Source organism: Phyllostomus hastatus, unplaced genomic scaffold (assembly GCF_019186645.2).
Source record: "Phyllostomus hastatus isolate PE091 unplaced genomic scaffold, TTU_PhHast_1.1 phas_contig_86, whole genome shotgun sequence".
NCBI classification, from domain to species: domain Eukaryota; kingdom Metazoa; phylum Chordata; class Mammalia; order Chiroptera; family Phyllostomidae; genus Phyllostomus; species Phyllostomus hastatus.
In genome coordinates, this window is record NW_025333977.1 from 7,291,378 (window position 1) to 7,435,556 (window position 144,179).

A 144,179-nucleotide genomic window follows, 5' to 3' on the forward strand; every position below is an offset into this window, starting at 1 on the left:
TGGGCCAGGTCCCCAGTTGGGCACGTGCAATAGACCACTGACCAACGTATTTCTTGCACACTGATATTTCTCTTTCCCTCTCCCTTCCCTCCTCTCTAAAAGTAAATAAATAAAATCTTTTTCAAAATACAAAATAAAAAGCATTTAGGCAGCTGCAGTTTGTAACATTTTAGTTTTGGTGTAATTCCAACAGATGAAGTACACTCTGGCTTGACCTAGTAGAAATGCACTGAGTGCATAGTTGGGGGTCTGTTAACACGATAGTAATTTTCATTTTTTTTTTTTTTTACTCCTCACTGGAAGACATGCCCACTGACTTTAGAGAGAAGGGAAGGGAGGAAGAGAGACGGGGGAGAGAAACATCAACGCAAAGAGAAACATCAACCTGTTGCTTCTCCTACACACCCTGACCCAGACTGTACCCATAACCCAGCCATGTGTCCTGACCCAAACCCATGATGCTTCGGTGCACAGGATGACGTTCCAACCAACTGAGCCTCACCAGCCCGGGCAGCATGGTAGTAATTTTCCACACTGTGTCCTGTAGGTGTGTTAGGCCATACTTTTCTTGAGTTGTTTATTTCATTACTATATATTTCCTTCTTGCTTGATTAAGGAATGAAATGGACTTTTGGTGAGTAGTCCCATGTGGCTCTCAACAAACAGCTGCTGGCTTGCCAACATTCCTTTTGTGCAGATGCTCTTTCATGCACTAACATTGCTTAATGGATGGGAGAAGAATCAAATGGATAAACACTGGCAACTCAAGTAGAAACTCAGATGACAACTCAAAATGGTTAATTGGGTTTGGTCTATAGAACTGCGAAAAGTCAGCTGCTTAAAGATATGCCTGCAGATTCCAGGGGCTGATTTCTTAGAATACCACTTAAATACCAATTACTCTTGAGAAGGATGAGAGTCAAGTAAAGGTAATAAGAAGGAAGGGTCTCAGTTCAAGTCAAAAAACAAAAAACCAAGGTAGGATATAATCTTCAACAGAATGAGGAAATAAACCATAGCCTCCTGAGAGCTTGGGACAAATTCTTTTGACTTCTTTTATTTTCCCCTCAGACCCCAAAGAGTTCCTGAGCATTTTTAAGTAATGATGCCTAAAATACCAGAAAAAGCAATGTATTTTCTCCCTAAGCTACTCTACTGTGGTATGGAGTGTAGTGAGGTTGAATACGAAGTAGGGTTTACTATGACCATTGCAGAAAGGATCAGTTTAACAAGGATGTTTCCAAAGATAGATATAGAATTGGGCCTATTTAGCAGGCATTCTGGTTTTAGTATTGGTTGTGTAGAGTGTAATAACCTAAGTGAAGCCAGAACAGATGACCTATATGGGAACCAAAAGGGTAGTGGTTTGACTCTGGCTGACCCTGAGGTACAGATTTGAGTGCAGGTTTTTTTTTTTTTTTAAGATTTTTACTTTTCATTTTTTTAAAAAGATTTTATTTATTTATTTTTAGAGAGGGAAGGGAGGGAGAAAGACAGAGAGAGAAAAACATCAATGTGCGGTTGCTGGGGGTCATGGCCTGCAACCCAGGCATGTACCCTGACTGGGAATCGAACCTGCAACACTTTGGTTCGCAGCCTGCGCTCAATCCACTGAGCCACACCAGCCAGGGCTAATTGCACTTTTTTATTTAGAAGGTGATTCCAAATAGCACAAGTAGAGAAATGGGGAAATGAGACTATCATAGGAGAAAGCCAATAGAAAGTATGTTGATGAGCAGATTAACTCTGTGGACAGTGGGTCAATCCCAGTGTGAGATCCTGGGAGATTATACAGAATAAGTCGTGGCGTGGAGTTGTCCCAGGTGAAGCATGAGGAGCTGGGGTATTTATCTGTTGATGGCTGCAGGCTGTTCCCAAGGATATTAACTCTCCAGCATTCCGCATCTTTAGGGGTCCAGCACACTCCTACAGTTGGAGAAAGTCTTCAGGCAGTCAGCCAGTCTTTGGTTCTGACCCACAGAAAACACAGGAACAGTAAATGCTGAGTGAATATGGACCATACCCCTATAGCATCTGCTGTTTTTTTGGTTATCAACCACAGGGAGAATTTAATTAAAGTTATGGATCCTCTCGCTACAAAAAACAATGAGTACATGTATTACATGATTTTGCACTTGATTTCTTAGGATTTGAAATTTACATCTGAAGTGCCAAAAGGTGCTCCCTGTCTTTGAGGATCTATGCTGATCTATAGGAAAATTTTACCTTGTCTTAGCTTGCTAGAAAGTGAATACAGGGGCATGGGGAGGGAAGAGGCCAGGGAATTACCAATCTTGGGCAGCCTTCTGGAAGAAAATCCCGTGAGATCCAGATGGTGAGCCCGTAGTTAAATTAAAGCACCATGTTCTTGTGCCCTGGCTGGTGTAGCTCAGTGGACTGAGTGCGGGCTGCGAACCAAAGCATCACAGGTTCGATTCCCAGTCAGGGCATATGCCTGGGTTGCAGGCCATGGCCCCCAGCAACCGCACATTGATGTTTCTCTCTCTCTCTCTCTCTTCCTCCCTTCCCTCTCTAAAAATTAATAAATAAAATAAAAAAACCACAAAAACACCATGTTCTTGATGGAGGAACAATGACATTGTTTGCAGGACTCAGAGATGTGAAGGAGGGAGGTGCAGGTGTTCTTGTGTAGTAGATGGTATAACTGAAACACGGTGGTAAAAATGTTGCGCCAGAGATAGACCTAAGGACTGAAGGATAGTGTTGCCAGAGATTAAGTGTCTGTGTCCCTCCCAAAATCTGTGTGTTGAAGTCCTGACCCTCAATGGGGGGTGGTATTGAAGGCGGGGCCTTTGGGAGATGATTAGGTCGTCAGGGATGAGGGCTCATGAATGGACTCAATGCCCGTATAAAAAAGAATACATCTGAAACTAATATAATGTTGAATTGTCAATGGTAATTGAAATTTTTTTTAATAGTAATAAGAAAAACAAAGAGGCCCAAGAGAGCTTCTTGGCTCTTTCTCCCACGTGAGGACACAGCGAGAAGGAGGCCGTCTGCGAACTAGAACGTGGGCCCTTGCTCTGTGTGGAACGTGCCCGCGCCTTGACCTTGGGCTTTCCAGGCTCCAGAACTGTTCGTTATTGAAGCCCCCAGTCTGTACTGCTTTTGTTACATGTAGCAGCCCAGACAAACTAAGAAAGATCTTCCCAAATTGGTTGAGCTGTAAACCTTGATTTGATTTCAGTAAGGCCATCTGCAAGTCCTACAGGAACAACACAATAGTCTGTTCTATTTTACATTTTGCTTGTTTGTTGAGTGTGAGTTCCCAGCTTAGTTGCTGTAAAGCAGGGGTGTCAAACTCATTTTCACGGGGGCCACATCAGCCGCGCGGTTGCCTTTAAAGGGCCAAAATAAGTTTAGGACTGTATAAATGTAAGTACTCCTTAACTGTTACGGAGTTGAAATTACATTCGGCCCTTTGAAGGCAACCGTGAGGCTGATGTGGCCCCCGTGAAAATGAGTTTGACACGCCTGCTGTAAAGGATGTAAAAATAGATTTTTTCTCCGTGTGCCCTGACTGCCAGCTATTTGGAATTCCTCCAGGAGCAATGACTTATCACTTCCAACACATTAGTATTGATGGCTGTGGGAAAGAGATTTCTGGTACCTAGGAAAATGAACAGTTATTGAAATTGCTATGATGTCATCATGGCCTTAAAACAAAGATAACACCGCAGAGCCATCTGGCACCATATCTGAGTTTCCATTAACCTCGGAACACTGTTCCCCCTGCCCTGGAGATTCCTGAGACACCGCCCCAACCCAATTTGCAGGCCTACCCAATCCCTTGCCAGTGGCTTTTTCATCCAAATGTCTTGTCTTGGCTTATACTGCATACTTTCCAAAAAGCTCTCGAAGGCTCTGGCCTCATGTGCCCCATACCTTTTGCCTAAAGAATAATGGCAGCCTGGGAGAAAGCTGCCCCTCCAGCCCTTGTCCCAGAGCCAGACAATTCAGTTCCTGCCTGTATGTTCTTGGCATCTTTTAAGCTGCTGCCCCGGCGCTGGAGCTCAGAGGGAGTGAGTTCAAGTAAGTCCATGCAGGTCCTTTAAGAAAGCTGCCTGGGACTCCAGAAGGCTTTACTCTCCCTCAGCCACAATCCCTGCTGGTTTTCACAGACAGCAGATGTGGGGACTGCTCTTCCTGGCACTGGGACGCTGCGATGTGAAGCCTGTTCTGGGGCTGGGACCCCTTGCTCCTCAGGAGGAACCTCCACAGCCCAGATACCCTCCCGGTTTTTAACTGCCACTCCTGGGTGTGGGGTCAGCCTGTTCCATGTCTCTGCGTCTCCTTCCAGTCTTGATGTGGCTTCTTTACGTCTGTAGTTACAGGACTTCTTTTCAGCTAGACTTCAGGCAGTTCTGCGTGATGGCAGGTTTGAGTTTAGCTGTAATTTTGATGTGGTTGTGGGAGGATGCGAGTACCACATTTACCAAGTCTGCCTGGACTTGTTAGATGAAGTGATGGGTTACTATATTTAGTTTGTGTTCCCTCCTCTTATGGTTTTAAATCACCATATGCTATTGTCTAACAAAGATGTTACTACATCATAGAACTTTAGATACAGAGAAGCCAAGAGATCAATCCATTTTATTCATTTTGCCAATGTAAGTGCTGAGAGATTCAGGGAAAGGGGGAAATGCATTAAAGTCTTCATATTCAAAGAAAAATAACTTTGCTAATATTAGTTGACAATTCAGAAAAATACTTAGTTCACATTATAATTATATACCCAAATGGGTTAAAGAAAAAATGATATAATAAGATAATCAGAAGAATGTAAATATGTACAATGGGGTCCCCCAAAACAGTGGAATTTATTTATAAAAAATTGTATATTTATTCTTACATGTTTAAACTTCAGTTACCTTCAAAGTACTTTCCATTTGATTCAATACAACTATTGAAATGTTTTTTCCACTGATCAAAACAGTTTTTGAACTTGTAGATTTTGATGCCTTTTGATACTTCTGCCATTTTTGTTTCACCTCTTCCACATCAGCAAAACACTTCCCTTTGAGGACTTCTTTCATCTGGGGAAACAAAAGAAAGTTGCTCAGGGTGAGACTGGGTGAATAGGGAGGGTGGGCAGGGGTGCCATACCATTTCCAGTCAAAAACTGCTGAACATTCAGTGCAGTGTGGGCAGGTGTACTTGTAAATCACCCATTCATGGGCAAACATGTTGAGAGTCTCCAAGAAAAATTCACTGAAGCTGATTTCAGCCTCTCACAATAACACCAGCTAGTACACTGACACAGATAGGTTCCTACAACACTCACTTAACAAAGGAAGCCTATATTACAAGGGGCCTGCCAACCAGAAGATAATTCTGTTTTTTGGGGTTCCCCCCTCATATATGTGTGTGCATACATACACATAGGTTAGAAAAGGTCTTTACTATTTTTGGTAAATTTTATTGAAATATAACATATATATGAGAAAGTGAACAAATCATAAGTGTGCTAGATGAATTTTCACTGAGCAAACACTACTGTGTAATTATATAAAACCAAGGACAAAAATGTAAGGGATATGATTGATAAGACTGACAACATAATTTAAAACATCTTTACATCAAAAACAATGCAAACAAAATGTAAGGAAGAAATAAACATTCAACCAGAACAGAATGAAGCAACAAGAATTCTAAAAAATGAGGAGAGAATAAGAAGACTCTGGGGCATCTCCAATGTGCCAACATCCGAATCATAGGGATGCCAGAAGGAGAAGAGAAAGGGCAAGAAATTGAAAACTTATTTGAAAAAATAATGAAAGAAAACTTCCCCATTTTGGTGAAAGAAATAGACATGCAAGTCCAGGAAGCACAGAGTTCCAAACAAGATGGATGCAAAGAGGCCCACTCCAAGACCCATCATAATTAAAATGCCAAAGGTTAAAGATAAAGAGAGAATCTTAAAAGCAGCAAGAGAAAAGAAGTTAGTTATGTACAGGGGAGTTCCCATAAGACTGTCAGCTGATTTCTCAAAAGAAACCTTGCAGGCAAGAAGAAATTGGCAAGAAGTATTCAAAGTGATGAAAAGCAAAGACCTATAACCAAGATTACTCAATCTAGCAAAGCTATCATTTATAATGAAAGGGCAGATAAAGTGCTTCACAGACAAAGCTAAAAAAGTTCATCAGCACCAAGCCCTTATTATATGAAATGTTAAAAGGACTTATTTAAGAAAACAAGATCAAAACTATGAACACTAAAATAACAATGAACTTACAACTATTAACAGCTGAATCTAGAAAACAAAAACAAAGTAAGCAAACAACTCGAATAGGAACAGAATCATAGAGATGAAGATCATTTGGAAGGTTATCAGCAGGGAAGAGGAAGGGGAAGAATGGGGGAAAAGGTACAGGGATCAAGAAGCATAATTGGTAGGTACAAAACAGACAGGGGATGTTAGGAATAGCATAGGAAATGGAGAAGCCAAAGAATTTATATGCGCCACCCATGGGCACTAACTAAGGGGAAGGGGGATTGCTGGAGGGCAGGGGAGTACCAGGCAGAGCGGGGCAAAGGGGGAAAAATTGGGACAACTGTAATAGCATAATCAATAAAATATATTTAAAAAAATAAAGACTTTTAAACTTCAAAAACATGGCAGGGGAAGATGAAAAACTGGAAGCTGTTTTCAGATATATGACAAAAATAATTACCTTAATATTTATGATTTCTAAGTAAAAAGAATCATCAATAAATTTGAATGCCCCAGTTGAAAATGGGTAAGGTACACAAGAGGCAATTAAAATATATACAGGTTGGGGCAAAAGTAGGTTTACAGTTGTTCATATGGAAAATAATATAATAATAAATAATAATAGAAAAATAAACTATCTCAAACCCAGCTTTTGAAGTGAGTGATACACATATACATGTGCCAAAAAAATACTGGTAGATCTTACATCAAAACGGGAATTGGTTTAAGTCTGGATGGAGCAATATGGGGATTACTTTTCTCTTTGTGCTCTTCTACATTTGCAAAATTTTCCATAGTGAATATTAATTCTCTAATTAGAAAAAATATAATGAGTAATAAAAGTAATTTTAAAGTTTTCTTTAGTATGATTCCATAAAGTCTATCCTAAGCGGGAAAAATTTCTTTTTTATGTGTGTTAGCTGCACATTAAAGAAACAAAAACGGTGACTCCCTTTATCTTCTTTGTTTCAAAGTGTTAAGCCATTCCATCCTCATCTTTAAAGATGTACGTGTTATGGTTGCCTCTGGAGCGACATCCAGAGTCTTGATACAACATCAACACACAACACCAGGATTAATCAAGAATAACCAGAATAAACCACTAACACAGTACTTGACAAACAGGAGGTAAATACACTCCTGTAACACCAACTAGATGAAGTGTATTAAATTACTTGTGTATCAAATTACTATGATAACAATGTTTGAAGGGTTCCACTCCATTCCACCAAATTGCAACTTATGCATATTAAGCTTTTACAGATTTGCTAATGATATTACCTGCTGAAGTGATGCCCTAGCAGAGATTACATGTACATTTTCTGTCTCCTATTTTGCAGATGATGTTGTCACTTCCTCCTTGTAAGGGGAGAGATAGATCACCTTTGAGCAGATCATGATGCCTTTTGTATACAGGAGGGCATGGGCAAGGCCCGGGAGAAGGTATAAAGTGTCAATTAGTTTAAAGTCAGCTCTGAAGCTAAGTTGAGGAAACCATTTACATCAGGAGCCAGGGGCTTCTGGGAAGAGAGAGACAACAGACACTTCTCTCCTTGCCCCCAACTTTTCTACCTGAGGCTTGGTTCAGGGAGATTCACAGATTGGGACTAGGGTGGTCACATTCTGAAATACAAAAAAGTACAAAGAAAATCATAACCATAAATATCCCACCTTCTAGAATAATCACTATACATATTGTCTTACTTGATTCTAGTGTATCTTAATTATTGTTTAAAATTGTTCATTATTATTACAGAATTCTTAAAACTATTATAAAGTCAATATGTGCAGATTATAAAGAATCTATGCAATGCAGGAAAGTGCAAAAGTGAAAGTGAAAATATCAAATTCTTTCATTAATAAGTAACACAGTAGTGAACCTTACTCAAGATGTTTTTCAGTTAAAGAAAGGAAGAGGGTGAAAGATAAACTTTTCTACTAATGGGATAAGTGATATAAATCTTATTTCTAAACACAATTTAATTTAAACATACAGTATAAGAAAAGAAACAAGTAAAATTAAAGGAATTACTGACATTCAAGATCAAAACACAGTTCTTTATTATAGGAGATAATCTCTTCTAAAAGATTTCTCTTGGGTTAACAAAGCATTTATGAAAAACACAATGAAATTGGAACCATGTTTGTTTTTTACTAAAATCTTTACAGCTTAGCTGATGGTATTCACCCCCTGCTAGAAAAAGACCTTGGACCTCAGCTCTCCTGCAGTTCCCCCCACTGTGTTTTGTTTATCTTGTCATTAGAGTTTGCACACTGTGTGACATTTTAACATTTATTTTCTCACCTGTAGCAAAATTTTTGCAGTACCTTAGTGTCATTTTTCCATTTTAACAGTCAATACTCAGTTTTTTCACCACAATTTGTTTCCAAATTTTTTGCTTTAAGCTCTTAATTGGTTATGTTGTCTGAACAAGTGGTTCTTTTAGTAGATCTTGTGTTGCCTAATGTTTTTAACTTATGAAAATATCTACTTGTTATTTTTATTCTCGAATAATATCTTGTCTAATGACTCTTGAGTTACACCATATATTATATTTGGGTCCTGCAGTATTTCCCTTTTTGAGGATTGTTTTAATTACCTAGTGCGGTGGAACACATCCCTAGAAATCATTGCCACTTACAACAAACCTTTGTTATTGTACACGGTTTCTGGGGGTCAGGAATCTGGGAGGAGCTTCGCTGTGAGGTTCGCGCTTCAAGTTGTGGGCCAGGGCTGCAGGCATGTCAAGAGTTAATGGTGCCTTGGAGATCTGCTTTGAAAGTGGCTTACTCACGTGGCCGTGGCCGCTGTTGAGAAGCTGTTTCTTCCAGGCTGGGGGCAAAAGGAAGACTTCAGGACTTCATCACCTCGGGCTTTGCATAGCCGCTGGCCTACCCCAGAATCAGTGCAATCTGAGAGCGTGTGGGTTTGCAACCGGCACAGAGGCTGCAGGGCCTTTTTCTTTTTCTCCACTCCTTCTCCTTCTCCTCCTTCTTCTTTGCTACAAAAACTTTATTCTTTCCATTTGGTCCAAAACATGGGAGAGGGCAGTTAAAAGTCTGCCTAGTGGCTGCAGGGAGAGGCCAGACACCAGGGAAATGCAGACGTGCCCCTCAAAGGCCTCTGGGCTCCAAAGACTCCTAGTGGCTCTTGAGAAGGAGCTTTTCCATGACATGCACACCCAGCCCAACCTGAGGGCCCACTGGCCTGCGGAGGTATGTCAGGTGGTCACCCATTTTCTCCATGGGTTTCACCCCCTCATCCAGAAAGCAGTTCACCAGGAAGGCAGAGCGATGAGGGTCTGTGCAGATACAACCCAGGACAGACACATCTAGAAGGGCCTGGTTCGGGTTTTTCTCCATGACCATGGCGGCTTCCATGGTGTCCTGAGTGTCACCCTGCTCACCTTGGGATGGCTTCTGCATGTTCTGGAAGAGGGTTTGGTCACTGTGCAGGTTTTGCATCTTCAAGAGATGCTCAGTGCCTTCACATTACTCCTCGGCCACCTCAGGGAAGCTTGACAACAAGGAGTTAAACTCAAAAAACGGTTTGGCAGGTCTCAGACACTGAGGATGGCTGAGATGTTTCCAAGAATAGTGATGGGAAAAGAGGTTGGACAGTGGTCTGAGTCTGAAAAACGGGACAGTCCTGGGTCTGTTCCATCCAAACACTGTAAAGCAAGAGGCAGATCTGGGGGGCCTCGGAGGGCACTCTGCAGTGCCTTTTAAGCCAAGTCTTTAAAGTGACATATCATTGCTCTTTTTTTTTTCCAACTACACTTGACACTCAATACTATTTTGTTTAGTTTCAGGTGTACTGCATAGTGCTTAGACAATCATATACTTTACAAAGTGTTTCCCCAGTATTTTCAGACCCCACTTGGCACCCTGCATAGTTACTACAATAATGTTAACTATATTCCCTTTGCTGTACTTTGTATCTCCATCATCACTTCTGTGGGAATCTACTGGTCACAGAGACCAATGCTGTTAAATTGGGGGAGGGGACTACACAGGGTGTGGGTACCAGGAGGCAGGAATCATTGAGGGTAAACTTGGAAACTGACTACCACCACGCTTTTCCTATTCAGTGATGCCACGTAGAAGTCAGAAACCAGCCCAAATTCTCTCCCTTGCTAGTAGTTGACCTATAAAACCTGACGCTTTGAAATTTTGTTTTTGTTTTTGGAACTCATTAGTTAGTTTGTGAATTGAATGTTTTATACCATACTTCTTTGGGGGGGGGTGATATTTTGTTTTGCAAACTCAGTTTTTGGTTCATATTAGAGATATTGAATTATACTTTGAATAAAACTTTTCTTGTGTTTTTTGCTTCTCTTCTTCAAGCACATTAGTTATATTTATCTTTATCTCCCATATTGATTAGCCCCTTTCTAATTGTTCCAATCTTTGTCTTTTTCATCCTGCTTCCATTATTATTATTTCTTTAGTAATGTAGTTTTTACCTGCATTTATCACATCCTTCTACTATTTATTATTAATTCATTAGTTGTGTATTGATATTGTTTTGGTCATCATTTTTTTTTCTTTTAGGAGTACAATATCTCTCTTCAAAATATCATTCTTTAATTTTATCTGAGAGTTATTGATTTACTCACTTATGTTTTCCTTACGATGTTTTATAGTATAAAACAATTGTGAGACATTTTCTTCTGTTGCATTCTTTATAATATATGGCCCTAAATGTATCCTGATATAATTCAATGAGACTAACAAAAGTGAAGAATGTTAATTAATCATTGCAAATTTTAATCCTCTCAGGTCTGAGGCACCACAAATAAGTGATTTTCCCCCTCAGCTCTTGTGAACATGAAGAGGGAATGCATAATACTTTTAAGTAGCTACCTGGCCCTACCAGTTCTGAGATGTCAGTAGGAATCCAGAAAAGACAACCCGAACTCTTGTTTAGTTGAAGGAAACTACTTTAAAGTGTAGCCCTTTTTTCTCCCTAAAATTATAAAATCATTAATCGATCTTACCACAAACTCCTGCAGATAATTCGAATTCTTTCATTGTAATTTTGCCATATCAAATATTGTTTAAAATAAGCAAACAATCAGGAGGGAAGAGCTAGGGGTATCATTTTGACTGCTGAATCTTGTAGATGCAGTTGATTTGTCCTTTGTCCATTCATAATTTTATGGAAGTCAAAGTTAGCAAGGTGTTCAATGAAATCATCTGGAACAGTTACTACCACTGACTGCACCATCAGTCATTTCTAGTACACATTTCCCGAATTGTTTTATGTATATAAATCCAAACACATATTTATTTTTTTAAACATTCACAAATACACATAAGTGGGAACATACTAAAGATACTTTTTTTGTTTTAGAAATCTTTTAATATCAGAACAGAGAGATTTAATTCAATTTCTTTAACAAAAGTGCCATGATTTGGTTACCTTCTCTCTGCAGATAAATTTCACTTTTTCATGCATATATCAACACAGCTGTAATAAGCATCTTTGCTCATATACCTATGTGTGCATACACGAAAGGATGCCTGTATGACAGAGTTCCCAGGATGGATTCATGAAATTCTTTTTAAAAATATTCATTTATTTATTTTAGATATTTTGTCTATTTTTTAGAGAGAGGGGAAGGGAGGGAGAATGAGAGGGAGAGAAACATCATTCAGTTGCCTCTTACACACCCCCAACTGGGGACCTAGCCTGCAACCCAGGCATGTGCCCTGACCGGGATTTGAACCAGCAACTTTTTGGGTCAAAGGTTAGTGCTCAATCCACTGAGCCACACCAACCAGGGCTCAGATTCTTCATGTAGGTTAGATATGACCCATGAGGTATCACTCTGTAGGAGCTACTTCAATTTACCTGTGTCTTTTGAACCCGAGCAACTGAAATTTTAGAGGACTTTATAGCAGTTGGGGTTTTCCTTAACAATGCTTAAAAGTCCCTGAAAATTGTGTTTTTTTCTCCTTTTTATCTCATACTTTTTTTAAAAAAAGTATTTTTGTACTGGAATTATGTAATTAATGAACCAGGTATCATTTATTGAATCTGCTGGACACTTGGTTCACCCAGAAGGGAGTCGCCTCTGCACCTGTGCAGAAGTCTGTTCTGAATATAGGTCTGCTATCCATGGTGTTCTCGGCCACTCTAGGTCCTAAAGTGAGGGGCTGTAATTAAAGACTGAGTTAGAAACGGGCAAGCCTACTTATTGCATGGAAAATAGAGAATGACAGCTTCACCGTGCTTCTCACTGATAATAGCAATATTATTACATTGCGTAGCTCATGCTAGAGACTGAATGCTTGCGTCCTCTCAGAGTCCTCAGGTTGAAATCCTAACCTCCACTGTGATGGTGTGAGGAAGTGGGCCCTCTGGGAGGAGATTAGATCATGAGGGTGGAGCCCTCATGAGTGGGAGTAATGCATTTATGGAGGAGATCCCAGAGAGCTACCAGGTCTCTTCTATCATTTGAGGACACAGTGAAAAGGTAGTTCTCTATGAACCAAGAAAAGGGCTCACACCAGACACTGTATTTGCCAGTACCTTGATCTTGGACTCCCCAGCCTCGAGAACTGTGAGAAATAAATTTGTGTTATTTATAATCCACCCAGTTACAGTATTCTGTTATAGCAGCCTGAATGGATTAAGACAGTGACTAATAAGCAGTCAATAAATGTTAACTAAGTACTTTATAAGCATTATGCTAGCTAAGCCATTACCACAATTCTTTTAGGTAAGGGCTATTAAAATTCCCATCTTATAAATACTCAAGTGTATGTCAATATTAATATAGGTAGTGAATGGCAAAGTTGTAGTTGGAACCCAGGTCCTCTGGTGTAGAGATCAGACGAAGGAAGCATTGCCTTCTACATTAGACATTGTCCCCATGGCATACCCCTGACAGTTCAGCAGCAGTGGCAGGAACTTCTGCATGCACTGACATCACAGTTGCCGCTCAGCAGATTGGAAGTGACTGCAGTCATATTTAATAATTGCAGTGAGCTGGAGCAGGAGAAGAAAACAATGGTTCTAGGAGTGGACCAAGTTGCTTATGGAAAACAATCTCTAGACCCTCCAAGCACAGTTCTGGAGGAATATGAGAAAACTGGAGTTCCCAAAGGCTAAAAGAAACAGATCTGGGGAAATAAAATTTGTGGCTGCCTTTGCCCACAGTTTTACCGTGTGTAAACACATATACGTATGCTGTTACTTAAATGTCAGTAACATATACATATGCTGTTCCTGATATACTTGAAAACCAAGATATTTAGACCATATATGACCACAAAGGTGTGGATGAGAAGGGGTTCTAAGGAATGTAACCTCACAGGGTGAGCAGGGTATAACTCCCTAACTGGGCAGGTCATTGTGGGTAGTCACACCCCAGGCATATAATTTTTTTAGTAAAAGGTTTATCTCTGCCTCAAGCAAGCCCTGTGCATTTTTCTTGCGCATTTAGGTAAACGCAGCTTTGAAATGCCAGAGTAATCCTCTTTTTTCAGACCCCTTGGAAGCAATCACTTTCACTGGGAGCCTCCTATAATTTTGTTAACTGTCCTATAATCCAGTCCCCACCTTGCTTTCTCCCTCCTTCATGTAATCTTCCTTAAATTCTCTTCTTAATTCCAGATGCATGAAATAAACTGTAACTGTCCACGCTTCAAAGCATCTGAGATCTGGATTTCTGGCGATTGTCATCAGTTTGGCAGGAGTATACGCTCATAAAATTTCCCTACAGGTTTGGACATTTGTTATGGTGACAAAAGTGTTAATTCTCAACACTTCCTCAGTAGGGTGTTAGAAAAACCTGTAGCTGAAAGTAAGATAAACAGCTCCAACTCTTCTCTTGGTTGTTCAGCTCTGAATCACCTGCTGATGTTTCGAAACTCTCTTACCAGTACTTTCCTACTTGTATCAGAGACTCATGCCAGGCTGGGAACTTCCTGGTATTTGGCTAAATATAGAAACTGTATAAAATTCTCAGTCTACAACCGTTCAAGGTTCATACTGAAACACTCAGACTTTTCATCTGCATTCTGCTAATTGTTTTAGGTGTTCTTGTTTCTGTTACAGTCAGCTTTGTGTACAGCTTTCTTTTTGCTCCCACTGTGGTCGTGGGAGGGTTTTAGTGATAGCCTGCTTTTGGATGGAGTTCAAAGTGGCCGGCTTTGTGTGGATTCCCCCACTATGTACAAGTAGTTTACTCTGGCGACCTGGGGCATTACTCAATACCATTACCTTACCTCCATCCCTACCTCCTTATTTGTAATTATTCATAGTCCGAAGCAAGAAATACATTTGAATGTGAAGACCGAAATGTTAACAATGAGGATTTGGGGTCGGATTGCTTTAGATTTTAGTCTACCAGGGGTGTCCAACCTATAACTCAGAATGGCTATGAATGTGGCCCAACACAAAATCGTAAATTTACTTAAAACACTGAGATACTTTTGTGATTGATTATGTGTCACAATGTATTTAGTGTGTGGCCCAGGACAACTCTTTTTTAAAAAGATTTTATTTATTTATTTTTAGAGAGGGAAGGGAGGGAGAAAGAGAGAGAGAAACATCAATGTGCAGTTGCTGGGGGCCGTGGCCTGCAACCCAGGCATGTGCCCTGACTGGGAATCGAACCTGCGATACTTTGGTTCGCAGCCCGTGCTCAATCCACTGAGCTACGCCAGCCAGGGCTAGGACAACTCTTCTTGCAGTGTGGTCCAGAGGCAGCAAAAGTTTGGACAGTCTTCTTCCAAGTTCTGTGATCTTGGGCAAGACTCTTAAGTGTTCTAATCCTCAATTTCTTGAGCTGTAAAATGGCAATTAAATGACACCCAGCAACAATTACAAAGGGCTCCTACTTCTCTTTCTCTTACTTGCTTTAAACATTTATAAGGAGAAGAGTTTTCTTTCTGTGTTATTTATTTATTTTTAAAGATCTTTTTTATTTGTGGAAGGTAGTGTTGGTAAATGAAGAATAGAGTAAAAAAATAAAATGGAGTCTCTATGGTGAAGTTGCTCAATTGCTAAAATCAAGGAGGTTGAGGTATGAAGAAAAAATTCTATTCTTGTTTTAAACAACCTAGGAACTTAAATTTCTGGTCTGAATCAGTGCATGGAGATACATCAGACCTCCACATAACCCTCTATTACCTTCAGAAAAGACTGTTCAAGTATCCAGACTACCTGACATCCATTATCCAGACCACTGGTCGTTTAGAGGATTTTCATCTCAGACAAGTCCAGAGGCAAAGAATGCAGGACTTACTCTTCTCAAGAACGTACCGTGGAGTGCTCACTTCGGCAGCATGCATTCTAACACTGGAATGATATGGAGATTAACACGGCCCCAGTGCAAGGATGATATGCAAATTTATGACGTGTTACGCATTACAAAGAAAGAAGAAAGAAAAGAGAAGAAAGAAAGAAGAAAGAAAGAAGGAAGGAAGGAAGGAAGGAAGGAAGGAAGAAAACTGTGGAATAAAAAGGGCTTCTATGGAAAGTAACCTCACAGAGTGATCTGACCATAAACTTCTAATGGGGCAGGTCTTGGTGTTCATCCCCCAGGCGTGTAACTTCAGTTACTCAAAGGCTTATCTTTGCCTTGAGCTAGTCCTGTCCGTTGTTTCTGTGCATCTAAATTAACACACCTTTGCAAAGCCCCCTCTCAGCCCCCTCCTTTTAAAGCATGAGAACACATAATCTTAACTAGCCTGTAATTCAATCCTCACCTTGCTTCCTTCCACCTTCCTGTGATCTTCCTTATGTTTCCTCCTCAATTTCAAATGCATGAAAGAAACTGCAAAATTTATTCTTGCTACCCGGCATATGTTGTCCGTTTGGCTCAAATTAACTCAGAAAAAAAATGTCTACAGGTTTCGACATTTCTTAGTCGACAGTACTTTTTACTCTAATGTTATGAGACTAAAGGGGCCATTTGCCTGTGTGCACCAAAGACCAATAAGACAGGAAAAGGGGGTTTACAGCAGAGAAAGGAAAGGTTTATTTTTAGGAAGTAAGGGTTTGTTTTTAGGAAGTAGCCCATGCCCAGAGATAGGTGAGCTAGTGCTCAGGACCTGGCTCCCCGAAGGCTTCCAGCGGATGGGTTATGTGGGGGGAAAATCATTACTTGTGGTGACTAAGGGAGTTAGGGTTGTGGTCAGGGTCACCTTCTCTACTGACTGTATGGTGCTGGGATGGGCGTAGTTGATCAGTGCATCTCGTCCTGACGTTAGCCCTGGAGTCACTCCGTCTGGTTTCCCACTTTTCCGGGTCTGGAGCGGAAACACCACTGAGGCCTGGATGTTATCTCTGGTTTGACAGAAACTCTGCCCCTGTGGTTAACAGACCCAAGGCTTTGTTCCTACAATTATCTGATGCTGATCAGAACCTTGTTGTCCAGACATGAGTGAACCTGCAAGGGAGAAGCAGGCAGGTGGGTCAAGGTGCTGGACAATCAAAAGGAAAGACAGTAGGAAAGGTCCTCAGGAAATGAAGTTTCTGTGCAGTTACACTAAGAACCTTCAACTTTTTTTCCTTCTTTGGAACACTCTGGATATTTATTGCCTAATGTTGTTTTGGGTATGCGAACCCTAAGACCCTTCAATAAATTTTTATCTTGTATTTCTAGCAAAATCTTGAGACTCTTTTTGAGTTTATTTGATGGAACTAACATTTTAATTTAGGGTTGTAAGGAAAGTTTAGCTTTTCTGAAATTTACAGTTCATGGTGCTCTGTTTACTATCGGCTTCTGATAAAATTAAAAAAAAAATTACATTTGCTCAGAGATTGCACTATTTCAAGTGATTTTTTTCCCTCTCTGGTAATGATTTTTTCAAACATAGAATTTTTAAATGTTTTAGATTTTGAAAAAATTAATAATAATTAGAAATTGACTCAAAAGACAGATGTTGGTGAATTAAGAACAATTTTTTATTGTGTTAAAACATTCATAACCAAATTATCATTTTAGCCATCTTTAAGTGTGTAGGTCAGTGGCAATAAGCACGTTCTCAGTGTTTCGCAGCCATTCCTGCCATTCATTTCTAGAACTTTTTTATCTTCCCCAACTGAGATTCTGTACATATTAGACCATCACTTCCCATTTCCCTCTCTCCCTGTCGACGCAAGGACATCCAAACCTGTGGAGAATTTTAATAAGAGTTTTTTTGAGCCAAACTGATGACAGTTACCGTGGAGAATTTTAATAAGAGTTTATTTGAGCCAAACTGATGACAGTTACTGGGAAGTTAGATGTCAAATGCTCTGGAGAGTGAAACTGTTGCAGCTCTTTTTTAAGCATTTGGAATGAAGGAGGGAAAGTCCGGAGCAGGACATGACGCCGGTAGAAAGCACTACCGGGGCTGGATTCCAGGACCGTTAACAAGACGCTGTGTGGCCTGGAGGTGGGGGAAGCTTTCAGGGGGTTGGAAAAAGAGTCATTCCAAAGGTATGTTAACCTTGATGCACAAAAACAATGCACAGGGCTTGCTTAAGGCAAAAAGACATTTTTTACTAAAATAGTTTGATGCCTGGGGCCTGACTATCTACCATGACTGGCCCAGTTAGAAATGAATGTTCAGATCACCCTGTGAAGTTACTTTCTGTAAACTCCCTTTTTGGCCGCATGCCCATCAACCTAACCCCTGACAACCACCTCGCAGAGATATCTGTAACAGCAGATGTTTTTTAAGGAGAATGGACACAGGATGGTATTTGCACAAGTTGTGGCAGGCCTTTCATTTCTGCCCCCGGTCTGTGTCATTTCTAAACCATCCTAATTGCGTAACAAGGTAAAATGTGTAGTCTCTCTGACTCTATCTTAATACTAGCCTGCACTTTTTTTGCATGGACTTCAAGCAAGTAGTCCCTGCTGGAGTTATGCTAATCCCTAGAGGAATTCTGCTTGAGGCCTGAGTTTTTTGGAAGAACAGCCCCTTGCCAGGGGGTGCCCCTCTCAAGGATGTTGGGAAACATGTACGAAATAAGAATTATTTACAAAAGATTTGCAGGAGATTCAAGACCAGACTCAGATCAGCAGGAGTCAACAGACTGACCAGGGACAGAGAGATTTAAAGATTTTGTGCTCTTCCCTGGATCCCTGCTGGCGCCCCGATTTCTGTGGTGGTCAGTCACTTCTCCTGCCCACTCTCCCGTCCCTTGACATAAAGAAGCCTGAATTCTAGGCTTTCTTAGGATGGGTGTGACAAACCTCCAAGGCCTCTATCTTCTCAAGCTGATGGCTTCTTGATCAACAAACCTTTCCTCACTCCAAACTCTGAGGTCTTGAGTGTTGGCCTTTTGAAGGATTGGGCACATGAGCTTTTGAACTGGTAACACACTGAGATTTTAATATGGCTTTTCTGTGTCCAAGTAAGAAACATCCTAACCCGTAAGAATTTTTGAGTTTATTCGAGCCACACTGACAATTTCATCAGGAAGCAAAATCTGAATAGATTGAGAAAACTCGCCAGAAAAATGGTAGTTTTGCATCTTATTTGATACATTACAATCGAAAGAGAAGACTTAAGGGGGTTACATGAAATCCACTGGTGATAGATTAGGGAGGCGGGAGAAGGCAAAGCAGGGAAACTTCTGGGATTGGATAAAGAGTAAAATGATAGACTCGTACTTCTTTTACACAGGTGGGTAGATATAGTTAACAGGCAACAGTTAGGACAATAGCAACGACAATGAGGGGATTTCTGGTCTCTGCTCTAGTGTGTGGTGCTTGTGCTTTAAGAGGTCTTGAAGAAGAAAAATTGACATTCCAAAGGTAAATGATTGTACATGCAAAGAAACAACATACAGACTCAGTTGCGGTAAAGATGGACTTTTGTCAGGGACCATTCTAGGCTAGCACATGACTACCTTCCATGACCTGCTTTCAGTTAAAAAGTTTTCATTTCAGACCATCCTGTGTGGTTATTTTAGGTCTCTTGAGTTTGTAAGTCTGCCATGCAGGCCTTTGCTGAGCTGGTCAGGTTTAGTGTATGGCCACTTTTTGTCTATGTCTGCGTCAGAATCACAAGAGTGCTCAGTCTGATCAGAGCACCTGGCTCTACAGGGGCCAGGCAGGATGTGAGTCCCTGGTGTGCATTGCCCTGGGACTGGGTGCCTGACAGCAGCCCCATCTTCTCCCGCTGCTTAGAGAAATGAGTCCTAGTCTTGATATCCTGTTTGAGGGTCTGCTCAGCCTCCCACTCTGCCTTTCAAGCAGATTCCAGGGATGCCAGCTGGCTGCACACCTGCCTGCCAATGTCAGGTCAGTTTCTACCCCACCAGGAATTTACCATTCAGCAACACAACCCTATTTCCTCTTGCCCAAATACTGACCTAGTAAAGACATGCTAGATGTCAGTGCTTATCTGTAAATTGAAGCAGGTGAATTAGGTAATCCGAAAAGTATTTTACAGCTTTAAAGTTGTTATTCTCAGTTTAAGACAAACAAACAGTGATCCTGTTGTAATAGGCTAGATAAGATTCTCCTGTAGAGATTTTTTTGTATACTGGTATTTGTCATATTTGGATATAAATACAAATGCTGAAAGTTTTATGTTTGCTTTGAAAGTTCAGCTAATGATCACTAAAACATTAAGGAATTTAGGAGAAAAGATAATCTGTTAGTACAAAGAATTTCATATCCTGAAATTTAATCCTGAAAAAATTGAGTACGCCTAGGGACTTCTGCATGGACTGTGTTGTCTTTTCACAAAATGGTTTTGACTTTCACTCTAATACAGCCTTATTTCAGGTGAAGGCAAGTCCCTGGCTATTTGATAGGGCTATACGCATTTCAAAGCTAGTCAGTATTAAATAATCAGCTTGTAAAAGAAGAGTAAGAGGGTCATTGTGTGTATTTTATTATTGTGTAAACTCAGGAAAACAAACTGAGAGGCTGAGAAAACTCACTCAGATTCTAGCAGATAAGAAAAGTGGCCTGATCAAAATTACAACTAAACTATAGAACAACCATTATTCAGAGGCATCAGAAATTGAGCTGAATGGAAGACCTACAACTACCAAACTGAAGGAGAAACCACATCACGACTGGTAGGAGGGGCAGAGACTTAGAACAGGCTGGTGCCACACTCACATGTGGTGGATAAAAATCAGGAGGGATATCTCAGGAGTGAGGGGTCCTGGCCCTACAGTAAGTCCCCCAGTCCATGGTTCCAGTGCCAGAAAGGTAATTCTCCATAACTTCTAGCTATAAACACCAACAGGGACCGAGGACATTGAAAACAAAAACTTCTGGAACCCCAGTCAGTTCCTCTTAAAGGGCCCATGTACAGATTCTCTCAGACTTATTCTTTTTGAGTTCCAGCACAGGGGCAGCAGATTGAAAAGCATCAGAGACATACAGGGTGAAGCTGAATTGTCCAGCTCCAGGGTAAAAGCCGGGGGTCAGATTTCCCCCAGATGGAAGTGCAGGCAGAGGCCATTGTTCCTTTTCTGAGCCCTCCACCCAAAGAGCCACAGAGCTAGCAGGCAGGCACCATATCTGAGACTCCATCAACCTGGCTCACACCATTTGCCCCATTCTGGTGATTTCCCCAGGCTCTGCTGCACCCAATTTTGGGCCCACCCAAGCTGTTTCCAGTGGCTTTTTTATTCAAATGTCTTGTCTTGGCCCATGTTTCAGATTTTTCTAAATTCTCTGACATAAGCAGCATCTGGCTTCAGGGAGGCCTGTACCTCTCACTAAGTTGCCTAGTACTAGCAGCAGGCCTTGGTTCACAGCTTGGCCTTGCCTGGCTACTTTCAAGCCCAGCACAAGTAGCAGCATTCTTAGATTGCCTTGTTGCTTATGTTGTGTGACCCTGGACAGAACACAAACGGTGGCTGCCCTTAGATGTGCCAAGAGCAATTAAGGCTCAACTTCAACAGGAGTGTGTACACAGACCACATGGTAGGCATACCTTAAGTACCCAGCTTGGGTAAGAGGGAAGGCTGTTCCACTGGACCCTACAGGACACCTACTACAGTAGGCCACTCTATCAAGCCTAGGAGGCATAGCAGCTCTATCTAATACATATAAACAAACACAGGGAGGCTACCAAAATGAGGATATAAAGAAACATGGCCCAAATGTAAGAACAGAACAAGACTCCAGAAAAAGAACCAAACAAAACAGAGTAAAGCAATCTACTCGATTCATAGTTCAAAACACTGTAAATAGGGATGCTCAATGAACCTAGTGAGAACCTTACAGCATAAAATAGATCCAGTCAGAAATGAAGGATACACTCACTGAAATGCAGAACAATTTACAGGGAATCAACAGTAGTGTGTATGAAGCTGAGGGTCAAATCAGTGATTTGGAATAAAAGAAAGCAAAAAAACAAAGAAACCCCCAAACAACAACAACAACAAAACCCAAACAACAACCAGAACAGCAAGAAGAAAAAATAATCCAAAAAAGTGAGGCTAGTGTAAGCAGCCTATGGGACAATTTCAAGTATTCCAACATTCACATTATAGGGCTGCCCAAAGGAGAAGAGAAAGGGCAGGAAATTGGAAATCTATTTGAAAGAACAATGAAAGAAAACTTCCTTATTTGGTGAAAGAAATAGACATGCAAATCTAGGAAGCAGAGTTTCAAAAAACATGGATGCAAAGAGGCCCACTCCAAGATACATTATAATTAAAATGCCAAAGTTTAAACAGAGAATCTTAAAAGCAGCAAGAGAAAGGAAGTTAGTTATGTACAGGGGAGTTCCCCTAAGACTGTCACCTGCTTTCTCAAAAGAAACTTTGCAGGCCAGAAGGGATTGGCAAAAAATATTCAAAGTCATGAAAAGCAGGGACCTACAGCCAAGATTGCTCTGCCCAGAAAAGCTATCATTTAGAATCAAAGAGAAGATAAAGAGTTTCCCAGTCAAGGAAAAACTAAAGGAGTCCATCATCATCAAACCATTATTATATGAAATGATAAAGGGACTTATTTAAGAAAAAAGAAGATCAAAACTATGAACAATAAAATGGCAATAAATACATATCTGTCAACAACTGAATCTAAAAAACTAAGCAAACAAGAAAAAGAGGGACAGAATCCTGGATACAGAGAGCATTTGGTGGTTGCCAGATGTGAGTGGGGTGTGGGGAAATGGGTGAAGAGGTGAGGGGATTAGAAGTACAAATAGGTAGTCACAGAATAGCCATGGGGATGTAAAGTGCAGTATAGGAAATGGAGTGGCCAAAAATCTTATATGCATGACCCGTGGACATGAATAATAGTGGGGGATTGTCTGAGGGAGTGGGGATTGCTGGGTAGAAGGGGGCAGAGGGTGAAAAATTGGGACAACTGTAATAGCATAGTCAATAAATATAACTTAAAAATAACTATTTCAAATAACATTTTTTAAAAAGAGACCTGTAGGAAACAGTTTAGACCATTTCTATATTTGTTCCTGACATTTCTGAGCACTCCATACAATTTCATGAGCAGGCTGGCCTGGGGAAGTTCTCTGAAGGGATGGATAGACAGGATTTGGATAGGCTCTGAACTCCCTCGTTAGGAGTGACCCAGTCTGCCATAACTTGTAGGTCACCCACTGCTAAATGTGTATTAGTTCTCAGTCTAAAAAAGAGTAATTAATGTACACACATATAATTTAAATAAATGTGGAGTGTATACATCGATAGCTGGAGAAGAATGGGGAAGGATTCCAGGTACCAGGTACAGTTTGAGGGAGCCATCAGAGGTGGAAGAGTTCAAGACCTGCTGGGAAACCAGAGCGACAGTCTGCCCGGTGGGAGTGGATTACTCAGACAGGAATGCAGGTGGCAACAGGATCAGCAAGAAGGTAGATTGGGGCAGGTTTTTGTACACCCGAACTAATACATTTCAGATTTTTCCCTGTATGAAACAGGAGGAATGCATAATACCAAGCTAAGGAAACACAACTCTGAGCATATTGCTTCCAAGTCTCAGGATTTGCATAGCTTAAGTTGGAATTCCTGGACCAGACTTCCATTCTTGAATATTTAAAGTCTTCCTTAATCTCCTTGTTTTCCGGGTTCCTCGGACACTCCCATGTGATCACTACACACATTTGCAAATCCTCAAGTTGGAGTTCATCTTTTCATATGCTGGATGCTTTCCATTTAATCGTGGGTGATAGCCCTTCTTAGTTTGCTTCTGAGTAGACGGTGGGTCTCAGCACCAGATTGTATGCATATAGAGAACACAGAGAATGGCTTGTTCATTTTTATATTACCTTCTTCCAGCACTCAGCACAGACTAGTGATTGAAGGAAGGTTATTTGAAATAGGAATTTCTTTTACAAACTCGTGAAAAATGCTGAATGCAGTTTCCTCTTACAAGGTGACATTAATACACATTACAAGTCGGCCCAACATAAAAAGCTGCTTAATGGATGGTAAAAGGCACAGTCATATAAATTCCTTTGCTTGAAGAATTATTTCTACCTGAGTCACATGGTGTTTTGGATCCAACAACATTAAGTACTTATGTCAAATCTTGGAAATATTTGACAGGGGTGAAGAAGAATTATGACAAAGGTCAGTTACTGCTAGGAAAAAGTTTTCTGATTAAAGAACCTTTTTACAAACAATAATAAATAAACCTCTCACAATTACACTTTATGGCCTTCCCAGTTTGGTTGTATAAAAGACAGGCACTTTTTCTGTTGTTGTTGGTTGATTTAAAAATAGAAAAGAAAAAAGACAGAATGGTCATAATGACTAAGCTTGACCTTCTGTCGTTTATGAAGGTCATTTTGTCAGCTGTGTGGGGTGCAGGGCTGGACTTTCTTCCCTTGGTTGATAAGAGTAATCAAGAATGGAACAGTTTAGAATACAGGGACTGTACATGAAGGCTCACATTTTTATTGCCTACTTCCTAGCTGTTATCGAATCTCTGCTTCTTTTGTATTCACATTGATTTTCTGGGCTAGGTGACTACTTTATTTTTTTTTAATTCCTTTGGTAAATATACAACGTCCAGGATATCCTCTGCCCCCTTCCAGCTCCCTCAGGAGAAAACAGTGGAGCTGGGGAACGCGGCAGCTCTGCCCAGCACAGAAGGCATTCCGCAATGATTCCTGAATGAAGGAATTAGAAGGCTCCTCTCAGACTGCTAAGGCAGAAGACAGTTTGACTGGAGCCATTTTTGGAGTTAAGGTCGTTGTTACAATAATAGTCTAAACTGGGCAACCCATAAATAAACGTGATGGTGCCACATGAGCCATACTAGACAGTTAAGAAAATGTGTTCCCCAGGAAGATCAGTTAAAAAAGAGTAGTTCCACATAAAACCACTGATGGAAATACCAGGGACGAACTCAACATCAATATGAAGTTGAGGGACCTGTTTCTTTAATAAAATTTTTTATTGTCGTTTTTACCATTACTATTTCGACCCTGTATGCCTCCCTCCCCCTGACCCCCTAGAGACCTATTTCTGAATATCGATGCTCTCCTTCTTCCTATACTGCCCTCCTCCACTTTCCTGTCCCTGGGCCACAAGAGCTGGCCTTCAGTTTTGTAACAGGCGCACAGACAGACATGAGCAGGGCAAGGACGGCAGGTGAAGTGCAGAAGGTCTCCAGGGAGGAAAGCCGCTGGTGCCTAGCAATGGGCAAAACTGGGAAAACAAGGACCTCGCCCCAGGGTGTCCTTTTCTCCCATAGCATACAGCTGGTCCTGAGGTTGAGGGCCCCTACCATCTCCTCCCTAGAGATAACATCTAGGCCTCAGTTGTATTTCAGCTCCAGGCCCAGAAAAGCGGCAAAAACCGGGTGGGTGATGCCAAGACCAGCTGCTCTAGCTAGTGACCCTGCCCCCGTGCCGACCAACCAGTGAGCGGAGACCACGCCCCTGGAGGAGCACAGCTGAAAAGCTGCTGAGTATTCTATTTATACCTTCCCCTAAGACTCCCCCTAAGATTCCTGCCGCCGGCAAGAGAGGGATAAAACCTAAAGCCGTCAGGACAAAGGACCCAGAACACCGCCCCCAGTCCCCCTCGCCACACACACACACCTACACTCCCGTGCCATTTTCTTCCCCCTCAGGCACACATCTCTTAAAGCCTAAGGGACCCCACGAGACGAGACCTGCAATGAGGGGAGCAGTGGGCAGTGGCAGCTTGCCACAAGCTAACCTCCCGAACCTGTCCCCAGGAACCCCTTTTCTCTGACTTGTTAGTGAGCCTAAGCAGCCCAGGCCAGCCTCAGTTCCCTACCTTGTCCCTCTCCTGTCGCTCCTTCTATGCTAAGCCCTTCCGTGTTTCACTGGGCCCAGCTTTAGTAAACGTCCCCTCTGAGTGTGCCTCTGCTGCGGCCAGGGAAGTCTTGCTTGCTTTACTGCACTTTGCCTCTTGACTGAAATCTTTGCAGGCAAGAAGAACCGAGGTCTCATGATCTCGCTGGTAACAGTGTGAGTGAGTGAGAGCAGTGGGGGGTCGTATTAGCTATTTTTAATACACAGACATGTGAGGGAGCTGTTTGATAGAGAATTTTCTTGCCAGCGGTTGGATCCAGGGAGGTCCAGGCTTGGAGCCAGATTCTCGAGTGAGGCAGAAATGGGGACTGGACAGATGCTCCTAGGCTTTTCAGACCAGAGCAGAGAGAATGCAGATGTAAAACTAGGCGTTAATTTGAGTAGTAATTTAGAGGAGGTGTTGATTTAGGAAGATCTAAAAGATATGGAATTAATGGGAAGGTTAATCATGGGCCTCTTGAAGTGAGAGAATGACGACAGATTATGGAATATGCTTAGCTCCTAATCATTATGTATTTTAATACCTATGTTCTAAAAAGTGGGAGCTAACAATAAAGAATGGTGCATTTGTAAATAGCAGATTTCTTCCCTTGCCTGCATTTGTAACTTTATTTCGTGAACATGAATCTCATTTTGAAAGTAAAGGAAGCCATGGCTAAGCAGCAAGGCAGAAAAACTATGTTAGTTCTTCAATTTACAAGTAGAGAATTGAGACTGGAGAATTATTATTTGTATGCTTATGGTATTTATTTATATATTTGGCTCCTTGTCCCAGGGATAATTTGGGCAGGAATGACGGGCAACTCAGGACAACACTGCACCAATGCCAACCCCCAATCTCCAGCCATCGTCTGTCTCTGGAACACAGATGGAACGGTAGAGCAAACCCCAAGTTTCTATGCATGTAAGTAGATGGCTACAAGATTCATGAATTAAGTCATTCGGTACTTTTCAACCATGAAAAAAGCTACTCAGGCTCTTACTCATTATTTATTTACTTTAATTTTAGACATGACTATGATAAGCTGGGTTATCTGGCTTTATCTAGCCCACAGGAGACCAGAGCTATACATTTCCTCGGCATTACAATTACGAAATGGTTTTCACAGCCATTATTAGCTGCTTGAGGCAGACACAGCAATAACATCAAGTGGCAGCTGACTGCCAGACAGCCTGGAGAAGACAGACGACTTCTAAATAGTCGCTACATAAACCACAAGAATACACTAGTCTACAGCTGTGATTAGGGGGAAGGAGAAAGGCATGCATCACTCTTCCTGGGAGACAGTGCCACAGGTCAGACTCAGGTTCCCAAACGAATATAGAGGTCATCCAGCCCAGTCTCCCAGTCAGCACCTCTGTAGTCTTCCTCTAAGGCAGTCGGACAGGCTCTGCTTAGGTGCTGACAGTGATGCGATTCCATACAATTGACAAGGAATTGGCTGTACATGATTAATTTTATGAGTCAGGTTGGCAGGATCATCTGGATGTTTCTGTCAGGGTGTTTCAGAAAGAGTGAAATTTAAGTGAGTGAACTTTGAGTAAAGCAGATTGTGCTCTGCAATACAGGTGGGCCTTGTCTAATCAGTTGAAGGCCTGCATAGGAAACAACAATAACAAACCCTGACCTACCCGAAACAAAAGACAGTTCTGCAGCAGGTGGCTTTCAGACTTAAACTGCACCCAGCCTCATCTCTTTTGCTCCCCACAGGACATTTGGCCAGGCATGGAAACATTTCTGTTGTCACTGGGATGTGTTTTTAGGGGGGCTGCTGCTGATATCTGGGGGTAGGTGCCAGGGATGCTGCTGCACTTACTACAGTGTCTTGTGCAGCTCCCATAGCAAAGAATTATTCAGCCTAAAAAATCAATAGTGCAGAGTTAAGAAACCTTGAATTAGACACAATTCTTGCCCCCATGTGGCTGGCAATTATTTTTTTAATCCTCATAACACCTCTACATATGACACACATTATTATCTATTATAGATAAGAAACCTAAGCCACAAAAATGTTATGATAAAGCTAAAATGCTCGTGGATACCTCCAGGAATTGGGGTTGGAGGGGAACTTTCACTTTGTATATAATGAATTTTGATCTTTGAATTTGATAACCTGTTATATTATTATTATTTTTCTAATTAAAGTCAGAGTTTAAAAGAATTTTAAAAAATGCTTTACCATTCCCAATTGCCTGTTTAAAACAACCCAGTGTCCTCAACTTAGCTTCCCAGGTACCCCAATGTCTAGTTCTGTCTCCTGTTCCAGCTCCTTCCCTCCCCCTCACACACTCTGGATTCCTGCTGCTCTAGGTGAATGTCTATTTGGGGATGCCTGTACTTTGCTCTGCTCATCTTTTTATTGCCTGTGACACCGAGGAGGGTCTTGTACATAAACTGTGAAGCAAAGTGAATTACAAAGATGAGTTCTGTTTGTATTGAACCCAAATCTGCTTCCCTATGTAATTTTACCCACTGGCCCTATTTTTCTGCTCTACATATTTACAGGTTTGTATCTAAGGCACCTTCACAAGACAACTCTACCAACATTTAAATATTTATGTTCTTTAAGTTTTCTTTTTGTATGTGAAGCCTCTTTAATTATTTCAGTCATTTTCCCTACTGGATCTTATTTTAAGACCATTTTACCCTCCTAGCTGCCCTGCTCTGCTAGAATGGTCTTCTCTGCTCACATTCTTTCTACGGTGGGGCATGCAGCATGGTGTATCAGAGTTCAGGGGTGAAATCACTATTTAGAAAGCAAACAATCTCTTACTCCTGATTTCTTCCTGAACTTTGTACATGTGTGTAGGCTTTCATTGCCTTCACTTCTTTGGAAATTGTGTCACACATCCTTGAATTACAGCTCACCCTCATAGATAAGAGATGTTTACCATGCTACCAAGTCATCTACGGAAGCCTTAAATCATATTTAGCACGCTTGGCTTAAGAAGGCAGGGAAGAATTGAGTGCAACTTGTGTGTTTATATAAAATAGATTTAAGCCTTTTTAAAATTGGTTTTTCTTAAAGAGGTATTCACACAACTACCTGAAACACTGAATTCTCCAAAGGTCTCCAGTTCCCCCAAGGCTCTAAAGAGACAACATTGAATTGCACCGTGAATCAGAATGAATCAAGAGAGACCATTCTAGAGCACAGTAAGAAACTTCAAGTTTAAAGATAGATTGTGCATGCTGCTGATTTCAAAACTTGGTTTTGAAATATCCGCAGAAAGTTTAGAATAAAAAAAGTTATGTGGTTTGCCAAAGATCACTGACAAATCAGTGACACAGTCCCAAATACGAGATCAGGGTTTGAAATGCTTAAAATAAAGTGAACCTTAAATATTTTGTCTCTAAAATATTACACATTGAGGAGGTGCTGTGTTTGTGTGAACAAATGATTACAATGCACTCAGTTGGTATTACGTCTCTTCAAAGTCTATTTCTCTAGTTGACTTATCTATGAACCCTCAGGTTTTCTTCTCCTATTAGAAGATATTCTTTCTACAACAATTTGAAATATATTAAGCTACCAATGAACACCTTTAGCAGTACACCAAGTGACCAAATTTTATCACCTACCACCTTCATCATCTGTTTTCTTCCAAGAAATAAGGCTCATTTTCTAGTAGCCTTTTGATTATGTTACCATTGCTTTTCTCAAAGCCTTCGGGAGCTCCCAGATGCTTTTGACATTAAACAAAGATTTGGAGTAATGAACTTTGGGACTTTCTTACAAATTCACCATTATCACAAAAGGCTCTAATTTTTCTTTCACATGGTGTTGCCACCCTAGTTGCGAGAGACCGCCTACTTTCCCATAGGAAGACCCGTTCTTACTACCTCTGAAGTGTGTGGACATGTTTGCTATGTTCATCTTTAGTAAGAGCTCTCTTTAGAGTTATGAATTTCCTCAAATGACATGTTTTATAGCTGAAGTGAAGTCGTTTAGACCACCCCTTTGCAAATTAGAAATGCAGTTCAATCAAGGTTCAGGGAAGATGGCTTGAGACCCTGCTTTATTAGGAAGCAAGTTCTGGAATAAACACCTATTTTTGGATTACTCTTATCCAACCTTCTATTTATTGCTTAATTCTTCATTATGTCCCCACTTTGAACTTATTCCCCACCTATTTTTGGACTACTCTTATCAGCCTTCTATTTATTGCTTAATTCTTCATTATGTCTCCTCTTTGAACTTCTTCGTGCAAGAGACTGAATACAGTGAACATAGAGGAAAACAGCAAAAATAATAAGTAATATTTGATGTTGAGTGCTTCAAATATGTCAGGGCTCTTTCTCTACTTTACCACTAATTTGGACAATTAGTGGTTACAAGGCAGAGATAGATACACATATTTTAAAGATTTAAAATTGGCTGAGAGAAATTTAATAATTACTAAGGGTCCCATGAGTACCAAGTGCCTAAAAGGGGAAGCCAAAGAAAATTTGCTACTCATTATTGAATATCATTGAATCTTGTGGGAAGGATGGAAGGAAGATTTGTGGGAGATACATGTAAAAAATCCAACATCCATTCATGGGTTCTGTTAGGGATCTCTGGACGAGTTGTGGATTATGGTGCAAAAGTAGAGTGACATTGGGATTGAGTTTCTCTAACACTGAATTGGATTTACCTTAAAGTTGGAGCCATTTTAGTTTTTAAAAACAATCTGATGGAAAACAGAGTGGATGGTAGATAGTGAGTTGGAAAGTCTTTCATACTTTTATCTTCTCATTGCCTTACCATTAATATTATGGGAAGCCACATTTCGGTGGGGAATTTCTATGTGGCTGACAGTTCAATTGGATCTAGGATGCAATGGTAGCTTGGAGATCTGAGTTTGTCAAACACCTGGTTCAATAACATAAAATATAGTGATTTGAATATTTCAGCCAACTCATAATTTTCCATGGTTAGAACCTAGATGAATAATATCTAAGATGAACAATAATTTCTAAGTCTCAAGTCATTAGTTGGTCTTCATCCATATTGCCACAATATCTACCAAAACTACTAAAAAGAAACAATGGAGATGGGTTGAAGATTTACTTGCTCTTCCTTTCCAGACCACTTGTGTTTGTCTCCTGAAGGAGCAATTGCAAGGAGATAGACGTGGAAAGGGCCTTCACAATGTAAACTGACCTGTCAGCCTTTGAAGGAACGAGAAAGTACTTTAGCATGGTGAAAATGAAGGTTACAGCTTACCTGTGATGAGTAGCAATCTGTTTGCTAACTGTCCTTACTTTATAGTATTGAATATTTTATTTTTCTGTATTTGTGATACCTAAATAAAGGTTAGCCCCAGTTTAGAGCACATGATAAGAACCCCACAGCATTTCTGTTCTTATTATCCTCCCTGGACTATACCCACATTTTTAATGAGTTTTCTGATAGCAACAGTACTTTGAGCCTTTTATCATGTCTCCTTAGGGACAAAATTCAACTTGAAATGAGAAATGGAATTTTACATGTATGTGTGTGTATAAAAGCTGGAAGTTAAGACAAATATTCAAACAATTCCTAGGAGTCAGAAAATTGTATTACTTTTTACATGATTAAACTCCCAAACTAGGATAGGATGACTATATATTGAAAGGTTAATCTATATATTTTAAGAAGTTGAGAAATAGTATAAAATGATTACTATATGAAAATGAAAATAAAAGTCAAATGATAAGGCAAGCAGTATTTATCCTGGCTAAGATTATTTCTTTGAGTCTTGAATCTTAAAGACCACCCGGAAATAGAATGGACTTGGAGGGAGAATGAAGAGACTGGAGCTGTTGTAGGAAAACAAAACAACAGATTCTTCCTCTGTCCCATGCTTTTCTGCTAATAAATATTAACCTTTTCCATTGACCTTCCTCTTTGTCATTCCTAACAACTTTTTAAAGGTTCTAAATGTACAAGATTAAATCTGAGAAAAATTTGACATTTTGCACCAATGTTAATTTCTATTTTTAATTCCTGTGCACGTGAGTGTCCTCTTCTATTTCTCTTTCTCAGGGATGAAATTTACAGAAAGCTGTAAATACATGCTTACTACCAGCATAAGATGGAAATACACATAGAAAATTACAGATAGAGTGGTTATTTAGCCCAGCTTTGTCTGATTTAGAAATAAATCTTATGTTTGTGCAGCCTTGTCTTAGCTTGCCTTAACTCGTTCTTATTTCTGTTTATTCAGCAAAGTTATTTTCTGCACAGGTCCTGCCTTTGCCTGGCAATTGGATGTTTTTGTTTTTGTTTTTAATTTACATCGCTTCCCACTACTCCTGTTTTGAAGTGCTGCCACACACAGTTTGTGGTTGCTTTACTTCAGTCCCGGGAATCTCACACTTGGGGGTCATTTAAATGAGGAGCTTCTTCTAGATCTGTTGATTTTCTGATCATTCCTTATGCAATGAATCGCACCTTTTCATTGGATTTGACAATCTGTCTCCTCAATTTTACCGAAATACTTTGTTTTCGATGAAGTGTGATTTAATAGAAAGAGAACTACATTGTGTGCTGGGGAACCTTGGTTATTCTCAGTGTGTCCCCTACCCACTCACCTGAGTGACTTCTCATCAGGGAAATGAAGGAGCGGGGATATGTCCATTGTTTTCAATTTGGAGTGCATAGTAAAACCATCTGAGGAACATGAAAAAATACTACCCCTTGGCACTGGCTGTAAAAGCCACTGGTTAAACTGCAGAAAGATATGTTAGAACTAGGGTCACGTGAAAGCGTTAGCCTCAGAATGTGGCCTTTAATCCGTGGACTGCAGAAAAATACAGCATGAATAAAATGACTGAGAAGGTAACAGGGAAGAATCCCTGCCTGCCCATCTCTGGGCCGTAAGGTCATTTGGCTAAAGGTCCTTTTACCTATGCATTTATCCTTCTTGATCATAAACCACTTAGGTATCTCACGAGTCTACCTCTAAGGACCTAAAAGCACTTTATGTAGTTTTTAATAAATCTTAAGATCTGGCTAAGATGACTAGAGGTCCTGTCTCCACATAACCAGTTGTGGACATCAGCATATATATGTAAGTTGGTGGCATTTAGGAGACCTGCCTCCTAATTTACTAGGTGTGGCTGCTGAAATGATGGAGCTCTTAGTGAATATTTTGGGTCAGGGGCTGTGAGGGCTTAGGGAGTCCAAGAGAGAGCTTTGGGAAAGGATGGGTGGTTTTATAGGGGGAGGAGACACTTTTTCTAAGTGCTGACTAGCTACATACTTCAGGCAAATCCTCCCGGTGGAACAGGAGGGGCTGCTAGGAAAGCTGGCTGCCTCAGCAACTTCTGCCTTATGCTTCTCTCAGGAAAAAAAGCCTTCAATGCTCTAGTGTTGTCCGTGTAACATCCTGTTGATGGTGAACACCTTGGTTCTGGTTAAGCAGCTAATACGGTTGACAGCTGTGCCAGGTAGGGTTCGGAGCAATCACAAATTAAGGTGGGCTGTAAAAAGTAGCATGTTTCCTCAACTTCCTGTTTTTTCTGAGAAAGAAACATTAAATCGTTAAAGTTTATATATATATATATATATACACACACACCAGTAAGGAACCCAAACCATCAGTAGCATAAGAAAAGATGTAAACTTCTTTGACATTAAAATTCTATATGTGTGTCTATGTGTATACAATATACCAATGCCAGCATCATTTTTAATGGAAGCTTTAGAACTTTTTATGATAGAAGGCAAAGAACCTCATAATTGCTACTAGTACTCCTAGTTTAGAAGTACTGACCAAGGTAATTAGACATGAGGAAGTAAAAAGAGGAATAAGTATTTGAAAGAAGGAGATAATTTTGTTATTTATAGGTGATGGTAATGTATTAAGAAAAATAAAGAAGTAAAAGAATTATTAGAAACAATAAGATAAATTAGTAAGATGGTTGATTTCACCCACACACAAAAAAGAATTTATTCACTCACAGCTGTGTAGAATGTATTAATCGTGGTTTTTTCTTTTAAAGAATCCCCAATTAAATAATTTTCCTATATATAAAGAATAGTTGGTTAAATAACATTGTGGAGCAAAGTTACCAGTTACAAAAGCAGCTAAAGGAAAAACAAAGATACTCAGAAATAAAATTGACAAGAAATGTGCAGAAATTAGGTGAAGAATAATAATACTCTCAAGAGACTTAACAGTAAAAAGATCAGAAGAAATACTCTGGTAAACTGCTGGCTTTGGGCATGCTCCCCCAAAGGGCACGTTCAAAACAAGTTAGAATAATCACTATGCTGTCTTCTAAGGAGGGCAATCTTTGGTAACTGGAGGGCCCTTTGTTTGGCAGAACATCAAGACAGGTTTGTGGAGGCAAGTTGAAGAAAAGAACTATGCAAACCACTCCCTATTTCAGCCCCAGATATAGGAAATGAATAAGAACAGACATGTCTGAGAGGGATTTTCCTGTGAGTCTGTGTTTTGCAAAACCTGTTCATATTTTCCACAAGAACTCCAGTTATGTTTACTAAGGCTTTTGCATGAGAAGATTTTTTAAGGGCATTAATAGCATGCTGAGTTAATGTATCGTGGTAGTCGAAGGCATAGGACAAACACAAAGTCAGCTATGTGGACACCATGCCACCATCCACCAAATTAAGGCACACCTGAAATCTGGGTTATCTTGGGAAAATATTTGCAACACTTAGATGAAGTTCTAATAATCTCTATAATAACAGTGGTCTTATAATATAGTTAGAAAGAGGCAAATCAAAAAGCAAAAGGGCAAAGGCAGTTCAAAAAAATAAAAGATATACATGGTCAATAAGCATAAAGAAAGCATATAACTTTACCAATAATCAAAGTAAATCAATCACATTGGTGCGATATGAACTACCTGTATTTTTCTACGTGTTTTTTGAGTTTTAAAGACTAAAATAAATATATAAATAAACAACAACAACAACAACAAAAACATTACTGTTCACCTATCAATCACGGTTCTGAGAGTTTACTTAAAGCCGATCAGAAACAGTCACAAAAATGTATGTAGAAAAATGTCATTTGTGTGTGCCCTCCCCACCTCCCTGCTCTCATCCTGATGCCGGACAATTTAGTTTCTCTCCGCTTGTCCCTGGTTCCTTTCTTTTTTTAAAAGTGTATTTCATTGATTATGCTCTTATAGTTGTCCTATTTTATTTCTCCCCTCTATCCCCCTCTGCCCTGCATCCCCCTCCCTCCAGCATCACCCCCACTTAATTCATGTCCATGTGATATACATATCAACTCTTTGGCTTCTCCATTTCCTATACTATTCTTAGCCTCCCCCTGTATATTTTGTGCCTACAAATTATGCTTCTTATTTCCTGTACCATTTCCCCCATTCTCCCTCTCCCCTTCCCCACTGATAACCCTCTATTTGATCTCGATTTCTATGATTCTGTCTGTTTCTGTTCCAGTTGTTCGCTTACTTTGTTTTTGTTTTTTTTAGATTCAATCATTGATAGTTGTGAGTTTGTTGTCATTTTACTGTTCATAGTTTTGGTCTTCTTCTTTTTCTTAGATAAGTCCCTTTAAGATTTCATATAATAAGGGCTTGATGGTGATGGACTCCTTTAACTTTACCTTATTTGGGAAGCTCTTTATTTACCCTTCCATTCGAAATGATAACTTTGCTGGATAGAGTAATCTTGGATATAGGTCGTTGCCTTTCATGACTTTGAATACTTCTTTCCAGCCCTTTCTTGCTTGTAAGGTTACTTTTGAGAAATCAGGTGATAGTCTTACAGGAACTCCTTTGTAGGTAACACTTTCTTTTTCTCTAGCTGTTTTTAAGATTCTTTCCTTATCTTTAATCTTGAGTAACTTAATTATGGTGTGTCCAGGTGTGTTTCTTCTTGGATCCAACTTCCTCGACTTGTATTTCTAGTTCCTTTGCCAGACTGGGGAAGTTCTCCTTCATTATTTTTCATGTAAATTTTTAATTTCTTGCTCTTCCTCTTCTCCTGGCAACCCTATAATTCTGATGTTGGAATGTTTAAGGTTGTCCCAGAGGTTCCTAAGCCTCCTCATTTTCCTTTTTGAATTTTGTTTCTTCATTTTATTTTGACTGAATGTTTATTTTCAATCATTGATTGAAAATCATTGTTACAAACCACTGATTTGAGTCATGGTTTCCTTCCCTTCTCTGCTAGTTCTCTATACATTTTGATTTATTTCACTTTGTATAGCCTTCATTTCTTCCTTTACTTTGCATCTGTACTCAATCATTTCTGTGAGCATCCTGATCACCACTGTTTTGAACTGTGCATTTGGTAGGTTGGCTATCTCCTCATCACTTAATGCTTTTTCTGAAGTTTTACTATGTTCTTTCATTTGGGCCATATTTCTTTGTCTCAACGTACCTGTTCTGTAGGAAAATGTTTATTATATAATTGTTTATAACGATAAGAGTTGGAAAGAAAATCAACCATAGGGTTTTGGTTAAATAACTTATGGTATAACCACATTAAAGGATACTATGTACCTGTTAACAATGATGTTGTATTTATTTATTGACATGGTGAGATTTTCATGATCTCTTGTTAAACAAGAAGACATTTATACGAAAACTGTAATTTTATGATATTATTTGGCTAAAAAGGATTTCTCCATATGTCTGCATCAGAATGTACATCTGTGTCTAAAAACACACAAGTAATTTACATGTGTAGAAGGTAGAAATGTGGAGGATCTTAATGACTTCTGTGCTTTATGTTTTCTATTTTTGTATAAAATAAATGTAATTAAAACATATTATGGTGATGATAATAAAGAAAGATTTACAGCAACATCATATATTTTAGTATTTTACAGTTCCTTGGAAAATATTCGTGTTCTTACTTGGCTCTTGTTCATAACTTTAAACCCTTTTCTTTTAAAATGAGGCAACAACTTCTCTCTGTCTCCCTCAGGAAGATATGTCTTTCCTTGTATATTTTGGCATGAAAGAGCTGGAAGGAGCCTGGGCTGGTGTCTTCTCACCAGCCCCAGCAGCATTTACAGGTAAGAATATCACTGTTTGAGCAAGTGTCCCAACATAGTCACATTACACAACTTCACGGAATTGAGAACTTTCCCGGAGTGTGTGTGTGTGTGTGTGTGTGTGTGTGTGTGTGTGTGTGTGTGTTTAATGTCCCAGAAGTGAGCTAGTGAAACAGCAGGAGCTGGACGAGAGCTCTTGGGAACGTGCATGCAAACAGTTTCAGACGCATGACCTGAAACCAAGCCAGCGCACAGGCTATGTGGACAATGGGACCATTTTTCTTGCTCCTTTTTTTTTTTTGTATCTTACAAACCAAGCCCATATTTGCAGATACCCTTGTGTTTAAGTTCAAGTGAGATAAGTAAGATACCTTCAAGACATCTTTTAGCATGTGTGTTGGGAAGACAGGACCCATGCTGTTGAGGACATGGGGGCTGAGGAAGGCAGAGCACTGCGGCCAGGTGGGCCAGTGCTCCAGCCATGGGACTTGAGGTTTTAAATGTTAACACATCTTTCAACTGACAAAGAAGTTATGGGTAGCATAGAAAGAAAAAAAATCACTTAAATCTTAAATGCAGGACACAGAGAGGAGGAGAGAATGTTACAAGTGAAGTATCTTAGCAGCATCTGGATTCTTTGAAGTACTTTTGGTGTCGGGTGGAATTTACTCGATAGAAGACTGTAACCTGCCCTAGATATCTATTCTCTTATGAGTACAAACTCGTGCAGATGGTGATGGAATAAATGTGTGCTTGTTCCAATACGTGTTCCTTTGAGTCAGACTGTGTTCAGTATTGTTAACCTTAAACTGCTAATGAACCACAGCTGCTTTCCTGATTTACTAGTAAATTATTAGACTAAAAATTTATTTTTAAAAAATTTCTAAAGTAGGATAGCTAATAAACTACTTGAGTCAACCCAGCAGGTCAAGTAATTTGCCATTTTCACTGGTTACTAGGTTGAGAGTGGGATTTCTAGAGAGGGAGGTATTGGGGAGGCAGCAATGGAGGATCATGAATTCCTTTGTGCCTTTTATCCACACTTAAAAAATGCTGGTCCCTACAGAAGTGTCTGGATATGTTAATATTTTTCTGCAAGTTTTATATTATTTATGTTCTCCCCATTTCCTCTAGAGGAAGGAAGAGTTAGAACTTAGTGACAAACTAGACAATGGCTCTAGTGTAGTGGGCCATAGTGTCTTCCTCTGGCGTTTCCAGCGTTTGCCTACTGCTAGGGAAACCACAGTATGTGACCCATAAGTAGGGCATTGAACTCACCACTCAGCACTTTTGTTAACGAGTCACCATTCTTGACATCACTGTGTCAGCTGAAAGAAAACTCCAGAGGATTTACTGTGAATGAGATGAGTTAGACATGCTGACTCCAGGCTGGATCGTGCCATTTTGTCCAAATTTCGAAGGCTGTCTAAATGATTTTTAAAGAGGCTCCCAGACCATCCCAATTTCTGTAATGACTCTTGCTCTCTAAAACTAGCTAAACTTATTTCCTTATGATTTATCAAAGGTTAACTGAGAGAAAAAGTAGACAGGAGCTAAGAAAATAAGTATAAAATAAAAAAGGACCCCCCCAAAATTCAAATACTGAATGGCTATAATTGGTGTCTTAACCAGCAAGCAAAGTGACTCTTGGGTAGAAAATGCAAGGGATGAAAGTAGGAACACAGTTGGGCAGAACAGAAAGGACAGGAGCAGTCCAAGTGGAGCACTGCTAATATGGCCCTCCAGCCCACTGTTTCTCAAGTCCAGGGTGATAAACATATTAAATGTCTTTATTTTAGGGAATATTTTTCAAAAGACAATTCTGCTTCCTAGGGAGTGAGCTCCCTGCCTTTAAAGTCTGTCCCTGTCTTTTTCACACGGTGTCAGGAGAGGGATGCGTCGGAAGATGATGGCAGGACTCTCATTCCCACAGGGCAGTAGTAGTAGAGTTATATCCTGCTGACTAAAGCAGTTCCCTTCCAGAGAACCGTGATCTCATAAAATAGTTGGCCTGCGCTTGAAAGGGAGGCATTGTTGGTAGGTAAGCCAACATCCTCCCCGGCGCTGGGACTCGGCCAGCCTCTCATTGCTGACCCACCTTTGTTTGTTTTCCCAGACAGAAATGATCGCAACACATTAAGGGCCACGGCAAATGCTTGCTTGCAACAGTGAGATGTTCTACGTTGCTAAACTATACACAGTATCCAACCGGAAAAAAAAATAATACACAACAAACCAACAACACAAAGCCCAGTGAAAAGCTCAATTAGCCAAGAGGTTGTTTGTCTGTTACTTTTTAAAAAGTGATCACCAGTTCACCTAGTTTTGGCTTTTTTTTTTTTTTTTGAGAGGAAAGGAGACTTGGGTTGTTGCCAAAGAAGATAAAAACCCATACTTCTGCAAACATATTCTTTATTTCCTTTCACCAGGCAGCTCTGCTTTAGTGGGATACATAATACATTAAGTTTTAAAACGTTGGATACTTTGGGCAAATCATTTACTCTCCCTGAGTCTAGTCTGAGTTCATTCACTTATAAAACGAGGATGGTAATACTTCCATGGACTATGCATGGTCTGGTTAAAATGGTTCAATGAGATACTGTACGTGAAAGCATTTATCAGCTGCAAGGTGTGACACTAATGTGAGAATGGGAGGGATCGTCTTTGCTTACCTTGGAGCTGATGATGGTTCTGGGGCACTGAAATATGGGAGGTGCCACCCCACATTCTCTCATTTTCCTAAGTCTGAGAGGCTGTGAGAAGAGGAAGAAGAGAACCCTGAGAGTTTGCAACTCCCGTTTATCCACTAACATGCACAGAAAAATTATTTTCTTAAATGTTAGAGAAACGCATTAATGATCTAGGCTTCTGCCCAATTCTGCTTCTTTTCCTAGACCCACATTGTCCACTACAGTGCAGGTCTAGATAGTCTACATAACCATACTGTGTCCAGTACAGCGAGGGAAACCATACTGTGGTTTCCTACGAGCGACTTGTGGTTGTTGAACTCTGCAAATATGATGAGTCATAACTGAAATGTGCTATGAATGGAAATACATGCTAAAGTTTGAGGACAATAGTTCAAAAGGAAAAAAAAGAAAATATCTTTTTTTTCTTCTTTAAAAAAATCAATTTTATTTGATTCACAGTTTAACGAATTCAAAAATGTCTACTCCCACATAACCACAACCACGTTAAGATATGGAGCACTTACTCCAGAAAGTTCCACTGTTTCTATTTTCAGCAACCTCTCCCCAACATCCTGGTCTTAGACAAACCACTGATTTGTCTTCTTCATGATAAGTTAGTGTTGCCTTTTCTAGAATTTCATTAAAAACACACACAAAAAATTAGCTTAATGGTTTTGAAATTCAGTCCATGTTGTATAAGTAGTAGTTTATTTCTTTTAAAAAATTATTTTATTGTTGTTTAATTACAGTTGTCTGCATTTATCCCCCTCACTCCCTCCCCCCAGCCAAACCCATTTTCCTCTCTTACTTCCAACCCCCCCCCCTTTGGTTTTGTCCAGGTGTCCTTTATAGTTGTTCCTGAGATCCCTTCCCCCATTACGACCCCCCCCCCCCCCGCCCCGCACACCTCCCCTCTGGTTACTGTCAGATTGTTCTTAATTTCAATGACTCTGGTTATATTTTGTTTGCTTTTTTCTTTTGTTGATTATGTTCCAGTTAAAGGTGAGATCATATGGTGTTTGTCTTTCACTGCCTGGCTTATTTCACTCAGCATTATGCTCTCTAGTTCCATCCATGCTGTCGCAAAGGGTAGGAGCTCCTTCTTTCTCTGCTGCATAGAATTCCATTAGGTTGCTTCTAGTACTTGGCTATTGTAAATTGTGCTGCTATGAACATTGGGGTGCATAGGTTCTTTTGGATTGGTGTTTCAGGGCTTTTAGGGTATAATCCCAGTAGTGGAATTGCTGGGTCAAAAGGCAGTTCCATTTTTAGTTTTCTGAGGAAATTCCATACTGTTTTTCACAGTGGCTGTACTAGTCTGCAAAAGCTTATGCACAGCTAAAGAGAATAGCATTAAAATGAAAAGAGAACCAACTATATGGGAAAACATACTTGACAATGATAACTCAGACAAGCGTTTGATCTCCAAAATATATAAATAACTCACACAACTCCACTCCAAGAAGACAAAAAACCCAGTTAAAAAACAGGCAAAGGACTTGAACACACACTTCTCCAAGCAGGACATACAGAGGGCCCTGAGGCATGTGAAAAGATGCTCAGTATCACCAGCCATCAGAGAGATGCAAATTAAAACGACAATGAGATACCACCTCACACCAGCCAGAATGACCATCATAAACAAATCAACAAACAAGTGTTGGAGAGGGTGTGAAGAAGAGGGAACCCTAGTGCACTGCTGGTGGGAAAATATCTTGTTAGTATTTTTATATTGATTACATGTAGTGGTGATAATACTTTGGACCTATTGGGTTAAAATATATGGTTCAAATAAATTTTATGTTTTAAAAAGACTACAAAATTTACAATTATGCAGATGGCTGACTTTGAGTTCCTACTGGGTAACACTGCTCTAGACAGTCGGGGGGAAGAAAGATATGGCCTTCTTGACATGCCTCTTGCATTCCAGTCTCTATCCACCTGAGTGCAGGGCTGTTTTTCCTTTCATTTGAAAAGTACATGAAGACACCAAAGAAAGATCATAGGAAGGCCATTCCATCACCCTCGCAGCACAGTGCACAAACTAGGCACTCAGGACCTGTCCTAGCTTGCCTGCCTTCTTTCCTTCCTTCCTTCCTTCCTTCTTTCCTTCCTCAAGCATGCAATTAAAATGGGGAATGCAGGAATTTGCAATTTCATGTCTCAAAAAGACAGAACAGGAACAAATGGTTTTTCTCTTTTCACTCTTACTAGTTCTGAACAGGGAGAGTTGTGGGCCCTCTGTATGATTGGCTTTGCAATGGCCTGTGTCCAAGTCACTTATTAAAATCTATTTTATAAGATGTACATGCATTTCTTAATTTCCTTCTGAAGGTTTAGATGCCTTGAAGTCAGGAAATGTGTTTTACATATCTTGCCTTTGCTTTGTATCTTAAGAGGTGCTCAGTAAATGTTGTTGTAAATTATAGGTAAAACAAATAATACATCTATGAATTTATCTTTCTGACCCAAACTGAAATTTGAACCTAAAATGCTGTATAATTGATTTGATGTTGATGATATAGGCATTTTAAAAAATGTGGCTTGTGGTTTAAGATACTTTACATTATCTTTTATCTGTTAAAAAAATCTTATTTTTAAAGCACCTCTAAAAGAACTTAACAAATGAATAAAACCTTCCCAGATTAAATCCCTGGCTCACTTATTCCCAAAACACAATCCTCTCTCACTTTTGTCATTTCAGCAACAAACTGAAAATTGTCCCGGGAACAAACCGATAAGTCCTGTGAGAAATAAGAGAACAATAAGAGAAGAACAATAAGGGAAGAACAACAACCCCATTAACCTGGCAGAGGGGGATTGAAATCTCAGTGGGGGAGAGTGGAGCAGGTTGGATGAGGAACAGCCCGGGGCACAGTGAACACTCACGGGCTAGGGGCCCAGCAAAACCCCGGAGTCCAAACAGCCTCAACAGGGATGGAATGGAAGGGAGGGCTGGGGGGAAGGGCTGTGCCTGGCTGCGGGGATCAAAGAGAAGCAGGGGAAACAGCCAGAGCAGTGTTGCTCTTTGAGCAGAGATAATGGAGTCCTCTGGGGTGAAGAGAATGAACACACAGAGAGATTTCAAAACACGACAGACCCAGAGCTGATCGGATTCCTTTATTCCATACCTCAAACTCATCAGGCTTGTCCTCAATTCAAAACCACTCCATATTGAATTACAGGGTTGGAAAAAAATAAAAGGGCGTCCTGTTGAGTGTTTTTCAAACCATGGGTTCATCTCTCTTCAGTGCACAAAATTAATTCAGTGGGTGGAGATTTGTACTCAAATAATGAAATAAAACAGAATGGACTGTTAAGGGCTTAATAAGTACCAGGGATAAATATTGTTTTATGAACATTTTGTGTTTGTGTGCATGTGTGTGTATGTGTGTTTGGTACAGATACAATGGATTTCTTATTATGGATCTCAGTTGAATGATGAAACCCAGGAAAAACTGACCTAGTCTATCCATCCCTGCCTTATCTTTGGGGTATCCTAAAATCAGTCCTAGGAAATGAGGCCTTCGGGGAATAGAGGTTTCATAACCTCTCCGATAATCCCACGGAGGCATTCCTGCTGCAAATGCATCCCCTCCACAAAAACCGTCAGTTCTTTAGGAAAGAGGTCCAGGATCAGGCATTTCATTCTGACGAAGCTAATGCTGCTTGTCAGAAACTGTGGGCAACCTCCCGTTAAAGCCCCTAATTAAGGAGAAAGAACAGGAAAAAAAATGGTAATAACATGCCTCGAACGTGAGGCGGCCACTTGGCCAGTATTCATTAGAGAGCCTGCAAACTGTGGGTTCTATTTAAGGAACGTCTGGGGTGGTTAGAGGGAAAAAAATGAAACGGTGTGGCTCAAGCACTTCTCTCCTTGTTCCCAGCTCTGCTTTCAGCTTCCTTATGTCGCCCTGACTTATGGCTTGACATTTTAGTCAAATTCGGTTTACAATTTGCTTTACGATTTAAGAAGCAGACAAGAGCATATATAGAAAAGATCAGACAGAGAAAAGGAGACAGAGTTTTTTAACACAAAAATTGCATTAAAGATTCTGGCAAAAGATGAGGACATTCCTGGATCCACTTTGGACAACCACCAGTGACGGAGAAAAAGGAATTGATTTCCATTTCTGTCTCATGGAGTTAAACTTAAAATTCAAAGTTGACCAGGTGAAGGAAGGACCATTAACTACAGACTTCATTATTTTCTGCAAAGCATGAAAGACAGGGAGAGAACTTGGCGGGGGGGCGGGGCGGGGGAAAGTCCTTCAAAGAAGTCTGAGTCAAGTTATCTCAAGGCAGATCTTGTCCCATCCAGACACAAAAGAAAGTGCTGAAGGTTTTACAATGGTGTGGCCACTAAAAATACCATTTAAAGATGAGTGGACTTCTTTATCGCCCCAAGAAATCAAAGTAAACCATCTGAAACCCAAGCTGTAGGAAATCCCGCTTCTCAGATACAGTATCCAGTGCGACACTGAAACAGCGTATCACTTTCTTGAGAGCGGAGGCTGCCTGGCTTAACCTCCAGCGAAGCCTTTCCTTGGCGTTCGGTTCAGTTCAGTTCAGCTCAGTTCAGGAACAGACATTCTCTCAACTGAGTCAGAGACGTGGATTTTAGCCGTAATTATGGCCTGCTAATCTAGTGTAGCCCCAGGGAAACAGACGGAATGAGCACATTATCATCACGGCAGCAACCTAGTTTCTCTCCGTCGCACAGGGCAAGGGTCTGGGAGACAAGACTATTGAGAAGTGTGCTCGCTGTTGCCAGCTTTGCCTCTATCTAATCTTGAAGGAGCTTGGTTTCTCCAAAGGAAGAAATGTGTGCCACCCTCCCATCTCAGAGTTGCTGAGGAAACAAAAAACCCCACAAGGGCAGTGTTTAAACATGTCATAACTGGGCACTGAATTGCTGTGGATGAGTTTGTACCATTCCATTGTCTCTCCCACCCACCCATCCTGGGAAACTGGCACAGAATGTGTCTTATTCTGTGTTTTTCTGTCCTGTCTTCCCAGGCCCTTCTCTCCTCAGTTAACCTAGTCTGAAGCCTTGGGGACATGCTATTGTATTTTAGATGCAGAGGACAATTTCAGGTTAAATGGTTACTTTCCTTCAATTCTTAAACGGAAAAGAATGTTTAATAGTGTGAATTTCAAGTTAGCTGAAAGGCACTATTAGTGATAATTTTATGCAACATGCTTTTCCAATATCTCCTTCAAATCATACAATAAGAGCAACATTTGCTCATATATATGAGCCCCTTAATATTCCTTCCTTCCTTCCTTCCTTCCTTCCTTCCTTCCTTCCTTCCTTCCTTCCTTCCTTCCTTCCTTCCTCCTTCCTTTCCTTCCTCCCCCTCTTCCTCTTTCCTCCCTCCCTTCCTTGGTTCCATTTATCCTTCCTCCCTCCCTCCTTCCATTCCTCCTTCCTTCTTCCCCACCATCAACATCGCTCCCTCCCTCCCTTCCTTCTTTTCTGCCTTCTTCTTTTTATTAAAGACTATTTAGGGTGGGAAGTTTTAGGTTTACAACAAAATTGAGAAGAAGGTACTGAGACTTCCTATATACTTCTCAATTCCACATGTGCATACCCTCTCCCATTATAAACACCACTCACCAGAATGACACATTTAAAATTTAATTAATTAATTAATTAATTAATTAAGTCTTTCCCAGAAACTAAAATAACCTTTGAAAGGCAAGAGATTTCAGACCATTGATGAGATTCAGGAAAATACAACAGGGCAGCTGATGGCGATTGGCTGGGTGAGGTCCCAAGGTGCCCACTTTGAATGGGACTGAGGCATCATTGTCCTTTGTACAGTGTTTCTTGTATCTTGTATCTTCTTCAGTAAATCTCTCTATTTTTTTCCTGTTACATGGCTGGATACCTTCTGGACAGGCCTGGTATACCTAAGTATTTTATTTTGGGAAGTTAGTAATGTAAATGGTGTTATGTTTTTAATTTGAAATATACTTGTTCATTGTTAGTTTATAGGAAAGACATTGACTTTTGCATATAACTGTGTATCCTGAGCCTCCCTTCTTTCTTTATCAAATATTTCTGAATGTCTACTGTGCTAGGCAATTTGTGGCATGATCCCTTCTCCAGAAGCCCAGAGTTTAAGGAGCAAGGTATATAAATAAACATAAAAATTAAAATCATATGCTACTATAAGGAATATATGAAAGAGGCTCTTCTCACTGAGCTTAGGTGGGCCAGGAAAGACTTTTTGGAGATGTATGAAGTGAGTCTTAAAGAATGAGCCTTATGTGAAGTGGAAGAGCAAGGACATTGCAGAAGGAAGATGACAGAAGAAGAAACTAGATGGTTTCCCAGGAATCTATGGTGGCTGTGTTACAGGGTGCGGCCAAGAGGGGGGACCCCAAATGGGCATTTGAAATGGGGTCCAGAACTTAAGGTGTCCAGGAGATTTTAAGATGTCTCCATCCCCCCACCCAGGGTGTGGGTTGGGGGAAGGGACAAATGGAGCAGGGCCATTGAGATCTGTTTTTGCATAGCAACAGCCTTGCAGCTACCCTCTGGCGTGGTCATTTAACATATCTATAGCCTTTGGCTGGTTGCATGGATATGTTAAGTAGCTGTGATTATCTCTGAGCCAGGGGAATGGAAGTAACTTCCCCACCAAGACTTGACTGGGGGCAGATCCCCCAAGCTACAGCGCCTGCGTGGGAGCTCGGAGAAGATTGGCTCCAGGACATGGGCCACACCTGCCCAGACTCATGATGGCAGCCCAGTACAGCTGGAAGGATATGAATTCTGGCATGTGAAGCCGAGTGTGGGAGGAGTCGGAAATGAGGCTGCAGAGGAAGATTGGCCGCGGGGATTTAAAACCCAGTCTTGGCGGCCATTGAAAGGAGGGAGAACCGTGGTGCTTTAGGAGGGAGAGCCATGCGCAGCCCTGAGAAGGAGAGAACCATGCGGCTTTAGCAGAATGGGAAGGACCTCAGCCATTGAGGGAGAACCATGCTGCTTTAGGAGAGAGAACCACGTGGCCTTGACAGAGTGGAGGTTCCCGCAGCTTTAGAAGGGGAACCACCACCTGGTTTTAGCAGAGATCTTGGCGACTCAGCCGAGGGTGCCGGGAACCCAGGGAGGTCACCCAGTCGAGATGGAGGACTAACTGGGAAGAACCAGAGGACTGCCTGAGCCATGGACTTCTATTTCCTTTCCTGAGATACGGTACTCTGGACTGGGCAAAGGGGGAAGGAAGGAAGGACTGTGTCTGTTTGTGGGTGTTTTTAGGGACTTTGGGATTTTTGATAAAGACGTTAGGTCACTACTTTAAGTTTGTATAGCATTAAATAAACATTTCCTTTCCTTTTCACGAATCTCTGGCATTGAGAGATGTCTTTCCTCTGGCGGCGGACATAACGGACCCAGGGCCTTCTTTCAATAATAGTATATCGTCCCAGGCTCCCCTTGTTGTGTTCTGTAACAGCTGGGTAGCAAGAGATGGGGCCAGAAAAGCAAATGGCGTCGTGCTATTGTGTCTCATGCTAAGGACCTTACTTTTTATTCTATTTTATTCTATAGCTCAGTGGTTTTTCCCCAAGTAATTGAAGCAGCAGAATTTTTTTTCAAGTTAAATGTTGCATGGTACACCAATATAAAAACTAGATTAGAGCCCTGGCTGGTGTAGCTCAGTGGATTGAGCACGGGCTGCGAACCAAAGTGTCGCAGGTTCAATTCCCAGTCAGGGTACATGCCTGGGTTGCAGGCCATGACCCCCAGCAACTGCACATTGATGTTTCTCTCTCTATCTCCCTCCCTTCTCTCTCTAAAAATAAATAAAATCTTTAAAAGAAAAACTAGATTAGGAAGATATTTAGCTAACATGCATGTATTTTATAAATAAAACAATGAATACCCTGCCATTGGGTTGACTACAACACCTATGTCAGGGACAGTTATGTCTTCGTGATCGTGGTGTCCCCCCTGCCAGGTAAGTGTTTAGTTCTGTCTCACATTAGCTTCACCTGTGCAACTCTTTCGTGTCTGAGCTTTGTCTGTTGTACGGTGGCAGGGTAATTTTGATGCACAGAGATAAGTAGTGGCGAATGGTGACCTTTAAAAATGTTGCCTGGTGAAAAGGCCCATGGTCACTCGCAGTTCTGTTACCGGGGGACAGGGGAGCGTGGCGGCTCGTGCCTGCCGCGCGGTAGTTGTTTTTGCAGTGCTAGCCCGGTGTCCTGCCAGTGTTGGAATCAATGTGTTGTTTCAGTTCCACTGGAGGAGTGTTACATAAACTCAGAATAAAAATTAAAAAAAAAAAGTCACCTGAGAATCTCAGGACACTCAGGACAAAGAGAAGATTTGGTTCTTAGGTGTACATCAAAATGAAATTCTAGTTTGGGGAACTCTGAGGATGATAGCACCAACCACTAAAACTAAATATACCAGATAGTGATCCCCAGGGAAAAAATGAGTTCAGCTTGAGACATTTTGCATTTAAGGTATTTTGTGTCATAATATAGGTAGCTTCCTGTAATTATGGAAGTAAATGGTTTATTAAAAATGAAATATGAAATTGTATATGTTTTAGAGTTGTGTAACCTCATTTTTTGCTGGCTTCCTGTGTCCTGCTTTTGATACAATTATAATGGTTTATTTAAAAAACTCTTTATATTTCAAATGAAGAGATTGAAACTTTATATTTCAAATGAATTTGGAAATGCATGCAGCTGCTTAGCCTGTGGTTCAAAATTCTGCCGCTTCATCATTTCAGATTTCTTGATTTCTGTGCAGATGCATCCAGACCAATGTTACATTATATTTAGCAAAGTTGGAATAATTCACAGGGACTTTTGTGCCCTCTTTGATTGCTGCACATATTTAAGCTAGGTCATGACACCACTCTCCTCCCTCAGTCAAGTTGAATGAAAACATATCTCTTCAATGAATGGCTTGTTACAGAGCAAAATGTCCTTGACGTTTCCCAGCACTATGGTACCATCACCATCCACTTACTCATTTACTTAGTTCTTCATCCGGTGGAAATAGATGCTGGGTTCTTTCTTGATTTTGAAAGTAAATCAAGAAAGTTGATTGTATTAAACTGCTAAGGCTGCCATAACAAAGTACTATAGACTGGGTGGCTTAAGTAGCAAAAATGATTTCTCACAGTTCTGGAGGGTGGAGGTTCAAGATCAAGGTGTCTTGGGTCAAGGTGAAGGTTTGGTTTGTTCTGAGGCCTCTGTCCCTGGCTTGCAGACAGCTGTCATCTTACTGCCTCTTCATATGTTTTTTCCTCTGTGAGTGCATCTCCTGGTTGTCTCACTTAGCGTCCAAGTTTCCTTTTCTTATACAGACACCAGTCAGATTGGATTAGGGCCCTCCCTAATGCCACATTTTAAATTAGCTATCCCTTTAAAGACTTTATCTTCATATATAGTCACATTCTGAGGCACTGGGGGGTTAGGGCTACAGCATGTGAATTTTGAGCGACACAATTCAACCCACAACAATGATTAAATATTTTGTCTAGGGTCTTATTAAAAAGACAAAACCAACCTCAATAGATTCCAGTTTTCTCCATAGCATCATGACTTCTTGCATTTCATTTGTATTTTGATGGGGCTCAGAACCAATCTTTCCTTCTGTTATAGAAAAAAAAGGAGAGACATTTTTTTCTTCTGGAAGGCATTACAGATAATGCATTATTTCTCAGCCTTTTTGCTGTCCCAACGCAGAGAAGGGATGGTATATATCCACAACAAATGAGTGTTTTACTAAGCCTGAGCTGTAGAATTTCTTATTCAAAACCTGTGCCTAAAGCCTTATTATCCCCCTAAGGATACGTCTAAGCTACCTGAACAGAGATTGAAATAATACCATGGATTAAGAAGAGAAAAATTTTTTTTTCTGTCCTGTAAGAGCCCACAACGAAGCAGCACAAGGGGGATGGAAGCTCAGCCCATCCTCAAAACACAGCCTTTATCTCTGTATTGTATATATAGGCATCCCTATTTTTTTTTCCAGCTGTGATACTGTGCCATCCTGCTAGGGAATGGGCATGGGAATCTCTTTTCTAGAAGATTGGGAGGTTCTCAGATTCTGTCCTTGCCCCTGGGGGTTTCCATATTTGCTGATGTATCACCCCTGGCTTTACTTATAAGTTATCCATCTTTGAGAGAGGGTAGTGCTGTTTTCTCATGAACAGTGTAGGACTGTGAAAAATAAAGGATTTAAAAAAAATCAATCCACATTGTGCTATTTCAGAAATTCCTAAATTCTTTTGGCTTGTGGCATCATCAGTGTCTTATTATTTTTTCACAATACCCCTGAACCAAAAGAAATGACTAATAATCCCATTGACTAAGTTATTAGGTTCAAATACTCTAATATAAGTATGAATGTTTTTTACAACCAAGTAGCTATTTGGAAAGCAAAAAATATATACATAAAGAAGAAGTAATATTTCATTTAATTCTTGAATAAAGGCAATTACTAACGGGATATATGTGCCTCTTGGGCACTGTCCCCCTTCGCCATCCTTGGAATACCTGGACACCATCACTTTCATTTCCTGCTCCACATTGGCTTTTATGAGGTTCCCTTTTTATTGCAGCAACTGTGGAAAGCCCAGCTTTTCGAAGAAAAGAATGTCACTGAAAGGAATGTAGCATGGCCTAATGAAACGGAATAATTAGGTAGCAGTGGTATCCGACAGCTGTTGCTACGCTGTCCTTGAGAATCTAAAATTTCCTGTTGGGTCTCCAGAGTTCCCTGTGGGACCTGGAGCACTCCAGGCCACAGTTTGGGAACTGCAGTGCTGGGTGGAGGAAGAAGAAAAGAACATATTCTGTGTCAGGAGCTCAACTACAATACAGCATGTAGATATGTAGTCATTTAAGTGTCCCATAAGGCAGGGTACATATTTTTTGGTCTGTTTAGTATCTGAATCCCCTTTCTACATTTAGAAAATCCTCACTATATAGTTCTTGGGTGGCAGAGTTCCTCTTCCATTGTAGACCGTGAATAGACATGACGTCTGGTTTCTAGTCTCCCTCCAGTGAATGCCTATGTTCCTAGGCTCAGCAACCAGACCTGCCTGTCTTGGATTTTCATTCAGAAACTATTGACTGATGCAAAGGGTCAGAAACCTTGGGAACATTTTTCTGGTTGTGTGGTGTCAATGTGCACACTGGCAACAAAGGCAGTGGTTGGGCCAGTGTCAGTGTTGGTAATGTGGATGGACTTGGCAGTGACCTTAATGTGTGGCTGTGTCCTCATGGGACTGGTTCTGTGACATTGTTTTGGCTGTGGTTTGGATGGTGTAGTCTCCCTTTTTTATCTGTCTATTCTGAGTCTTTAGTCTTCTTGAGGATGTGGACAACCAGGTATCTTTTTAATAAACTTCCTTCTCTTTTTAAATCAGCCTAACTTCTCTGAAAGTTGGGACAAATAAAAAGAAATATAACCAAAGGTTTCCAAAACCAGAAGAGAGGCAAGATTTTAGAGGATATATTGCACTGACCTCCCCAGATAGAACAAGGGTCTGAGAAAGTATTGAGATGCACTTTCTGAAAGCTCTAGATAGTTGAAAACATTGAAGAACCAGTCCTTGAAGACTGAAAGAGCTATTTAAGAGGAGGGTTTAGAGCATAGATGGATTTGAGAGAGGGGAAGACTTGGAAATTTAGTGCAGACTGTATCAGGCCCTAGTAGGTGAGTTTCAAAATGACATGCTTGTAGTAAGTAGGAAGTTTGTAAATATGCTGAGAAAATTCACAGACCCCCGGGACAAGTAGGAGGATTCATTAAAGGGGAGCTCGTTGGGACCTGCCCTGCCTGGTTTCAGGAGCTGTAATCCCCCCATGGTTAAGGCTGAGTGAGTGACCTTTGGACCATAAGCCACTAAGGCGACAAAGCTTATCTTCCTGGCAGAGGTGCTGCCTCTGCTCCTTTTACTTCACCTTGCCTGGCCCCCAATGCTTGATCCGTTAGCCAATGATGAGTAAGATTCCCCAAGGGGGGAACGACCTAAGACAGGCATGATGACAGGGGCCCCCAGGGAAGGACTTGGGGGGCTACAGCAAAAGGGGGTGATGGACCCCCTCAGCTTTGACATAGCTTGAGTCCTCATTCTGTCTGCAGAAGTCCCCTAATCTCTTGGCTGCCCTACTTCCCCTGCCTGACTTAAGCCTGAAACAATGACAGAGGGTAGTGCAGCCCTGTGCTGGAAAGGGCAGGTTCCCTAAGGTGATCAGGCCTAAGAAAGAATACATAAATTCCTATGAAACCTGCTTGGTTTAGAATGCCCTCAATTAAATGGTAAGGGTCCAAGCAGGAAGTGAGTTTGTTCCTCAAAGTTTTATGGCCCTTTAGCTATCTGACCCTGACTCAAAATAGGCCCTGAGAGTTCTTTGTATGTGTGATTCTCACTGCCTGATAATGATTACTGAACTTGACGTTTACACCCTGTATTCCTATGCAAATTGAATCCAATAAAATTTTGTCCAGGCAAGAGTCGAAGCGCTCTCCTCTTGAGAGGGTGGCCGAGGCACTCTAAGGCTTGCTCTCCCCTTGAGAGAGAAGCCACTCCATCCCTTTTCCTCCACAGGACTCGGTAGTCTGTGTGAATTTATTTCATCTCATCCATAATGCCTCAGACACTGCGGGCCAGTGTTCATGTCAGGAGCTGGCCAGCACAATAATAAATAGATATCACAACTGTGATAAATGTAAGGTTGATGAGAGGATGAATTGTAAGTAGAATTATCCAAGTAGGAGAAATAGGATAGATAAGATACATTTGGATGATGGGTGTTTTTGGCAAAACCAGAAGTCATTACATTTAAAGGGTGGGGCAAAAGTAGGTTAAGGATTGTTCATATGGAAAATAATACAATAATTAGTAAGTAATACAAGAATAAACTCTGGGCATGGCATACTCACGACTTTAAACCTACTTTTGCTCCACACTGTGGGTCTGTCACTAGCTGACACTTCATAAGGCCAAATATCTGGCTCAGAAAGTCAAGGGAAAGGAAAGCAGGGTCTATCTGTATTAACTTATGAAGCAGGTGAAATGTCTGAAACCCAGGTGGGCCTTTGTGAAAGGAAAGAAACAGCATCTGGAAATGGAATCCTAGACACATGTTCATGGCTGAAGAAAAAGTTGCGGCAGGAAGAACTGTCCTGCTGCTTTGAAGTAACACAAGGTCCTCAAAAGGAAGAAACAGGTTGGAAGTACATCCACCAGAAGACAGGAATCTTTTTCAGGCTTCACTGGAATAGAATTAGACATGCATTTATAAACTCTGTAAAATAAACTGAGTCCCTATTTTTGAAATCCAGAAGTTATTTGGCTTCTATGAGATGAAGCAATTTCAGATGTGACTCATCTTATCCCTTGATAAGTGAAGACATGATGCCTTTTTCACCTATGCACATGCTCGTGGGACTTCCATGACCTTAGGAAGGCTATGTGGCGGCTGTATTTGGGACAAGATCCTCTCAAATATTAGGCAACATTGTAAATATTACTTATTCAAAAATAATTGCTGATCCCAGCAGTGTTACTAAAGGCATTAGAATATCTTTAATGTGAAATCATTTCTCAAAACTGTTTCAAAACAATTGCCCAAGTTGTTTTAATTATGGCTTAGTGTTCTAATCTGTTCGCCCATCTTGTTGACCTATATGCTCTGTATAAACTGTCCCGTCTGTGTTATTTTAAAACAAGTCCTCATACACCAACTCTCTCTATCATGGGAAGAAAGTAGTTTCACCCTTATCACACTATTAGGGGAATGTAATGCTTTAATACTTTTGAGATTGTGAGATGTGAAGCAATTGGTTGTGAGTTTGGATCAAGATTTGATTTGGGGATTCATTTTGCCTTCCAGAATGATCGGAGACAGAGAAGGAAACCAGCAGGTTGGGAAGGAGCTCCTGGAAGTTAAAGGAAGTTATCTGATAGAATGTATATGCTGATACCATGGATCCCCCAATGCACACAAGTCTTCCTCTGGGTTCCTGGCACAAAATATTTCAGAAAATCATCCTTATTCACTTAGCAAATGGATGTGGGCAGAACACTTCACCTGTGATAACAACCTGTGTCGCAATCACGGGCTGGCAGTGACCGCGGAACGCTGTGGATGGCTCACCAACACATGAGAAAAACATACACAGAAGCAACCAGGTCCTGTGGGGAAGTAGGAACAGAATGGCCACTCTCTCTGGTGGGGAGAGCGCCCCGTTTCCCTGCTGGAGAGGCTTTTTATTGGTCTTGTTTGCATAAGAATTCAGGTGAAGCTCATTACTCATTGCTAGAAAGTAAGGATCAAACAATAGGTAACAAGGAAGTCTGAGGACCTATTTTGAGTCAAAGAGCTGTAAAAACTTTAAGGAACAAAATTACTCCTTCCCTGGACCCTCATCATTCAACTGATAGCATTCTAAACAAAGCAGGTTTCACAGGATTTTACATATTCTTTCTTAGGCCTGATCACCCAGGGAACCCGCCCTTTTCAGCACAGAGCTGCACCACCCTGTCATTGTTTCAGACTTAGGTGGAGCAAGGGAACTCAGGCAACCAAGAGATAAGGAGATTTTTCTCCTAGACGATGAGGACTCAGGCTATGTCAAAGCCGAGGGGCGAGGGTCCATCACCCCCTTTTGCTGTAGCCCCCAAAGTCCTTTCTTGGGGGCCTCCCACATGATCGTGCCTGTCTTAAGTCGTTCCCTTCTTGGGGAATCTTACCCGTCATTGCTAACCGACCAAGAATTGGGGCCAGTTATGAATGAAGTAAAAGGAGCAGAAGTGGCGCTCCTGCCAGGGAGATAAGCTTTTGTCTCCTTGCTGGCTTATGGTCCAAGGCCACTCTCTCAGCCTTAGCCTTGGCGGGGGTTACAGCTTCTGATACCAGGCAGGGCAGTTCCCAACAAGCCAGCATTTTTAATATTACATCTTACAGTCTCTTCCCACTACCTAAGCAATCACCCCATGGAGAACCTCATGATTCTCTTTCCACATCAGGACTTTTTATAACTTTGTCTTTTGCTGTTGCTCTTGTTTCTTTAAAAAAATCTTTAGTCACCCTGGCTGGCATAGCTCAGTGGATTGAGTGCGGGCTGCGAACCAAAGTGTTGCAGGTTTGATTCCCAGTCAGGGTACATGCCTAGGTTGCAAGCCATGACCCCCAGCAACTGCACATTGATGTTTCTCTCTCTCTCTCTATCTCCCTCCCTTTCCTCTCTAAAAATAAATAAATAAAATCTTTTTAAAAATCTTTAGTCTTCTTCCTCTTTAGCACGGAGTTATTTGTTCTGTCATTTATGCCTGCCACAGTGCTTGGTTCATAAGTCTGTACAAGCATGGAGTCTGTGGTTACTATACTATTTCTGTCTTTTTGTAAAAAAAAAAAAGAGAGTTTATTTAGTTCTAGAAAGAGGGGAAGGGAGGAAGAAGGAGAGGGAGAGAAACATCAATGTGTGGTTGCCTCTTGCGCACCCCTACCTGAGGACCTGGCCTTCAACCCAGGCATGTTCCCTGATTGGAAATTGAACCCACGACCCTTTGGTTTGCAGGCTGGCACTCAATCCACCGAGGCACACCAGCCAGGGGCTATTTCTGTCTTTTCCCTTCACCACAAAGACAGAGTCTGTTGTTTAGTCATCTTTGGTCCTGCCAAATTGCAGGGATACTCAAAACTCTTGAATGTCAAATGGTTTCCTATGCATTACTGTATGTATGGTCAAACTCACTGCCCAGAATGTTTTAAGCTTGAATGCGTATGCTTGTCTTAATTTTTCAATTCTATAGTGATGTGTTGTGAGAAACAGTCACTTAAATTCACTGGGCATTTTGTTTTTTTTCTATTGAAAGTTGCATTTTTCTAGATGATGTCCAAGATGCCTTTTAGTCTCACATCGTTAGTCTGCAGTTCAGATCTTTCAGTGTATCCTTGGGCAAGTTATGTAATCTTGTTGTTAAATAAAGAAAATGCTTCTGAATTCCAAAGGTGCTTGTGAGGATTAAGTGAGATAAGATCTGGAATGAATTTAAATTGGCCCAGTAAATATATGTTTAATGAGTGTCTGCCTGTGTGCCAGGAATTGTGCTAGGTATTGGGCCTGCAGAGATGACTGAGACACTGTTTCGACTCTGGGGAAGGTACGATCAAGAAGTCTTGGCTGGGACATAATATGGACTCAGTAGCTGTTTGCTCTCTTCTCCTTTCTCTCCCTGGTCTCTCGGTTATTTAACACTGGGGTTTGGAATGATATTAAAATACAGTGATGAACCTTACTTCAAGACCAGAAGCTAAAGTTCATGGCATTCCTTAACAGTGAAAGGGATGACATAATTTGTAAATAAGGAGGTCAGACCAGAACAGCTCCAGATCACATGGGAGTTGTGTGCTTCGGAAGAAGAATGTTGTGGGAGTAACTGGCTTGATGTTCTCTCAGCCTGGGAAGAGCATTTAAGATGCCTTATCTTAGAAAGAATAGAACTTATTTCTGGTTTATTAGCAGAGGAACAAAGTAAACATGGCCTAATTTTCCTAATGTAGTAATTTTCTATGTGTTACATGCAATAAATTCATTGCTTAAGAATGTTATGCTGTTTTTTTTCAAAACACACCACCCAGTGGGTTTGGCCTCCAGAAAAGCTGCCAACACATTTGAGAGATGTGCACTGGACATTCAGTTCTGATACTTCTTTCCTGCCCACCTCACTTCATTGCATTTAGTGCCATGTCTCTATGCCAACCATTTACGTATATCTGAAGTTGTGGTCACACCCTGGACTGTCTGCTGAAAATGAACAATCCAATGATTTCTTCACAAAGATGTACTTAACTACTCACAATTTTAAAAACACCAAGGTGAGAAAGTCAGAAAGTGCTGGACTTTAAAAAATGATTTTATTTATTTTTCTAAAGAGAGGGGAAGGGAGGGGAAAAGAGAGGGAGAGAAATGTCACCATGTGAGAGAAACATCTATCAGTTGCCTCTTGCATACCCCCAGCTAGGGACCTGGTCCACAGTCTTGGCATGTGCCCTGATGGGGAATCAAACCAGCAACATTGTAGTTTGCAGGCTGACACTGAACCCACTGAGCCACACCAGCCAGGACTGAACTCTTTTTTTTTTTTTTAAGCATCAACTACTTGGCTGTTGTTGTGGAGATTGGCTGAGTGCTTTAATAGAGTGAGTTATATCAATAATGAATGATGGATGATGAATTATCAAAGTAAGGGAAGGAATTCTCAGTAGAGGAAAAAGAAATCTAAAAGCACTGAGGTAAAAAGGAGTGTTCAGGGATGTCAAGAGTGTATTTTGATTTCAAGGTGGGCAATGGAGCTGCTCTGGTTGGAGTGTTGCATGTAAACTGTCCTTTACATAGTTCCAAGGAGTTGGGACACTGTTCTGTGAGGAGGAGCCACTGAAGTCTTTTAAGCAGGATAATGAAAGTCTTGCTTTTGTATTAGCACTTGGTCAGTCTGCCACTTGTGTCTGCCCACATTGCCTCTGAGAGTGCTACAGGAGTCAGTAAGGACTTCCAGATGTCCAGGTCCAGGTACCGTTCACGGTCTCCAGCTTCAGCATATAGGACGTAGAGGCCTAACTCTGGAGCAATGGGTGCATTTAGATGTGTAGCTGGAGGAGAATCTCTGTTGACTTAGTGGAAAAGTGTAAGGATCCTCCTGGAGCCTCAGCGAGGGACCACCAGTTCTTGCAGTTGTACAGACAGAATGACATGTGCTTGTAGCTCTTATCTCCATTTGCAACCAGGAGGATTCTGTCTCTGTGCAAATGATATGAATTGAGTAGCATGTCAAATGACACCAGTGCAAACTTGATTCTTTAATAGAAAGCCCAAACTTTGTTTATTTGGAGTATTGAAGTCAGTATTTGTTACCCATTCTAGCCCTACCACATTAAAGGAAGAAGCTGAAGAAGTCTTGCAGGTGCCTGAGAGCAATGGTAGAATCCTGACAGCTGCCCCCATTCTATTGAGAAGCAACAATGTTATATGGAAAGTTGATCTTGCCTGAAGGAAGTGCTGTTTCTTGCTGGTGATTGGTTGAGAAGTGGTATGGGACCCAATTCTGGTGTATGAAATGCAAGAGGAGGTGTCCTGGAGCCATTTTGCAAAGTTCTCTCCTTTTGAAAGTTGGATGAGAAACCAGTCTCTCTACCTTTTGCTGAATGTGAGCATGGGGCCAATAGCTAGGATTGTCCTGGAAGGCACCTTAGGACTTTGGGGTTAAGTTAGGTTAAATCTTGGAGCTGAGAATGAAGACAGAAAGACCCAAGGTCTTGATGTCATAATCAAGCCTTTGAATGAATCTTTCCTGAAACCTGTTCCACCTCTGTCTTTTTATTCATGATAATTTAAACATAATAAAGCAGGTTTTTGCACTCTTTTTCTGTTTCACTGTGACATGCCACTCCTTCTTTTCAAACCACGCACCTGGCTCTGCTTATGGTTCTCTTCCATAATTATCTCCTTGATTCTTAGCTCATTGCTCCATACTCAGTTAAGAAATTGACACCTGACTGCTATTGTCTTTTGTTCTCAAATACTGCCATCATCCATGGTAATTTCCATATCCCTGGCATGCAGTGTCCAGCATCCTTACATGGGGGCACCGAAGCCCTGCTCTGATCCCATTTACCTCCATTTCTCCCCAGCACTCATTTCCAAATTCACATCTTAAATTTTGCTTTCTTATTCTCTAACCACAAAGCTTTATTCCTGTCACTACTCCTGCCAGTTCTATGTCCTTCCTTCCAACTGAACCTGGTTTTCTACCTTATCCCACCTCCCAGCTCTGGCTTCCTCCCTGGCTTCCCATTTGTTAAGTTCCTTACGAGTTTCCCTTCCCTCCTTGAACTAGCCCAGAACCTGTGTTTCCACATCTCCACTGCCCTGTTGTGAGTGCTCTGCTTCTCTCTGCCTTGGGCCGTCTGCTAATTTCCAGTAGCCCTTACCTTTTGAGTGATTGGACCATTATTGTTACAGCTGGTATTTCTGGGTGAGGTGTTGCTGAGCCAAAGCACACAACTAGACTTAATCCATTAAAGTTTTCTTTTTAAATTCTTCTGGGCATAAGTACCAATCAGTGTTCTTTTTATTCAGATATTTCTGTCACATTAACCATTCATAACTTTTACCTACTCTTCAAACCCCTCTCCACTTTTTCAGTCCCTCACTCTCAGTGGCTGTCCTGGCTTCCTGCTTCACCTAGAGAATAGAAGCCACCAATAAAAGTCATCTCACAGATGCCTATCTTCAACCCAGCTGGCTCTTTCCCCACCTTTCCAATTCCTGCTTCCGTGTCAAAGGAAACAGCACTTAGTGGATGTCTTGCAGGCATTCAGGACCAGGCAGGTTCACACAGAATTCTGGCAGGTGGAAGAAAATTTCTGGAGCCATGGAGATATGACTTTATTCTGGGGTGGGGCGATCCACGCACACCACAAGCCACGTGTCGCACCTTGGGAAGTCCCAACTCTCTTAGGTATTCAATGCACACAAAGTCGAAAGGGTGCCAAAATGTTATATAACAGCCTGATTCTGCACATGTGGGCCCATTCTCAAGGTGGTATGAACATGGCTAAGTCGTAGTCGGACATCTGGGTGAGGGAGCCTGCCCGACTTCATTTTTCCTACAGAGGAGAAAGACCTTTCCGTGGGTGTTCTTGACTCTATTGTTTGGCCAGTTCTAGAGGGTTTTTTTTTTTTTTTACCAATGATTAGTCAGGTTCACATGTGTTCCCTATGTTTACAGCGTCTTCGTCCCTGCTTTTTCTGGGTCCATTCTTGTGAAGACTGGCACATGTTGGCTTGGTCCTGGAAGATTCAGTAGCAGCCATTCCTGACATGCACTTTACCCAGGCCAGGGTGTCCATGTGCCCACCTGCTGATGGCAAGGGAATTAGCTGAGCCATTGAAGGGTAGCAGTCAGCAGAGAACCCCAAGCAAACTAACTGCCTGCTGACCTTTATTTTCCCTTAACTTTCAGTGACCAAACTTCTTTTAAAATTTATTTTTCAGTCACAGTTGACCTTTAATATCATTCTGCTCCAGTTTCAGATGTATAGCAAAGTGGCCAGAAAATCATGCATTCTACAGAGTGGTTCCCCTGCTGGCCCAAGCACCTGCTGGGCCATACACATTTATCTCAACGTTATTGGTTATACTCCCCATGCTGTAATGCACATCCCTGTGGCTACTCTGCAACTGTCCATTTGTCCTACTAGTCCCTTTGCCTTCTTCACCCAGCCCCCCAAGCACCCTCCCCTCTGACAGCTGTCAGTGTGTTCCCTGTATCTATGAGTCTGTTTCTGTTTTGTTTGTTAGTTTAGTTTGTTCATTAGATTTCACACGTAAGTGAAATCATACAGTATTTGTGTTTCTCTGACTTATTTCACTTAACATATAATACCCTCTAGTTCTGCCCATGCTGTGAGCAAACTTTTACTTCATGCTCCTGCTCAGCTCTCTGATCCCCACTGGGATTAGAATTTCTGCAGAATTTTGCCTGCTTAGCGGGTATCATCAGTTAGATTGCCTTTTAGTGCAAAACTGCTTTTATAGTAATTTTAAACACAAAGAAATGTTGTTAGAAAGGCATTGAGGGCTCCAAGAATCAGTAAGAGACTGCAGGACAAGTTTGGCAAGGACAGAAGCAGGGTAGCTCCAGAAGGTCAGGAGGAAGGGCAGCACACCAGATGTCTGGCTAGAAGGCTGTGGCTTTGCTATAGACACGGTCACTGCTGCTGTAGCTGTGGACAGGTTCTCACTGTGCTCGTTTCGCTGTGTTACTTATCCAGAATTCAATGTCCTGAGCAAGAGCATCAGGTTGGGGAATGCCAAGTCTCTTGTTTGCATTGTGCCTGCCAGGGTAGGAACGATGGCAGGGAGGCGAGGCTCCGATCCCTTCGAGTTCTGTCTGCAGTGGGAGGCAGGATGCTGCATCCCATCTTGACCACCCTTTGGCGTTCCAACATCTGTGCGCTTCCTGACCATACTTACAGTTCTGCTTCCTGTAATACCTGAAAAATGAACTCATCCTCTTCCTGATGAAAGAAGAATCCTGATTTGCTTCACTCGGTTCCAAATGCAGTGGTTCAATGTTTCCTTTCATTTACCTAGAAAGAGAAATGCTGCCATTGTTTAAAACCTGTAACGACACCGTAAACTCGTAGGGCCTCCATTGCCTCTGCAAAAGAGCTTTGCAGATTTAGAACCACTACAGTAAATGAGCAGCAGCATAGTTATTTCCTAATAGGATAACATACCTCTGACCTCATTTCCAACTAATTTTCCTCTTTTTATTTTACCCAGCTTTTTGCCCATAGAAAAGGAGGCACAGTTGAAAATTCAATGTTGAAGTAAGAACATTTCTTTTTATCAAACCATGGTATAACCTGAGGATTAGTAAATTTCTGCAAATATAAATATGAAGTACCAGGTCACCAAAACACACCAGTTCTCCCTGGTTTTTCTTTTATGAACTTTTTTTATGTGTTGACATTTTTTAATCTACTCTTAAGTATGATTCCTACATAGCACAATTATGGTATGAAAAACACGGGAGGCTAAGCTATTTCAGGGAAACTTTCTAAATGATAAACATGAACTCCTGCCTTTCCCCCACCCCTCTGCTTCTAGCAAAGGTGTTGGCAAGCCCTGGAAACATTTTTAGACCTAGCAATTTTTCTCACACCATCATCATCGTTACATCACATGGCCTTTGGGTTGGCTGCCTGATAACTTCCTGTCACAGCCTGGCAAGCTGAAGGCAAATGCCTATAATTTAGACTCACATTTCTCTAGACCATTCAGGCTCTAGACCAGGAAACCAATAAAGATTTCCACAATCCGCCTATTGGAATTTTCTCTATCACCTTGGTTATCAGTGTTGAAAGACAAAGCCAAATGCTTTTAACAGAAGTGGTCAACAGGCTTCTTGGGGCTTTAGGGGTAGAAATCGCTTTGTTTATTAGCCGTTATTCTTAGATAGACTTGAGTGGTCATGAAATCTTTTTTCCCTCATCTTTACTGTAGAAAAATAGTGCTCCATACCATTTCATAATATTCAAGGACTTATTTATTACAATGATTATAAAACTTTATTAGTGTGTCCATAATTTATATTAACATCGTAAGTTAGTAATTCTGCAATTCAGATTGTTTTGTGTCTTATTTGTTTGCATTGCTGTGTTGGAGTTTTCACAATTTACATCCCCTTTTGTGATGTGGGCAGCCTGGAAACTGCTGCTCAGACGCCCTGCTGTGCTGCGTGTGGTTGGTGGAGAGCCCCAACTTCTGGCTTCTCAATCCACCATTGCCTCTTCCCCAAGGACGCCCTTTCCACAAGCTGCTTTCAGCCACTTAGTGTGGCAGGCATGCCAAGAGGAGTCGAGTCTTGCAAAAAGCAGGTTTTCTCTACAGAGCAGCTTTGGTTTGAGGACCCCCCCCCCCCCGCCACCACCAGTGGCCTGGATGAAGCACCGCTGAATGATCCTGCAGTCTGAGTCTCTACTTAACCAGTCCATCTTCATCTCCTCTCAACTTCGCATCGTCAGACCTGCATCGGGGTTTGAATGGTTGCTTCACCTCCTTTCCCCCCTTCCATTTTTCCCCTCAGATGTTTTAAATACATCTCTTGCATGTTGAATCCCACCTTGCCGTCTGCTTCTTTTAGAGTGTCTTTCATATTGTTTCATCACTTACAGTTTCCAAAGCTCCAATCATTAAACTTTTTTGATTACTTTATTTCTTACCTTTTTAAACTTTTTAAAAAATTATACTTGGCATACAATATTACATTAGTTTCACGTGTATAACATAGGGCTTCAACATCAAAGTGACCACTTTTGCTGTTTGCTGAATTCACTAATTATCATCATGGTGGTTCATTTTTTCCTGCAAACTGTGATGTTTTTATGAAGGCCTATTTGCAGTAAAGACTTTTATTGAAGGGCTCTGTGATTCTTAGGTAATGCATGTAAATACCAGTTTTGAGTTTTCTTCTGAATGAACCCTAGAAAGTTCAATGGTCTGCATGAATTATAATATTAATTTTATGGCTAGAATCAAAGGGCAGTTTTTATTTTTGCTTCTGGAAATAACACTTTTCTTCTTTGGAGCAGAACTATTAAAACAAATCAATTTCATCTTGTCCATCATTTCTGTGTGTTTGTATTTTTGTTTGTTTCCGTCCATGTCAGGTCAATCTATCAAGTCTCTATATGTCTGGGTAGGATCCTATAGCATTGATTATTATCTGCTGAGTAATTGTTACAAACTCAGTGTACATTCAGTATTGCTCATACTCCGTCTATCAGCTTCATCTAATTTTTAAAATTATCTGTCTTATCTATCTTCCTTGAGTAAACTCCTTGGGGGAAGGTTCCATGTTTTGTTCTTTTTGTATTCTGTCTCATCGAAAAGATCTACCCTAATAACAGTTCAATGAATGTTTTAATGGTTCACTTTTAAAATGTATAAAACAAAAATAATCTGTGAGGTGGCTCCATGGGAAGTTTTAAAAATGTGCATTAACCATTAAAAAACTGCATCTTTCACCAAAACAGGGTGCAGGCTTTGGAATGAAAGTGAGGAGGTCTTGTTTATAGTTTATGAGGGTTGATAAAATATTAAAGAGTGTCTTATTAATATGAATCATGCCATTAAGGTCATATGAGCCACGAGGTTATGTCTAGGCTCTGGTTTACACTGTCTTAAAGTAAATGTTTCAAGAAATCCGGTCATGGTTATGGCTACCAGTCGAGGCAGGTAAAACCAGGCTGCGCCCTGTCTTAGTGGATTGTGGAGCTGTTGCTTCTCTGTCACAGCCATGGGGAGATGCCCGTGGAAACCTTTGCGACCATTCTGCTGCACGGACAAACCCAAAGGGAGAATGTTAGCATTTCAGTGGGGGAACCCTTGACCAGTGGAGGATGGGAGAATGGAGAAATCATCTACTCTTCTATCACTTGGGTAGACAGCTCTGAATCACATTCTACACAGGTTCTCAAAGAGTCTCTAGCAGGATCAGGGCCCAGTTGCCCACAGCACAGACCAGTTTGATATGATAGCAGTTTCCCTTTATCCATGGTTTCACTTTCCATGGTTTTAGTTACCTGAGTCGACCGTCATCTGAACACAATAAAGAGAACATTCTATGAACAAACAAGTCATAAGTTTTAATTGGCCACTGTTATGAGTAGTGTGATGAAATCTCACACCATTTAGGTTTGTCTCACCCAGGAGGCGGATCATCCCTTAGTCCAGCCTATCCTCGCTGTATTTGTTGCCAGCTCATCAGTCACTTAGCAGCCGTCTCAGTTTTCTGATTGACTGCTGTGGTGTCACAGTGCCTGTGCTCAAGTCACCCTTATTTTACTTAATATGACCTCGAAGTACCAGAATAGTGATGCTGGCCATTCACATATGCCAAAGAGAAGAAAGTGAAAAGATATATGTGTCTAGGAAAAGCATAGTATATATTGCGTTTGGTACTCTCCATGGTTTCAGGCATCCACTGTGGTTCTTGGAACATATCCCCCTTGGATAAGATGGGGACTACATACTCTACAGCCTTTGTTTATCTTCCTCTTCCCAATTTTACCCTCCTAAGCGCCTTACTCTTGTTCCTTAGGATTAACTACCCACAAATTACTTTCACCTGTCACAGAGTCTGCTTTTTGGGGGGAACCTAGGCTAAGACATCTAAAATGACATATCACAGGACAGTTGGTGAAGGGACTTAACTTCCCTGAAGGAGAGCTTCATCTTTATCAAATAATGTGTAAACCTTATTTAGAAACATATGTCTGTTTGACATATGTCTGGCTAAGATGAAGAGTCAGGCTTTTCAGATCCCAGAGCCTTGGATTTTGGTGTGGGAATCTTTAAGCCACTGTTGCCAAGGAGGGTTGAATTGGTGGGAAGAGGTGCGGAGGTGTACAGGCACTGTAGGGTCAAAAAACACAGAACAAAGGACTTAAAAAAACTGCATGTTGTTCTTCCACATTATGAACTCTGTATTCTCAACTATCTTCTTTTTTTCTCAAATGAAAGAAAAAATGGCATTGTTTAAAAAATTGTGTTGGAATCATATAAATCCAACTGATGATTGAATCAAGATTCTGGTATCCAGGGCGTACAGACCCGATGGCCAGCTAACAGGTCCAACAGAATGCTCCTTGAATAAAGTCCATTCTCCTGTGACTGTTAAACCAATTGAAGCCAAAGGGAATGAAATATTCCCTAGGTGCTTTAATCCTAGTTTTTCCTGCCTTCACCAAATTGCTTAAAGTGCGTATCTCCACAGGCTGGGGAAGTTTTAGTGTGTCCCTTTCATAGTTGCTCTGATGAGCCCTACTTTTAGTAGAGGTCACTGTTAGGATTTTCAACCACAGCTTTTTTGGGAGTTAAGCCTAACAGAGCTTGAAAGGTACTTAAGAGATAGAGATATCTTGTCTATCTCTTGATTAAACATTTACAGATGGACTGGTATATAAATGTATCATATCAAGAAGAGCCAACCTTCACATGAAGCATAAATTATCTCAAGCTTAAACAGATTGTTATATAAAGAATATGTGGTAATACAAACAATAAGAACAACAAATTATCAAGATCTTACTTGTGCAAGGCTAGATGCTATAGCTAGATGCTTTCCACATACCATTTTTGGTCCTCAGAACAACATTGCAAGGTCAATATTATTCTCTTTATTTTCCAGTAGAAGAAAATGATACAATTCCTCACCCAAGGACATACGGTTGGCAAATGTCAGTGTTGGATGAGAAGAATAACATCAGCATCATCATCATTAAGATTGTTGGTACTCATTATGAACAGACTGTGCCCACACCTGGGACAAACACCTTACATATGTTATTTTTTGTTGCCCATAATAACTTCTAGAGTTAGTCATATCATGCCCATAATATATACATGAAGAAAGTGAATTTTAAAGGTGAAGTGACTTCATCAAGGTCGTGCAATGCGTACATAACAGCTCTGGAATTTTAATTGGGATGTGAAGTGCTCTATGCCTTCACCCACTCTGCTAGCACTCTGAAAACAGATTTCTCATGTGTTACCCTATGCTTGTTTCAATTGACATGTTTCTATTAAGCATGTGACAGGGTTAAGTTCCATTTCCCACTATTTTCCCCAAGGGTCTGACTAGCGCTGCTCTCTTCAAGGGACTGCTCACACGTCTAGTTTCAGCAATGTGCAAAACAACCGAAGGGAAGAAAACCTCTTCCTCCAAGGCCTCTCTTATGCATGGTTCATTTTCTGGACTAACAAGACCTAGAGGTGACCCCACAGGGTCAACCAGTGAAACATTGCTAACTCCAGTGCCTCATGAAGCAGTGAACAAGGTTTAAAAGCAAATAGGCACATTTTACGGTAAATCAGTTTCATTTGTGAGATTTCCTCAAATGGTGTCTAAGGAACCATGACAAGCTGGAAAACTTGATTGAATATGGATTCCGTTGGCTACTGTTCTATTCTCCTTCCTTCTGACACAGGCTGTTTGTTAAATAGCAGAATGATAGATCCTCAGGATTAAAGGTGGGGAGAAATAATTTCATGTGTAGGTTGCATAGCAACTTTCTAGGTTTTAGCAAAGTGTCTTTGAAGTTTCTGTGTTCAAAGAAAAACTAAGAACAGTACGAAGGAGAGAAACAACAGTATGATTTTTATTTCTAGAGTTAGCAACATAGTGTCAGACTAGTTTCTTATTTTCTATTTGAATTCTTAAAACATCCTTTTTCCACTCACCCTGAGAATGTCTCACCTAAATAGGAAGCATGACTATTGTTGAGAATTCCTTAAAATAAATGCAAGGCCCATTATCTAATTCCTAAATAGCAGAACAACACAGCACACAAAAATATAGTTTTCACATACATCTGAATACGTAAACTAAATATAGTTTTCATACACGCTGGAATACCTAAACTACAGAGGAGTGTGTATGGATAGAAATGGGATCCACCACTAATTAACTGTACTATGTTGGAGAAGATTCTGGCATCTATGAACAGTTTCTATATCTGTAAATCAGGGTTATGTCTTCTAAGAATCTCTAAAAGTTTTCCAGGTCCTAAGATTTTCATGTATTCTATTTGACACAAGGGCAAAATTACATTATAGATGATACTGAAGGAGAAAAAATTAGGGATTCCTGATTATAATCTTCTAATTTATGCTATAATGTTTACCCTGCTTTCCCTCCATGTCTCTTATGTGGTTTGTGGTTTTTCTTGACTGCCTTTCCGGCTAACTTTCCTGAAAAGGGACACCAATGGGTTATTGTCATGCAACCTTTCTTAAGAGACCATTTCCCAAGAGGGCAATCCAGCTGGCCCAGGGCTAGCCTTTGATTTGGAAATGCCACTAGAAAAATAATCTCTGCCAATGATGTAACGATGTCCTGACTGGAGGGTGAAAGAGCAGAGCCACGGGGTTGATCTGATTTTCCAAATCCTTTAATGTCAATTGAGTGCAGTCTCATAAGGTGGTCATTCATAGGCTAATTTCTTCTTCTTGCATTCCAAATAAGGGAAAAAGAGTATGGAATCCAGTCCTGTAAGAGGAAAAGTGAGCAGGATGCCTACAACATTCTTCCTTCATGCCCCAAGAAATAAGAGGGAAGGAAGCTCTAATATTTGCTGAGTGTCCTCTTTAAATAAGATATTTACTATGGTGGACCATAGGAAAGAAAACCTTAGCTTCTTTATTTTACAGACAAAGAGACTGAGGTTCAGAGTGGTTAAATCTCTCAAAAATTAGTTACTTCTGGCTTTCCGCACGGAGGAGGCAAAGGTACCCCTTTCTTCAGTCGTCCAGAATCTGGGTTCATCCGACACTAGCTGCCTCCACCATGCTGCCGAAGTTCACCCCAAAGAGATCAAAGTCATTTACCTGAGGTGAACCTGCAGGGAAGTCAGTGCCACCTCCGCCCTGGCCCCAAGATCTGCCCCTTGGGCCTGTCTCCAAAAAAGGTTGGTGGTGATGACACCGCCAAAGCAGCCGGTGACTGGAAGGGTCTGAGGACCACAGTGAAACTGACCATTCAGCACAGACAGTCCCGGATTGAAGTAGTGCCTTCTGCCTCTGCCCTGATCATCAAAGCCCTCAAAGAACCACCGCGAGACAGAAAGAAGCAAACAAACAAAACACACACACACACACACACACACACACCCCATTAAGCACAGTGGAAATATCACTTTTGATGAGATCTCAGCATTGCCGGACAGATGGCGGCACAGATCTTCAACTAGAGAACTCCTGGAACCTTTAAAGAGATCCCGAGACCGCCCAGTCTGCGGGCTGCAATGTCGATGGCCGCCACCGTTTCGACGTTATAGACGACATCAACAGTGGTGCAGTGGGGTGCCCCGCTAGTTGAGATCTACAAAGGAAAATATTTCAATTAAAGATCGTTTAACAACCAAAAAAAAAAAAAAAGAATTACACAGCTAAGCATTCATGGAGCAAGAATTCAGTCCTAGACGTGTCTCCTTCTCTGGTCCTACTGCGCTTGGCTCTGCAGTGTGAGTAGAAGCAGGGGTGGCTCTCTGAGGGGCCCGCTGCCATAGCGAGACTGTTGACATTAAGTTAGGTTATGTCTCTGTTTGTGAGCTCAGGGATTTAAGTTGAATTAATAAATGTTTTATAATGAAATCCTATACAAAATAGTACTGTGGACGCTCTTATTAAGATTTGGTGCCAGTTAAGCTTCTTTTACCTATCAATGCTTCATGGCTTTGTAAGTAAATGCACTCAGGGAAGGTGATAAAATGTGTCCCCATAACAGAGGGTTTGGGCACCCCAGGGGTATAGATCTACCAGGAAGCCACCTCTGACAGGGCTTTGCACAAAATGCATCATGGGTGGAAATTTTAAAAAGACCTTTTCCTGAACTCCTGAACGGGGGAAGTGGATGAGAAAGTATCATCTATACCACATTTTCTTTCATTCTAATCAGAAAATGTTGGTTAAGGATTCTGAAAATCAAACTGTAGTAGGGCAGTGGTGTCTTCATCAAAGCCAGTAGATGTTAGGGTGAAGTAGTAGCAACCGTAAGAATACAACAAAGAAGAAAAGGTGTGGACAAATATAATACCACCCCCCTTTATTTTCACAATTTCATTTATCAGATTTTTCAGTGATGTCTGTTGGTAACTGAAAACACAGCTAGTTAAAAACCCACTGTTCATGGTTTTGAAAGGAAATACTTCTGAATAACTCATTTCTGAGTAAATATTTCTGAGGCATGCTATGGCACCAAATCAGTTTGCCCTCATTGCCTTATTTCTGTAAATATTGGGTTGGCCAAAACGTCCATTTAGTTTTTTTCCATAAAATAAAAGACAGATTTTTCATTTCACCAATAACTCTATTGATTTGGATATTTTAAGCATGTCAGCTATCTCCTGCATGGTATAACGCTGATTGTTCTCAATGTCTCGATTTGATAGCAATCTACTTCACCTGGTCTGCCTGAGCATGGAGCATTGTCCAGTGAGAAATGTCGAGCACAAAACTTCACAAACCATTTTCGACACATTTAATCAGTCATAGCACCTTCTCCATACACTACACAAATCTTTTTTCTTTTGTGTTTCATTGTGTTTTTACCTTTCCTCAAATAATAAAACATGGAATGCTGAATATGTTGCATCTTTTCTTCCATCTTCAATATTAAAGTGGCTGCACAAAAATTCACTGATTTTGATAAGCTTTTTTTAATGCATGTCTTTGATAAGACAGTTATCACAATACGATCTATCAAAATTGTTTTGAATGAAGTTAAAGACAACTAACTCTAGTAGCAACTCTAGTGCTACTAGAGTCATCTTATGGAAAAAAACAAATGAACTTTTTGGTCAACCCAATATTAAGAAGTATTATTTCTGTTTTAGACTTTGCCCGCCCTTCTGCCTTCAATCTACCAAAACATAAAACGTATACCTGAAAAATCCAGTCAAATGTAGATTGGACTTGAGCTTTTTACTATTTTTAGTTCTACCAGATGCAGGGTAGACCTGCTGCTCTCTCCCTCTTTCCACTTTTTCCTTTCTCTCTCCCACCTTTCCTTTCTTCTTCTTTTTTCACTTTATATTAAAGATGTAAACCTGTAAAGCTTAGAGTCAAATAATTATGAAAAGCAGAGATCCCTGTTTCTTCTTTGTCCATCTTCTCCTCAGAGGAAACTACATTCACCCATTTTAGTTGCTGTATTTTGTATTTAGTTTTTTTGTCTCTAAATGACATATTTATGTCACTATCTTTCATTCTTAATGCATTATCTATCAATTTCTCACTGCAGAAGGTGAGGGTTTAGTTCTCTTTCCTCTGCACTATTGGTTTGTAGACAAGGGTAAAAAATTTCCCTGCTCCGGTTCATTTGGCTGGCCAAATAATCAGATCAACAGGAGGCAAACTGACAAGAGAAAGTCAAATTTAATATCCTGTGCACAGCAACCCCACATACAGGAGAGCTTCAGAGATCAAAAAGGGAGTTGAGGTGTACAAGACATCCTGAGCTAGGGATGAGGTAATGCCCCTTGGGGCTTCAAAGGGTCATTGCAGGCTGATCAGAGCAGATGTTTGGTAAATAAAAGTTTGCTCTGCCATATAGCTAGGTAGAAAATGTTATCACTGATAAGCTCTTAATGTCGGTAAGCCCTTCAATTCAAATTCTTCTAAGTAGTAAGGAATGGAAGAGGGGCACAAATTTCTCCTGAGCCTGAAGCTAAAATTGCCGTCAACTCAAAGTCAACTCAAAGTAATCTGCATATCACTAAGGCACATCCTGGGGTGGCTTGTTCTGGACCCTCACAGACTATATCGCCATTTTGTTTGGATTAGTGTCCACATTATTATAAGGAATAGTCACAGGTTTGACAGGTTATACTTACTTTTTTTCCTTGCACATTCTTTTGTTCATACCACTGTGAGCCTTATTCCACTTTATGCCTGTTGGTCTGGCACCATAAATAAAATGTCCACTGTCATGTCAGCATGTCCCAGTTTACAAAACACCCTATTTACCACAAAAGTGTCTGCCAATTATCTGGGGTACTCTAGCCATTACATGTCCCTGAGGAAACTCCTTCCACAGCTGTTTGACTAACCCAGGTTGGAACTGGTCGTGGTCCATGCCAGTGCACAGCTGTCATTCTGGGACCCTCACGGACATCATCTGATGGAATGCTGGCAGCTCTCATGTCCATCTTCTTTCCCTACATTCTATATCTTACTCTTTTTTTTTGACAAAATAAAATAAACTTTTATAGACACCCCCCAACAGCAAATCATGTATAAAGAGAAAATTATCAGCCTTTTCACAGTGATATTCATTGCCTGAATAGCATAGAACATCATTTACAAAGTTTGAAGGGAAAGACAGTTGGCCAAGCATCTCATATGTGGTCCAGCTGTTGTTATAGTGTAAAGGCAACATTCTCAAGTATGCAAGAACTTAGGAAATGCAGTCCCACTGGACTCTAAATAATTTTGTTGAATGGCAAAATCCAGTTAACCAAGAGATGAATTCACACAAAGGAATGGATTAGACATGAACATTGAATCTAAGACAACTGTGGAATTATGGTTACAGAATAGAAGGTGTTAGTAATCTCGATGACATATGTTTTATTTTCTATATTTATTTTAGGTTATTTAAGAATGTGGTTTTGTTTTTGAAGTAGGGAAATATTTGCCTGAAATTTATTAATTAGTTCTGGTTCAACTCATTACTTTTTCTTCAATTAAAATTACATGCTCCTAATTTTAATATACATTATTATTAAATGGTGTTTGTAATAATATCCTATTATTTCAAAATTCTGTTTAGCTAAGTTTTTCTCTGACCATACTAGAAAAATGTCTAAATGATATCCACCAAATAATGATTAATACGCGCTATTCAGCATTGTGCTAGAGTGTCTGCCCAGTGCAATAAGGCAAGAAAAGAAACAGAAGCCAGCCTAATTGGGGAAAAAAGAAGTAAAACTGTTACCAAACAAAAAAAGGGAGTTTGGCTGCCTGTCACCACAAAAAGCCAAACTCATGAGCAGATGCTGGTGAAAAGCAAAGAAGTTTTATTCGAGGGCTGCACGATCTGGGAGAATGGTAGACTCCCCATCTCAAAGCTTCTCTCTTCAGGAAGACCATGAAAAAAGTGCAATCACTCTCAGCAAGACCAACACAAAAGGCATAGTTCCTGCTATAGTTCCTACTCCATTTTACAGTAGCATCCTTTGGGGGTCACAAGTGGCTGCTAAGCAGTTATCCAGGTAGCTTAGCTTGTTTTTGCCTGCTATCAGTTTTAGGCTGCTTCCTGCAGGTTGCATGTGGAGCCTGCGTGGCCATCAGCCAAGTGGCTACTAGGGCCACAAAGTCACACAATCCGGGCTGGAGAGCATGCAAATGCACCAGTGAATGCATCACTAGGTAGGCAAGGGAGTGAGAGAGGCTTTCTCTTACTAATGCTTGTGGCCATGGAGAGAACAAGCAAGTCCACAATCTGGGTATAGGTCAGGAGCAAGAAAGGGGTTTCTTTGTTCCCGTGGGATTGTATTAGCCTGAGTGTGGGACAGACCAGGTTCTTTCTCAGATGACCAATCGACTTCCCAGCCCTTTACATGCTCTGGTTGGGTCCACCTCCAAACCAACCCCTTCTTACCCTAGGCTAGACTGACAGGCCTCTCTGGTCCAGCACCTCCTCTTGTGCCATTTTGATTTCTATGGCGCATTTGCTGCCTTCCCCTGGTCCCACCCCCCCCCCCCCCCACAATCTGATACTGGAGGGACAGTGGGGAAGGGCTTTAACCCCACCAGTGTACAAACCTCCCCTGCCTGTTGCCATCTGGCAAATGAGGGAGACTTCCTCGTTCCCCAACCACTGCGGCATGGTAACAAAACCTCTTTCTTGATTCATTTTCTCCTCTTAATTGGCACGGGAGCTTCTACATTCCACTCTTTATACTTGCATAACTTTTGATTCTTTTAGTACAATAAACTTTATGCGGAAGAAAAGGTTAAGTGAGATAACATTTGACTCTTTATATAATTCTATCATATTAGCTTGCTTCCTTTTTTATTTACTATCTTTTTCCCACCCCCACCCCATCCTGCCTCCCATCCATATCGCCTGTCATAGATGAATGAGTTCCTTAGAGTGAACAGTCTAGTCAAGCTTCCTTTGTTGTGGAAAGAGCCCAGAGCAGCTGGGAGAGATTTTTCTAGACACCATACCAACAATGAGGTTGTTTTCTTTCTCCAAAAGTTCTTTGGGAACAGCATGAATCATCGAGCTAGAGTAGATGAATGCTGGAGTGGAAATCCAATCATTCCTACTAGGGCCAAGGGCGTTGACCTATAAACCTTTGGTGAATAGCTGGTCCTTAAGATAAGGGGGCTGGCTTCATGCCCTTAAAAGCCACTTTCTCAAGAGACATGATTTGGGGTGTTGAACACATAATACAATATACAGATGAAGTATTATAGAATTGTACACCCTAAACCCATGTAATTTTATTAACTGATGTAAGTCTAATAAATTCAATAAATAAATAAATAAAATGAAATAAACCACTTTTTCAAAAAAGCAGGTGCCTGTATTTTCATTAGGACCTCAGAGACATTTGGGGCTGATTAAATTTCCTACAGCTATAATGTAATGGTTATAATAAAACAATTATGCCCCCCCGATATGATATTTTCACTCTTCTTAAATTATATTTGAACTTTTATGAAAATACTCATGTGCATAGTTTAAAATGCTGAATAGATTATGTTGGGGGTGGGAAAGCAAACCATTTAGTTGTCCTAACTTCCCCATCCTGTGAACAGTGTACCTTGGAGGCAGCACCCCATCCAGCACACTTCAGTTAATTCTCTCTCTCTCTTTTTAAAGACAGTTTTACTTCTCTTTCTTGATTTTGCATTTTAGATGTTACCTAATTATTTCCTGCTATTGAGTATTAAAATGTACTACCTGTGATGTCACTCCACCTTCTACAACACACTCTCCCTTTCCTCCCCATTTCCACTATGTTTATGCCAATTTTTGGTTAAGTCCACCTCCAGGGTTTACTCTATTATGACCATGTCACTACTTTCAGAGGTGAGCCACATAGGCATTGGGGGACAATTCTCCATTGGGTCTTTTGCATTTCTGTATATCTTATTGTTACAGAAAGATGACTCAAATGGCTTTGGGGTTTGCAAAGGGGAGTTTTATTCATGCATGCAGACCTACAGGAGATCTCCAAATTCTGGGCTCCGAGCTCAGGCTGGGGCGTGCTTATATTCTTGTTACAAAGGCAGAAGGAGGAGGGGGAAGGAATGCAGCTGCTGAAAGCGGGCATACAGAAGCAGAAAGTAGGGGTTAGCGTATGACCTTGAGATAACTGCTTATCTGGGAATGGCTGGTGTCTGAGAATGGCTGCTGTTATGAGTACAGGCACTGGTGGTCTGTGTTCCTGACTACCATTTCAAGGATTATGTGTAGTGAACAGCTTTAGAAGACAGCACTAGTGTCCCCATCCAGGACAAAGGACAGGTTTGTTTACTGTCCTGGATGATAAAGATAATGTTTCTTTTTTGGGGAAAAGTCATGCTGGTTTCCTTTCACCCCATTATAAAAGGATGGGGGTTCCCAAGGCTCAGGGTTCCTCAGTTGTGATACAAACCCATGGTGTAAACAGCCGCCACTTGAGCTGCTCTTTGTCACTCCAATGAGACTCAAAGCAAGAGGACCAGAGTAACCATGAAACTTCTACTTGCTGCTCTGGATTCTTTAAAAAAATCCTTTGCCTCTTGTCCAGGGGTCTTGTGTCTGTTGCCCCAAGAAACTGTGGCAGGTTAACCTATAGTCTTGGGAGGTAGGGTCAAGTCTCTGATACCTCCCAGTTCGTGTTGACTTTCCTCTACTTAAAAAAAAAAAATTCTCCGACTTAATACTTGCCTTTGGTTTTGTTTTTTCTTTGCCAAGTTTGAAAGCTCTGATGAGATGCACGAGAAAAGCACACCTTAGTGTCCACATCAGGGCATGTAACCTGAAGCTGCAGTAGCTCTGAGAAAGGCTGCAAGGGTCCGTCTGCAGGAGGAAGCTTGTGCTCTGTCAAACCAAGAACATCAAAGACTGACAACTACTGTTTTGGGTTGAAAGAGTCTGAAGACATAAGAACTAAATGCAACACATATTTCTTGGTGAACCCTGGACCAGAAAAGAAAAGAAGGCAGTTTTGAACAGTTGGCAAAACCTGAATGGCAGAGTGTCTTTGGGGGAAATATGCACTGGACTATTTGACTGGTGAGTCCTCATATTTGAAAGTTTTCTTTTAAAAGATTCAGAGTAGACCTGGCCAGTGTGGCTCAATTGGTTGGACCATTGTCGCATCAACTGAAAGTTTCCTGGTTTAATCCCTGGTCAGTGCATATGCCTAGGTTGTGGGTTCGATCCTTGGTAGTGGCCTATTGATGTTTTTATTTTCTCTCTCCCTCTTTCTCTAAAGCAATGAAAAAAAGTCCCTGGGTGAGGATAAAATATTCAGAGGACAACAAATGATAATGGGCATATTATGTCCTAAACACACACACACACACACACAGGCTGGAGAAGAGAAAGAGAGAGAGAGGAGAGAAGAGAGTTGGCGTTTATGTGTATTCAGTAAAACATTAACATTTGGGAAATCTGAATAAAAAGGATATAGGAAGTCTTTGTTCTATCTGGAAATTTTAATGAAAGTTGTTTCAAAATCAGTTAAAGAGTAGGGTACTAAAATGCTGATCGCAAGATTTATGTTTGTGTGAAACTAATCAAGTGTCAGGCTTCATTGTGACATGATCAGGCAGGACCTAGCTGTCTTGTGGGACTCCTGCTGTCCATATTTATAGGGCTAGACAGTTTCCCTAGAGGACTTCTCAGCTGTCTTGAGTGATGGAGTGTGAGCCTGACAGTAGCTTTCTCAGGGCTCAGTGTGGAAGGGAACTAGAGACCTCACTCTTGAAAACAGACACACTGAACATCATATTAACTGTTTACTCGAACTTTTAACCAAGTCTCCTATTTTATTTTCAGTGGGAAACCCAATGCTTTCAGAAGCCCTGGTTCCTTTATTGATGGTGATCTGGGTTTCTGTGGCATGATTCAACCCACTTCTTGCTGGCTTTTTTCTTCTTTGGGTGCTTAGCAGAGAATGCCAAAACCTGTCTGTTACTGCTAGGTTAACAGCTTTTCAACTTTGAGTATTTTGTGGACAACAATCACTGCTATCATCACCTCTCCTTTTTCTGTTTTTGGGGGATCATGCCCTTAAAAATGAATTTTTGTTATTTTAGTGGGTTTTCAGGAAGGAGCAAAGAGAAAATATGTTGGGTCTTCTTCTTGTTTTGTTTTGTTTTTCTATCTGCTGCAATTAACAGGAAGATCTTCCATTACCTGGGCTTTCTTTTTATTGAAGACTAACTTCCTACGAGTGAGGAAATGGAGTGCAATGCAATCATTTGGCACAAACTTCAGGCTGATACTAAGAGTCCATTATATTAGGATAGGAAAATTTAAAAAATATTTTATAAAAAGCAGAGAATCCTTTTCTGATACTAATTTTTTTCCAAAAAACTTTTAAGTCACAATTTTTTGTTCTTGGATTGCACTTTCTTCATATCCAGCTGATATTTGGCTAAAATAGGTGGAAGAAAAAGTATTATTCCCTTAGAATATTCTACATCTATAAGCGTTTATAACAAAATAAAGCTTTCATTCTATTTCAATACCATGACTAGAAATAGCCTCCTCATTTTTCTTTTGTAGTTTTCTGGGAAAACAGAAGCTTTTTTTTTTTTTTTGCATATCTAGAAAGATTTTTAAAACATACGTTCAACCTTAATTTTCATCTCTGAGAAGAAGGTTATTAAGTCTACGGTTCACAAACTGTGCTCTGAGCCAGTCTCGGGGGCTGCTGTGAAGTCATAGAGGCATACAACCTACTTAAAAATTTTAGGGAAACACAGCAACATCTGTTGGCCACTGCAGGAACTACTAGCTTAAGGTAGCTCACAGCTGCAGCCTTAGAATGTGCTGCATTCTAGTAGAGAAGACATACGTTCGTGAAGCTGCTGTTCAGTGGTTGCTGTGATAAAACGCAGACAGCACATGAAAATGAATATGAAACAGAAAATGAGGGTAGTGGTATCTAATGACATTCCAAAGTCTGAATGTGTGTCGCCTGTATTAGTCAGCTTTCTTCAGAGAAACGGAAACAAGGAAACGTGGATGTAGAAATACAGAAAGATTTTTTATGAGGGGTTGGCTCATGTGATTTGGAGCCTGAGAAGTCTTGTGATCTGCTTATCTATAAGCTGGAGGCCCGGGAAAGCTGGTTGTATAGTCCAGTCCAAATCTGAAGGCCTGAGGGCCATGACAGCCAGTGGTTCAAGTTCTAGTCAGAGTCCAAAGGCCCAAGAACCAGAAGTGCTGAGGTACAACGACAGGAGAAGATGGATGCTCCAGATCAGGTAGAGAGCAAATAAGTCCTTCTTCTGCTTTTTTTTTTTTTCTTATTTAGGCTATTCCACTCTAACAGGTACATGCACCTCACTGGTAAGGGTAGTGGTTTTAAACTGTGTCCCAAATTATTCAATATTTTTTTTAAGAGATGGAACTGAATCCCTTTCTCCTTGAATATGGGCTAGACTTAGTAATGAGGTTCTAAAAAGTGGAATACGGCAGAGGTGATAATGTGAGACTCCCAAGTCTATGTCGGAAGGGCATTGCAACCTTCACCTTCTTGTCTCCCTTGGATCACTCACTTCTGGGCAAACCCCTGCCATGTTGTGATGACACTCACCCAGGGTTATGGAGGTGCCCACACACCCATTTTCCAGCAACCTGCAGGGAACTGGGGCCTCCTGCCTATAGCCTGTGAATGAGCCAGTTTGGAAGTGAGCCTTCCAGCCCTAGCCAAGCCTGTAGGTGGCCACAGCCCCAGCTGACATCTGGACTGCAGCCTCAGAGGAGATCCTGAGACACAGCCACCCAGTTAAGCCCTGCCCAGATTGCGGACTCATAGAAATAATCAGATGAATCATACTTGTTTAAGCCACTAGATTTGGGGGAAAATTTGTTAGGCAGCAAATATAAGTGTAAAATTATAAAAATAAATACTTTTCTTTCTGCTATATGTTTAAAAACAGCTATTAAGTTGTGAGAACCTAGATACTCTTAAGTTATTAAACTTAATTATTTAATGAACACAACTTTTTTTTTGTCCAGGGACATCACAGAAACATTATTGAGATACTTCTGTGTCCTATGTGCTGACAAAATTTGGAAAATTCATCGTTAGATTAAAGATAGTTGCTAAATCTTTTTTTCTTTAATTTATTTAAGAATATATAATTGTTACCTATTTTTGGAATGGAATGGTTTATTACTTTTGCTACTGAGCTTTTTTTCCTTATGTCAGTTGAGTCATGAAAATAGAAAAAATTATACATGGAAGTAACTTCATTAAGGAAAGTGAACATTTGAGAGTAAATTGACTAGTATTCAGTAAACATGAATGAAATTATTGGCTTATAGATGCCAATGCAAGGGCTAACAGGAAATTTGACAATAAAGTAAGTTGCATATACAATGAAGAATGCAGATGCTGCTTCATGGATATAGAACAGCTTGTGCCGTCAATGCAGCCTTCTGTTTACTGGAAATAAGAAGAGATGAAGCACCCCCTAGTGGTCTTCGTTAATATAATTCATTGGCAGGAAAAAAAAAAAACAAAAACAAGTTCTTCCCATACCTTGGGACAGTGTTTTAAAGATACTCAACCCTGTTTTTGATTTCACTGATACTATTAAACCCTTGGTTATGATGCTGTATCTGCAGTTTTTGAATGCAGGCACAACAGCTGTGACTTTTTGAGCCAAATCCAGCAGCAGTGGGTAGTACACAGGAAAAACAAACCTTTTCATGTTAACATATTAAAAAAAAATAACAAAACCCAAACTGGATGAAACTTTCCTAAAGCTGATCTTATCAGCAGTATGTAAGCAATTTACAAGCATGAAGGTACCCTGCATATTATGAATTAAATTTATTGTAATCTAGCATTTTCCAACTTTCTTGTCCATGTAATAAACAAACTTTCAAAACACTGACTTTGTGCTGAACATTCAACTGTGGAGAGGGTGTGGGGAAAGGCAGGGAGGGACTCAGAAAAGTGAACAAGTGTGGCAGGATGGGGGATCGAGGGGAGGCTGTGGGAAGCCGCGCCAGACACCTCATCAAGGTCCAAGGGGAGAGGAGGGCCGACAGGAGGAAAACACACGCAAAGGCCAGGAGTCAGAGCTGACCTGCCAACATTTTTTTGCTATCTTGATTTATTTTAGCCTCACAAAAGGAAGGTGTTAATAAATTGTTGCTTGGATTAAAAAGAAATTCCTCTAAGGAAAGGAAAACAACTCTGCATTGTGAACTTGCTGATTACTCTACTATTTGTACTTATAATGCCAATATCGATGCTATTTTTTTTTTTTTTTTGAGAACTGTGATGTTAGCACCTCTCAGAACAAGGAGTCATTTTTCACTAAGAAGACTTTTCCAAGTGTTTACTTAACCTTGTGTTCAGAATTGCCACCCTTTTATTCTCCAAGGGTGATTAATAATTTATGCCATGTGAACAGAGAAGGCCTGATTTAGTCCATAAGGCAGTTGCCAGAGAGCTGAATTTTAAAAATGCAGAATGATCTCAACTAATGTTTAATGTAAATGAAAGCGGTTAGTTTATACTTTTATGGATAAGTGTGATTGGTAGACGCATAGGAACTTGGTGGAATTTTAGGAACCAACAGCTTGCCACTTAGAACATTAGTTTCGCTCTGCAAATACCTGTACCTCACAACAAACAGACTGCAGCTGTGCTGTTCGCCTTTCCTTGTTACCAGAGGTATAGTCACCTATGGAGCAGCAACTGGAGAAACACAGTAAGCGAGCAAAGTAGAAATAAACACTTGTGATACATTTTTTACTCAATTAATCAAAAAGAAGCCTTAAAACACTTATATCATCTTTACTTGGATGATGACTAATAAAATAAAAAATTTGAATTTCAAACATGGAACAAATAATTTGGCAATTATATATTTGTTTACATGTATTTCTTATAATAATGACTCAGAGTTCATAATTTGTTTTAGGTTGCAAGTGTAGCAAGAGAGGAAGAGTTTTGTTCAGGACAGTTTGGATGGTATTAGATTAGGTCTAAAGAAGGTTTATATTCTATGCATTCTTGGTTGCAAGTGAAGAAATCTAAATCTGCCTTATTTAAACAAAAAGCAGATTTATTGGCCCATGTGACTGGAGTGAGGAACTGGCACCAGGTACAACTAGCTCCAAGTACAAACAAAATAATTATTCTCCTGCCCCCATTCTGCTCACCCACCCCTTGGCTTTCTCTGTGTTGGTTAATTGGCCTGGTTTGGTGAGGGTGCACAGCCCCAGACCTGCCCCCCACCCCCTGGAAATATCTTGGTTCTTGCTACTCGCAGTGTTTTCCACAGATCAACAGCAGAAGCATCATCTGTGAACTTGTTAGAAATGTAGATGCTCAGGCACACCCACACCTACAGAGTCAGAATCTGCACATCAAAAGATCCGTAGCTGACTGGTGTGCACATTAAAATTTGAGAGCATCCACATGAAACCACTGTGGCTAGGGAAAGGGCTTTTCCTAATTAATTGGGCCCACGTCTCATTGGCATTAAAATGAGTAATAGGGAGATGGGAAGGTGATGGACAGCCCCATGAGAATCACATGACTGGGTGAGAGAATGTAATCCAGAAGAAGTGTAAGGACAGACAGTGAAAATTATCACCGCAACTGACAAGTTATCATTTTGGTCAGAAGAAGGGAATGTTTCGTTCGGATCAGTCTTATATCTCTGAAAACACTGAAAATAAATTGGGGACTTTTAAGATTGTTTCCAGGAGAAAGATGCTGGAAAGGAGAGAGTACCTGTGTAGATATTTATATATTATACACATCTGTTATTACCAAGGTCTCCTTTACAAGATAAACATGTGAGTTTCAGAGTGAAATAAACAAGTGTATCAACTTCATAACTTTATCCATCTGAGAATATTATTTCTCCAATAGATTTCTGTCATTTTCTTGGCTGCCTCATACATGGCTCCTGTTTATTATGTTTGGGGAATTCCCCTTTTTGTGTGACCTGCTGGGAGGCATAGCCCACCTTCTGCTGTATGAAGAAAATACCAGGTACTTGCTTTCCTAGGATTCCCTGCAGCTGGAAATGTGGGCACCTGGCTTAGACTCTGTCCATTGGATGTTTCTACCCTAGAATCTGAATCAATAGCTCCAGAAACCAGAATTGCTCTTTAGCAGTGATAGTGGTAGCAATAAAATTAAATTTTCTGGTCTATGGTGGCAGCAACATAAGCCATAGCCTGAAGTACCTCTTGGCAGTGGTAATGGTATCTTCAACAGGCTAATTCAGGTCTTTAATTTTGCACCGTGGCTATTTCTGTACAGCTTTGAGCCTTGTGCGCAACCTTCTTAGAGAATAATAACTGCTGCTGAAATTAGCCAGAGCCAGTTCATGCTTGTCCCCAGGACCGCTTGTGATCTGTGCAGCCACACCGGACTCTGTGCTTAGAATGGCCCCTGCACTTGGCTGCGTGCTCAGCTGTCTCTGTTTTGAAATTCCTAAGAGTTTTTAACAAAGGGGGTCTGCATTTTTATTTTGTACTGGGCCACACAAATTGTGTATCTGGCCTTGCTGTATCCAGCAATGATGACTGATAATGTATCTTTTTCTAAAATACAAGTCAGTCAGATCAGGGTGCCTGGATTGGCTAAGAAGAAATCAGGAATAAAGAGAGGTATTCCCATATACTATTTTCTTGGGCAGTTATAATCTTTCCATGTGCTACTGTTACTTGTATATCCATATTGTATTTGTTCTAATACACTGGGAATTTCTGAGAGTATGAATCATGCTTCTATAGCATCATATCACCTTCTAACATCTGTTCATCTATGAACGAGTAGTTGAAAGACTTGTTTTTAATTATTTAATCTCATTTGATCCTCATCTAAGCCCTGGAGGTGTTGTTATTATTATTACTATTATTGTCATTATACACTTATTGCTGAAGGACTATAGCTCAGGGAGATCGTATGTCTAAGCCCACTCCATTATAATGAAGATAGGCTTAAAATGCAGGATGATGTGAATAGCTCCTCCTTCTATGTGTTTCACACTTCTAAGGTGTTTCTACAGTCATCCTAGGAATGAGAACTCCCATGGCATAGATGAAGATGTTCTAGAGATTTTGACAAGCTGCTCCAAATACAGACACAATAATCAGTGGGCTCAAAGTTTAATCCAAGGCTGCATGGAATTTTCTATAGCGGTGGTAAAAAGGAAAACTGAGGTACATACACAACCAAAATGTTGTAGTTTACATTCCTAAAGATTTTTGAAAATGGTATGTTTATATTAACAAATTTTCTTTAGACAGGAGGGAGGACAAGAAGATACTACCTGCTTCTTTTTATCTCTACAATTTTATTTATTTTAAAAATGTTTCTTCATGTGCAATCTGGCTGCCACTAAATCTCTACAGACATAGTCTGATAACACAAATGTCTTTGGAAACATAACCAGCAGGTATGTTCAATATCTTGAGAGTTCATGGCAACAAAAATAATTATAAGAGTTACATACACAAGTCAGGTTGCTCAAGTATTTAAACAAATATTGATTATCTCATTAACTCTAAAACAAATATTTCCAACTAATGATTAAAAAAATTTCTGTTTGGAAAAACACTACTTGTTTTTTGGAAGAAAGTGAGATTTATGTTGGAAGGAAATACCCTGATGAAATACCAATTTTCTGACTTTAAATATAATTTGAAACCTGCCATGTAATGTTTATACAATATGACTATAATGCATTTATTCTCCACGTAGAATATTGACATAGAAAATTGGCTAGTTTCAAAGTTTCTTCATAAAAATATTTTTTATTCTGTTGCTGTGTAATGATATTCTCTAATCTTTTGAAATGAAATAATTTTGTTTTGTTAAGAAATGTGATCTCTGAAGAAAAACACCCTTTTGAAATTTAAACACTTATTAGACATTAATAATATTAAGAAATCGATCTCATTTTTAAGGAGTGAAACAGTAACTTTTTAAACTGATCATTTTTGTGATGTACTTAGTACAGAAAAATCTAGCAACAGACTTTGGGATATTAAGGCTTGCTCATGAATAAAAATCAACACCCTCCATTATGGAAAGAGGGGAGAAATTGTTTCACTCAAGTACAAAATCAAAGGATGGAAAAATGCCCATAGTCAGAAGAAATTGAATCACCACCTGTCTTTCTTTTCCTTCCTCATACAGACAGTTTTGGTTACAAGTCATGGAGTGGATCTGAAATCTGGGCGGTAAGTTCCGGTTGGTGTCAGCATAGAATCATTTCACCAAGGACCTCTGCCCAGAGCGGCCTCATCGAGTGTGACCTGTGCTGTCTCCTGGGGCCCCACACTCCGTAGAACCTGTGCTTCTGCTTGTTTCCATGCAGTGCTTTTGTTGTCTTGATATCCTCAATAATTTTTAGACAAGAACCCTGCTTTTCATTTTGCACTTGGCCCTACTCTGTCTATAAGCTATGTGGCCGCTCCTGCCTTGGATGCTGCTACACATGTTTAGCAACTTCTAAGTGGAAATTCCAAGCTAGTACCCAAACCACTCCTGACTTTCCTCTCTCATGTTTTGCTCTTTTTTTTTTTATCAGTTCCCAAAGTGTGTCTAAAAATTACTTACATCCTGACCTCTTGTCTTTTTTCCTGGTAAAAGGTAATCCTTTCATTTGGACTATGGAAGCCTCATCTTGTTTATGTTCTCCAAAACCCTGTTCCATCCATTTTCCTCCTCTCCTGGGTCTTCAGCCTTTCTCTTGTTATCGCGTCATTCTCCTCAACATACAAACACATGCTTTATGAGCAGCCCTCTTGCTGGGCAAACCGGTTTAACTCCTAGGCCCCTCCTACCGCGTCCACTCGTCCAGTGGAAACACATTCTTGCTGGGCTAAAAGGTGTGGGTGGAGCTCCCCTCATCCTAGGTTAAGGGTGTGCCTGGAACCCAGCTGCATTCCTCTGTTCCAGGTCTGCTATGTACTAGCTGTGTGGCCTTGAGCAGGTTACCCACCCTATCTAGGCCTCTGCTTATGTACAAAACATGAAGATCACACCAATACCTTCTTCGAGAGGTTTTTGGGAGAATAAAATTAAATGTGTTGACAACAGTGCATGGCACATAATAAGTACTATTTCAATGCTTCTAATAATTACTCTGCCTTTCTTCAGCTCCACTCTCTTCACATTCAAGAGTGATATGTCGGAAAAAGCAGAATATTGTTCTGCTTGTCAAAAAATGTATTAGATGTTTGGAAATAAGTGGAAAAGAACAGCCTGTCCTTTCAGTGTCAGACCTTTTGTGTTCAGCTGTGTTTTTTTGTTGTCAAATCTTGGCAATAGGAAAGATACCATTCAGTATCCTGGACCCTCCTCTTACAAGTCATCACTCAATGAAAACTAAAGCCTTCTGTTAAAAGCACTGCCCCATCAGTGCTTAGCATAGTTAGCATTCCTCAGCGGGATGCTTGGGAATTGCTTTAGGTATGTATCACCTAAAGGAAATTCTTTTGATCTTCCACCCCCCTACACTCCTCCAAAAGACTCTAAAGGTACTGAATCCATAGCATCAAAAACTGAAATATCAACTTTTTTCAAATTACTGTTCTACCACCAAATAAAATCCAGATTCACTGAGTCTCTTGCTGAAGTAGTATTTAACTTTTTTTTTTTTTGAGAAACATTGTGTTCCTTGGCTGCAGTCTTCAGAAACATTGTCTGATACAGTTAAATATTATCACAATCAACCCGGTAGCCCAAGTGAGAAAACCAGGCTGTATCTATATTCTACAAGCATCCCGGTCCCTTACTCCTTCACCATGCCTTTTATCATCACATTTCACTGGTTTTCATCCCCAATCTTTCATACCCTCTCCTTTCTCCTAATTTTAGCTTAGACTTTCCTATCTCAGTGGCTCACAACCTCAGTAGTGCATTTAAATCTCTCTGACTCTAAACATATGTATTTTTTTTCCTGGCCCATCCTAGCCCAACGGAACTAGAAACTCTGGGGATGAGGCCCAATCACTATTTTTAAAAGGTTTCCAGGTTGTCCTGACACTCGTCCATGGCTGAGGACTTCCCAGGCAATGCAGGGACTGCCTGGCTGGTCTCACTGGGTGTGTTGTTCCTCTTCTAATGGGTTCCAGCACCGACGAGAGTGATCCTCTGGCAGAGGAATTGAATTATGCCCTACTCTGCTTACACTCCTCCATGGCTTTCTTTCCTTAATAGGTCAAAAGCTAAACTTCTTGGGTCGGTGAACAAAATCCTTCATGGTTCCACTAAATCCATCTTCATACTCACTATCCCATCAGTTGCACTGTATACTCTTACATCGAAACGTTCATAGTTTTCCTCAGCACCAACTTTTTAAGTCTTTGGCTCTTTTTACTTTGTTTCCCTAACCTGGAAACCCAGGAGATTGTTCCTTATATTAAGGGTTCCACCCTTGACAAATGCGTTCCTTTTTCCAGTAGACGTTTCAGGCACTCCTTCCCACATGCTGTCACTCTGCCCGCCGGTATACATTTCCCACCCCCTCCTTACATAACAAGGCCAACACTGACCTGAGATTAGTGTGAATGCTCTTGTTTCAATCAGCCTCTTCTATGTGATTTTCTTCTCTTTAAGAATTCTTATTCATCCCTAAATGCACGTAGCACATAAAAGATGATAAAGTAACATTCATTAAATAATAAATGTGCTTGAAATTAGGTCAGAAACAGAGTGTGAAAAAAGATAATCACAGAAGTGGGAAGAAGGACAATGAGTATCCAAAAGCTTCGGGTTCTTTCTTCTTTGGATTTCTGTGCTAAATTAGCTTGAAATGCAGAGCTCAACAACCTTTTAAAGGACACCTTGGCACTGTTAAGGAGAATGGTGAATACAGACACGAAGTCAGCTTTAAGATGATACAGTGCTTGTACCTTCGCCCCTCCCCTCCAACCACCCTCACCCAGGGTGGTGCAACGTCCAGTCACATAACAATGACCATACTGAGCACATGTCCATGTCACCCACCACAGTCTTAATTTGCATCTTTTCCTGATGTAAGTACTAATAGTGCCCCCTTTTACTCTCAGAAGTGTCCTGGCTTGGTTGACAAATTATGTATCAGCTCTAATTCAAGCTCCATTCATTGAAAATAACTTCCTATGTTTCCTAACTCAATTTATACCAATATTGTGAATGCATACACATTCACCTTCCAGCTGAAATAGAAAATAAATTGTTTCCATGTAAGCTGAGTGCTCTTCTCCTTTTTCTGGTTTTTCATGGTGACCGTGATGGTGATGCTCATGAACATGTAATTGGAAGAACATTTCATGGAAATCAGAAATTAGTCCCCTCTGTTTGTTCAGTTTCTTACTTTCTAAGTGCTTTGAAACTAGTAATAAGCCTTGTCTATGTTGAATATTATGATTTATATTTCCTGCTGCCATATTTTGCTCTGTATAATGCGTTCACATGAATAGTGCACACCCACATTTTGGGCCCAACATCTCAGGGAAAAGAATCTTTCATTTCAATTTTTCAATTTCAGTTATTTATTTATTTATATTTAGAAACAAAACTGATTATCATATTCCAGAGTATTATTTTGCATACAGATATTGTTATTACTTTCTAGAGTTACACTTTTAATGCATAAGCATAAATAAAGGAGTTAAAAACATTTATAGAGGTACGGAATTTGTACTACCCATGTATAATGTGCATCTTTGTTTTCCCCTCAAATATCTGGGCAAAAAAGTGCGCATTATACATGGCAAAATGCGATATATTTTACCTTTAATTTATCACAATGTAAGAGAGGCTGAAACAGGGCCTGTTTAAGATACGCTTCACAATTTATGAAAATGCGAGCAAGAGGATATATATTATATGCTAAATTATGTAAAGGTCAGGGCGAAATGCTTGTGCATAAAGACCAATTGAGAATAAGCTGGTAATGACATGCTTAGGACAAGAAAAAGAAATGTAATTGTATCTTAAGGGTTTGGTTTACTAAAGCTAAAAATGATTGGTTTTAGTCTTTGTTAATGTTTACTGAAGCCCAGTTTAGCTATTTTAATAAAGAGATTTTTTTTTTTCTCTCTGGAATGTCATAGGGGCATATTGGTTAAGATTAAATCTGGGTGAGCTCAGGATAGAGCTACCACTTCAGCCCCAGGCTAACTTTAGTCTTTGAAGTTCAGAGTGAGTGACCCTCGCGAGATACAGTCATCTGGTGCCAGAAAATTCCAGGACATCTTTTTCAATTACAGAGATAGATTTTGAGTGCTTCTGTGGTGAAATTGCAAAACAGACAGCAGGAGTGGGAGTGGCAGTAGCAGCTGTAGCCGGCATTTATTATGTGCTAACTTTGTGCCAGGCATGGGCTCAGTGTTTTATATGAAATAACTTAATTAATCCCCACAACAATCTTAGGATAGGATCCACCCTTAAGTCCATTTTTACAAATGAAGAAACCTAGAACTGGTCAATGGCAAAGCGTGGAAAGGAAGAGCCTTCAGTCCGACGTCAGAGTTCAGGCCTTAAATCAATGCGCTAAGCTGCACTTCTGACAATGCAGTGTCATGCTAGCTGCCACTTACTGAGTACTACTACATGTTGAGTACTTTACAATTATTTTTAATCCTCACAGTACTAATATATTACTTCAGGGTTTGCCAGAAGGAAATTAAGGCTCAGAGTGTGATTAGTATTTCATTTGCAAATTACCACATTAATGGTTTAAAACAACATCAATCTATTCTCCTACAGTTCTGGAGGTCAGAAGTGCTAAAATCAAGGTTACAGCTGGGCTATCTTCCTTTGATTTCTGCCTTTATCATCACAGTTCCATTTCTGACTCTGACCTTCTTGCCTTCCTCTTATAAGGACCCTTTAATTACATTGGGCCCACCTGTATAATCCAAGGTAATCTCTCCATCTCAAGATCCTTAATTTAATTACCCCTACAAAATTCCGTAAACTGACATAGTCATAGGTCCCTTTGCAGACTTTATTCAGTCTAATTTCTCTCAGGTCACAGAGCTGGTGAGTATTAAAGACAAGATCTGAATCTAGATGTTTTTAGCTTCCGAAGTTCACACTATTTCTGGTGCGGATCCCATCAGCCATTCAAAAAACATTTATTGAGGTTATAGAAGGATCCAGACACTGTGGTAGGTACGGGAAAAACACGACATGCTTTAATGAGTTTGAGTCATCTTTGTGCAGGTGCCTTATTAATCTCTGTGTTTTTCAAAAGCGCAGGAGATTAAAGATTAATAAGCTTAAATAATTAATAAATAAGATAAAATAACTCCCAGGGTAGGTATTATTAGGCTGAACTTTTTTGCATTAAGATATTTCTTTACTGATTTCTCGCTTCCAGAGTTTAACATCAGGCAAAAGTTTCAGAGAGTGTATGCACCCTTTTTAATATTTGATCTTTTCCCTCAGTTCTGTGAAATGGATATCTTTCCTGGACAGATGAAAAATAACAGCCAAACATCTAGTTTTGTTTTTTTTTTTCAATTCTTGTAAGATTTACTTCCTTTGCCATTAAAAAATCAGCACAAAGCTTGGTGGTGTTCTTTGTATTTTTGAAGGGGCACCTGTATCTACTTCAAACCTTTACCTGTGGCCTGAAAGGCTTCCTGCCAGCTCGGAGTGGGTTCCAGAGCCAGAGAAGACTCTCTGGCTGGGACAGCAGATCCTCTGGGTACCTTAATTTTCCCAGGCTTTTGTTGTTGTTGTTGTCGCCGTTTTTGCACTTAGGGAATAGGCACTGTCTCTATTTACCAGTGAAGTGTTTAAGATTTTGATACAGAAAAGTGGAAACTGAGGATAGTGTGCCATAAAGAACCCATTTTTTTTTCTTTTTTGGCAAGGGAAATCTTGTTTTTAGGGGAATCGGTGATGCATATTCTGTTTTTTAAAAAATTTTATTGTCGTTCAATTACAATTGTTCCCATTTCCCCCCATTAATCTCCCCTGCTCTACCTACCCCAACTCCCGCATTCAATCCTCCCCTCATCCCCGTTGTCTTTGTCCACGGGTCCTTTATACAAGTTCCTTGTCTTGACCCCCCTTTCTTTTCCCTGTTATCCCCCTCCCTCCTCCCCTTGGCTCACTGTCAGTTTGTTCTTTATTTCAATGTCTCTTGTTCTATTTTGCTCGCTTGTTTCTTTTGTTGATTAGGTTCCACTTATAGGTGAGATCATATGGTATTTGTCTTTCACTGCCTGTCTTGTTTCACTTAGAATAATGCTCTCCAGTTCCATGCAGGCTGTCATGAAGAGTAGGAGCTCCTTCTTTCTCTCTGCTGCATAGTATTCCATTGTGTAAGTGTACCAGTTTTTTTATCCACTCACTTACTGATGGGCACTTAGGCTGTTGCCAGCACTTGGCTATTGTAAATTGCACTGCTATGAACACTGGGGGGCATAGGTTCATTTGAATTGGTGTCTCAAGATTCTTAGGGTATAATCTCAGCAGTGGAATTGCCAAGTCAAAAGGCAGTTTCATTTTTAGTTTTTTGAGGAAATTCCATAACGTTTTCCACAGTGGTTGCACCAGTCTGTGTTCCCACCAACAGTGTATTAGGGTTCCCTTTCCTCCACAACCTTGTCAGCACTTGTTTGTTGATTTGCTTATGATGGCCATTCTGACCTGTGTGAAGTGGTATCTCACTGTGGTTTTAATTTAAATCTCTTTGATGGCTAGTGATGCTGAGCATCTTTTCTTGCATCCCTGGGCCCTCTGTGTGTCCTCCTTGGAGAAGTGTCTGTCTGTTTAGGTCCTTTGTCCATTTTTAAATTGGATTGTTATTCCTCCTGGAGTGGAGTCATGTGAGTTCTCATGTATTTTGGAGATCAAACCCTTGTCTGAGGTATCATTGGCAAACATATTTTCCCACACGGTTGGTTCCCTTTTCATTTTGCTCATGTTTTCTTCAGCTCTGCTGAAGCTTTTTAATTTAATGAAGTTCCATTTGTTTGTTCTTTCCTTTATATCCTTTGCTCTAGGGGACATATCAATGAAAATATTGCTGCGTGGAATATCTGAGATTTTCCTGCCAATGTTTTCCTCTAGGACTTTTATGGTGTCATGACTCATATTTAAGTCTTTTATCAGTTTTGAGTTTATTTTTGTGTATGGTGTAAGTTGGTGATCAAGTTTCATTTTTTCTTATGTAGCTGTCCAGATCTCCCAGCACCATTTGTTGAAGACGCTATTTTTATTCCATTATATGCTTCTGCTCCCTTTGTCCAATATTAATTGACTCTAGAGACATGCGTTTATTTCTGGGCTCTCTATTTTGTTCCATTGGTCTGTGTGTCTGTTCTTATGCCAGTACCAGACTGTTTTGATTACTGTGGCCTTGTAATATAGTTTGATATCAGGTATTGTGATCCCTCCTACTTTGTTCTTCTTTCTCAACATTGCTGTGGCTATTCGGGGTCATTTGTGGTTCCACATACATTTTTGAAATGTTTGCTCTGTATCTGTGAAATATATCATTGGTATTTCGATAGGGATTGCATTGACTCTATAAATTGCTTTGGGTAGTATGCACATTTTGATGATGTTAATTCTTCTAATCCGTGAACATTGTATATGCTTCCATTTATTTGTGTCTTCCTTAATTTCTTTATTCAGTGTTTTGTAGTTTTCTGAGTACAGGTCCTTTGCCTTCTTGGTTAGGTTTATTCCTAGGTACTTTATTTTTCTTATTGCTATAGCAAATGGGATTTTTTCCTAATTTCTGTTTCTGACATCATATCCTGTTTTTTAATATTTAGTATCAGTGGTTTGAACTTCAGTGTCTGTATACAATGATGGCACCTGAGATTTCTCCATTGGGGAAAGTCCAACTGATTTAGTGCTGGGTCTGTCTGCAGAATCCTCAGGATGATCCTCTAGTCCTCCCAGAGACCGGGAAAGCCACATAACACATTTTTACACTTTTCTTTTGGTAGTCACTGTCTCCCTCTCTCTTTCTCTCTCAGATCACTTACTCTGAACTAGCTACCACACTGCCTCATGGAGAGGATCATATGCCAAGGAATTGAGACTTCTGGCCAATAGCTATGGGAGTGATGAGTGAGCTTGAAAGTGAATCTACCAGCCCCAGTCAAACCATCAGATGACTGCAGTTCTGGCTGTCATCTTGTTTGTAACCTTGTGAGAAACCTTGTACCAGAATCATCTCACCCAAAGGCACTAAAATAATAAATGCTTGCTGTTTTAAGACATTACATTTTAAAAAAGATTTTATTTATTTATTTTTAGAGAGGGAAGGGGGAGAGAGAGAGAGAGAGAGAGAGAGAGAGAGAGAGAGAGAGAGAGAGAAACATCAATGTGCGGTTGCTGGGGATCATGGCCTGCAACCCAGGCATGTACCCTGACTGGGAATCGAACCTGCAACACTTTGGTTCGCAGCCCGTGCTTAATCCACTGAGCTACGCTAGCCAGGGCTAAGACATTACATTTTTAGGTAATATTTTACACAGCAATAAATAACAAATACTGGCAGATTTAACAAAATGAGAGATTTCAGGATGATTAAAAAGGCACCATGCAATAAATGTTAGCACAGCTGAATTTTCAGGTTTTCTGAACTTCAAGATGTCTACATGTCATACCTGATTTACTACTTGTCTGTGTCTACTTTCTGCTGCCTGAATGTGATGCCAGCACCAGGGGAGCAGAATCCCTGAAGTTGTCTATATGTGTCTGTTTCTCTAGGCAACTCACAGGCAGACTAGCTATGCGTGCTGCACTCCAGTGAGGCAGTCTGCTCTGACAATGGATAAGAGACCTAGAGAGCTAGTAGTATACAAGGAATAATTCAAACATTGTCAATAACAAAGGTGTTATTCCATGTTTATGTAAAGCTAAGGGCATTGAGCATTTGTCTAGGACATGAAAGACTAAAGAGCAATAGACTTTTTTTGTGAACTAAGCCCTATCTCAAGAGATGTAGAGTGGAGATATGGTCAGATTTTTGCCTTGAAAACATCAATTAATCACACTGATTGAATTTTCTGTTCTTTATACACTATTTCTCCCCCCCCCAAAGTGCAGGAAACAGACTTCCTTATATGTTGTTTTAGGAGGTTAAATGGTCATCTCTTAAAAGAGCCATTTGCCAATTCACTGATGATCTCATCTCGGTTCCCTTTCACCTTGAGATGTGTGCAGAATTTAGCACTGCTGAAGCAAACTGGTTCTCTTTCTGATCCCACATGTTCAAATTCCTCCTCTGTTCATTTCTGAGACATTCCACCACCAAGTTCTTGTCTTGCCTTCCTGTGTTCTCCTTCTTCAACTCTTGAGGTACAATAATAATAATAACAGTGACATGAAAGACTAAACTTTTGGATATTTTGAGTTTGAGTTAACAAGGAGTGTTCAGAAACAGTCTCCTTAGGAAGGGGAAAACAGGCTGTTGGACAGTCCTGCAATACAGACTTGAAAGTCACCTGCATAGACATGACCTTGGAAGCAAGTTGTGCGTAAGATCATGGAGAAGAAGGATAAGAAAAGAGGCACAGAGAGTTAGACCTAGTAGATCTTTCCAAAGAGTTGAAAAAAAAAGAGATAAGTTTTATTTAAATCACATATTATAATTATAATGAAATATGCATCCTTCACCAGGGCTACTAAAAAAGAATTATAAAAATATCAACTGCTTTTCAATTGTACCACTTATTTCTCCTGATATTTTTAAGTATAGGAGCTAAATTTCTAAATATTGATAGGGAAAAAGAGGACTAGAGATTTGTACAATGCATCTGCTTGGTAATTGGTCACTGGAAAAAATCAGTTTATTGTTAATTAACCAGTATTTTAAATGTTTTATTAAGGGTAAGTAGGAGTCAGAAATCATTATTGAAAGCTAACTAGTCATTGTTCAAAAATAAAGTAGCTACTGATACAATTGAAAACCTTACTTTCCTCATGTAGAAAAGAGTACAAGTGATTTTTATTCCTTAGGAAATTTATCTGCTGTGAAAGTGTAATTTCAACATTCAAGAAGAGAGAAAGCAGCCCTAAATCCCTCTGAAATCAAATTAAGTCAGTGAATAGTTTATGAGGAAATGAAAAGGAAGCAAGCAGGACTTGTTAGATATGTTGTTTATGCAATGGTCTGGAAAATTTAATATGAATGAAATTCTTGTATAAAATCATTTGCTAAATTTTATGGAAGTTTTTCATGGGTTTTAACACAGCATACATTTTTCTTTGAAAGAAAAACTAAGGAAACCTTCATAATGAGGAAAAAAATGTAGAAATGTATCAATTTTTCATATTGACCTGTTTTCAACTTTACTGTTTATTGTTGACACTATTATAGATGTCCCTCTCCCCCCCACCCCTTTGCCCATCTCTACCCACCCCCTGCCCCCTTCCTTCTGGCCATCACCACACTGTTGCCTGTGTCCATGGGCCATGCATGCATGTTCTTTGGCTACTCCCTTCACCTTCTTTCATCCAGTCCTCCCTTCCCACTCCCTCCTGACAGCTGTCAGTCTGTTCCATGTGTCCATGCCTCTATTTCTATTTTGTTCATCAGTTTATAATGTCCATTAGATTCCACATAAAATATTTTTGTTTATTCTATTATAGCAAATGAATATAAGGAGTTAAATTACTGTAAAATTCGATGTGGTTGAAAGTTACAGTGATCTGGCTGCCAAAGCAGGCAGAATAATGGCCCCTCAAATATGCCCATCCCTTAATGCGTGGAACCGGTGAATATGTTAGCTTAGTCACATTGCAGATGTGATTAAAAGAACAGACTTTGAAATGGGAAGATTCTCCTGGATTACCTGTTTGGACTGAGTCTAACCACAGGAGTCCATGAAAGTGAAGAGCCTTTCTGGGCTGGGTCACAAAGATGAGATGGAAGAAGGGAGAGAGATTTAAAACTTGGTAAAAACCTACCATGGCTGGTTTTGAAGATGGAGGATGGGGGCTAAGAGACAATATCCAGCAAGAAAAATGGGGACTTCAGGGAACTGCCCCTACAGGGAACTGAGTTTTGCTAATAACCCAAGTGAGCAAGGAAACAGATCGTTATAGATCCAGCTAGAACAGATAGCATCTGGTTTTAGTTGTTAGGGCCCATGTCAGAATTATGGCCTCCAGAATTATAAGATAACACATTTTTGTTGCTGTAAGCCACTAAATTTATAATAATATGTTAGTGCAGCAATGGAAAGCTAGTGCAGCAACTTTATTTAAAAATATGCATAACTGTTAAATACATGGCTTTCAGTAAATCTCTCAGTCTAGACAAGTTTGTACTGAAGAGCTCATTATTATACTTTTTAGATGGAGCTGGCTTTTAGCTTCCAATTGAAAACAAAAGCTAATCCAATTCTTATAATACCTATCATTGTTTTGAATTACAGTCTACTAAAGAAGACAAAGTTGGAATCATGTCTTCAGTTGTAATTAGAAATCATTAACAATAACAGATTTCATTAACTTCTTCATACCTACCACAGTGTATTCATTTGTGAAAGAAGGAATTTGCTCTCGCAATTTCTGTAAAATGATAATCTAGACGTATACTGAGCTGGTTATACATGCAGATGTGGTGGCTTTCTTGGCTATGCTAAGAAGGCTGACACATAATGTTACATATTCCCTTCCCCCCAAGACTAAGAATTCAGCTTAACACAGTGATCTTTCAATGCACGCAGTGCAGTACTGAAGAATGAGCATGGTCCTTGAAACCAGAAGACTGTAGTTGAATGCCAGCTTCACCACATATTTTATCTGACAAGTAAATGAACCTCTCTGAGTGACAGTTTCCTAATTGGTTATATAGGAATAATACCTACCTTAAAAGTTTGTTCTTGCAATAGAATGAAATTTCTCTTCAAATCTTATACTGCTATTCTAATATTTAGTATAATATAACACTGAGTACTAATGAATATTTTGGGACTTTTCACCAGAGATTGAAGCTAGTGGGACAAATGTATTATAGAAAACTAAAAGATTGGGTGGAGTGGGGGAGGCAAGGTGGAGGTAGTAGGAATGTCTCCAGTAAATCTCACCGGAGCAGCGGCAGAAGGGCTGTCAGGCCAGGAGGTGGAGGCCAAAACGGAGAGCCATCCTCAAACTCCATCAGACTAGCATCAATATGCCTGAGCAGTCCTCAAGAGAGGGTTTGAGTCCTTTGGGCAATGCTGGTTTTGGGCAGTGCTGGTTTTCATGTTAGCCTGAGAAGCTTCGGTGAACTCCAGGGATTCTAAATTCAGTTTAAAGGCAAAAGACTCCTGATGTACCACCTGCTATGGATCTGATTGATTCTGAGGCTGGGCAGAGCGAAGCCTGTTTGTGGCAGTCATCGTCTCGTCCCGAGGCAGGGCTGAGGATGGAAAGTGGGATGGGAGCCACGGGAAACGTGATGGAACCTGGGCCTCTAGGAATCAATGGGGTCATATTAATAGACATTAGGTGAATGTTCTTCACCTGTGCCCTCACCTGAATCATGTAGTACTTTCCTGTCACCGTTTTAACTCTTTGGGTTGAAGAAATTGGTCTCATTTAAACAAAAAGAGAAAGTTTGTTTGCAGAAGCTAGAAGGGTACACAAAACCACAGGCTGGGACAATGGGGTCTTAGAATGCAGGTTTAACAAAGAAGGAAAGGCATGTAGGTATCTGCTTCTGGCTCTTTTATAGTTTTTTATTTTATATTTGCTTAATCTCTCCCCCTCTTTTCTGCAAATGTGATTCTATCACGTCTCCTCTGACAGAAGAATTTGGCTTCCAACAATTTTTGGGTTTTATCTGAAATAGGCTCAGCCACCCAGAGAGAGGCTGCTCAGTCTCTCCAGGTCAGAAGTCTCTGGGACAAGGGCTGCCAATAACCAAAGCTGGAACAATATTAGTGACCAAAAAAAAAACACCCCAACAGTATTGAAATACAGCTCTAAGTCTAACATAAATATTCATGATCTATGCTAATATAAATAAATGATAGAATAAATGAATACATAAGAAAGAAGAGACAAATCTACCATGCAGAAAAATTCCAAATAATTTCCAGAGATACTATGTTTTGAAGGAGGTGGAATGTAATTTACCAGTCCTTATGTGTCAGTTTTACATAGTGAGTTTCTTCCAATGACCAGTATGGGATGAGGGGAAAAGAGCGACTTTACAGGGGAGAGGCCTGACAAACGCTGCTTCGCTGGGTGATCAAGATTAATACCCACAGTGGCAAGCCATGTGGATAGCAAGCACCCTTGATATGATGTGATGAGAATGACAATTTATCTCTGTGCTCTTTCTCACCAAAACCCATAATTCCAGTGTAATCAAAAGAAAAACATAAGATGAATTTTAATTGAAGAACATTTTACAAAATACATGATCAGTACTCCTCAAAACTGTCAAGGCAGAAAAAAACCCCAAAGAAAGCCTTAATATAATGTATCAGTTTTGGTTCATTAACTGCAACAAATGTGTCACACTGATGGAAGACGTTAATAATAAGGGGACAGTCTATTTGGGATATCCGATCTTCACAACATTTCTGTAAATCTCAATCTGTTCTAAAATAAAAAGTTTGTTTAAAAAATCCTTGGAGAAGGTACTGATGAACTCTTGGCTCCAATATCCAGTGTGAGCCAATCATCTGAGGTCAATGGTGGTGAGGCCAAGTTCCAGACGTAGTAACTTACTATAACCGTCATCATGTTGGGTATGTGTGTTCATGCATGTGTGTGTTATAAGGGAGCAGGAATGTCAGTGATGAAATCCAAGATAACAGTGCTGGGCAGATAATTTAATGGATGCCCATTTAATTTGTTTTTCTTCCTCACTCACATACTTTGTATGGTTATGCTGGAAGTCTGTGGGGTTCTCTCTTGATATCACAGTTTTTCCATTTTTCCAATCCAGCTCCCCCTTCTTGCTCACACTAGGCTGATGTCTGCAGCCCTCCCCATACTCATGCCCCTGGTGGCCTCCAAAACATCACTGTCAAGGATAACAGTCCAAGGCTCCGACCCTGAGGGGTACCAACATATTGCTAGGAAAAAATTTTACAGAAACTTTGGAAGATAAAGATGAGAAATTGGCCAGAAAGCAGGACAAAGCTAAAAGAGATACATAATCTAGAGACAAAAGAAACCTAGAATCCCAGAAAGAAAGAATAAAGAAAATGAAATGGAGAATACTGTCAAAGAAAAAATATGAAGTGATTTCCCAGTACTGAAACTTGCAATTAAAGACAGCATTGAGTTCCTGGCACAATGAGTGAAGACACATCCCAAGACACATCATTGTGAAAATTCAAATTACTAAGGATAAAGAGAAGATTCTAAAATTTTCTTGAGAAATAAAAATGTAACCTACAGAGGAATGACAAGTCTGGTATCACATGTTCCATCAACAACGCTGAATGTTAGAAGACAGTGAAGAAATAGCTTCCAAGTTCTAATGAATAATGTCACAAGACTAGTACAACATTTCCTGCACCTTTGAAAGGGAGGTTATTTGAGGTTGGACTATCTCCAAATGGGGAAGAAAATTAAGACAAAAAATATCTTGGCATCCTTGAGGTAGTGGAGCCAATTTGTCTCTAGGAGAGCAGCAAAGGGAAACTCCAGAATCACAGCTATGCCGCAGGCCTGGAGTTCGGCCAGCCTAAACTGAGGCAGCAGGAGAAATGGTGCTTCACTGGAATACTTATTATTATTTTGTGTCTGTTGGTACTGAGATAAAGGCCAAAAATCACTACAATTAGAAAAACTGAAGACAAAGGCTGTTAAGAACATATCACAATAATCAATCTACACTGCTTGGATCTGCGAGAAGCCATATTTACATTCTTATTGACTTTCATCTTTCCCATTAAGCTACAGATAAAGCAGAGAAGAATTAATCATGCACAAAAGACTATTAACTTTAACCTTGCCAAATCCGTTATGCAGATGGTAGAAGTTGCAGGAGAAAAGAACAGCGTTATGCTGAAATGCACACTGTGGTCATTAATATCATGTTAAAAAGTGGGAAGAAAAATTATGGATGCAGCCTGTTTGGGTTTGCCTTGGTATTTGGCCAAAGTATGCATTTGGTTTACTGCTATAAAATATACTGTCCACAGCTGTTGAAATAAGGAAAAGACATGTTAGTATTTCCCTAAATATACAAAATAACTAAGTACTCAAAATAGATGTATAACAACTGGTTGTAAGCCAGCTCATTCTTTATTTAATGTAATAAATTAGATTATATCTAAAATTTACAAATGAGGGAACAAGATGAAAAGCATACCATTAAAAGATGTAAAAGGAAAAAATCAAGCAAAAATGACACAGGGTTAGAATGGTTATATCTAGAAAATAAGCTTATAGGTGGTAAAAGGAATCAACGGTATATACATTAATTCAATAAAGTGGAAAAATCTTTAAAAGTGATCAGGAAGTAGCAAAAAGATCTTTGGTGAAGGTGAAAGAATTATATTAATAGATCTTACTATAATTCATCTCAGTGAGGAAGCTGTGTTTATTTAGAATGCTCTTTTGATAAATTGCTTAGAGCTGAAATTCTTTTTAGCTTCTCCTAGTAATTGTGCATAATATTTACATATATCGAGTATTTCATTTCATTTATTTTAATTTAAAAACTATTATATAAATAAAATATGATTCTTGTTATCAGCCTGGTCTCAATAAGAACAGTCCATTCAAAATAAGAAATTCAAGGAGAGTTTGATTTTAAAGGGACTATTTACAAAGATGCAGAGAGGGGATGGTGCATTGGTTTGGAGCTCAGTAACAACCAAGATGTCACCAACCACTAGGTTTAAAGCAACAAGGAGAGTGAATAACCTAGTGAATAACCTAGATATTTATTATTTCTAGTGCTTTAATTTATTTCTGAAGATTTGAGTTGACCTCTAGTATATTTTTCCTTCAGTTTGAAAAACTTTCTTTAACCTTTACAGGCTATAAGACTGTTGGACCATAATATTAAACAAGAACTAGGCAATCTTTATTTTAGATATTCAGAATTAATTATTTTTTGATCATTCATTGCTTAAATTAAAGCTTTTTTAAAATAAAGGCAACAAAGTATTTAAAAACCTTAAAAACTTTAAAGGAAGAAATAGTGTAGTGTAGTACAGATGTCCTCAAACTGCATCCCTTACTTAGAACACTGCACGGTTTCATGAGTGTAAGTACCATGGCTCACGAGAAATTTGTGTAGACAACAAGATTTGTGTTCAGGTATTTTTGTTACTTTATGACTAGTCACTCTTCAGAGAATCACTTCAGCACTCTTAATCACATATTTTCTAACTTCTAAAATGATGAAAGTCAACTTTTCAAATACCTACATGATTTAGACAGGTTACTCAGATAGGTGTGTGAGGACAGCCAGCCAGGCTTGGTGAGGACTGTGGTCAAGGAGAGAATACATGTCCTGTCCACTGGCATCGGAGGCTACCAGGCTCTAGCCTGGTAACTTCTAGAACTCAGAAGGAAAATGTTGTATACAGTGTCACCATGAATAAAGTATTGACTTTTGGTGGAGAATATAGCCAGCTTGAGGTGATGTTGCAAAGACAGATTTAGAGGAATAAATACACTGGATTCACTCTCTTGCCTCCATGAACTCTCCTACCAGGGATTTCCATTGGCAGAAGCCAACTAGAAGGCAGAAGCATGGGGGTCTTGATATAGGTCATCTCCTTGGGGCCAAGAGATGGGTGGAGAGGGAAAAATGGAGGATTTTGGTATAGTTCAACTGTTAGGCATTTGCTTTTTTTTTCCTTCTTTTTGTGTAGGTGGGAAGTTAGAATTTCCAACACAGGGGACAAATTTTTAACAGCTATTGTGTCATGGTGGGAATATATCAACCCAGTCACACTCCTATTGAAACTTAGATTATCCACCATTGATTTCTCCATATAATGTAATAGGGGGAGGAGAAGAAAAAAATAGCAATGTAAAACATCATTGCATTTTCCTGCCTTTAGAGGTAGATATTAAGCCTAAGTCACATGAAAATATTAAGAGATGCCCCAGCAAATTCCTTGGGTTCTAGAAAAATCTTTCTTATCTAATATGTGCCAGTGCTTCCATTTTCCCTAGGTAGTTGCTATCAATGTCTCTTCCCAGAAAATTAATCTTCTTTCTTCTGCCTTGTGGTTTAGAGGTATGAGTAATTCAAAATATTCAAGGGGCAGTTTCTGCTTCCAACTCTCCCAGAGCCATTCCATATCCTCTGATGAAAACATATTGGACTATAAGACTTACAAACATGCCAAGCTCAAGATCACAAGATGGGAAACAAAAATACTTCCAACAGTTTATCTGAATGTTCTATAGAATATATATAATATATTATATACATACATATTACATATATACATATATATAATATATAAAATAATGCTTCATTTTTAGTAGTTGCTATAGGTATTAGAATAAATATCCTTAACTTCACAGTCTACTTAGATGTAATTTGACACTACTTCACATATGGAAATATTTACAATTGTATAAATACATTCACTTCTTCCACTGTATTTTATGCCATATGTATTATATATATTACATCTATACACATTATAAAAGCTACAACTCAATGTCATAGTTTTGCTGTAAATAGTCATACATATTTTAAAGTACTCACAATATGAAAAAGCCTTCATATTTATCTAGATATTTACTATTTCTGGTGCTTTAATTTTTTTCTGAAGATTTGAGTTGACCTCTAGTATATTTTTCCTTCAGTTTGAAGAACTTTCTTTAACCTTTGCAGGCTATAAGATTGTTGGACCATAATATTAAACAAGAACTAGGCAATCTTTATTTTAGATATTCAGAATTAATTCTTTTTTGATCATTCATTGCTTAAATTAAAGCTTTTTGAAAATAAAGGTAACAAAGTATTGAAAAACTTTAAATACTTTAAATACTTTAAAAACTTTAAAAGAAGAAATAGTGTAGTATAGTACAGATGTCCTCAAACTGCATCCCTTACTTAGAACACTGTATGGTTTCATGAGTGTAAGTACCATGGCCCACAAGAAATTTGTGTAGACAACAAGATTTGTGTTCAGGTATTTTTGTTACTTTATGACTAGTCACTCTTCAGAGAATCACTTCAGCACTTTTAATCACATATTTTCTAACTTCTAAAATGATAAAAGTCAACTTTTCAAATACCTACACGATTTAGATAGGTTACTCAGATAGGTGTGTGGTCAAGGAGAGAATACATGTCCTGTCCACTGGCATCGGTGGCTACCAGGCCCTAGCCCATCATCACTACATGGGAACACCAGCCTAGTATTGCCAGATGTTTCAATATTGATGTGCAATCTCCGCATATTAAAATGCAATAAATAATTCAAAAGGTTTAGAAAGACTGTGTGTGTGCTAAACAACACATCTCTGTAAATTGGATTTGTCCTTACGGATGAGCAATCCGTAATGCTTGGATTAACTACTTTTTAACCAGTCTTCAGATACTGATATTTTGTAATTCTATAGAACTAGGTAAGAACGAAGAATATGAAGTCAGGGCCATCTATTAATAACTTTGGTATATGTTTGCTGCCCAAATAACATACTGTGGATTTTAATGCAGAAAATAGAAGTTAGTCATGTTTTGTTTTTGAATAATTATTAAGGTATAACAACTATGTTCAGTTATGGAGAAAAGAAAAGGTCTTTGAGGACTCTATTCTACATTAGAGAAAGCTTTTAGGAGACCTGCAAGTAGAGCTTTTATCCAATGTTAATGCACACACGTGGTAGGTGGTTGGGGATCAACAGGATAAAATTCCAGTGGGGTCGTAACTCTGGACTAGATTTATGGGACTCAGCTCAATCACCAAGTGTATTACTAAAAGGATGGTAAAAGCCTACGTAAGGATCTAGCTACAGGTCACGTGACCCAATCCAGGGAAGAGATAAAAGCTTATATAGATCTTGTGGAAGCCTGCCAATACTTGTCTCCATAATACATGATGAAACTCTGACAGGAAACTACTCCTGGGAGTTTGGTATTAAATTAGCTCTCCTTTCTGCTGTTTTCAGATATCTAGGAATGGCTTTCTACTATGCTGGTAATGTAGAAGCCAAAAGATGAAAGTTCTATTTTAATATCTCTTCCACGCCTTACCTTTTCTATCTCTGCTGAAACAGTTCAGAGGCATGGAAATATTAGTGTGTGATATGCCCCATTCTCTATGCTACCACTTTCTTAAAATAATATCACACATGCAAAGAGCCTCTTACCATGTTTTACAGAATATGTATGCAAGTACTTTTGCTTTAGCCAGAGACTATTTTTGTCCTGAAAAATTAGAAGTCAGTCAAACTTACATTTAATTTAATTTTTATTTTATTTCACTTTATTTTAATTTTATTTTTCAAATAGCAAGCACCACAATTTCTTTTGCACAGAAGTGTCTTTATTTAGAATAAAAATGATCTTTGTAACAGAGAAGGTGAAACTTGGTATGCCCTGGGCAATGGGAAAGGTGGGTGAGAGGAGCAGAAGTGGGGAGAGGGGTGGTTAGGAGGTTAGAAAACTACATTTACATAATGTGAATCTTCCTTGGAACCTCTGCGAATCTTCAATAAAGTTGACTAAATTCACATTTAAATTTTTTTTAATTTGAAAAATTATGGTAAAATACACATAACACAAAATTTATCATCTTTACCACTTATTTGTGAGTGTTGAGTTCAGTGGCATTAAATACATTTACATTACTGTGCAACTATCACCATCATTTATCTCCAGAATATTTTCATCTTCTCATAATGCTTTATTTATGCATTCTTAATTTATTCACAGGATGAATAGTAGTCATAGTAATCTTAATACTCATAGTCAATTTAGAATAGATGTTTAGATTTCCACATATATAGAAAAGGATCCAAGTTTACCCAGATCTTGAGTGGTGGATGGGGTGGCTTCATATGACATCAGGGCTACAAATCAAAATGTGGCATTTCTTGGAAGGATATAGAGTTGTGTTGTGGCCACCAATGGAGGCAAATCCGTGGGTTTTGTGGGAGCCCTGGGACAGGAGAGAAGTCAGGCAGCAGAGTAGATCTACGAGAGAAAGCATGCTTTCTACTTTTTGCATCTGTGTGTGTGCATGTTCTGCTTTATGAATATGCATCATGCTGGGTGTCTGCTGTTTCTCCAGGACAAAATCACATTTCTATTATGGCTCTTGTAGGTGACTGCACTTCCTGCCTGTTCAAGTGCCACCAACCAACTAATTATAGATTCTGAATCCCAATTCCATGTCCTTAGGAGTGAATCTGATGATCTGGTTCTTGTCCACTCAGCCTCACCTCCGATTTAGCTGTGGCTGGGGTGGAGAACACCGGACAGGCTCAGGCATGGCTCTTTGCTTTCTGTCACAGAGCTCCTTTGATGCTAGTGATGCCTTGGGAGCTCACTTTGTTCCTGTCACCTGGCTTGTAAGTGTGAGGGGGTCAACATCCTTGGGTGTTGACATCCATTCAAACAATGAGGAGTGAGAGCTGCCTCATAAATGCTCCTGCCCTTCAGCCTTCTAGCCTATGATTTTGGGAGGTGTCCTGTATACTTTTCTGGAAGTTCAAGTGGAGTCAGGCCCCTTGTGTCCACAGGGGTGCTGTCAATAACACACCCTTATATTGGCTCTTCCTCCTTTTCTATCCTAACTCTTTTCATCCTCTCGTTCTGCTCACTGAGATCATTTCCTGGAGAATGCATTTAATTCCTTCTGATATCTAAGCCAATCAGCTCACAAGCCTTGTCACAGGCTCTGCTTTTTGGGAGGTCATGCTGAGATAGGTAGATTTGTGTCTGGTTATCCATTTGTTATAGGTTGAATTGTGTCCCCAAAAAGATATGTTGAAGTCCTAACCCCCAGTAGCTCATACCGTGACCTAATTTGGAAATAGAGCTGTTGCAGATGTAATTAGTCCTTAATCCGATATAGCTGGTATTCTATTCAGAAGAGAATGGACATCAACACAAAGAGGGAGAACACCATGTGATGATGGAGGCAAAGGTTGCAGTGCTATAGTTTGCAAGCCAAGGAACATCAAGAAATCTCCAGCAACAACCAGAAGCTAGGAAGAGTCAAGGAATGCTTGTCCTTTGCAGGTTTCAGAGGAAACATGGCCATCTGATATTTTGATTTCAGACTTCAAGCCCCTAGAACTGTGAGATAATACATTTCTTAAGCCACCCAGTTTGTGTTTTTTTGTTATAGCAGTTCTAAGAAACTAATTTACAGTTGTTGTAACTTCTGTTGCCAGATATTGAGAACATATGTGTGGCCTACTGTCTACTCATCAGGAAGCAGGCTACTAGGGAAGTGGATAAGGGTGGGTTCTTTTATAAGGGGTATGGCTACATACCCCTATAAAGGGTAAGTGGAAACCACGGGCATCTATAACATACATGGAAATGTTTGTAAAAAGATAAAATGATGATAACTGAAAAAATAATGTGGAGAATGGATTTAAAGTCTATTTAAAAAGTAGAGCTACTTTTCTCCTAACACTGTGCTGGCAATAATGATATGTTTTCCTGACTTTGGCTCTCCTCCTGGATATAAAGCTAGACCATGTTTTTTTGGTCTAGTTAGTCAAGTAACATGACAAAATTCTGGCCGTAAATAAATTTAACTCAAGCTGATAAGCATGTTTTTTATCTCAAAATTTATTTTTTATTGCATTTTTTTCCATTACCATTTATCTTCCTTATACCCCTCTCTTGGATATACAACTAGTGCATGTTTCTCAGGCTAGTTGGTCAAGTCATATGACAAAATTCTGGCCATAAATCAATTTAACTTAATAAGTTGATAAACATATTTCTGATGTAAGAGATATAGGCCCATATTGATTGGTAAGAAGAAATGTGATACAAAAAAGCAATCTGTAAATTAATATAGAGGTTTCTCAATCAGTACAATATCTCAGCTCACCTAAAGGCATTTAACTCTCTTCTGATATCTGAACCAACACATCCTCTATGAGCTGTAAGATCTGTCAAAGAGTCACAAAGGCATGTCTGCGAGGGCTCATTGATATGACAAGGTCTGGGGATGAGGACTTTCATGTGCAGGAAGAAACTTAAACTGGATATTTGTACCTGCCTAGAATCACACTATTGTAATCTCCAAGGTTCTTTGGATAAGGTATTGTTGTGTCCATTTACAATTTCTTTGCCACAAGAATCACCAGCTTTAGATAGAGCAGCAGGAGCAGTAATTACCTGCTTAATAATTGGGTAGGTTACTCTGCTGAGTACACAAATGATATAGAAACACATTGCCTTTGAGAAGCTTATCATCTCATAAACTCTGCAATGTGGAAAAAAATTAGAGAAAACCAACAATTAATGTGACTAGAACAAAAGAATTTATTTTACAATAGTAAAAGAGAAAGTTTGACTAGGATAGTGGTGTGAAAAATGGAGAGAATTAGTGGGTTTGAGAAATATTTAGGATACAAAATCCATGAGAGTCAATGATAAATTGAGTGAGTTTAAGGTCGGTATTGAAGATGACTGTTAGGATTGAGATTCTGTCAGAAGGACAGATGATGGTGCCTTCTGCTTGATGTGGAGCACTAGAATTGGGTTGCATGTGGTACCAGACTTGTTGAATCTGAGGTATATATTGGTAGGCATTCATATGGGAAAGCTGCAACTCACTGGAGTGCTCTGAAGTGGAGATGGAAATGTAAGGCATTTGATTATAGGTAGTTACTGAAACCACATATGTGGGTGAATTTCATAATGGAAAGAGTGTAGAGTGAAAAGACAAGGCACTTTAGGGATGATATTGAGGAGTTCACAGAACTTAATAGTTGAGAAAGAAAGAATAATCCTGCAATCAGTTCCAAATTTGAACAGCTTCATAGACACAAACCCCTTGCATAAGTGGGGGGGAGGCTGGGCCCCATTGAGAAAAAACTTTGCTATACAACAAAAAGTTGTATAGCATAAATATTTCTCTGAATCTTCCTGAGAGAGTCCTATGACCACTTTCTAGGATGACTGTGCATTGGGGAAGAGTAAATAATTGATTTTTTTAGGGATTTCTGGACACTGACATTGATGCTAATTTGTGGAGGTGCTCCATATCATTAGGCATCACCAGTCAGAGTTGGGGCTTAATAAAATCAAGTGATCAGTGAAGTTTGACTTGTGTTAACTGAAATGGTCAGAAGCTTTCACTGCCAAGGAGGAATGCCTTAATCAGAGAACACAGCAATGGTTCAACTGAATTGGAAGTGGTCTGCCCCTTCACCACTTTGGGACTGACTCTTCAGGCCAGTAAATCAATAATGGGGATAAAGAGAAATATTTCTGGAATACAAGAGATCCTCAGAGGTGCCACTTATTACACTCATATCCTCTGATTAAGTCAGTGGGAAACTACAACCTAAAACAAACAGGATGCCAAAGATTTAGATCCCTCAGGAGTGAGGGTTTGAGACAAAGCCATGATCAACTGAGGGGCCTGCTGAAGGAAAAAGGGCTATGGAATGGCTAGAAGGAGAAGGCAGTTGAAAGTATGACTTTGACCACGTGAGTAGTTTCAGAAACAAGGATTATAATAGGAGATTTTTCCTTAATTTTGATATGAAAATATTACATGTATATGTATATAAAGCTTTTTTTCCTTCCTCAAATGTCAGAAAAAATATTGATGTTCAAAAATTGCATGTAAATAGGACAAGGTGTAGATTTTAAAAAAGGTGTAGTTACTTGAGGTGACTTTTATATAAGTGGACGGTTAGGGTATCCATTTTTACAATTACAAAATGATTAACATAATAACAAGGGTGTACATATCGACACTTCTGTGTTTTTATATGGTTTATGAGAACAGCACTTGATGGACCAGAATAGACTTCTTCTTGGAACAAATGCAGGTGTTAGAGACTTTGATGCTTTCTTGTCTCCATTAAGTTTACTTTTTCCATTGGAAGGTAAAGAGAACAGAAGAGCAAATGTGTCCATTATCAATGAAGGAAAAGAATAAACCATTATAATGGGATATATATATATATATATATATATATATATATATATATATATACACACCTCTATACTACATGGAGCTACTATATGATTATAGTAACATAATTTTTATAAAGAAATAAACTCAGAATAATTTTCTTTCTTCTCCTAGTTAGAACTTCCTATGAACATTGTTTCAAACAAGCCAATTTTATTTTGATCAAATGATCTACTTGCTGTTTTCTTTTAATTTGAAAGAGCTTATCATGAAATAGGAAAGAAATGAAAACGCTAACTTGAAAATATGTTTACCCCCATGTTATTGTAGCATCATTTATAATAGCCAAGGCCTGAAAGTAACCTAAGTGTCCACTGATGGATAAATGGATAAAGAAAATGTGATACACACACACACACACACACACACACACACACACACATTACTTGACCATAAAAAGAAAAAAATCTTGCCATTTGTGACAATATGGGTGGAACTTGAGTACATTATACAAAGAGAAATAAGTCAGACTGAAAAACACAGGTACTGTATAATCTCATTTATATATGTAGAATCTAAAAATCAAAAACAAAGAAATAAAAAACAAAACTTAGATATACAGAACAGATTAGTAGTTGGCAGAGGTGGGAGAGTGGAGGTCATGGGAGAAACGGGTGAAGGTGATTAAAAGGTACATAGTTCCAAATATAAAATAGATAAATCCTGGGGATGTAACATACAAAATGTTGACTCTATAGTTAATACTACTGTGTTGTATATTTAAAAGTTGCTAAGAGAGTAAATCTGTAAAGTATATATCCCAAGAAAAAAAATTATACCTATGTGTGGTGATGGATGTTAGCAAGACTTATTGTGGTAACCATTTCACAATGTATACAAATATTGAATACTGTTATATACCAGAAACTAACATAATGCCAAGTATATCTGAACAAATTAGATAATGGTTAAAAACCAAAACTAAAACCAACTTTCCATGTTATCCTAGAAAGGACTATGCAAGGTTGTCCTATTCCAGTGGCTCTCATCTGGAGGTGATTTTGCCTGTCAGGGATATTTGGCAATGTCTGGTGATATTCTTGGTTGTCACAATGGGAGCAGTGGAGTGAGGATGGGTTGCTACTGGCTCTGGTGGGTAGAGGTCAAGGATGCTGCTATACACCCTACAATGCACAGGCCAGTTCCCCACAACACTGATTTTTCTTGGCTAAAATGTCCATAGTGATAATGTTGAAAAACTCTCACATCATAGAATTAAACAAAAACTGTGTCATTACTGACCTTATAATGTATTACACAGCAGTTCTTCAATATTTTTTGCATCAGTTATACATTTTAAAATATGAATTTAAGCCCTGGCTGGTGTAGTTCAGTGGGTTGAACATGGGCTGTGAACCAAAGGGTTGCTAGTTCTGTTTGTTCTCAGTCAGGGCACATGCCTGGGTTGCAGGCCAGGTCCCCAGTGGGGGCCATGTGAGAGGCAACCACACATTGATGTTTCTGTCCCTCTCTTTCTCCCTCCCTTCCACTCTCTAACAATAAATAAATAACGCCCCCCCCCAAAAAGTCTGCCTTAAAAAATATAAATTAATATTTGCTACCCTTTAGTTCTTGACCTCTAGGGTGAAAATTTAAAACTCTTCATTTAAGCATTATTTACTTCCTAATTTTAAGTCACGTGGCACATAGCTGAGGTGTCTAGATAATAAACAAGTGTATTTTACCTGTGGCTCCATAAATATTCTGATTTTTGGACATATGTGTATAAACAGATGTGTACATGAGCAGGGCTAACTTTCTTCGGGTTTTGAAATGACTATTTTCTGCTTATTTTTGAATACTTTATCTTCACTGTAAGATGGAGGGTCACAGAATAGGAGATAAAATTGAAAGCTCTTGATATCGTCTAAATAGTAGAATCAATGATGACACTTCTGTAGTATCAAGTAAATGATGTCAACCATTAATGGTAGAATACATTTATCCTATTTGAAACCAAATGCTTGAATCATCCCAAGAGCTGACCTGACAAGCTTTTGCTGGTCAAATGCATAGCACTCATTTAATAACAAAAAAAACCCCTGATACTTCCCACTTGATTATAATGGTAAATAAAATGGAATTGCCTTAACTTTGATAGCTTCAGGGGGATTATACAGACTTATGGATATTTTGAAAATAAATTATGATTTCTACTTTTAGAAATTCATGATCAAATTTATCTTCTCATTTGTAAGGAGTATGGGTAAGAACCACATCAAGTGAAGAAAAAAAAAAAAAACCTGAACAGAGTTCCTCTATTTAGGTGAATGGAATTTCACTGAAACAATGGAATTTAAAATTTGAGTCTTCAAAGCAGTTGTAGTTATAATTGTATCCACTAAGGTGTGCTAGATCTCCAAATATTATTCACGCTGCCCTTGTGTTACCAAATGCATTGCACTGAATTCAGCCCAGACCACTGCCTTTCTTACGGAGCCTTCCCTCACACAAGAGGGTTTTGAGCTGGAATAACAATGTACTGCACACAAATTCAGCGAAAACACAAAAGAGGACGAGAGACCATTTCAAAATTTTAAATGAGAAGGGCAAATAGTAGCATTTTTGAATTGGTGATTTTTACAAACAGGCTTTTTTTTTTTTGTATTGGCTTTGGTTATGTGCAATAATTTGGCTTGTCTGGGAAATTCTAGAAGGTTAACCTGATAAAAGGGAGTTTTTCAGGCAATTTTTTCTTCTACTAAAACTCTTTAATGTCCTATTAATATTTATAATGAGTGTTACAAATGTAAGTTATCTTTGCCTTAATAGCACATCAATCTATCATTATTCATGATGATTTAACTCCCTTTTGGTTTCTGAGATCATCTAGTGAAATTTGAAAAACAATTAACACAAAAAAGCAGTCCTAAATAAGTGTTTCAGGCAGGAAGTGGCACAGATTGTAAAATATAACAAAAAATGTTGTGGGTGGAAAGAAAAATTAATTCTTTTTATTTGCCGTACTGAATTTAATTTTTTCCAAGTCTTCAAGTTACCAGTCAGAAATTTAGCTATCTTGTTAAAAGCCTTCTGCATAGCTAGTAATTTAATAGTAGACTCAAAAAGGTCTGGCAGGCAGGGGAACATGCCAACTTTCCCCATAAACCAAACAGGTTGTACATATAGGGTTCTACACATCCTTAGTGTGGAAGCACTTTTATAGATGCAAAGGATTCCTTTTGGTTGTATAATTGTATTTGGAGTATGTCTTGGAGTGCCTTTCTTTTCTTTATCTTGCAGTGGTTTCAGTTAAAAAGACAATTTGCACTTCACCTCCAAACCAATGTTATTGTTCACTTTGGCAGCTTGTCCACTTACAGTTTGGGTCTATAATTTTAGTTCTATTGACTGTTGTGATCAATGACCATTTTAATAATAATAAAAAATGATAGCTCTAAACTTAAGTTAATCTTAAAGAAAATCTCAAATAATATAGCCATGAATCTTTTATTTTGGTGTGATTTATTTGTGTAGGCAAAAAGTACTTTATATTCAGCTAAAGAGCCAAGAATCAAATGCTAAGTAACTCTTCAGAGGTTGTTTAAAAATAAAGTTTTTCTGGACTGAACTGAAAATTTTCCACCAAAATAATATTTCCTCATACATAAAAGCCATAGGTCCATAATTTATACCATTATAAAATATTGCCTTCTATACCCAGACAGAATTTCATAATATTTTAAAGATATTTTTGGCTGTGGCAAGATTCCTTTTGTTTTGATGAAGTTCCAAAATAATGATAGAGTGCATGATCAAGTGAGTGGATTTTCATGTATATAAATGAGTTTCTGAAATTTCCATTTGCATATTGGGAAAAATGAAATGTTTTCTCATTCTACTGCCTTCTCATCTGATTATTAAGCTAGTGAACTGGACAAATGTAAAATGACATCTGTACTTTTGCTGAGACATGTTGTTTAAATAATTAATAGCAAAGTAATCAGGAAACAATTCGGGACTACAAAATTTTTACAGTGTTAACCCAGAAAACTCTTCTATTTGTGAAATCTTTTGAGTTGACTTATTGAAACAATTGTCTCCATAATTATTGCCTGTTGAATAATGGTGATTAATTACTATTTCCCAAACCTTTGAATAAGGGAATAAGATTCATTAAACTCATTTTGAATACATCAAGAGGTAGAGAAGGTAGTATGTTTCCCAACATAAAAGTTTAGAGAAATGATTCTTCAACATAACACAAATATGAGTCAATCAGAACTCTTTATGTGTGATGTTAACTTCGACTTGTTTAAAAGTACTTTCTAAAAACAAAGAGGAATGAATATTGAATACCACAGAGCTAAAAGCTAATGGGAGAAAAGTAGGACATGCAGAAAGGGATCTAAGCATGCTAATTACTTGTTAAAAGGCTACAAAGAGCAAAATGAGTATCTTCAGCATTTAGAAAACCAGCAACCCCTGCTAAGTGGGAACCACTGTGCAACCTGAGGGTGGATTGATTCAGAATTTCAGAAGGCATGTCAGTGGTGCCTGACTTTCAATGAGATGCAGCATTTTCTCTATTTTAGTTTAGAGTTAGGACATTCATTCTGTGTTTTCTAAGAAGCAAGGCCTGGCTGAAATTTAATTAGAAGTGTGGAAACTCTACTATGAAGATTAGACCAATTAATGCTCAATATTTAAAATGAAAAAAATTAAGAAACATTCCATTTTCTATTTGGCAACAAGTAGGCTAGAGTGTTTCTTTGGAATAATTTCCCAGAAATATTTAAAATAAATACAACTAATATGGATTCTGTTCATACTATTTTTTGAGAACTGTGTGTGTATTATAGTATATTCATTTATTATTACTTTTTTTTTTGCTTGAGTGAGACAACATGCAAGCTTCATATGAATTAGAAAATACTGCTCACCTGCACTCAAGAGACAGCTTGGTTCAATGTCAAGATCATACTAAGAGACCAACACTACCTAAAGCCATTTTCAGCTTTGCTACAAAGCTATTTCATTATGGAAATGAGTGATTCCAAACAAGTTTTGGGAGAGGAATGGGGCAGCTTGGTGAGGTGGAGGCAGCGGAGCTAACGGAGGGTGAGGCTGAGTAGAAGCTCGAGGTCCCTATGGCGGGCGTCCTGGAAGTCTGAGGGCAGGAAGACGTTAAAGAGGGCAGAGGAAAAGAACGTGGATGGGTCTTATTTCACAAGTTTTAAAGGAGCACTGTGAATTAGTCTTTCTTTAAGTGGAAGGACCCCATTACACTCACGGTAGCTTAGTTATGAGAGGAGAAGAGCTGAAAAGGGAAAACTTCCAAATTGCTTCTGGGCTGGTGGGATTGGGTGGCCATGGTGGCAGGCACTAAATCTTGGAAGACACATCAGCACTGGTGTTGTGCACGTATCTGTGTTCTCAAGAAAGTGAGCCAACCTGTAAAGATTCAGGACTAGAGAAAATATAAACTATAGTAGGAGGCCAGGAATGAGAAAAATATAGGTTTAGGATCTGAAAAAATTACTAAAGGAAGGTTGTAAATTTGGCTCTGTTTCTTGATACTCAAAGCAAATTATTTCATCATCCACAAGGAGAAATTTTACCAGTTTCTCGGGAGAAGCAAATAATTTCCTTTTACTGTGTTCTAAAAGAATGTTATTAACAGTTCATTGCTTTGTATTAAGTTTTTTTTGTTCTTAATTTTTCTTTTAAAATGTAAACACCCAAGGAGAATATATGCTATTAAATCACTAATAACTGCAAATTTTAAATAATTTTCTTGTAGCCTATGGTGGGAGGATAGGCTTAATTTTACCAAGAGTGAGTTAGAATATCAATAAAACAATGGTTTATAATTTAGATTTCCCTTTCCCCAGTTTTATTAGTTCTAATTCTCTGAGTTCTGGGTTACCAAAACAGGAAGAGAAATGAAACATATCATTACCTGTATAGAAAAATTATTTAATGAAGCTACAAAATGACAACTTAATGACAATATTAGGCATTAGGCACACAGGAGCACTATTATGGTCCTTACTCAACCCGTGTGATCCACATTGTCCATAGACCCTCAGTTTTTAACAAGCAAAGATGGTGGATAATTTTTGAGAACATGTTTTCTACTTAGATCAAGTATGCTATTAGCTGATTCAGGGAAGCCGTTTTTTTAAGAGAAGAGGTATTTACAGAGCAGCTTTCAATTTGTCCATTGGCTGACTCAAGGTGAGGAGTAATCATTGTTTATTTAAGATATGGACTATAATACATTTGCAGTGAATAATCCTCAGTTTCAATAACGAGAAGACAGTATTTGACGTTGATGGGCCACATCAGTATTTTTTTACCTTCTTCCCTCATGTTGATTCCTTCATATTCTTGAAAGTGTTGCTTGTTCACTTTATTCATATTTTAATCATTAAAGCCAAAGAAAGCATTCTATCTCAGAATACATTTTTTAATATATGTTGGTTTTCTTTAATTTTTTAAATAATTGATGTGCAAATAAAAATCAATTGCATTTAAAAAGCCAAATAAACTTTACAACTCAATAGCAAATTAAAGGATGAGAATGAGAAATAATGAGCTGCAGTAACATCAAAACTAAGAGTCAAAATATAATCCATATTTATGTTTAGTTGTGTTATTTTTTCAAAAGATTTTATTTATTTATTTTTAGAAAAAGGGGAAGGGAAGGAGAAGGAGAGGGAGGGAAACATCAGTGTGTAGTTGCCTCTTATGTGTCTGCCACTGGGGACCTGGCTCACAACCCAGACATGTGCCCTGACTGGGAATTGAACTGGTGACCTTTTGGTTTGCAGGCCCACACTCAATTCACTGAGCCACACAAGCTAGGGCAGTGAATATTATTTTTGTAATTGATTTTTAACATTATGGCCATGTAACATATATAAAAGAAGCGAAATGACCACTTTAATGGGCTATGCATTTTGTATAGTTCTTTTTTTCTTTCCTGAAGTGGGTTTGAAATGGTTGAGTATATGTAGATTTTTACATGTGATCTCAAAGGACAAAATTCCCGATTCCTCCCTAAGGTGCTCAAATATTCCAGAAGAAAATGAAACATATCAGTGTGTTTCTTCCATCTGGTCTTTCTTAGGGGGCCATTTAATGTCCCTGATAATCCTTGAAGATGGTCATCAGTTTGTCTTTGTTTTATGTCCTGCTCAGACATCCTTTGTTGTGACCCTCCTCCAGTTGAAGAAGAGAAGATGGGATTTCTTACTCTAACTGGCCAATGGGGAAACACCTGCTGTGTGAAAAATCTTCTCTCTATCATTACTGAGCACAGTATTTTGCTTTCTTGTGTTTCCTGTCCTCACAGTCTGGAATATGAAGGTTTTTAATGTAGGACACAGCAGTAAGAAGGAGCTTCTAACACTCTACTGGGTGAGGCAGTGATTTCATTGACATCATTTTTCTAGCTGTCTTCTTGGGAACCTGAAAACCCCCGAGTCTTTCAAACAGGAGAGTAAATACCGCGTGTGCACAAAATATTTCTGCCCCTCAGGTCTTTATCCAAAATAAGTGGAAAAAGAAGAAAAAGAGAGAAAACCCTCAGCATGTGGAATGGAAGGACCTAGAAGCCTGTTACACGAGGAGGAATGATATCAGGGTACGTCAGTGTGCCAGCCCACTGCAGCTAACAGAGAAGAAACTAAAATTTTCTTTTATTTGCAATGAGAGGCTGGTTCCTCTCAGATAAATGTATAAGCAGCTACCGCCCATATATACACTTAGCATAGAAAGCAGTTATAATATTAGCTATCTGTTCCCTTTATTCCTTTTTTAGACAGAAAAATTTCCACTGATATTTTGTTGTCAGTTATGTAACATATGACTACCACAGGGTTTTCCTCCTCTTAAAAAGTCCTCAGTATAAATATTTCTTGCTTCTAATACTTAATATGGAATTAAATGTAATATTTTTGCAGCTAGTTTAAATGAATTCCTACATTTTGGTAGCATTTGCTAACTTTGATAATTGACTGAAAAACAAACTTATATTCTAACATAAAAACACATATAAGTCAAGTGTTAACATTCTGTGTTTAATCAGCAAATTCTTATTCACCATTATATCATTCAAAGTCAATTTAAAATATACATTATTTATTTTTATTTGTTTTTATTTTATTTTTGGTAGGTTAGTTGTTTTAGGCTCCTGTTTATTTTTTTGTAACGACTTGTAATTTTAAAATTTTATTTACTTTTATTTCTTTTCTTCCTGAATGGTTCATTTCTCTTGTAAGTTTTCTAAGTATTATTTCTGGAGAAAATATACTCCTCAAACTTTCCCTAGGCTGATATGAGTTGTAATGTTTATTTTCAGTCCATTTTCTACTGGAAAAGAGAAAGTCACAGACACATGTACAAGAAACAAAAGGCTGCTTTTTTCCCTCAAGACTATAAAGGATTTCTGTCAGATAGTAAAAGCCTGAAGTTAGAATTTACTGGTCAAGAGATGGAGGGCAATCTCTGGTTATGTTGGGATTTTCACAATTTTTCAATTTAAAAAATTACCACAGATTTTGTGCGGCATTTATAAAGGAAACTATCATTCTTACTGCATGAAGTCATGAATACTATTTTATTGAGTGTTTTAAGGGTAATCGTGGCTTGGATTTTTGAATTGATGTAGAAAAACTGAGGGAACCGACACAAAACAGTCTCATGTTTATGCAGACTTATTTACTCAAAATATGACATTTATCTGAGGTAATATTGACACAGCATAAGAAGTCAGAAGAAAGTGTCTTTTCTGTAAGATGAAAATGAGAACAAACTATTTTCTGACATTTTTTGGAGTGCTAAGTAGTGTCGAGGAGTGGGTTAATAAGGAAGAAAAGTAAAAGCAAACAGCATTTATACATAGTTTAATAGTTCTATATAAACAATATGCTTACAGATGTGAGTAAAGTATTCTTTAATTCTTTAGTGTGTAATTCTGGTCATAATGTTCTTTCCGGAACTTAGAAAGGTATGTTATATAAGGTCAGTAAACAAATGATACTATTCATTAGCTATGTGACAAATGGAAGAAAAAGACCAGCAGATGTTTGTTGTGAATGACCTTAGGGCTCTGGGAAGCATTTTAAATCCATGAAATAAATATCAAAGTCCGAAGCCTTAGATGCAATGAAAGCATTTGCAACAGTCAAGTTGTGTCATGCTGTTGGAAAATTTCTGAAAAGTCAGGTGAAATTGTATTTGCTAGGGTTTACATACATGTTCGAAATTAATTTCTGAAGGAAGGTAGTGGACATGGTTGTGGAAGTTTCAGGCATGAAACACAGCACTTCTGCTGTTATGCTCCACAAGGATCTGCATCCCACTACAAACACAAGTTTCTATGGCATGTGCAACATTCTTATTCTAGGCAAAGTCCTGAGAATAGTCACCAAAACCTGTCTTCGCAGACGGCAAGAAGCCACTAAACACGGGGTCATTATCAAAGGACATCTATAAGGCAATGTGTACCTAAAAGTAATGAAATTGTGTGTCTACATCTATGAAGATTTTTTGCTTTCCGAAACAAAAGGTTGAATCTAGAGGTTATGACAGTGATCTTAAAGGCAGGAGATTGATTTAGCTTTGATAGATATGTCATATTATCTACTTAGTTCAGGTATTTAGAAATTCATAAAATAGAAACAAAAACATTGTCCTTAAGTTCTTTCAAAGGATCTTATTTAGGGAAGAAAAAAATTCAGATATTCAGGGGGCAATCAATTAAAATTCAGCGATGAAGGCTAATTTGGAGTAGTCTAACTTCACGGATATTCTACAGGCTTTAAAAACATTTTTATTATTTTTCTGTGACAGCCAGGCCAACCAAGTAAACCAAATGTTACTTTTTTAAAGTTCTTTTAATTACCACAATAGCTAAGAATCATTTGTAATTAGTTGAGTATATAAACATAATACACGCCCCTGCTTATATAGCAATTACTTGCATGAAAGTAGAGACTTGTACATTTTTAAAATAATGTTTTTCTTTAAGAAGAAAATTGTTTTCCTTTGGAATTAATTTACAAAGCTCCCTTGTCTATAAATAGTATATTTCACCCAACTTCTGAGTGAATTAAAATAAATTCTATATAAATCAGCTTTGAACTAATGAATCATAGAGCCAGTGCATTTTCAAGTAAGAGTAACTTATGTGTTGCTTGTCTTACATTCTTTTTTTGAGATCATTTTACTTCTTCATACTTCTACTTCTGTGATTCCTAGCTTGGCCCCATCTTATGCGATATGAAGTCCATATACAAAAATTTCCTATTGACACCTAAGATAAATTGGAGATCATTTGTTTTAAAAGGGATTCTTCACTTTATGAAAACTTTCATATCAGAATTCCTTTGAATAATAAGATACTTTTGATGTTATTTTAACACATACATTTTAACTCATACATTTTAAAGACTAGAAGTTGATTCCAAGATCATGTAAAAGAGTGCTTTTCAAACTTTAATGCATGTACACATCACCTGGGGATATAGTTAAAATGCAGAAATATTTCAGTACTCTGGAATGGGGCTTGAGATCTGCATTTCTAACATGCTCCCAAGATGCTGTTGATGCAAGGACCATACTTTGAGTTACAAAGACCTAAAACATCTTCCAAATGCAGTGATTCTTGGGGAGGTCTGATCAGTAAAGTTCTTTATTGCATTAAGATACATACTGAATAACTGGAATGGGGGATTTTTCTATATTAATATTTCCTGAAAGCCTCAGCAAAAGGAAACCAACTATATTAATAATTGGATTTAAACTAAATTTGTTTTCACAGACTCAGCCTGCTTCTGCCTTTTAAAACAAATTTGTTTTCATTTGTGAACTTGGTTAAGACATTTTAAATCCCTGGGTTTTAGTTTTCCATCTGTGAAATCAGGTGTGGATGGAATAGAAGGCCGAGCCTGATGTAGACACGTGAAGATGTTTGTTGCATGAATAAGAGAGTTTCTTCCACCTTCATATTTTGTGATTTTTAGAAATCAAGGGTGGCATGCTTTCCTTGAAAAAAAAAAAGAAATGTAGGCCTAGATATTGTTAATAAAAAGCAATGAATCATATTTTGGTTTAGGTTTATCTTGTGGACAGTTGGTGAAGAGAAGCAACTTGGGTGGGAATGTGTCACGACTGTGTTTTCAAGTGACAACGCTCTCAGTGACTCAGTCCCCAGAGCTCTGAGGAGTGGCCACACAGATATTAACTTTGTCTAAATGGACTTATTTCAGGGAAAATATAGATTGCCTTGCATGGTCTGCTTGAGAGACTAGTTATTTAAAGCTGAAAGATGATCTCCAAACCCTTTGCTTCAATTAGTGTTTCCTGATTAATTTGCAAAGCACAAAGCAAGTATTTAAACCCATTAGATACCACGGTTCTCTACTCCTCACCACATATTTTTTTCTTATATTTGGCTTTCTTAATTTTTCAGAGCATGGGTACTTTTAGGCTTTAGTTAAGATTTGTTATATGCACTACAGTTATAGAGACTACAGTGACTAAACCAAAAAGTGGTACACATGATTAAAAAAAAGGACACAAGCTATTTGAAATTATCATATCCAGGATGTATGTTTGTGTAACCATAACTAAAAATAAATTGTTCTTCCTTTCTATACCAACTCTATATCTCTTACCTTCAACTTATGTTCTTAAGAAGCTTCTGAGGAAAAATGTTTTTGGCTGATACGTGTAGCGTGTGTGTATGTGTGTGTGTGTACATTTTCAGGCTGAATAATTGTGGAAGGAAAAGTGTTAGGGAAGGCAGAGGAGCCAGTAATGGAAAATAACACCATGGGCTTGCTCCAGTCTCCTTTTTTTTAACTGGCTGGAGCTGAGTCATGGATTAGAAACATGCTATCTTCAGTAGGTTTAACCTGGCAAGTAGAGCAGAGCATATGGAAAGCTTTTGTGTGTGTGTGTGTGTGTGTGTGTGTTTTAACAAATAAGAATTCAGATTTCAGAGAAATCATTTTTAAAGGAAAAGTTTGCTTAAAGTAGAAATTCAGCTAGTAAGAACCCGTATGACCATACTAGCTGTTAAAAAAAATACTAAGATACCCCTCTTCTCTCCATTGTTAAATGGCCATCTATTGAGTCCCCTCCCCTTCCAAACCCACCTTCAAGAGACTTTCTATGTTTCTGGATGCCTTGGCTTCTCCCTCAGGCACCAGTTATGTGACTAATATTTTTAAATATCACCATTGAATGTTCTCAATTTATATAACATCTATCTTCATGTTCTAGAAAAAAGGAAACAGCATCTAAAAAGGGAAATGATGATCAAGTAATATATTCAAAGAAGGAAATACAATGCATATGTCATGCAAACATAAGTTAGCTGGGTGTGTGTGTGACAGGGAGAGTGTTTTTGGACTGCTACAGTCTGTGAGAGTGGACCACTAGACCAAATTGGCAACAGAAGTTTCCTCACCATTGTCAAATGAACAGCTTCTTGAAAAACAAAGTGAAAGGATCAAGAGAACCTACTCTCACACTCTCAAAATCTTTGATGCCCTCTTTTTTCTTTATTTGTATTGTTGACACTATTACACAAGTATCCATTTCCCACCCTTTGCCCCCTTCCACCAGCTGGTTTTTTTTTTTTTCCAATTCCCTCTTAACAAAGGTGATTCTGGGACTAAAATAATAGTATCACGGCATGACTTTTAAAAAATTCACAGAATAATTTTAATCAAACTTGTCTACTTATAATGTTCGTTTTAGGATAAGTTAAATTAGAGTTTTCTTACATGTTATTTTAAGGGGTGTCATCCATAAATATCTTCTCAACCAAGTGCTGTGATCTTTAGAAACTCATTCCTTCCAGTTCCTTTTTTTAAATTTAATTTTATTTCAATTGTTGTTCAAGTACAGTTTTCTGTCTTTTACTCCCATCCCAGCTTTTGAGTTCTTATTTAGTTTTCCAGTTGCTTCAAATGTTCAGTGCAAATGCTCCTCAGAACATTTGAGGTTGTAGCCAACAGCTCTGGCTCTCAACTCTTTCTCCATCTAATATAGGACATTGAGTGACTACAGATGAAAAAGGCAGAGTTCTAGTGGACGCTGAATTGGGAGAAGGAGCCTTTCTGCTCTGAGGCCAGTGACACTGTTTGGAAGATGATTACCATTTGGAAATGAATATGCAGTTCCCATGGCAGAAGGAGGCCTCATCTCTGGGACAACTGCAAATGCTTGCCTAATAAAGGGGAGACTCAGACAAGTTCAGAGACATCATTTCTATGGGCATGTCCCTGTCTCAAACTTGAAAAGAGAATTAAAATATAATTATTAGCTTGAAAATTAATTAATGCTGGTAGCTCTTATTAGGAGTAACATGCTTTATATTCCCAAGATTAAAAATACTGAGTAATTTTGGAAATGATTTATTTCCAAAATCTCTGTGGCATTTGACAGAGTTGATCACACTATATGATAATGAGAATTTTTTTTCTCTTCTGATTTCTTTGATGTTATCTTGGCTCTTTGGCTGTCTCTGAATACTAATTTTGCGTTTATTCCTTTGCTATCTCCTTGTGCTGTGTCTCTCTCTTCTTCCCACAATACCACAAATTTCTTTTCTCATACGACCACCTTCCCATACACAGTTTGTTTTTGTCTCATTCTCACCATCCAAGATGCGGCAGGTTTTTTATTGCTTCACGCAGATGACGCCCAGTTTTACAGTTTTGCTCCCTGACTTCGTACAAAGCTCTGGTTACACATTCCCAACTGCCTGCCAGACATCATTATGGTGTGTTCTACAGTTTTCTTCAACTACAAATTTCTCATACCACTTTTATCACCTTTCTTCATAAAACAACTCATTATTCCTAAATTCCCAATTTCTGCCAAATATAATGATTTTCTCCTTTGGACTTGAACTATAATGGAGTTTTGCTGGAGCCTTTCATCTCTTTTTAATCAGGTATCTCCTTCCTTTCTAATTTTGCCTATCAGTGCTTTAGTGCACAGCTTACTACTCCTTTCCCACTTGAGTTCAAGTGCTATTGTAAGATCTACTTGTGCATTTGATTTAACCTCACCAGGGAGTTTAGAATTTATATAGCAAGAATTGTGACTTTCTACTTTTTAAGCCTGAGGTTACACAACATGGTGTCTTAAGCATAACAGATACTCAATAAATATTTATCATACTGTTGTTTAATTATGACAATTATTTTATTCTTGCACCGTACAATAGGAATAATGCAAAATAATAAAACAAAGGCAGTCCTCAAACTTGGTCATTAAAACAAAGCATCAGAACATACCAAGTGTTGTTTCAGTGGTTTGATATGGGAAAGAGCCTTGGCTAGCCAATCTAAGTTCAAGTTTACATTGGAGATTCTTTAAATTAGTTGCCATCAGTGTGACAAATCCTGCCTCACAAGATTGATTTTAATAATTTAAATGTTTCTTTGGATTTCTATCCTTGAAACCTAAGTGTATGTGGGTGGAAAAGGATGATTCTGACTGGAGTTGATAAGATTAAGAAATAACTCAGCTGAGTAAGCTTTTGTGGCTATGATCCACTTAAAATGCAAAGTGTAGAGAGTTGTATAACTAATGCTAGAGACAGAGACTAATTTTAGGTATAGGAGAAGGATTTAGACTACTAAATGGCACCTTGCTTATGCAGTCAGAAATAATTTCACTTTTTATTCCAAAACAAGAATTGAAAATGGCATTAGCTTTAACGCAGGCAATAAAGCAAGTGCAATGATCAAGTATCTTTATTCTCCATCTAAATAAAAATCATATGACAAAACTAGGATGGAAAAAAATCGATGGGTATGCCCCTGGGCATTAGAATTGCCAAGATAGGAGCTTCTTAATATTCTGGTCAGCTTTTGCATCTGGCAGGAGCTTTCTGTCAGCCCTGCCTTCCAAGTATTGATCATCTGGAATCAGAGTTCCAGCACCTTCAGGTCCAGTGTTATCCAATTTCAGAGCCAACCCTAGACCAGGCTGGGTGACCATTTGTAGCCCATAACCATCCACCAATGGGAATTACTGGAGCCCAGACTGTCTGCATCATCCTCTGAATCATTATCCTTCTCCAGTCTTCACTTTCTTCCTATCCAGCTTAGATTCCATGTATTAATAATTAAAAAAAGATTTTTTTTCTGCCTCTGGGCTAAGTGGAGATCAAGAGTGAAATCAAGTTCAGTTAAAGGAAAATAGAATGTTATATTATTTCCACAAATAACCAGTTTGAATACCTCTCTAAATAGCAGAATTGGCTTGCTTTTCTGTCTGTCATCACATCTCTATGGCAAAACACCAACTCTGCATCAGCCCAAATATCTGTTTTCTCTAAGCATGTGAGTGAGTAAATCAGCACTACTAGAGAAAATCATGAACTCAGCAGATTGCTTCTAACATAAATTCATTATTTTCTTACTTGGACCTTAAACACTGTCCAGGAAGCCTGCTACTTTCATGGTCCAACTCTTCTACTTGGTGCAGAAATGACTTCAAAACTTTTCTACTTTCCCTAACCTTCTGGATGTAACTTTGTTACATTTCTTCATGGAGTATATAGAAACTACTAGAGGCATTTTTTTCAACTTTTGAAAATTATATTTTATTGATTATGCTATTATTGTTGTCCTAATTTTTCCACCTTTGCCCCCCTCCACTCAGCACCCCCCCTACTCCCTCATGTAATCCCCACACCACTATTTATGTCTATGGGTCATGCATATAAGTTCTTTGGCTACTCCATTTCCTATACTGTACTTTACATCACCATGGCTATTCTGTGACTAACTACTTGTGCTTAATCCCTTCACTTCTTCATGAATTCCCCCACACCCTTTTCCCATCTAAAAATCAAAATGCTCTGTATCCATGATTCTGTCTCTCTTCTTGTTTGCCTAGTTTATGTTTTAGATTCAACTGTTGATAGATATGTATTTTTTGTCATTTTATTGTTCATAGTTTTGATTACCCTTTTTTTCTTAAATAAGTTCCTTTAACATTTCATATAGTAATGTTTTGGTGATGAACTCCTTTAGTTTTTTTGCTTGTCTGGGAAGCCTTTTATCTGTTCTTTGATTCTAAATGATAGCTTTTCTGGGTAGAGCAACCTTGGCTGTAGGTCCCTGCTTTTCATGACTTTGAATATTTCTTGCCAATCCATTCTAGCCTGCAAAGTTTCTTTAGAGAAATCAGCTGACAGTCTTATGGGAACTCCCTTGTAGGTAACTAACTTCTCTTGCTGCTTTTAAGTTTTCCTCTTCATCTTTAACCTTTAGCATTTTAATTATGATGTGTCTTATAGTGGGCCTCTTTGCATTCATCTTGCTTGGGACTCTCTGTGCTTGCTTCCTGGACTTGCATGTCTATTTGCTTGATGAAATTAGGGAAGTTTTCTTTCATTATTTCTTCATGTAGAGTTCCAATTTCTTGCTCTTTCTTTTCTCCCTCTGGCCCCCTATGATGTGAATGTTGGACCTCTTGAAGTTGTCACAGAGGCTGCTTATATTATCCTCATTTTTTGGGTTCTTTTTTCTTCTTATTGTCTTGATGGGTTGTTTTTTGCTTCCTTATGCTCCATATCATTGATTTGATTCTTGGCTTTATCCACTCTCCTGTTTTTCCCTGTACATTTTTCTTTATTTCTATTAGTGTATACTTTGTTTCCAACTGGATCTTTTTTATGCTGCTGAGGTCCTCACTAAGTTCCTTGAGCATTCTTATAACCAGTGTTTTGAACTATGTATCTCACAGATTGCTTATCTCCATTTTGTTTAGCTCTTTGTCTGGAGTTTTGATCTGTTTTTTCATTTGGGCTATGTTTCTTTGTCTCCTCATTTTGGCAGCCTCCTTGTGTTTATTTCTATGTGTTATGTAGGGCTACTTTGACTCCATGTCTTGGTAGTGTGGCCTAATGTAGTAGGTGACCTATAAGGTTGAGTGGCGCAGCTTCACCTATCACCCAAGCTAGGTACTCAAGGTGCACCCTTCATGTTGGCTGAGTACACTCCCCACTTGCAGTTGAGCTTTGGTTGCTATTGGCAGATCAATTGGAGGAATTTACCCAGGCCAGTCAGCTGCAAGGACTGGCTATGACCACTGACCACGAAACTCCACCCTCTGTGGAGGATCAGCTGTGCAAGGGCAGGGTGGTGGTGCTCTGACCTGGTCTGTAGTTGTCCACTGGGTGGGCTGGCCCTGGAGTTTCCCAGGTGGTATAGGCCAAGGTCAAACCCCACCTGTGTTTTTCCTGGGGCCACCCTGCCTGAGCTACAAAGCAATCTGAGATGGCTGCTACTCATGCTGGGCTTGGAGATTCCCAAGCAAAGACAAGCCTGTGAATTTAGGTTGGCCATTGCTAGTGCTGGGCCTGGGGCTCACTGAGGCCAGTCGTTGCTTCTTTGATAAAATTTAGGAAGTTTGAGCCTGAGCCAAGACCATCTGTTCATTTCAAAAAGCAGCATGGATGGGCCTATAATTTGGGTAAGGCAGGGTCTTTGGGATTCTCCAAGGTAGTCAGACATGTTAGCCAGGTTGATGGAGTCTCAGATATGGCACCAGCTTACTGGCTCTGTGGAAGGAGGGTTTAAAAAAGGGACAATGGCCTCTGTTCACTTTGATGCCAGACACTTCAATTTCTCCCTATATACCACTGGTTCCTTTAAGCTACTTCCCTGATGCTGGAGCTCAGAGAGGGTAAGCCTGAGTAGGTGAGTCCATGTGCAGATTCTTTAAAAGGAACAGCATGGGGCTCCAGAAGTTTCTTTCACTGACTCAATCCCCACTGATTTTTGCAGCCAGAAGTTGTGGGGACTTATTTTCCCGGGCTAGGGGGCCTGGTGTGGGGCTGGGACTCCTCACTCCTAAGATATCCCTCCTGAAATTTTAATCCATCACATATAGGTGAAGGACCAGCCCAGGTCACATCTGTGCCCTTCCTATGAGTCTGGATAGATGTGGTTTCTTTCATTCTGTAGTTGTCAGACTTTCATTCAACTTAATTTCTGATGGTTCTGAATGATGGTTGTTTTACATTTTAGTTGTAAATTTGATGTGGTGTGTGAAGAGGCAAGCCATGTTTGCCTACACTGCCATCTTGACCAGAAGTCCATTGAATTTTCTCAAATTTTCATCACCAAATCTGTCTGCATGCATCCTCTCTTCTGTTCTTCTCCACAGAGGATAACTTGTTCTTCCTAGATAAGTCCAGTACTGTCTAGCTCTTGGTTTCTCATCATGTTCCTTCCAGCCATTTGCATTGGTCAAAATCTTACAGAGAAACAAAATGCACATACACACATGATACGGAGGCTGAGAAGTCCTTTGGTTTTCCATTTGCAATCTGGAAACCACGGGAGCTGGCAGTATAATTCCAGTTCAGATCTGAAGGCCTGAGAACCAGAGTACTTGATGTAAATCTCAGTCCAAAGCAGGAGAAGACAGAAGTTTCAGTTCAACTGACAGGCAGGGAAGGGAAAAAAATCCTTCCTTTCTTTGCTTTTTGTATCATTCAGTCCATTAAAGAATTGAACGAATCCCACTCACATGGGGAGGGCAATTTACTTACTTCACTTATTCAAATGCTAATCTTCTCTGGAAACACCTTCACACGGTGACTGTACCCTCAAGCAATTTTCAGGAGTGTGTAAGAGGTTTGAGCTCTTCTATTTATTTTCGGTATTCTAATCCTTAATGAAGATACCTACATCTATCTTCATGTCTCTCTTATATCTATCTATCATCCATCCATCCATCCATCCATCCATCCATCCATCCATCCATCCATCCATCTGTTTTTTATTATTTTTTTCCTCAGTTCTGCCTGTGTAGTCCATTTCTGTTTGGAGATCCTCGTCTTCAGCTTTCAGAAGCGTTTTTCTGTTTCTTTGATGTTTTTTCCCATTTTCTTTTCTATTCTTTCTTCTATTATCCTATTAGATGGATCTGGGTGTTCAGGATTGATCTTACAGAGCACTTAAATTTTCTTTCTTATTAAATGTCTTTATCTTTTTTTTTTTTTACCTTTCATATTCTTGGAAGTGAAGTCAAATTTCTATCAGGTCATCTGATAGTCATCCCACATCCATTTTATTCTCTGTTCCTCAAACAGCAGAAGTAGTAAAAACTTAATGAATAAGTAAATTGGCAATTTTTTCTATGTGCAAATTTGGAACCATGTACATGTAAAAATGCTCATAGGTTATATTATTAAAATTAAATGTTCATTAACTAAGTGTCCATGATATACTGGGCATTGTTATTGAAGCTGGAGACATGCTGGTGAATGGAACAGACAGGTCCCCTGTTTTCATAAACTTCAATTCTCTGAAGGGTATGGAGGAAGAGGAAAAATAAACATGTAAATGCCAAAAATGTAGCAAGTGTTCAAACATACATTCCAAAATATGAGTATGAAAAAAGGCCGAATAAGTTCATATGAAAGCACCATATCATGATTGTGCTACGCAGATCATTGAGCTAACTAACAGTGGTGTTCTGGATGTTGGTTAGCCAGTCACTTTAGATGGGGTTGTCAGGTGCAGCCAGTTTGAATAGACAACACTGAAGCTGAAATCTGAACAGATGATCAGAGAGTGTACCTGAGGCAGAAGGAATAGCTTGTGCAAAACCCTAAGACAAGAACAGGAAGAATGTTGTTGTGGTCAGAGTGTGTGTGCAAGAAAAGTGGTGTGACTGAGATCAGAAACCCTGGAGAATCCCTAGGTTCCTTCCTGTGTAAGCTGTGGAAGGAATTCGGATTTTTCTCCCGACTGTAATGAGAAGCCATTGGGGGATTGCAAGGAGGGTAAAGGGGCAATCTGATTTGTATGTTAAGATGATTGTTCCGATCTCCTTACGAAGAATGGATTGCAGTGCGGCTGGAGTGGAAGCAGGGGCGTCAGTCAGAAGGCTTTTGTACTCATCTGGGCAAGACATGATGGTGGCTCTGATCAGGGCTAATAGTGGAGATGGAAATACATGGGTCCAGTGAAATTGTTGTCAATTTTTTAAATTGTTCCCCCCAAAAGATTCGCATACCCCTCAATGGTATGTGAATAATAATAATATGAAATTGCAAATTGCCTTAGAGATCCACATTGCAGTTTTATATATGGAAAAAACAAGGCCTGCTGATCTTTCATGCATTAGTTCGGGTGTCAAGTTCATTTCTTAGGAAGGAACCCAGGCATCTGCCAAGTTCTGGTCATCTATCGTACACCTCAATGTTTTCTCAGCATTTCTCTTCTCTATTCTCTGTGTTCTTTTGTTTGACACTCTCTGCAGCATCCTCTCCACATTATTATATATTCATGTGTGTATTTCTATTTCTTTTTCTTTTAGGTTATGAACTTTGAGGGCAAGCAGAACCTGTCAACCTGTATTACAGTTTTCAACCAGGCCGGTGCTTAAGAATCATCAGGGATCACAGGAGCAAAGTGTTGAAAAAAGAAAGTGATCATTCATTATGTTAATGTTCTCTGACATAATTTGGTTACTGAGAGTAGTGAATCCCAACATTCCTACCATTATTATTCAATATCTATACTCGCATTTCAGACACTATTAGGGAAATAATCCAGAGAATCCCTTTTTAGCTGTATATAGTGGAAAAGATTTGTAATTTAGATTCAGAAACCTGGTATTCAAATTTTGGTGTTGCTTCTTTCTGATGGAGTGACCTTGGTCCTTTGTTTCTCAGCTGTAAACCAGGCTAATCACAGCTTCTTGTCTTACCGAGGTCACAAGATGTTGTGATATTTTGAATATTTTATGTGAAAGAACTTGTAAACTATGAAGTACAAATGAGTGATACTATTTAATAAAACCTATAGTTGACTGAGGTCTTAGCTATGCTTCAGATACTATAGTAAAAGTTACACATGCATCAACTCATTACTCCTTATGACACTGTTATGAGGTCAGGGCTGTCACTATCCCCACTCTTCAGATGAGCAAATGTAGGAGAGAGTATGTATTTCACTGTGGATAATTCTCACCCACGCTTTAGTATTACCCATGTAGTTTAATGCTCATCCTTAGTACTACCAATGTGTAATGAGCATCTTTATCTTCCCCTCAGAAATTTGGGCAAAAAACTGCACATTAGACATGTCAAAATGTGGTAAATCACTTGTCTAATGTTGTACACTCAGTAAATGACAGAACTAGGACTTCAGCTCAGGCATTTGACAGTACAGTCCTTGCATTTAACCACCATGTTCTGTTATCACTCTGTGAAGTTCACTCTGTGAAGTTCAAGTATTTAGAGCACATATGCTAGGCACTGTGCTAAGTACTGAGGCCACAAAAAGGAAAGGGCAGGGTCAGTCAAGGTGTTTTAAATATGTGTGCAAGTCAATAATTTTTTTTTATTTGAACAAAGAAAAAAACCTCATGCTTGAACAATTGTAATGATCCTTTACATAATTAGCATGTGTGAATTCACAGATAATGAGTCAACACAATAATAGTATGGATTAGTACACATTTTACTATATAAGTACCCTATCAGTAAATATTCTTTATTAGCTGAGCCATAATTTTTAAAGAAAAATAACTTCCTGCTTCATATGCTAAAGAGATTAATTTTTTCAAAGAGATAATATTAATATTTGTGGATTTTCAAACACATTCAAGACTTCAATCATGTTTGAAGACCTCAGCTAATGGGATATCACTTTCATTTTCAATTTAGTAGACAGGATGAATTTTACTTAAAAATTCTATAATAAACATGTGCAGGTGGGTTTACAACTATACATTTTTATAACTATAATACCATGGAAACTGGATTTCTGAGGCTTTATAGAATATTTCATCTTAGCTGTCTAATGGAAGTACGGCTTCTAGAATATTTAAAAGAATTTTCTTCAGTTGCATGTCATACAAATTCAATCTTTTCTTGCATGGGTTTTCCTGAGACACAACAGACGATTATGCAAGGCCATTTATGCAAGTGAATTGCTCAGTGATATTATCAGCCAAAATTGTAGGTTGAGGTCAAGTGATGTCAAGTCATTATTTAAAGAAACAAAGACAAAGGGAAAAAGACAAATTGTAGTGGGGAAATTTAATACATTTTGGCAACATAAGTAGGAAGGTCAGTAAAGGACATGAAGCTAGAGTGATGTCATTATAACTGGCTTTAGTTCAAAAGTGGCAGGGTGGCAGTTAGCCAAAAAGGCACTTTGATGTTGTTTGTTTATATATTGCTATTTAGCTATCCATAACCAGAAGTGGAGATTACAGCAGATAATTTTATAGTGGATGATTGAATATTGTGGTTACTGCATTATTTTAAGCTTTGTTTTTAAAATACAATGCCTATATATTGCTGAGAGCTTTCATTTTTAACATGCATTTCCTCCATGCATGCAGCTCTGCAGGGCTCTCTACAACGTAAACAGGACCAACTGCTGCAGAAGTAATTATTTGATGAAGTGATCTGGATATAGATTTTGAGTTCAGACAAAGCATTTAGGAAAGATTCTCATGATCGGTTCAAATTATGAAATAATCAGATCTCCGCAGTCTCCTGTCCGGCTTCATGGGTGGTACTCATGCCAGGCCTGTAAAGGGGGAGAAAGGAGTCAGCTAGAGGAATGTTTTCCTTTTTCAGTTTCTCACTGGCTTGCAGTATGCACTTTCCTCCTGAGCAGACCGTGAGCACCTAAATAGCTGTGACTCTATTGGCTAAATCACAAGTATTTAGCAACTGATGGCTTCCTATTGATTAGAAGTTTTAGGGAAAATTTTTGTTGCATGCTGATGTTATAAAGCAAATCATATACATTACAAAGTGTTCGCCCTGATATTTCCAATACGTACCTGGCAACATACATAGTTATTGTAATACGATTGACTCCATTACCTATTTTAGAGTCTGCTCCTAACTTTAGGACCACTCCTGACTTCTACCTTAAGTCAGATTTTGAGATGGAGATTTGCACGCAGAAATTTTATCGATGAGCACTCTCAGGAATTGGTTTTGAAGGCATTGAAAGAAGTAGGATTAGATAGAGGGAGAGACTGGGACTATCTTGTAGTTGCAATAAAGAAGTTCTGGAGTTTATATGAGTCTTTAGTAAAGCATGAGGACTGGTCCTTTTTACCCCTTCTTACTCCCCTCCCTTAACCAGCCATTGGATGTGGATTGCCACTGGGGAAGGGCATAACCCAGGTTCTAGGGGAGGAACTCAGCTGTGATCTAGCAGCAGCCCATACTCCCGGAAGCTGGGATGTGAGTGCCTGGGTCCACAGGGTGCTTGTGGAGTGCACTCCCTTAGACCCGAGGCACAGAGTGGTCAGCTTCTTTGTAAAACATTAGAGTACACCGAACAACACTCTCAGCCCCTGTTCTCAGTTAGAAGGCGGGAAACTTCTGGAAGCAACACGTGGAAAGTTATCTTGCATCTCTTTGCCTAATGTGGATGTTAAGTGTAAAATTCTCTAGCAATGACCAAAATTGTCTTATAATCACAGAGGAAGCTATGTTTCTACAAATTTGCACTTTGGTGACCTGAAGGTCATTTTCCATCACAGTACTTAAAGTCTGGCATAGTTCATGCTGAGCAGGTGGGCAGTCACTGATAAACTTCTATCAATAAGTGGTGAAAATGTCTCAGTGGCAACTAAGTATTCAAACATATTTGCAAAATTTATGGTGGGAGCAACAGCCAGAAAAGAGAAGTCTTTCAGACCAGGTACCCCATTCGGTTCTATATAAATGACTTTGTTCACGAGACCACATTTCCAGAATATTTATTGAAATAGATACATTGCATCATTAGACTGTATCCTTGCAAACATCTCACTGGACAAACAGTTTCAATTCAATTCAAACTTTTTCAATTCAAAGAAAACTTAGATCATGGGCTAGTAAATTAAATATGAGACCAAACAATTCCATTAATTGTGTAATTACTATTGCTATCTCATTTTGTGATATATTTAGGTTCAATACTCTGTCACAGACTTTAGTCATTTTATAACTTAAGCACAATTTCTTTTGGGCACCAAGCCACATCAATCATCAAGTTCTAAAATTCCTGATGAAGCTTTGCTGACAGTGAGAAATTGTAATGCTACAAGCAAGTAATTATTTTATATAAAATCTTGGTAGCAAAGTGTTCCATTTTTTCATCAGTTTCTTCTGTCCTTTCTTCCTGCCTCATTTGTTGAATATAAATAGCCAGTAGAGAACATGGACAAATGTGCAATTAACTGAAACCCAAATGGGCACTGTCCTTATTTGTAACTTTTTGATGAGAGGAAAATAAACACTCAAGAGTCACACATTTCAACCCAGATAGAGATATTTGTTCATAACATTCTGTTAATTTACTATATAGCTGTCCCATACTCTTTAATAACTTTATGAATATATTTGATGTTAACATGCATAACACAGAAGAAATAACTTCTATATTAAGTTCCTAGGGTGTTTAGACACGACATCTCCTTCAGCCAGTATTAGGCAAGGTTTTAAGTCTTTGACAGCATGACAGACATATGGACTTAGGATCTTTTTCTTCCTCCTCTCTTGTTCCTCTTCCTCTTCCTTCCTCTTCTTCTTCTTCTACCTCCTCTTCTTCCTCCTTCTTTTCTTTAAGAGACATACCTTAATGGTCTCTTTTCTGTCTTTATCCTATCTTTTTTTTTCTCTGAAGAATTTGGTAGCATTGGTTTTTCTATCTTTAAATTATTTTCTCCTCTCCTAGTGTTTTTGCAATCCTGGTCTCTGGATCACTTCCGTCCTGTTTATTCTTTGTTTCTTCAAGTAATTTCTCCCTCTCTCTACTTTAAATATGGGTGTTACTTGTGGTTCTGTCTTTGTCCCCTACTGTATGTTACCCTACACCTTGTCTTTGCTGCTTCATCCACTTACACGACAGTGGCGTGACCTATACGCCAAGGACTTCCAGAACTTTGCTTAGACATAGTGAGTGGGCCGTCCTTCACTATAAAGATACCCTGTGGGCATGGATGTGGTTCAGTGTGAATAGTCACACACTGTGAAGCAGAAACGTGATTTTAATCATATGATATCACTTATATGTGGAATGTAAAAAACAAAATAGATGAACAAACAAAACAGACACAGAGATGCAGAGAACAGACTGATGACTGCCAGGGGAAAGCGGGGGTTGGGGCGGTTGGGTGAAAAAGGCGAGAAGATGAAGAAGTACAAATAGTCACGGGGATGTAAAAGTACCGCATAGGGAATAGTCAATAACGTTGTAATAACTATGCAGGGTGCCAGGTGGGTACTTGAAATATCAGGGGATCACTTTGTAAAGTACGTGACTGTTTAACCACTATGCTGTACAATGGGAATTAATACAAATGAATTAGAATGTACAATACAGAATGTACAATACAGAATGTCAACTGTAATTGAAAAATAAAAAATATAATTTTATGTTCTACAATATCTAATCTTCTCCAAAAGATGGCATAGTTATTTGAAAAACAATAATTTCAAAATTACTTCCTAGACTCTGAATCTATGGCTTAGGGTAAACACTTTAGGTGAATGACTGAGGTCTTGACGAATTGTTCCCTTATTAAATAAAATTTTAAATTTACTTTACATACATATATGTAGAATAGTGTTTTTCCACATTTCCATGATAAGAATCACTTGGAATGCTGGAGTTTACTTAATTCTGCTAATTAATACAATAGACCTGGCATGGATCAATGATTTAGAAATTTTTATTTTTGCAAATACCTTCAGGTGATTTTCATGATTAAGAATATTTGGTAAACACTGATTTGAAACGTGCTTTTCTATTTCACCTGCATATTTTAAGCCTTGAACTATTGACCTCAGGTTGACCAACTGAAAAGTCTATCCAGTCCAGTTTTAGGAAAGTAAAGTAAGTTTTCTGACATTTGGTTTGATACATTTTCCTCTCTGGAAGTATAACAAATACCTATTCTAATTGTTTCCTAGAAGGCACTGTTTCTTGTTTCCATTTCTGGCCAGTTCTACTAGACTGTGTTTTCCTTGGAGGGTCCATCTTCTTGTAGTTGAGGCATAGTAAGCCAAATGAATCATTAATAAAATTGGTTCCTTATTAAAGTATTGTTACATTAAAAACCCTAGCTTGCTCTGTCTTGTTCCCTTCCTTCCTTCCTTCTTTCCTTCCTTCCTTCCTTCCTTCTTTCCTTCCTCCCTTCCTTCCTTCCTTCCTTCCTTCCTTCCTTCCTTCCTTCCTTCCTTCCTTCCTTCCTTCCTGAAAATCGTTGGAAGTTAGAAGTTAGGGTGCTTTTCACCTTCAGTCTCACATTGAAGACTTTGGGTATGCCAGCCTGGATTTCATCCTTTTCTTCAGTGGGTCCAACTCCTTTTGGTGCCCCAGAGATACCTCATCCAAGGTCATTATTTTAGAAGGGTTGCGGATGATAGTGGGTATAGAAAAAATCATGGAGGATGTCTCACACTTACGCCTGAGTTAGCCATTGACCTTGAATTAGAGCTTCAGGTTGGGAGGGTCAGAGATCTCTTGAGCGGTGAAGCTCTTAGCCGGAATGCATGGCAGCTGCTTCTCCCTGTACTCATCCTGCACGTCTGTCCCGGCACCGGCATAGCTGGTCATGCGGTCCACTGTAGCTCCTGCCTAGCGCCATGCCATTTGCGCTCCTGGTTCCCGTCGTGGTTGCAGGTGCATGTGAGGATGGGAAACCCTCTGGGTGCAGGTGGTGGATGGCTTCAGGAAGAGCACAGACTCATCAGGCATGCAGTCTCCATCCCCCCAGTATGTGCAGCTCCTGCTACACATACGATAGTCTTCCTCCACTCTCAAAACTGGGACAGCTGCCTGGGGGCCACCAGAGGTCTTACTAATCGCTCCCAGAATCTCATGGACTCTGGGTGGCCAGTCATCTGATGTCTATGGACACCCGGAGAGGACCAACTACCTTGGATCACGTTCCCCTCTGGAAAGTCCGCTTTGTGTTCCCCTCAGTGCCCAGGGCTTGTGACCTCTGCCTGCTGGAGGCTGCTGTCCAGTGTCGTCTGGCCTCAGGACAATGGCCTGGACTCTAGAGAAAGATGGAGGTTCTGTATCTAATTTTGTTCTGAGGTTTGCTGAGGGTGGGTATCATCATCTCTTGGCTTTTAAATGTCTATATTGGTCTGTTGCAAGTATTAGTCTTATTTTTATCATTTCTCAGTCTCTCAAATTTTCCTACCACTCCAAAGGATTCCCTTCTCCCCTCCTCCTTCCAGGGAGGCATTTGGGTACAGAACAAAGCTTTTATATCCTATGGCATTGGGAGAGGGGCGACTGGGCCATGGACTCTTATTGATGTCCAGCCCACCTCACCTGGTCTTTGGCACCAGTTTTTGCCTTTTGCTGGGTAGACTGGCCTACCTGCTCTATCCGTATCCTGTGCTGGTCTCCACTGAGGTGTGAATTGTGCCACTATGTTTTTGAGGTACATTCTCTTGATGACTTTCTGTCCTCACCACTTCTGATTATGAGGTTGTCCTTGCCAACTGCTTAACTTCTTCTTTCGTCCACCCTTTCTGCACCTGCACTCACCTTGTACAGCTGCTCTCAGCTCCCCTGCAGCAGCACCTCCCTCACTAATTGTTATTTGACAGTACTCATGCTGGATATTGCGCCCTGCCCTGGTAAATTTCTTTAACCGGCTGAAGATTCCCCATGCTAGGCCCAGGGAAGAGTCAGCTCCAAGATTTTTAGGTCTATCTTTACCTCCTCCCGATGTATTCAAGTGTTTCTATTACTCCTAATCCCCACCTCACCCCAGGATTTTGATTCTAGGATATTACAGTGTCAATGTGTCAGCCAGGCTCTTGGTGGAACCAGAAATGGCACATTCATATTGGACAATTTCAGAAGAGTTTAATAGAGGGACTCTTGACAGGGCATGCAGAAACCGCAAAGGACAGTGCAGGCCTCAGGCTAGAAACAGCAGAACAGCTGGGCAGCAGTTCCGGGCCTTCAGTGGAAGTAGACAGCCTGTAACAGCTCCACTAGGAAACAGATAGTAGGTACCCCTTTTCTCCCTCTGGTTCTTTCTAGGCGCTCCTCACAGGCTGGATCCAACAAGAAGCAAGAGGGGGAGGAGCTGGTTAATGCAGCCCATCCACTGATGCAATCCAATGTATCTAGACACTCCATTACTCAGGTAGGAAACCTGGAAATTGTCCTCGATTTCTCCTACTTTTTACCTCTCTTCTTTTACCATAGCCAGTAATGATACTTAACAGTTAGTGATTTTTTACTGTGTGCCAGAATGGTGCTGAGTACATTATATACATATATGAGTACAGTCTTTTTCCTCCACATTTTATTTTATTTATTTATTTTTTAATTTTTTTATTGTTCAACTATAGTTGTTCCATTTCCCCCCATTAATCTCCCCTACCCTACCCACCTCCCACCTCTCACATTCAATTCTCTCCCCAGTTGTCTTTGTCCATGGGTCCTTTATACATGTTCCCTGATGACCTTCCCCTTTTTGCTCTGTTACCCCTTCCCTGCTCCCCTCTGGCCACTGTCAGTCTGTTCTTTATTTCCACATCTCTGGTTGTATTCGGCTTGCTTGTTTGTTTTGTTGTTTAAGTTCCGCTTATAGGTGAGATCATATGGTATTTGTCTTTCACCACCTGGCTTGTTTCACTTACATATATATGTACGATCTTATGTGGGGGACATTATTTAACTGCGACTTATAGGAATTAATTCCCCATAATCCTACAATGGTGGAAGAAGACATGAACCCTGGAAGTCTAGTTTCAAAGCCTGCTTTATTAACCCCCACAGTGTACTGCAGTCAACCAAATTGTCAAGTCCAAGTGTCGACTCTGTCGCTCTTTCTTTATTCCCATTCTGGCTTAAGCAAAGTCCTCCTAACACATATACATATATCTTTTATTTTCCCATATTCTTTCCTGTCCCCAATCCATACTCCATATTGTTATTTGAGCTATGTTTCTAAAACCAGCAAGACAAAATGAAACAAAACAAAACAAACATATTATTCTTTGCCTAAGTCTTCTCGTTTGTTAGCTCTTGATAATAGGATAAAGGTTATATGCCTTCCTGAGGTGTACGAAAGTAGCTATCATCTTGGACCAGTATTTATTCCCCCCCTGCCCCCCAACCATCTCTTCAAATATGCTCTCCAATATCCTTTTCTTTAATGATTCAGAGTTTTCATAATTTCGTGAACATATTGGATTATTTTGTGTCTCCTTTATTCACGTATGTTTTTGCCAGAATGCTCAATCTACTACCACCATCTTTCATTGTTAGTTTTTCATTCCTCTTTTAAGACTCCAAATATTATCTCCTTGGTGATGCTTTTCCAGATTTTTTCCACCACAGGAAAGTTAGTGGCGTTTTCCCTCAGTGCCTCTGTAGCATATTCTACATATCTTTGTTGTAGGAACTATTACATCATTTTGTAATTAAATTGGACTTGCATCAGATGGGCATTTAACCTACATGCATTCATCTATATCTATTATCAATAAGAGGAAGGACTTAAAAGGTGAGGCAAAGTATAGACTTTAGTCTGTGGATGCACTCAAATATGAAACAGGTTATACACACCTACAGAAAGAGAGCTGTTGATTATATTGAACATTTTCTCTTCTATCTTTGGCAAAGAAGAGAAATGTAGCATTTATGCTGTTGGGCAGAGGGATGAGAATGACTTCCTAAAAGTAGTGCAGGAATAAATATCACGTTGAAGGCAATCCAGAAACATGAATTAGAAGAGTTACAAAAAGAGAGAAAATTGTCTCCATAAGATGAAAATAATTGTAAGAAATAGGAAGAACAACCAAATTGATATTTTTATGTGTGCTTAAGCATTCGACTCGTAAAACCTGCCATAATTTCTGAATATTATCTAAGAAAATAGATTTTTACATTATTAAAATGCAGGGGTAGGTAAAAACAAGTTTACTGTTGTGAGTACATGAAATAATTTATTCTTGTATTATTATTTATTAATTATCATTATTTATTTGTATTACAACTGTAAATCTACTTTTGCCCACACCTGTATATAACACATTTATATACATATGTTACAGAATAAAGTTGTTTATATAAAATCATTTTTATATATTCTATTGTATTTATGGAATATAAGTAATACTCTATTTTATAGAGAATTTAGGAATTTTTATGGATGACTTTGTAATGTACAATTTTGACCTATGGTATGACTTCAAAATTAATAAATCTTGTGTATAAATTGATATAATCTCTACTTCCCTCTTTATTTTCTTATCCCCAAGCCCCACTAAACCCTCCTTGGGAATAGCGTATTCTTGGCAGGGAACTCATATAAGAATCTCAAAGTGGAGCCACCTTTTAAAATACCCTAAATAGCATGATTTCTCAAAGAGCCTGATACATACCCTTAGAGTATAAGGGAATGTTCAGAGCGGTCACTGACCATTAAGAGACCTATTACAGATGGAACAGTTGTTTTACATGTAAACCGTGTGGTGTAGCCAAGGAAAGGCTGAAGCTGCTACACAGTATTTGAGACTGTGTAGGGACTGGAGCGTGTCCTTTGTCACTTTCTCAGCAACAACCATGGTACCTAGCAGAGGGGAAATATTCTGTAGTATTTATTGATGTGTTTTTGGATCTATTTTTATACTAGAGAGAGAAGCCTGAAGTCAGGGTGTGTTTATACAGTATAATAGTTAATTTTATGTGCCAACTTGACTGGCTAAGATATGCCCAAATAGTTAGTAAAATATTATTTTTGGGTGTCTGTGAGGGCATTTCTGGAAGTTATTAGTATTTGAATCAGTAGACTGAGTAAAAGTCCACCCTCACAATGTTGGGGACCTGGGACTTCCTCTTTCTCTTGCCCTTGATTATCAGAATCACCCCCCACCCCTGCCGCACCCTGGCCACACTCCCTTAGGCCTTTTGTCTCAGCCTGAATTATGCCACGCGCTTTCTTGGTTCTGTAGCTTGCAGATAAGAGATCATGGGACTTTCTGGCTTCTATAACTGCTATAGTCAAATTTGATAGTAAATATCCTTATATATATCTGTATATATCTCACTAGTTCTGTTTTTCTGGAGGACTCTGACTAAACGCACAGTTTGCTTAGTTGAAATATTTTCTAAATTGGGCTGAGGACTATTGGAACTCCGCTCTTGGCAGTGATCAGTGCTTAAAGAACCCGATTACTTATTTAACCAAAGAAGAAGAGTCCTCAGAATGTTGCCTAAAACTTGTCTATTGTCCATTCCCTCTTTAGCAGAATCTGTCTATTTACCACTCTTTTGTTTTTTAAAAAAATCTTTTTTTTTCCTTTAAAAGTTTTTTCTCTCCTTGACCTGCTTGGTGTGGGTCAACGGATTGGGTGCTGGCCTGTGAACCAACGGGTCACCAGTTCGATCCCCAGTCAAGGCACATACCTGGGTTGTGGTCCAGGTACCCAATAGGAGGTGTGTGAGAGGCAACCACAGACTGATGTTCTCCTCCCTCTCTTTCTCCTTCTCTTCCCCTCTCTCTAAAAATAAATAAATAAGATCTTAAAAATGTTTTCTTTCCTCTTGTTTCTGAGCTCTGGCTGGCTGACTGAAATAAATGGTGACATTGCTTCTGCTCATTCTGTCCCATCTTTAGAAACTGCCACATGATGTGGTTCTCCAGTCTTTCTTGGGGATAGTCTCCATGATCAGGCTTTCTCTTCTAACCTCTGATGACCTTGGTGGTCATCCAGGAACCCTGTCCATATTTTCCATGACAGCCTCTGATTCTGGTCCAGCTGGGGATTCAGGATGTGGGATGATTGTATACTCTAATGGCTGCTGTGTTAGCTATGGTGTTACAGAACTTGTTTTACAGTCTATCATGTTATATCACTTTGAATTGATTTTTCTCATTTCTTTTCTCACCTGCATGTTCAAATCTTTTATTTCTATTAAAATGCATCTTATTTCAATCTATACGTACAACTTCTCTTGCCCTTATAAACATAATGGATATCCTCATGTAATATGTAGTTCAGGAGCAGAAACACAATTACTGTGAGAGTCAGTCAGGTAACCTGTGTGTGAGGCTGCCAGCTGTGAGAACACGGTGATGTCAGGACTCTACACAGAGGAGTACATGCTGCGTCTAAAGGTACTAAAATTTAATTTAACAAAAGGCTTCTATGGCAAAAATCAATTTTTAAAAATCATCTGAAAGTATGATTCAGCCCCTGATTTAAGTGAACGACAAAAACATATAACATGGGGGGCTCTATTGATACTTTTGCTCATTTATTTATTTAACGAGTACTTATTGGATGATGCAGAGGCCCAAGTGTTTATTTAGGATGCTGTACCTCTAAATACTAATGCTAATAGTAATACTAATAATATTAATACTAACACTAATACTGATACAAAGAATTTGTCTCTTTCTCTGGATCTAGTCAAACAGGCAGAAAGAGAAATGTGTGGTAGATAATAATAGAACTTAATAATAGAACTGTGTGATCAATGCATTAAAGCGGTGGGTTCCAGAGAGCCCGGTAACTTAGGAGAGGAGGTGGGTGACACCCGAGGACTCAGTGCTCAACAGGAAAGCTACCCTTCTGTCAGCTGATGTCAGTGAATACATCTACGGCCTTTGGAATGTGGGAAAGAGAAGTTTGGGAAATAGGAACAGGAAACAGTTTTTGAAAACAGGTCAAGTGGTGATTTTTTTTCAAGAGATTTATGTTTAGAAACATTTGTTATATTCATTAAGGTTGGTAAAATTTCAGAAAGCTTGTCTCATGACGCTGGGGATAGCTTATTATAGTTTACATTATTCTAAAGATTTTTTTTTGGAAAAAAGAATTGTTCTTTTATAACTATATGATTTAAGTTAAATACTCATCTTTCTGGAATACCAGGAAATGCTCTCTGGTGGGAGAAGGGCAGAAAAGTGAAGTAATGTATCCTGTGTACCTTTTTGGAGTTACATAAAGCACACACACACACAAAATCTCCTCCTTGTTTTCTCTTTTTGTTCTTGGAACTATTAACACTCTGTGAAAAATGTTCTGTGGAACAAATATTTGTAAGGTTCTGATCTGCCCTATAACAATACAATGATTGAAAAAGAAAAGTTATTGCTATCCAGAGATATTTGGGCTATCCTGGTCCAAACAGTAATTTTTTTAAAAAACATATTTTATTGATTATGCTATTACAGTTGTCCCATTTCCCCCCTTCACTCCCCTCAACCATGTACACCCTCTCCCACCCACTTTCCCCCCCTTTAGTTCATGTCCATGGGTCATACTTATAAGTTCTTTAGCTTCTACATTTCTCATACTATTCTTACCCTCCCCCTGTCTATTTTCTACCTACATTCTATGCTACTTATTCTCTGTACCTTTTCCCCCTCTCTCCTCCTCCCACTCCCCTGTTGATAACCCTCCATGTGATCTCCATTTCTGTGGTTCTATCCCTGTTCTAGTTGTTTGCTTAGTTTCTTTTGGTTTTGCTTTAGGTGTGGTTGTTAATAATTGTGAGTTTGCTGTCCTTTTACTATACATGTTTTTTAAATCTTTTCTTAGATAAGACCCTTTAACATTTCATAAAATAAGGGTTTGGTGATGATGAACTCCTTTAACTTGACCTTATCTGAGAAGCACTTTATCTGCCCTTCAATTCTAAATGAAAGCTTTGCTGGATAGAGTAATCTGGGATGTAGGTCCTTGTCTTTCATGACTTAGAATACTTCTTTCCAGCCCCTTCTTGCCTGTAAGGTCTCTTTTGAGAAATCAGCTGACAGTCTGATGGGAACTCCTTTGTATGTTACTGTCCCCTTATCTCTTGCTGCTTCTAGGATTCTCTCCTTCATTTTTACCTTGGCTAATGTAATTATGATGTGCCTTGGTGTGTTTCTTCTTGGATCCAACTTCTTTGGGACTCTCTGAGCTTCCTGGGCTTCCTGGAAGTCTATTTCCTTTGCCAGAATGGGGAAGTTCTCCTTTGTTATTTGTTCAAATATATTTTCAATCTGTTGCTCTACCTCTTCTCCTTCTGGTACCCCTATAATTAGGATGTTGGAACGTTTAAAGATATCCTGGAGGTTCTTAAGCTTCTCCTTGTTTTTCTGAATTCTTATTTCTCCACTCTTTCCTGTTTGGTTGTTTCTTTCTTTCTTCTGGCCCACTCTATTGTTTTGAGTCCCAGTTTTCTTCCCATCACTATTGGTTCCCTGTGCATTTTCCTTCATTTCTTTTATGGTAACCTGCATTTTTTCATATAATTTGAGACCAAAATCAACCAATTCTGTGAGCTTCCTGATCACCAGTGTTTTGAACTGTGCATCTGATAGGTTAGCTATTTCTTGGTCATTCAAAAGGATGAGTTCTGGGGCACTGATTTGTTCTTCTATTTGAGCCATCTCTCTCTCCTTTTTTTTTTTTTTTTTTTTGGTCTGGTGGCTCCTGTTAGGGTGAGGGGTGGAGCCTTAGGTGTTCACCAGGGCTGGGCACCCCAGTCGCTAGATTGTGATGTTGTATGTGAGGGCGGGGCTGAGAGGGAACAATGGCGGTAGCTCCGTTCTCAGTGGGATCTCACTCCCTTCCCTGGGATCCTGGGTTGAGCGCTCTGCCCTGTTCTACAATCGCCACCACTGGGTCTGCCAGCTGCCGCTTGCGTACTCAAGGTCCACCCGCTGTGGTTTTGTGCACCCCAGATGCCTTACGCACTCCCGGTTGCCTTATGCGCCCAATTCTCCCTGTCCTCCACGCCTCGACCCATGCCCAGCTGCTCCTCTCCGCCCCTCCTACCGGTCTGGATGAACGGGTCTATTTCAACTTCTTGGCTGTCCGACTTCCATTCAGATAACTTTTCTATCAGTTCTGGGTGTTATTCTGCCTCTAAATTGTTGTTGTTCCAATCTTGGTTGTGCATGGAGGTATGATGCGTCCACCTATGCCTCCATCTTGGCCGGAAGTCCCCAAACAGTAATTTTAATTCTTTCTTCTTTTTCTGTTATTAGCAAAAACTTATTGAGAATTTTACCAGTTTATCCTACCACTGAGTTAACTTTTTAAAAATTTTACTTCCAAACACTTTTAGAATAAATATTACTTTAAAAAAAAAAGATTTTATTTATCTATTTTTAGAGAGAGGGGGGAAGGCAGGGAGAAATAGAGGGAGAGAAATATCAATGTGTGGTTGCCTCTCATGAGTCCCCTACTGGGGATCTGGCCCGCAACCCAGGCACATGCCCTGACTGGGAATTGAACCGGCAAATCTTTGGTTCACAGCCTGCTTTCAATCCACTGAACTACACTAGCCAGAGGATGGCTGGTCTCATAATCAAACTGACATAAGACAGATTAACAGGATAAAAACAAACAACTTTAATTTTGTATGTAGGCCCAAGAGGTATGGGACCTAGGAAATGGCCAAAGCAGGCTGTTTATATACCCTTATAGAAAAAGAATTTTTTTTTCGTGAAGGTTTGATAAAACAAAGGATTTCAGCTTGGAGTAGATAATTAATGAAGAAATAGCAAAGTTTGTTTATATAGCTTCCTCTGCCTGGAGTTCTCTATCTCCAGTGAAAAGGATGCCCTCCATCTTCCTAGCCTAGGGAGGATACCTTCATGTGAGAGGTTTATTTCCTACCTCCAAGGAATACAGGAAGGTGAAAATGTTCTGTTGCCCTAGGTGTTTTCAAGTAAGTTTAATTCAAAATAATGAATATGGCAAAGTGAAATATTTTGGGGTGGCCTTTCCTGAATTCCATCAGTAGTATTTAGTATAACTGACCCTTGAGCAATGTGGGGGTTAGTGGCATTGACCCCTTGTGCAGTTGAAAGACTGCTTGTAATTTTTGATTCCCTCAAAACTTACTTGTGCCATTGTATCCACAAGGGGTTGGTCCCAGGACTGCTGCAGGTACAAAAACCCATGGATGATCAAATTCCCTATATAAAAATCACATAGGTCAACGTATATGGTCAAACCTTCTGCATCAGCAGGCTCCTAGGTGTGGATGGAAAACAGTACAGGTATTTTAAAAATCCACATCTAAGTGGACCCACACAGTTAAAACCATATTGTTCAAGGGTCAAAAGCATATGGTAAACTCTTAATATATAACATTTTCTCTAGATTTTTTCAAAGTGAAAAATAAATCTATTAATTTTGCTATAGTTCATCCCTGTATTATGCCTCTATGTTCCAAAATAGCTTTTGACAGCTAACCATCTGGATTATGAGTCCTAGGACAATTCTTTTTTCTTCTTTGCTCCTTCTCCCTTTCTCTCTTCTATCCTTCTTTTATTTCTTCATATCCTTTGCTCTGGCAGAAATACTACCTGAAACTCATTTTTATTTGATATTTCTGCCCTGAGAAACTCTTTATGTGTTTTTCCTCCAGTTTTCTTCTTGTAATTGATTTCTAGTTTCATACCTTTGTGGCTGGACAAGATATTTGATATGATTTAAATTTTCCCAAATTTGTTGAGACCTGTGGCCTAGCATGTGATCAATCCTGGAGAATGTTCCATGTGCACTTGAAAAAGAATGTATTCTGTAGCTTTTGGACGAAATGTTCTGGAAATATCTATTAAGTCCATCTGGTCTCATGTGTCATTTAAGGCCAATGTTTTCTTATTGATTTTCTGTCTGGATGATCTATCCATTGATGTAAGTGTGGTTTAAAGTCCCCTCCTATTATTGTATGACTATCAATTTCTCCCTCTATGTCTGTTAATATTTGCTTGATATATTTAGGTGTTCCTATGATGAGTGTGTAAATATTTATGACTGCTTTATTCTCTTCTTGGATAGACACTTTTATCATTATGTAATGCTCTCTTTGTCCCTTTTACAGTCTTTGTTTTAAAGTCTGTTATGTCTGACATGTGTACTGTTACCTCAGCTTTTTTGGTTTCTATTTACATGAAATACCTTTTTTATCCCTTCACTTTTAGTCTCTGTTTATCTTTTGATCAGCCACTGCATGTCTTTTGATTGAATCATTTAGTCTATTTACATTTAAGATTTTATTTATTTATTTTTCAGAGAGAGGAGAAGGGAGGGAGAAAGAGAAGGAGAGAAACATCAATTGATTGGCCCTCCTGGCTCACAACCCAGGCATGTGCCCCAACAGGGAATTCAACCAGCAACTTTACATTTGCAGGCTGTCACTCAGTACACTGAACCACACCAGCTAGGGCTATTTACATTAAGTAATTTTTGGTAGGTATGTACTTATAGCAGTTTTATTTTGTTGGTGTTCTTTTTTTGTTCCTTTCTTCTTCTCTTGGGGTTTGCTGGTTTTCTTCAAGGTTATATTTGGGTTTCTTTCCCTTTATTTTTTGTAGATTTTTGGTTTGTAGTTACCGTGATCTTTATACATATCAAAATATATATAGCAGCCTACTTTAAGCTGATAGCCATATAAATTCAAACATATTCTAAAAATGTTATATTTTTAATCCCCTTTCAAACACTTTATGTTTTTGATATGATATTTTAGATTTTTTTGATTTGTATTTCCTCTACTTATTGTATTTATACTTGATTTTGCTACTTTTGTCTTTTAATCTTCATACTAGACTTCAAGAGGCTAATCCACTGCTTTTACTATATATCTGCTTTTATGTATGATATTTTTATTTCATATATATACACACGCATATATTTATGTTTATGACTTTTTTGCTTCTGTTTAAGGAATGCACTTTAAC

The 144,179-nt window shown here is 39.3% G+C and overlaps 1 non-coding gene and 1 pseudogene across 1 annotated transcript; both read left to right on the forward strand.

Annotated features, from left to right (window-relative positions):
- The first annotated feature begins 15,518 nt into the window (after positions 1 to 15,518).
- LOC123827607 lies at positions 15,519 to 15,622 on the forward strand. The gene has a single exon (XR_006787267.1). It is a non-coding gene; the product is annotated as a U6 spliceosomal RNA (small nuclear RNA).
- A 7,262-nt stretch (positions 15,623 to 22,884) lies between these two features.
- LOC123826935 lies at positions 22,885 to 67,565 on the forward strand (annotated as a pseudogene).
- The last annotated feature ends 76,614 nt before the right edge of the window (positions 67,566 to 144,179 follow it).